The 125525-nt window shown below is 42.4% G+C and overlaps 1 protein-coding gene across 2 annotated transcripts; it reads left to right on the forward strand.

Annotated features, from left to right (window-relative positions):
- Positions 1-50391: 50391 nt before the first annotated feature.
- Positions 50392-115911, forward strand: LOC106566643 (prickle-like protein 2). 2 transcript variants are annotated; one of them, XM_014134863.2, is made up of 9 exons: positions 50392-50882; positions 105880-106063; positions 108456-108569; positions 108684-108821; positions 109869-110072; positions 110585-110771; positions 112221-112375; positions 112467-113241; positions 113371-115911. In XM_014134863.2, exons 2-9 carry the CDS (start codon positions 105932-105934, stop codon positions 114378-114380), a joined length of 2715 nt encoding a protein of 904 aa, XP_013990338.1. In that variant the 5' UTR covers positions 50392-50882; positions 105880-105931; the 3' UTR covers positions 114381-115911. The 2 variants fall into 2 exon arrangements, with proteins under 2 accessions (XP_013990338.1, XP_045548997.1); XM_045693041.1 differs by having other exon boundaries at positions 105983-106063.
- The last annotated feature ends 9614 nt before the right edge of the window (positions 115912-125525 follow it).

Raw genomic sequence — 125525 nt, forward strand, 5'->3', positions numbered from 1 at the left:
ATCACTGGAGGCTTCATGCCATGGATCATCACTGGAGGCTTCGGGCCATGGATCATCACTGGAGGCTTCGTACATGGAACCGGAACAGGTCTCACCAGACTGGGGAGACGCACTGGAGGCCGGGTGCGTGGGGCTGGCACAGGATATACTGGGCTGTGGAGGCGCACTGGAGGTCTGGAGCGTAGGGCTGGCACAACCCGTCCTGACTGGATGCTCACTTTAGCCCAGCAAGTGCAGGGCGCTGGCACAGGACGAACTGAACTGTGAAGACGCACTGGCGACACAGTGCGTAGAGCTGGCGCAGGATATCCTGGACCGAGGAGGCGTACTGGAGACCAGGAGTGCTGAGCCGGCACAATCCATCCTGGCTGAATGCCCACTCTAGCACGGCAAATGCGGGGCGCAGGCACAGAGTGCATCGGGCTATGAATGCGCACTGGAGATACAGCGCATCACCACATTACACGGTGCCTGACTGGTCACATGCTCCCCACGGTAAGCACTGGGAGTTGGCTCAGCTGTGCTGTGTAGGCCTATGGTGGCCGTTCAGGAGGAGAGTCAAAGGCTGCTTCCAAAATAATTGGATAGGAGAAGCGGAATCGGGCACACATCGATATATAGCCTGATAAGCAACTACTTCTAAAACATTTCTTGGTTCTCAGTCTTATATAACAGGCTCATCTTGGGATGACAAGAGTACACTTTCTGAGATTGTTATTCATTTTCAGGACCCATCTTGTCTTTAAGACAATAACTCAACACTGAATTAAACGAAGTTCTGCAAGTTTGGATGGGTATCTTTTTCCGGGAAAGGCTCGATTTTTCTTCCAAGTCTCATTCACACTTTTGAGATTTTTCTTATTTTGGGGACGTTCTCTGATTGAAATCACACCATAGATGACCCTACTGAGAAGGCTCATTGAATATCGTCTTGAAAGGGCCTTAGAATAAACCCAGGACCATAGCTCTGCTCCAGTGGGTTGTCAGTCATCCAAGGCATAAGAGTCACAATGTCCTCTCCCTGAATGGTGATTCACTGGCATCACTCAGGGCTTGTGTTCTCTGACTGGCTCAGTGTGGCAATGTAGCTATACAGTGAATGGAAAGAACAGTGGGCCTGCTGAGGGTGGAGATCATTGGACATTGGGGTCAATCCACCTTAGTTTGTGATGACAACCAGGAGGAGGATAAGTAAGAGAGTGAGAGAGGAAAAGGGTGATAGGACAGAGGCTATTTTGCAATGGATCAACACAGAGATCAAGATGTATTTTTGCACTGAGCATGCAGTAGTAAGTCAGTGCAGCAGACAGTGAACTGTGACTGGCCTTAGTTAGATGGGCTATAGGCTATTAAGTGCATGCTTGGAGAAGCACTAGGCCAAAGGGCTGGCGGCTTCTACAGATACATGTGATGAAAGTGTGTTCTGGGCTGGCACGTTGGGTCATCCTGGTTTATAACACATGCTTATCATAAGCTGCTGCCGTAATGCATTATCGGTTCCTTTTATGGAACCTTCATTTTTATGCTAAATGATGTCAAATCTACCTGATCATTGGACAATATGTCAATTTTTTCCCTTCATACTATGCCTGAAAGAAAGTTAATCTAATTTGCATATTGGGATGACTGTGTGCCAGAGGACAGATCAGTGGGTAGGGTGTGATGCTCTCTCAGCCTGCCCACAGGAAATCTCTCTTTCACTGAGTGGACACTAACAAGGAAGGAACACTGTGACAAGGACATGGAACATATGGCAACACAGGCTGCCACAGCTCTGTATGTCACACTGTCGGACATATACTGTATGTCTGAATTGCGCTATACGAACACTGGTATCATTTCTATGATATACAAACTGTAGACTATTACAAGTCAAGACATAGGTTTAGGGCCTGACTGAAAATCATGTATTTAAGTTAGAATTTGACTAAACCAATGACAAAATAGGGTAAAAGTTGCATACATTTTGTAGTCTGTAGATCTAACTCTCATACTTCTTAACTGAGAACACTAGAAAATCGCTGCCAGCAGAGAGTGCTGTTGCCTTGCAATATAAAATGTAGCTTGGTCCTGCCCCTCAAACAGACATAGCCACACACAAATGCACACACATGTAATATTTGGTTATTTAAATGATTAAATGTTTGCTCAATGTTTTTGAATTCAACCCAAGGTCAGCTTCAAGATGAAGGTGCCCTTGTTCTCTAAACTTTGCATCGGCAGGGATGCTTTGCATGGAACACTGTCCATTTTAGCATGTAAATCTTGGTGAGGTAAACAAACAAAAAAATTAGGGGCAGCATGCCAGGAAACCCATTACGCAACAACACTAAAAAATATATTTTATATGTATTTATATATATTACACAGTACTAGGATGTTAGTCCATCCATAAAGATTAGAAATTAAACACAATGAAACTGTAGGTGCAAACCTGTCTATGACTTCACTCTTTCCAGTTTTCATGATATCTTTGTCAGTTTTTATGATGCGTTCTATCTTGGGTCAATGGGCTCTTAATTAAGCCAGGTATGTCCAGTAGACATACCTGGCTTATTGCACTGAAAAATCTCTCACAGCTGCTAACTGGGATGGTTGGCACGGCCTGTATGATTGCCTTCAGTGATGGGAACATATCAGGGTCTAAAAATGTATACACACAGGACATGTCAGAAGTGGCATCTTTCTTTTTTTGAGGTAATGTTTAGCAAGGACTACTTCCTCTGGCTTGAGAGGAATATGCCGTGTTTGTCTTGTGTGTGCCTCCCCTCTTGTGTGTGCCTCCCCTCTCTCTATGTTCTCGCTCTGTCCTGTCTGCTCCCTTCTCTCTATGTTCTCGCTCTGTCCTGTCTGCTCCCCCCTCTCTATGTTCTCCTGTGTTCTCGCTCTGTCCTGTCTAATCCCCTCTCTCTATGTTCTCACTCTGTCCTGTCTGCTCCCCTCTCTCTCTGTTCTCCTGTGTTCTCGCTCTGTCCTGTCTGCTCCCCTCTCTCTATGTTCTCACTCTGTCCGGTCTGCTCCCCTCTCTCTATGTTCTCCTGTGTTCTCGCTCTGTCCTGTCTGCTCCCCTCTCTCTATGTTCTCCTGTGTTCTCATTCTGTCTGGTCCCCTCTTCCATTCTTTCTGAAGTTCTGCTTTCCTGGATCTCCTATATTATTACAGAGTATCAGCAAACATTTAATCATTTACATAGTATCAGTGCCGTAGCAATAAGGAGTATTCTGAAAAGACAAAACACACACAAAAGCAATATATGAACAACAGACAAATAATGTTTACCTGAATTGAACTTAAGGTAAAATCTGGGATACTTTCTGTTCCTCAATGATATTAGCAGTTCACTCAGTCTTAAACCTGATTAACATTCAACTATCTTACCCTTCACTAACCACAATACCTGTGTTCTCTCTTTGTCACTTTAGCAACAACATTGAAATGTGTGCTACCATGGGGCAAAATAGATGTTGGCTTAAATTGTTAATATGTAAGCTATATTTCATCTCAAATGTTTATTGAAAACATATACATTTTCACAATGACCACTTGTTTCAAATACATCGTTATAATTGTTGGTTAGCTAGCTAGAGAATTGTATCCATAATTTTACTTTGACATGAAATCAGTCAAAACATCTCAAAACAAGACATGGTATCAATAACAAGATTAACCATGCTGAAATAAGCCAAACTTATGAATCCCCACATGGCAGTGTCATTCTTGCTAGCAATCTGGCCATCCAGAATCACAACAGGATGAATGATTCCCAATGGAAGCATGCACATAGTTTTCGTGACGTTGTCAGCCAATCCATCTACCGTTATGTAGCTAACGTTAGATGCTAAATAATTGAATTGTAAACACACAATTTATGCACTTACTTCTGCAAATACAACAACCATCTCTGTGTTTGCTGAGCTGCATCTTCAATTCCGTATGTCCATCTTCTATAGAATGAGAACATTTAACTCAGCTATCCAGCTTTGTTTTTTCAACAGCTGACATTACCTAAAATAGCTAACGTCATGTTAGCCATGTTAGCTACCTATCTTTATTAGTAATCTTTTGTATATTTGGATAGTATTTGATTAGACAGTAATTGGTTAATTAGTGAGTTGTCGGGTGGTGAACAGAGCTCCAGGAGTTTGATTCAGTGTCCAGATAGCTAATCAATAACTTTAATGTCAAAACCCTGCTCATAAAATTTGCTAGGTTGCTAATGAAGCAGCACTACTAGCTAGACTGGGTAGTCCCTCACGTTAGTTAGTTAGCTTAACGGTATCTGTCAGTGCAGCTTTTGAGTCAACATGTTGAAATGTAAGTTACTCGAATATGGCTTACTGTGAGGTCAATAACATCATCATGGGCTAACAAAATGTGCTATAGTAATAGCAAGCTAACGAAGTTAACATCCAGTTCTCCTCATCTTTGCGCTCTCTCCCTCAGAGAATGAACAGTTGCCCAAAACGCAACAAAATCATTTTTGGGGACAAATCAAAAATAACTTTGGAAAATCACTTTGACTCTGCCTCCAAAAGTGTCACCATTCACAGATTGCTGGTTTTAGCCAGCACTAAAAAGGCAGGTCAGGCCAGGGCTCATGTTTGGGGCATTCATTTCAGTGTGTAATGCAAAGTAGCTGTTTTACACCAGCCAAGCAGGGCAAAAGACTCAGGGATGAAGCCCCGAAAGCCCGGGTCTGGTGATGTTAATGGTATACAGTATATGCTGATAGAGGATTTGTGGCTGATAGTTATGAAATAAGTCACCTCTGTGTAACTGCCAAGGGCTGGATACTTTTTGAACGATGTTCTGTTGTTGAGAGCTAAGGCTGAAATTCTGAGTGTATTTGCTATAATATGGTATTTGCTATACCTGTCCAGAAGCTTTAGATCAATGATCACAGTGAAAAAGAGGGGAAATGTATTTTGATAGCATCAAGTCTTAGCCAGGTGTGAGTCACCTGGTGAGGGTGGTGACTCTTTGTGACCCTTGTCTGGCGTCCTCACGAGACCGTGTTTCGGCAATAACAACACACCTATTCATGCAACTGCAGGTCCAGAAAGGGATGACGTCATAGGTGTTGTTATCGTTCCATTTACTGAGTTCGTCCTATGATTCAGATAGGCCATTAGAAAACAGAGATCCTACAGCACCAGTGTCTCTCTTTGATAGGCTATCAGAGATCCTAAAGCACCAGCGTCTCTCTTTTCAGCATTGGTAATGAAGTAGAGGATGGCTTCTAGCGTATGAATCACACTGATGAAATAAGAGTTCCATTTGTGGGTGTTTGTCTATATGTGTTTGTTTATGTGCAGTGTGTGTGCGTGCTCGCGTACATGTGTGAGGCTGTGTGTGTGTGTGTGTGTGTGTGTCTGTATGTGCGTATGCAAATGTGTGTTTGTGTATAATTTGGCACATAAGGCCGTCCTCCTGAAAATGAGGGTGGTATCGCAGCACCTTTCCACTGAGCAGACCAGACCCAATTAAAGTGTGAGAAACAGGCACAGGAAATTATCTGTTATGAAGCTAGACTGGAGCCAATTTCCTCTGACCAGAGGAATTCACTGACCCTGATCTCTCTTTCTCTCTCACTTGTTTTCTTGTACTCTTCGCTTTTCTTTCCTCTCACCTCACTCCTGTCAAAATGGAAGCAAGTTTGGGATGGTACGCCCCCCCCCCCCACTCTCATTCTCTCTCTTCTCTGTGTTTGTACTGTAGGCTACCTCCCTGGATTGGTAGTGTTGGTGGATTGTTCACGGTCATTAAAAACATTGCACACCACTTATCACACTGATATGTATCCTTCAAGTTGGTTTACAGAGGTAAAACATGTCATTTTTTTTCAATCAGTGTTAAAATAAGAATTAATTGCTTCTTTGTGAATGCCTCTCTACCTAATTGATCCTCCATGTTTGATTTTGGAGCCGTACAAGTAGTCAGTCACCTTGGCTGGACTTTATTTCTGTTCTCAATTAATTGGTTCCCATGGAGTCATGTTCAACAAATTTTGTCCCCGATGACTGTATAGAATGTCCACGGTTAGTCGGACACACACACACACACACACAGCCGCATATTATTCTCACCAAATAATTTGTAACTATCAAAGGTTGTCATAAGTGAATGTTCTGCATCCTGGCACCCCACCAGCACTCCTCTTCTGCTCAGTAACTGTTGAATGAGTCAAATTCAGCCGTGGGCTGTACTTAGTGCTTACGTCTTCAGAGGTGATGTTGGGGTTTTGGAGCGACACCGCATACCCAGATGCTGGGCTGGTTAGACCCCGTACTGTGAACCAAAATGTCACCCCTGTCACAGACAGACAAACACACACACACACACCGCAAACCGCCCTCCCACACTCTTATCTGCACACTCTCACATACTGTAATGACAGCATCATAGCAACACATATATCAACTAGCTCTAATCTGCTTCTATTGCATCACATTATTCACATAATAAGCAGACGGACAGATTTGGGTTTTCCTGACGTATATCAGAGAGTCGTCAGCCATTTAGCCACCATCCCCAGTCCTTCCCTACCCTCTGCCTCTGTAAGTGGTCTTTGTACTGTGAGCCGGCTTGGCTGTCTCTCTCTCCTCTACCTGGGTGTCTGCTCCTGGTGCGGTAACCTTTCTCTGTTCCTGGATATGAAAAAGTCACACAGAGAGGAAACAGGAACACTCAGATATCTTGACATTATTTTGAAAATTAACAATAGATTTGTTCTCTTAGGTCTCTGGCTTAAACTGTACATCCTGACAGTTGATTTCACACAGTCCCTTGAATTTCTTTAGTGTGAGGCCCTTACATGACTTTGACATAGAGCTAGAGACTACTCAAATCCTCCACTGTATAGGGATTGACATTAACTCCAAGTGCCAACCATAATCATTGCAGCAAAACGTTATAATAACTTAAAATGATAATCCATTAATATACTATTTATAACTGATCTATAGATCACTCTACTGACTGCATCTCTTTGTGTTGAGGCCTTGATGTGTGCATAATGTGAGCAGATGGGGGTACTTGTCTCTCCTCTCTTTGTGTGACACTTTGAAGCCTGTGTGTCTTTGTGTTAATTCATGCATGTGGCGAGGGCTAGAGAAACACCACACCCAACACGCTGGCTGGCTCCCCTATTTTACAGTTTATGTGGTACATTTTCACAACTCTAAGCACATAAATTAAAACAGATCGTCAACATTTTAAAAACTAAGCACATTTTCAATTGACTAAGTACAACAAAACAGATTCACAAAGTCACTTGCTCACTGCACTGAATCACTCTTTCAATTTTGATACATATTCAATCTAAGTATCTGCTTTTCAAAATGCAATATTCACTTTGCTTTTAATATGATTTTCTTGTAATTTGTTAACAATACAATTAACTATCATTTAATAAAACTGCTTGAAACTGATAACTACGGAACCAAAATTATGTAGTGCCTAGTTATTTATTTTTTTATGGCTTTGGTGCAATTCTCACAAGTAAAAAACTCAAAACAGTTCATCAAAAAGGTTGTTTCAAAATTCTAGGCACATTTTCAATTGACTAAGTACAATACTGTACATTAATTCATACAGTCACCAGTTTCACATTGCAATACATGTTCATATAAAGCAATTGCCTTTCACAATACAATGCTCACATTACTTTTGATATGATTCTCTTCCCTTTTGTTAAAATACATTTTACTATTACTTAATCCAATTGCTGTTAATTGATGATCACTTAAACGTTTGGTAAACCTATAGATTTGACATGTCAGCTGGTTTGTCTACTACAGATTGAGAACTACATAATGAAAATGTACAGTGCCTTCAGAAATTATTCTCACCCCATGACTTTTTCCACATTTTGTTCTATTACAGCCTAAACTTAAAATGTATTAAATTGAAATTTTGTGTCACTGGCCTACACACAATACCCTATAATGAGAGAGTGTAATTATGTTTTTAGAGATGTTTACAAATTAAAAATGAGAAGCTGAAATGTCTTGAGTCAATAAGTATTAAACCCCTTTGTTATGGCAAGCCTAAATAAATTCAGGAGTAGACATTTGCTTAAGTCACATAATAAGTTGCATGGACTCTCTGTGTGCATTAATAGTGTTTAACATTATTTTTTAATTACTTCCTCATCTATGAACCCCACACATACTATTAATTTAGGTCCCTCAGTTGAGCAGTGAATTTCAAACACAGATTTAACCGCAAAGACCAGGGAGGTTTTCCAATGCCTTGCAAAGAAGGGCACCTATTGGTACAGTAGATGTGTAAAAAATTACATTGAATATCCCTTTAAGCACGGTGGAGTTATTAATTACACATGCATACTTTTAGCAACAAGGCACTAAAGTAATACTTGTAAAAAATGTGGCAATGCAATTCACTTTTTCTTCCTGAATACAAAGTGTTATGTTTGGGGCAAATCAACACATTACTGAGTACCACTCTCCATATTTTCAAGCATAGTGGTGGCTGCATAATGTTATTGGTATGCTTGTAATCGTTAAGGACTGGGGAGTTTTTCAGGATAAAAAAAAGAAACGGAATGGAGCTAAGCACAAAATCCTAGAGGAAAACCTGGTTCAGTCTGCTTTCCACCATACACTGTGAAATGGACAATAACCTAGAATACAAGGCCAAATCTACACAAGTTGCTTACCAAAAAGACAGTAATCATTCCTGAGTGGCCGAGTTACAGTTTTGACTTAAATCTGACAAGAACATAAAATGGTTGTCTAGCAATGACCAACAACCAATTTGACAGAGCTTGAAGAATTCTGAAAATAATAGGCAAATGCTGCACAATCTAGGTGTGGTAAGTTCTTAGACTTACCCAGAAAGACTCAACTATACTTTTATTTATTTATTATTTCACCTTTATTTAACCAGGTAGGTCAGTTGAGAACAAGTTCTCATTAACAACTGTGACCTGGCCAAGATAAAGCAAAGCAGTGCGACAAAAACAACACAGAGTTAAACATGGATAAACAAACGTACAGTCAATAACACAATAGAAAAATCTATGTACAGTGTGTGCAAATGTAGAAGAGTAGGGAGGTAAGGCAATAAATACGCCACAGAGGTGAAATAATTACAGTTTAGCGTTAACACTGGAGTGATAGATGTGCAGAGGATGTGCAAGTAGAGATACTGGGGTGCAAAGGAGCAAGAGGATAAATAACAATATGGGGATGAGGTTGTGCAATTTACGGATTGGCTGTGTACAGGTACAGTGATCGGTAAGCTGCTCTGACAGCTGATGCTTAAAGTTAGAGAGGGAGATGTATGACTCCAGCTTCAGTGATTTTTGCAATTCGTTCCAGTCATTGGCAGCAGAGAACTGGAAGGAAAGGCGGCCAAAGGAAGTGTTGACTTTGGGGATGACCAGTGAAATATACCTCCTGGAGTGCGTGCTATAGGTCGGTGTTGCTATGGTGACCAGTGAGCTGAGATAAGGTGGGGCTTTACCTAGCAAAGACTTATAGATGACCTGGAGCCAGTGGGTTTGGCGACGAATATGTAGTGAGGGAAAGCCAATGAGAGCATACAGGTCGCAGTGGTTGGTAGTATATGGGGCTTTGGTGACAACACAGATGGCACTGTGATAGACTACATCCAGTTTGCTGAGTAGAGTGTTGGAGGCTATTTTGTAAATGACATCGCCGAAGTCAAGGCTCGGTAGGATAGTCAGTTTTACGAGGGTATGTTTGGCAGCATGAGTGAAGGAGGCTTTGTTGCAAAATAGGAAGCCAATTCTAGATTACATTTTGGATTGGAGATGCTTAATGTGAGTCTGGAAGGAGAGTTTGCAGTCTAACCAGACACCTAGGTATTTGTCCACATATTCTAAGTCAGAACCATCCAGAGTAATGATGCTTGTCAGGCGGGCAGGTGCGGGCAGCAATCGGTTGAAGAGCATGCATTTAGTTTTACTAGCATTTAACAGCAGTTGGAGGCCATGGAAGAAGTGTTGTATGGCATTGAAGCTCATTTGGAGGTTTTTTAACACAGTGTCCAAAGAAGGGCCAGATGTATACAGAATGGTGTCGTCTGCGTAGAGGTGGATAAGAGAATCACCAGCATCAAGAGCGACACCATTGATATATAGAGAGAAAAGAGTCAGCCCAAGAATTTAACCCTGTGGCACCCCCATAGAGACTGCCAGAGGTCCAGACAACAGGCCCTCCGACTTGACACACTGAACTCTATCTGAGAAGTAGTTGGTGAACCAGGCGAGGCAGTACTTTGAGAGACCAAGGCTATTGAGTCTGCCGATAAGAATGCGGTGATTGACAGAGTCAAAAGCCTTGGACAGGTTGATGAAGACGTCTGCACAGTACTGTCTTTTATAGATTGCCGGTTATGATATCGTTTAGGATCTTGAGCATGGCTGAGGTGCACCCATTACCAGCTCGGAAACCAGATTGCATAGTGTAGAAGGTATGGTGGGATTCGAAATGGTTGGTGATCTGTTTGTTAACTTGGCTTTTGAAGATTTTAGAAAGGCAGGGCAGGATGTATATAGGTCTATAACAGTTTGGGTCTAGAGTGTCTCTCCCTTTGAAGAGTGGGATGACCGCGGCAGCTTTCCAATCTTTAGGGATCTCAGACGATACAAAAGAGAGCTTGAATAGGCTAGTAATAGGGGTTGCAACAATTTCGGCTGATAATTTTAGAAAGAGAGGGTCCAGATTGTCTAGTCCAGCTGATTTGTAGGGGTCCAGATTTGGAAAGCATGGCAGCCGTAGAAAAATGCTTTTTGAAATGATCGAACATCGTTGATTTATTGGTGGTGACAGTGTTTCCTAGCCTCAGTGCAGTTGGCAGCTGGGAGGAAGTGCTCTTAGTCTCCATGGACTTCACAGTGTCCCAAAACTTTTTGGAATTAGTGCTACAGGATGCAAATTTCTGTTTGAAAAAGCTAGCCTTTGCTTTCCTAACTGACTGAGTATATTGCTTCCTGACTTCCCTGAAAATATGCATATCGCGGGGGCTATTCGATGCTAATGCAGAACGCCACAGGATGTTTTTGTGCTGGTCAAGGGCAGTCAAGTCTGGGGTGAACCAAGGGCTATATCTGTTCTTAGTTCTACATTTTTTTAATGGGGCACGCTTATTTAAGATTGCGAGCAAAGCACCTTTAAAGAGCAACCAAGCATCCTCTACTGACGGGATGAGGTCAATATCCTTCCAGGATACCTGGGCCAGGTCAATTAGAAAGGCCTTCTCGCTTAAGTGTTTTAGGGAGTGTTTGACAGTGATGAGGGGTGGTCCTTTGACCGCAGTCCCACTACGCACGCAGGCAATGAGGCAGTGATCGCTGAGATCCTGGTTGAAGACAGCACAGGTGTATTTAGAGGGCAAGTTGGTCAGGATGATATCTAAGAGGGTACTCATGGTTATGGATTTAGGGTTGTAGCTGGTAGGTTCTTTGATAATTTGTGTGAGATTGAGGGCATCTAGCTTAGATTGTAGGACGGCCGGGGTGTTAAGCATTTCCCAGTTTAGGTCACCTAACAGTACGAACTCTGAAGATAGATGGGGGGCAATCAATTCACATATGGTGTCCAGGGCACAGCTGGGGGCTGAAGGGGGTCTATCACAAGCGGTAACGGTGAGAGACTTGTTTCTGAAAAGGTGGATTTTTAAAAGTACTCACATTGTTTGGGCATAGACCTGGATAGTATGACAGAACTTTGCAGGTTCTCTCTGCAGTAGATTGCAACTCCGCCCCCTTTGGCAGTTCTATCTTGTTGGAATATATTATAGTTAGGGATGGAAATTTCAGGATTTTGGTGGCCTTCCTAAGCATGATTCAGACACGGCTAGGACATCAGGGTTGGTGGAGTGTGCTAAAGCAGTGAATAAAACAAACTTAGGCAGGAGGCTTCTAATGTTAACATGCATGAAACCAAGGCTTTTACGGTTACAGAAGTCAACAAATGAGAGAGCCTGGGGAATGGGAGTGGTGTTGGGGGCTGCAGGGCCTCGGTTAACCTCTACATCACCAGAGGAACAGATGAGCAGTAGGATAAGGGTATGGCTAAAGGCTATAAGAACTGGTCGTCTAGTGTGTTCGGAACAGAGTAAAAGGAGCAGATTTCTGGGCGCGGAAGAATAGATTCAAGGCATAATGTACAGACAAGAGTATGGTAGGATGTAAGTACAGTGGAGGTAAACCTAGGCATTGAGTGATGATGAGAGAGGTTTTGTCTCTAGAGGAAACAGTTAAGCCAGGTGAGGACACTGCATGTGTGGGGTGTGGAACAAAAGGGCTATCTAAGGCATATTGGGCAGGGCTGGGGTCTCTACAGTGAAATATGACAATAGTCACTAACCAAAACAGCAATAGACAAGGCATGTTGACATTAGGGAGAGGCATGTGTAGCCGAATGTATAATGTCATGCATCTGGGCCCTAACTGAGTGGGCGGGGACAAAGGTCCATTCTTGGAACTTCGAGGCCCGGGTCATCAACATGTACCCATACCGGGCCAGAATCGCTGCCTTAACCACTTGCAGTCTTTACCTTGGTCATCTGATAGGTCATAGTAAGCCCGTTGTGCTTCTCCAGCCAGGAAGGGTCCAAGCAGCCCAGCCCAGGTGCTCTCGGGCCGACCCTCCCATGTTGCGGTTCTCGCAAAGCTTAAGAGGTAGGCCTCCATGTCATCCGCCTCTGTCATTTTCAACAGGAACCTTCCCGGGTTGGGTCCACTAGCTGGGGTCACCTGTGGAGCACCAGCGGGGAGGGTCTGTAGTTGGGCCAGCAACCTAGCCTTTTGATTCCTTTGCTCTGTAATGAACTCCCTGTGCATGTCGTGCTGGGCCTGGCTGTCATGAGCCAGCTGCTTGATGAGGTTCTCCATGATCTGGTATTCCTTCACAGTCTCGTCACTTAGCCCTCCAAGCCCGGAGGGAACATGCTCACATTCTCCACCGGTGTAGCGGTCAGGGGGGGGCGGGCTGGCCCACAAGCGATGACAGAGTGTGGAGTAACACAAGCTTAGTCCAAGATGGACATTTCTCCAGGGAAGTGACCCAGGACTTTTGTTAAGGGAAAGTAACAACAGAATGCGCCACAGTGCTAGGTAACAATAAAACCAAACCAAAAATCTAGCTTCTCTTTCAGCCTTTCTACACAGTTCTTCCGGTCCTTTTCTGCTAGTGGACGGCTAAGCTGTTTACTGGCATATCAAACAAAAGAAAACAGAATTCCAACAGGCTTGTCCTTACTGGGGTCAGGTCTATGGCCAAGTGACATTCAGTGGGTTCCTGTCCCGTTGGGGTCGATATCCCTCTCAGCGTTGGAGGGCTCAGCATGTCAGCTCTTGCTGCTCCAGAGACCCACAACAGATCTGGCCAAAGCCAGGTTAAAACAGCCAACAACCAACCTCCAAGTCTAATTATATTCTGGTGTGTGTAATTAGGCTCTTACCCTTCCGGGGCAACCTCTCTCTTGGCCAGCAGTTGCAGCCAACACTGAGAGGGATATCGAACCCAACGAGACAGGAACCCACCTGGTGTCACTTGGCCATAAACCTGACCCCAAAAATGTAATTGATACACTGTAAGCTGATGAATTTCAACCAGAGAGACAGGCGATACTGTATCAGTTGACAAGTCACTTAGAAAGGTGATCTTGTACAATGTTGCATGAGGCAGAAATGGCATACACAACACTATGAGACGTGACAATTTGTCCTACGTATGTACTGTATAAGGATAATGAACTGTAAGACTGACATATTTCTCAACATGCTCACAACCTGCCGTTGGATCCAAAATATAAATAAAATGGTGCATGTCAAGTTATAGTCCAACATTGAATGGAAAATTATATTTACCATCTACTATTTTTTCTATTCAGCACTTCAAAAAGAACAGTTTTGGAATGTGTATCTTCTATTTTTTGCTATTGGATTAAATGGTGAGCCAATAATTATCTGATGTATTGTTGACTAAACAAAATGTGCTTATGGTGAATTTAGATTTTTCCATGAGTGACTCAGGGGTGAAAGATGTGTGAAACCCCAATGAATGCACAATCAAAGGTTCTGAACATAAGATAGGGGGCATTAACATCTTGTCAGTTTTGAGTTTTGTACATAGAGTTTTTAAAATATACCACTTACATTAAAAAAGTGATATGAAAAAAAAACGGTCATTGTACATCCCACTGTTCAGAGTAAATCTGTGTCTTCTCAAGCATTGAGAATGAATTACAATTATGTGGTGAGTGTTTGAAGCTAGTTGGTGTGTGGTGTGTGTGTGAGTGTGTGTTTTTTTTGGTTTTACTATCCTTGTGGGGACCAAAAGTCCTCACAAGGACAGCAAAACAAGGGCAATTCAGACAAGTGGGGACATTACGCCGGTCCCCACAAGGAAAAATGCTATTTTAGGCTTAGGTATTTTATTAGGATCCCCAGTAGTAGTTGCGAAAGCAGCAGCTACTCTTCATGGGGTCCACACAAAACATGAAACATGACATAATACAGAACATTAATAGACAAGAAAATCTCAAGGACAGAATTACATCAATTTAAAAAAGGCACACATGGCTTATATTTCAATACAACACACAAACTATCTTGGTCAAATAGGGGAGAGGTGTTGTGCCGTGAGGTGTTGCTTTATCTGTTTTTGAAACAAGGCTTGCTGTTCATTTGAGCAATATGAGATGGGACAGAGTTCCATGCAATAATGGCTCTATATAATACTGTACGCTTTCTTGAATTTGTTCTGGATTTGGGGACTGTGAAAAGACCCCTGGTGGCATGTCTGGTGGGGTACTGTAAGTGTGTGTGTCAGAGCTGTGTGTAAGTTGACTATGCAATCAATTTGGGATTTTCAACACATTGTTTCTTATAAAAAGAAGAAGTGATGCAGTCAGTCTCTCTTCAACTCTTAACTAAGAGACTGACATGCATTATTTATATTAGCCCTCTGATTGCAATAAAGAGCAAGACATGCCACTCTGTTCTGGGCCGGCTGCAGCTTAACTAGGTCTTTCCTTGCAGCACTCGACCACACAACTGGACAATAATCAAGATAGGACAAAACTAGAGCCTGCTGTACTTGCTTTTTGGAGTGTGGTGTCAAAAAAGCAGAGCATTTCTTTATTACGAACAGACCTCTCCTCGTCTTTACAACCATTGAATCTATATGTTTTGACCATGACAGCTTACAATCTAAGGTAACACCAAGTAGTTTTGTCTCCTCAACTTGTTCAACAGCCACACCATTCATTACCAGATTCAGCTGAGGTCTCGAACTTAGGAAAGGATTTGTCCCAAACACTATTCTCTTAGTTTTAGAGATGTTCAGGACCAGTGTATTACTGGCCAAGGTGACAGTTAGGGTTAGGGTTAGGATTTAGGTTAAGGAGTTAGGGTTAAGAGTAAGTTTAGGGTTAGGGTTAGGGTTAAGGTTAGGGCTTTGGGGTTAGGGTAAGGGATAAGGTTAGGGTTAGGGCTAGGGAAAATAGGATTTTGAATGGGAATTGTTTGTTCCCCACAAGGATAATAAAACAAACGTGTGTGTGTGTGTTTGTGTGTGTGTGTGTGTGTGTGTGTGTGTGTGTGTGTGTGTGTGTGTGTGCGTGTGCACGTGTGTGTGTCTAGATGGGATGTCTACATGAATAGAACAGTCTATCTAGTGAAGTCAAATGGAAAATGAGCTTTGGTTAAAAACATAATTATTATTCATTAATTCAGGAAAGCATTGAATAGTAACTGTTCTTACAGAAGTGCGATTTACATGGAGACTGAGAATTAGTTTGGTCTAGACTGTATCTTTGTGATACATGCATCATCAGCCAGAACGGACATTTACATGATTTACAATTAAAATTCTAATTTCCCTAATGAGTGTGAGGGCATGGTGTCCATGGCATTGTGAGTTTAGTAGATGATGGATGGGGTTCTGGGGGGGTAGGGGGTTGGTAGGGGTATGGGGTAGGGGTAGGGGGTAGGGGGTAGGGGTGTGTTTAGCCCCATCTGTGGCAGGCCCCTGGCTTGGTATGTTTCTGGAAGACTGGGACTAGACTGGCAATACTGTAACTATTGTCAGGTGGAGAGAAAAAACAAAAACTACTTTGTGTCTGCCTGGGTGTTGATTGAGCTCTGTCTCTGAGCGGGGGTTTCTGGGTGATTGAGCTTTCTGTCTCTGAGCATGGTTTTCCTGTGGGTGCAGGTGCAGGGCTCAGCGGGGCCTGTCATTGGGTTAACCACAGGGGCACAGCACAACCAGCCCATCAACCTGCCTGGCTGGAGGGGAGGGAGTCACTGGCAGGGGCACAGCAACGTGTCTGGGACAGAGGGGGTCCAGGGCGGGTTCCAGGGCCGTGATAAACAGCCTTGGCAGGGGCCAGAGTGTGATTGGCAGTGATTAATTATTGGAGACATGTAACCAGTCTGACACAGACAGTCAGGAAGAGAAGCTCTACAGAATAGTGCCTCCTGTGAACATATCAACAAACTGGAGGAAATGTTCAGAGAATGAAACAAAAATAGACTTTCTTTCAACCTTATTTTTATGAAGAAATGTATTCAACAAATGCTTGTTGGAAAGTATAGCAGTGTCATACCATTTTGAGTTTTGTTGTACTGGTTTTAGAGCCACTATGATAGCCACTCTGATAGCCATTATCATAGCCGCTATGATAGCCATTATCATACCCTCTGTGATATCCACTAGGATAGACTCTATAATGTCAAAATTATAGCCACTGTGGTAGCCTCTCTGGTAGCCTCTCTGATAGCCTCTCTGATAGCCTCTCTGATAGCCTCTCTGATGGCCACTATAATAACCTCTATGACATCCACTATGGTAGCCACTAAGGTAGCCACTATGATAGCCACTATAATAGTCTCTACTCCAGGCTACATTTCCTGACAGATGTTCATGAGAAATGCAACAGAACAGCTCTACAGTGGCAGGTGTACTACAAAGGTTATAATGGTTTGTAAACACACTTAGGGCATAGGACATTGCTGTGAACGTATGTTTAGGTGTACTGATGTAGGATCTTAATTTGACCAGAATTGTCGCAGCAAAATAATCCTGCAGCAACAGGATTTTAATGTTTAGTCCACAATGTTTAGTCCATTCAATGTGTGCGTGTGTATGTGTGTGCATGTGTGTGCGTGTGTGTGTGTGTGTGCATTAGGAATTATGGGCTGCTTCACTGGTCTTATAAGAGGAGCTGAGAGTCTTGTGATGTTCCTAAAGAGTCATCCACAACCACTGGTGAAGTGGATTTAACCTGCTGTTTTCAGAGACACACACACACACACACACACACACACACACACACACACACACACACACACACACACACACACACACACACACACACACACACACACACACACACACACACTCAGTGCTCTCTCAGCCCACTTGCTCACTTATCAGCACAAATCTCACATATCACTCGTATTAGATAATTCCTCTGAAATGATGCTGCCAAAAATATGATATCACTAATCCCCTCAAACTTAAAATATAATAATAATAACCTAAATGTTATCATGGTTGTCACGCCCTGACCGTAGAGAGCCTTTTTATTTCTCTATTTGGTTAGGTCAAGGTGTGATTTGGGTGGGTATTCTAGATTATGTATATCTATGTTTTTTTATTTCTATGTTGGCCTGATATGGTTCCCAATCAGAGGCAGCTGTCTTTCGTTGTCTCTGATTGGGGATCATATTTAGGCAGCCTTTTCCCACTGGGTTTTTGTGGGATCTTGTTTTTGTATAGCTGCTTTGAAGCCTACAGAACTTTACGTTTGTTTTTTGTATTTTCTTTGTTTTGTCGGTGTTCATCTAATAAAGTGAAAGATGTACACGTACCACGCTGCACCTTGGTCTCATCCTTCAGATGAACGTAACAATGGGAATGCAGTACTTAGTTAATAATTTACATGTTAACATGGTAATGCAGTATTTAGTTAATAATCTACATGCTATCATGGTAATGCAGTACTTAGTGTATTTATTTCTTTATTTGGATCCCCATTAGCTTTTTCATAAGCAGCAGCTACTCTTCTTCCACAAAAAAAAACACAAAACATGACAAGTAACAAATCACTGATATGCTGATAGACAAGGAAGGTCACAGAACATTTAAATACAATGATATACAAACAATGCAACTAAAGAAATCATACAAACTGTCACGACTTCCGCCGGAGTCGGTCCCTCTCCTTGTTCGAGCGGCGTTCGGCGGTCGTAAGGGGTGTCGTCGTAATGAGACCAAGGTGCAGCGGAGGACGTGTGTTCATCTTGAAATTTAATTAGAAAAAAAGAGAACACTACAAAAATGAACAAAAGACGACAGCAAAACAGTCCTGTTTGGAAATACTCTAAACAGAAACAATCACCCACAAACCCCAAAGGAAAAACAGGCTGCCTATGTATGACTCCCACCAGCAACAACAAACTACAGCTGTTCCTGATTGGGAGCCACACACGGCCAACCAAAGAAACAAACCAACATAGAAAAATAAACATAGAACGCCCACCCATGTAACACCCTGGCCTAACCAAAATAGATAACAACAAAAAAAACTCTATGGCCAGGGCGTTACACTTCTAGCCATCACCAATCCATTTTCCATTTGCTTTGTCTTTGTTTTTCACACACCTGGTTTCAATTCCCCCATTACATGTTCATTATTTAACTCTCTGGTTTCCCCCGTGTTTGTTTTATTGTAAGGCTGTATCTGACGGCTGGTATATTGTTACCGGGTTTTGTTATTACGCCCGTTTATTTTGTGGTACCGGTATTTTTCCAGCACCATAGTATTGTGTTTATATTGGTGTTTTCTTGAATTAAATACCTTGTCCACGCATCTCAGCTCTCTGCGCCTGACTCCTTTCACCAGTTACCCACAGCATTGACACAAACATTTTCGTGTGTGTTAGTGAGTCTGTGTGCATGTGTTTGTGTGTGTACCCTGCCATTCCATTAGTTGTTTTTAATCAGTTTTTAAAGGTAATTTTGCTGTTTGCTTGAATAATTGGAGATTGACAGGAGTTCCATGCGATCATGGCGCTGTTTTGGACTTGGGGACTGTGAAGAGACCCCAGGTGACATGTCTTGTAGGGTATGTGTGGGTGTCTGAGCTGTATGTTATTTGATTGTGTAGACAATCTGAAATTTTCATCACAGTAATGTTTCTCATAAAAACTAGGAGAAACAGTTAATCTCTCATCAACCCTCAACCAGAAAAGACTGGCATACATTTTGTTGATGTTAGTTCTGTATGTGCAGTTAAGGGCAAGGATGCTGCTCTGTTTTGAGCCAGCTGCAGCTTGGCTAGGTCTATCTTTGCTGTACTTGAACATATAACTGGACAGTAATCAAGATGGGATACGACCAGTGCCTGAACAACTATAACAATGTATTTTTGTGTAAAAAACAGAGAACATGTTTTTATAACAGACATACCCTTCCTCAGCTTCACCTAAATTTGATCAATATGACTTGTCCATGATGATTGACCATCCAAAGTTATACCTAGGAGTTTAGCTTCCTCAACTTGCTCAATGTTCACACACTTTATGTACAACTCAAGTAGAGGTTTAGGCTTTAGAGAATGTTTTGAACCAAATACAATGCTTTTAGTTTTAGATGTATTTAAGACCAGTTTATTATTAATCACCCATTCTGACACTGACTGCAACTCCTTATTTAGAATTTCAGTGAGCTCTCTGGCTTTGGGTGCTGACATGTAGAGTGGGGATTAACCGCATACATAGTCATTCTAGCTTTGTAAGACCAGTGGCAAATCAATTGAAAGAAATAAAGAGTAATGACCGAAGGCAACTGCCCTGAGGGAGACCGCACCGTACGTACTGTATCTGATGTTAGAGAAGCGCCCATTGAAGAACACTCTCTGCGTTCTATTGGATAAATAACTCTCCAACCATGTGATGGCAGGTGATCTAAAGTCATAACAAGATAGTTTTTCCAATAATAATGTATTATCAATAACAAAGGCAGCCCTGAAATCTAACAATACAGCTCCAACTATAATTTTATTATCCATTTATTTTAACCAAATCATCAGTCAGCTGAGTCAGTGCAGTACATGTTGAGTGTCCTTCTCTACATACATGCTGAAAGTTCTTTGAAAAATAGCACTGTATTTGGTCAAACACAATCCTTTCCAACAGTTTGCTAAGAACAGGCAGAAAACTGATTTGGTGGCTGTTAGAGCCAGCAAAGGGTGCTTTGCCATTTTTAGGCAGTGGAATGGCTTTAGCGTCCGTCCACGCGTTTTAGGCTTTGGTTTAAGATATAGCAAATAAGGGTGGCAATACAGCCTACTATGATTCTCAATAGTGTCCCATCAAGGTTGTCTATACCTGGTGGCTTATCATTATTGATGGATAGTAATAGTTTTTCCACCTCTCCGACACTAACTTGACCAAACTTCAAAACAGCAATCCTTCTCTTTCATTATTAGACAACATTTTACACAAAAATATGATGGTTCACTGTTCAATATGATCCTTTTACTTCTGAGTTTTTCCACTTTACTAGTTAAATAGTCATTGAAATGATTGGCAGTGTCGAAAGGTTTTGTAAAAAATTATCCATCAACTCTATAAACGATGGAGATTAATTGGGTTTTCTGCCCATTATATAATATACTGCTCCAAAAAATAAAGGGAACACTTAAACAACACATCCTAGATCTGAATGAAAGAAATAATCGTATTAAATACTTTTTTCTTTACATAGTTGAATGTGCTGACAACAAAATCACACAAAAATAATCAATGGAAATCCAATTTATCAACCCATGGAGGTCTGGATTTGGAGTCACACTCAAAATTCAAGTGGAAAACCACACTACAGGCTGATCCAACTTTGATGTAATGTCCTTAAAACAAGTCAAAATGAGGCTCAGTAGTGTGTGTGGCCTCCACGTGCCTGTCTGACCTCCCTACAATGCCTGGGCATGCTCCTGATGAGGTGGCGGATGGTCTCCTGAGGGATCTCCTCCCAGACCTGGACTAACGCATCCGCCAACTCCTGGACAGTCTGTGGCGCAACGTGGCGTTGGTGGATGGAGCGAGACATGATGTCCCAGATGTGCTCAATTGGATTCAGGTCTGGGGAACGGGCGGGCCAGTCCATAGCATCAATGCCTTCCTCTTGCAGGAACTGCTGACACACTCCAGCCACATGAGGTCTAGCATTGTCTTGCATTAGGAGGAACCCAGGGCCAACCGCACCAGCATATGGTCTCACAAGGGGTCTGAGGATCTCATCTCGGTACCTAATGGCAGTCAGGCTACCTCTGGCGAGCACATGGACGGCTGTGCGGCACCCCAAAGAAATGCCACCCCACACCATGACTGACCCACCGCCAAACCGGTCATGCTGGAGGATGTTGCAGGCAGCAGAACGTTCTCCACGGCGTCTCCAGACTCTGTCACGTCTGTCACGTGCTCAGTGTGAACCTGCTTTCATCTGTGAAGAGCACAGGGCGCCAGTGGCGAATTTGCCAATCTTGGTGTTCTCTGGCAAATGCCAAATGTTCTGCATGGTGTTGGGCTGTAAGCACAACCCCCACCTGTGGATGTCGGGCCCTCATACCACCCTCATGGAGTCTGTTTCTGACCGTTTGAGCAGACACATGCACATTTGTGGCCTGCTGGAGGTCATTTTGCAGGGCTCTGGCAGTGCTTCTCCTGCTCCTCCTTGCACAAAGGCGGAGGTAGCGGTCCTGCTGCTGGGTTGCTGCCCTCCTACGGCCTCCTCCACGTCTCCTGATGTACTGGCCTGTCTCCTGATAGCGCCTCCATGCTCTGGACACTACGCTGACAGACACAGCAAACCTTCTTGCCACAGCTCGCAGGATGTGCCATCCTGGATGAGCTGCACTACCTGAGCCACTTGTGTGGGTTGTAGACTCCGTCTCATGCTACCACTAAAGTGAAAGCACCGCCAGCATTCAAAAGTGACCAAAACATCAGCCAGGAAGCATAGGAACTGAGAAGTGGTCTGTGGTCCCCACCTGCAGAACCACTCCTTTATTGGGGGTGTCTTGCTAATTGCCTATAATTTCCACATGTTGTCTATTCCATTCGCACAACAGCATGTGAAATGTATTGTCAATCAGTGTTGCTTCCTAAGTGGACAGTTTGATTTCACAGAAGTGTGATTGACTTGGAGTTACATTGTGTTGTTTAAGTGTTCCCTTTATTTTTTGGAGCAGTGTATAAGGCACTCAAGTATTTTTCCATTGTGTTATATGTCATTTATCTTTGTTTGGTAATATACACTGAACAAAAATAGAAATGCAACATAACAATTTCAAAGATTTTACTGAGTTACAGTAATCAGCCAATTGAAATCAGTCAATTGAAAAAAGTTATTTAGGCCCTAATCTCTGAATTTCACATGACTGGGAACAGATATGCATCTGTTGGTCCCAGACACCTTAAAAAAAAAGCTAGGGGCATGTATCAGAAGACCAGTCAGTATCTGGGGTGACCATTATTTGCCTCATGCAGCGCAACAGATCTCCTTCGCATAGAGTTGATAAGGCTGTTGATTGTGGCCTGTGGAATGTTGTCCCACTCCTCTTCAATGGCTGTGCAAAGTTGCTGAATATTGGCTGGAACTGGAACATGCTGTCGTACACATCGATACAGAGCATCCCAAGCATGCTCAATGGGTGACATGTCTGGTGAGTAGTCAGGTCAGAGTATGCAGGCCAGCTTCTAGGAATTGTGTACAGATCCTTGCGACATGGGGCCGTGCATTATCTCAGGATCTCGTCACGGTATCTCTGTGCAATCAAATTTCCATAGATAAAATGTAATTGTGTTCATTGTCCGTAACTTATGCCTGCCAGTACCATAACCCCACCACCACATGGGGCACTCTGTTCACAATGTTGAAATCAGCAAACCGCTTGCCCACACAACGCCATACATGCTGTCTGCCATCTGCCCGGTACAGTTGAAAGCGGGATTCATGAATGAAGAGCACACTTTTCCAGTGAGCCAGTGGCCATCGAAGGTAAGCATTTGCCCACTGAAGTCGGTTATGACGCCAAACTGCAGTCAGGTCAAGATTCTGGTGAGGACGAAGAGCATGCAGAGGAGCTTCTTCTGACAGTTTGTGCAGAAATTATTTGGTTGTGCAAACCCACAGTTTCATCAGCTGTCCGGGTGTTCCTGGGATTTGGAGGTCCTGGGCTGGCGTGGTCTGCGGTTGTGAGGCGTACTGCCAAATTCTCTAAGACAACGTTGGAGGCAGCTTATGGTAGGGAAGTTAACATTAAATTATCTGGCAACAGCTCTGGTGGACATTCCTGCAGTCAGCATGCCAATTGCACGCTCCCTCAAAACTTGAGACAATTGTGGCATTGTGTTGTGTGACAGAACTGCACATTTCAGTGGCCTTTTACCATCCCCAGGACAAGGTGCACTTGTGTAATGATCATGCCGTTTAATCAGTTTCCTGATATGCCACACCTGATAGGTGCATGGATTATGTTGGCAAAGGAGAAATGCTCACTAACAGTGATGTAAGCAAATTTGTGCACAATTATAGAGAAATAAGCTTTTTGTGCTTTTGGAACATTTCTGGAATCTTTCAGTTCATGAAACATGGGATTAAAACTTTATATGTTGCATTTATATTTTTGTTCAGAGTGATCTCTTCTTTCTGTTAAGTTCAGTCACAACATTTTTCAATTTACAGTATGTCAACCAATTAGCTGAGCAGCTTGACTTGTTTGCCACCTATTTTGCGTCATTTCTTTGAACCATATCATTTTTTTAATTCACCATCAAATCCATGGGGCTCTAACAGTTCTCACAGTTAGTTTCTTAACAGGTGCATGCTTTCAACTATTGGTATGAATAATTTTACAAATACTGCCAGTGCAACATCTGCATTCACTTCCTCATACACATCAGACTAACATACATTTTTTACATTTTCAAAAAAATTGTATCATCTCTTATCTCTTACTTTAGGCACTTTGGTTTTCCTTGTTATTGCCACAATGTTTTGGTCACTACAGCCAATAGAAATTGATTGCTTTGGAGCAAAGTCCTGTGGCATTAGTGAAGATATGATCAATGCAAGTGGATGTCACAGTTCCAACACTATTGCTGTGCACACCCAGAAAATAGACCTCTCTGTTAACATCACACACATTATCAAGCATTGCACACATATTACTCAAATACTGACTGTTAGCACTTGGTGGCCTATAGCAGCACCATAAAGAAGAGGCTTTAGATGAGGCAGGTGAACTTGCTTGCAACCCCAACACTTAAACAACATTTGACATGAGATCCTCTCTAAGCTTTCAGGAATATGGCTCTGAACCATAGACAGTTGGTGCCGTTTAATTTATTGTTTTATTTCTATTACAGCATATTGGATGACTGTCATTCATATTTCGTTCACCCAGCTCAATGTAACATTGATAGATTTAGGCTATTACGTGATACTCAAATGTTTTCTATACCCGATGATCATGAAGATGCTACAACCTAGCCTATAAATGAAAGTTTACAACATAGGTGCAGAGGTTGAGAGAAAAATGTCAGTAATCAAGGTGACAGACAATGACGCAATACCACCTTACACACTCTTGCCTGCGTCTAGCTGATCTAGGGTATAATCATTACTCCAATAGTTTCAAACGAGAGTTTCTATTGGACAAATTCAGGTATGTTTATCCCTGCTTTGTTGAGTTTGCTTCCGTTTAAGAAACGTTTTTCAACAGAATTGGCTGAATGAATACACCCCTGATCACACGCAAACACAGTTTACTTTCATAGCAGCCACATACAAACAGCATGATCACTTTGCACATTGTATAATTCCTTCTCGCATCTATGCGCTCTCCCCCTCTCACCTTTTCCATTCGATTGTTGACTTCAGTGTACAGCCCCTCAGCTGTCTGTGACCAGGTGAAAAAACCTTCCCAAGCCAAACCTTCATATCATAATCACTAACCGCTACACACAGCCTACATGGTTGTCACCATATTAGCTAATGTCATAGGGTGTGTTTGTAAATTCACTCTGGCTATCTACTCCAATTTCAGAGCACTCTCGTCTGAGTGTGCCAGAACGCAGACTAACTGACGAATTCCAAATGCGCAACCCCTGTTGAGTATGACCAGTGTGAGTAAACACTGGCAAAAAAACATAATTCAATTGTTGCCAGCAGCACAGCTACAGTCACCAATGCTCTAGATAACATGAAAACAGCCTAACTAGCTCTGCTACGGCAAGTAAAATGGTCAGATTGAGGTACTGTCTCATTTGTGTCTGGAAGTAGCTAGCAAGCTAGCTAACTTTAGCCAGTTAGCTTAGGTGCTTTACTGCCGTTGTGAGGTCAGAACACTCGGCGCAACCCTACTCCTCGGCCAGAGACCTCCAAGAGTGAAACACTCTAAATTTACAAAAGCACAATTTGACAAAGCTCTGAATTTGCAAATGCCCAGTGCGAACTCAGAGCGCACTCTGGCAATCCACAGTGAATTTACGAACACACCCATTGTCAACATAGCTACTAGAACTAACACATTAGTGAACACACTAGCTACAATCATGCAGTACAGTGTACAGTCAGCAAGCAGTTTAGCAGTTACACCGATGGGCCTCGGTAGCAATAAATTAATTAAACCAAAAGCTTACTTTGACTTGGAAGAGTTACAGTGTTGGATAGCCATAGCCAGCTAGCTAACATAGCATCCCTCTTTGTTTGAGCCAACTATTTGAGTAGACTGAACTTTCTAGTTCCATTCACCAGCTAAGTAAGTACAGCAAGCTCTCTCTCTCTCTCTCTCTCTCTCTCTCTCTCCCCCTACTCTCTCTCTCTCTCTCTCTCTCTCTCTCTCTCTCTCTCTCTTCTCCTTAATTTTTTAAGAAATGAATTTATTCAAAACTGTTCAAATACTGTCTTTCTCTCTCTTTGAGTCAACTGCTTACTACATTTTATGCACTGCAGTGCTAGCTAGCTGTAGCTTATGCTTTACTAGATTCATTCTTTGTTTGGATGGATAACATGTCAGTTCATGCTACAAGAGCTCTGATAGGTTAGGGGACGTCCTCCGGAAGTTGTCATAAGTACTGCGTACGTCTACGGAAAGGGGTGAGAACCATGAGCCTTCGAGGTTTTGTACTGAAGTCAATGTACCCAGAGAAGGACAGAAACTATCTGTCCTCCGGCTACACCATGGTGCTACCCTACAGCGTGCTGTTGAGGCTACTGTAGACCTTCATTGCAAAACAGTTTGTTTTAATCAATTATTTGATTAACTATTTGAGACTCCACTGCTCTGAACATATACAGCAACACCTCCCCCATAGAGTCCTTCCTGTCTTTCATGTAGATGTTATATCCCTGTATTGCTACTGCTGTATCATCAAAGGAATGATCTAACTGAGTTTCAGACATGGCCAGTACAGTGCCTTCAGAAAGTATTCTCACTCCGACTTTTTCCACATTCTGTTGTGTTACAAAAGTGGTATTCAAATGTATTTAATCATCATTTTTTTGTCAACGATCTGCAGAAAATACTCTGTAATGTCAAAGCAGAAGAAAATTCTAACATTTGTCAAAATAAATACAAAAAAATAAAAGACAAATATATCTTGATTAGATAAGTATTCAACCCCCTGAGTCAATACGTTAGAATCACGTTTGGCAGTGATTACCACTGTGAGTCTTTCTGGGTAAGTCTCTAAGAGCTTTCCACACTTGAATTGTGGAACATTTGCCAATTATTATTTTCTAAATTCATCAAGCTCTGTCAAATTGGTTGTTGATCATTGCTATACACCCATTTTCATATCTTGCCAAAGATTTTCATGCAGATTTAAGTCAAAACTGTAACTAGGCCACTCAGGAATATTCACTGTCTTCTTGGTAAGCATCTCCAGTGTAGATTTGGTCTTGTGCTCTAGGTTATTGTCCTGCTGAAAGGTGACTTCATCTCCCAGTGTCTGGTTGAAAGCAGACTGAATAGGGTTTTCCTCTAGGATTTTGCCTGTGCTTAGCTCAATTCCATTTATTTGTTATCCTGAAAAACTCCCTAGCCCTTAACGATTACAAGCATACCATAACATGATGCAGCCACCACTATGCTTGACAATATAGAGAGTGGTACTCAGTAATGTGTTGCAATACATTTGCCCCAAACATAATACTTTGTCTTCAGGATGAATAACAGTCCCATGTGGCTCAATTGGTAGGGCATGGCACTTGCAATGCCAGAGTTGTGGATTTGATTCCCTTGGGGGACCAGTATGAAAGAGTATTGGCTCACTACTACTCTACGTTGCTCTGGATAAGAGTGTCTGCTAAAATGTAAATTGCTTTACCATAGTAATGGTAAAGGAATTTGCAAACAGGATGCATGTTTTGGAATATTTGTATTCTGTACATGGTTCCTTCTTTTCACTCTGTCAATTAGGTTAGTATTGTGGAGTAACTACAATGCTGTTGATCCATCCTTTGTTTTCTCTTATCACAGCCATTAAACTCTAACTGTTTTAAAGTCACCATTGGCCTCATGGTGAAATCCCTGAGTGGTTTCGTTCCTCTTTGGCAACTGAGTAAGGACGGACGTGTGTTTCTTTGTAGAGACTGGATGTATTGATCCACAATCCACAGTGTAATTAATAACTTCACCATGCTCAAAAGGATATTCAATGTATACTTTTTTGTTTTTACCCATCTACCAATAGGAGCCCTTCTTTGCGAGGCATTGGAAAACCTCCCTGGTCTTTGTGGTTGAATCTGTGTTTGAAATTCACTGCTCGACTGAGGGGCTTTACATATAATGGTATGTGTGGGATACAGCGATGAGGTAATCAATCAAAAATCATGTTAAACACTATTATTGCACACAGAGTGAGTTCCTCCAACGTATTATGTAACTTGTTAATCAAATGTTTACTCCTGAGCCTATTTAGACTTGCCATAACAAAGGGGTTTAAATGCTTTTAAGCCTTTCATTTTTATATGTTTACATTTTCAAAAACATAATCCCACCATGACATTGTGTGGAGGCCAGTGACAAACGATCACAATTGAATGCATTTTCATTTCAGGCTGTAACACAACAAAACGTGGAAAAAGTCAAGGGGTGTGAATACTTTCTGAAGGCACTCTGCGGTCCCAGCCCCAATGGTTAACCTTGTCGCGCGCAGTGTTCAAGCTGTCAAGAAAACGCTGCTAGCTTGATAGCTGGCAGCTAGGCTAGCTGCTACACCAGCAGCTCTTCAAACTTTTGATTATCTTCTCCCTGGACAGATATAGCAGTCCCAGCAACTTGAGGCTAACCGCGTCGCCTGATCCAAATTCAAAAGGTAGCTAGTAACCAAACTTTCAAATCAACACGTCACATGTAATACACTTTGCTTTGACTTTGCCAGAAAGCTGCTAAAGACTTAGTTCCATAACAGTAAGTGTTTATGCTGTCTAATGTAACCACTGCCTTTTAACTGCTGCTTTGCTTTGGGCCCAATAAATACACAGAGCTTTAGCTTACTGTATGCCTGATACCAATCTCACCTCTAAGTCTGTTCTGTTTTGTGTTTGGACGTTTGTTGATTCAATTTAGATGCCACTTCTCAATAGCTTTTCTGTGTGCTGACACTGACAGTCAAAGGTTCAGAATTGTTCTTTTTGTAGGGGGCCGTGTTGAAGTCAGACTTAAAATGGCCAGACAGTGTGCTCATCTGGGTCAGGCTCAGGGGTCTTGATCATGTCTGTGTGGGGGCCTTAACATTGTCTCTCCTGTCTCCCTACAGGCCTGGCTCTGGCCTTGCTCTGGCTTTACAGCTGCATGTGACAGCCAGAAGTGGCCATGTGTGTCTAGTGTGCACATCCCAGTGAGATTGTGTTTGTTTGTTGTGGTGTGGTTGTAATGGACTGAGGACAGAGAGGGTGATTATGGCTGGATCATGTGGTTAGGTGGTCTTTGTCATGGGCTTCACAGCCGTGGGGTTGGAATTGAAGAGACCCTAGCAGGAGTAAGTGTGAACTGTTTGTTAGTATCATTTATGCATGGCTTCTTTTGTTTGTCAAAGTTTCCATACTTACAAATAAATCAATTCAACACGTTTATATTTACTGTTACTTCGACCCTGTTGTAATCCCCTTGGCAATTTCAAATTATTAATTGTTTTGTTACATTTCTGTACACATTTTCAATCTAATGTCTTACTCGAATGTGATATAATATTATCATGACACTTTCCTACTGCAGTAAGGGCAAAATACAAATCTAATCCAAATAACAACACTTTTAGGAGAAACAAATGCCAAACATTAAATCATGACCAGTCTTGTTTGATCTGTTTGTCCTGCTTGTTATGAACATGATGTTGGGCTTTTTCCAGGGATTTATCTGGAAGAATTGATCTCCACTTATAAACTGGGTGTTTCGAGCCCTGAATGCTGATTGGCTCAAAGCCGTGCTATATTTAAGCAATAAGGCCCAAAGGGGTGTGGTATATGGCCAATATACAACGACTAAGGATTGTTCTTACGCGCGACGCAATGCTGAGTGCCTGGAAACAGTCTTTAGCCGTGGCATATTGGCCATATACCACAAACCTCCGAGGTGCCTTATTGCTATTATAAACTGGTTACCAATGTAATTAGAGCAGTAAACATACATGTTTTGTCATACCTGTGGTATATGGTCTGATATACCACGGCTGTCAGCCAATCAGCATTCAGGGCTCGAACAACCAGGTTATAATAGAGTGTATACCACGCTGATGACAAATCATTTATTTGTACTTCTCTAATTATGTTAGTAACCAGTTTATAATAGCAATAAGGTGTCTTGGGTGCTTGTGGTATATTGCCAATATACCACACCCCTTCGGGCCTTATTGCTTAATTAGACTACCCCGGTCCCTTGGGGTTTAGCTCTACTATGCTGTCCTTTTAAGTTTCCCACCATAATCAAGTCAAACATTTATTCAGTTACATAATAATATTATTTTGCATTCCTTGAAGTAAATGCTGATATGATACATATGTATGAGAGAGAGGTAGAAGTGAGGGAGAGAATGAAAGACAGAGCAGGGAGCGTGTCTGTTAGGCACTTGCTGAAATAGAAATTGATGTTGATGACTTCAGATCCAGGGCTGTATGTGTATCAATGACAGCTTACCCACTCCCTCCTTTTACCCATTCCAAAATATGAAAATGTTATCAAATACTGAAATAGAGGTCTTCAAATCATTATGTGAGAAGGAATGGAATTGAATACATCCTCTTCTGGTGCCTTCCTGGAATGTTCGGTTATTATTGTGACCTTCTCACAAGGTTGATGAGGTAAAGTCTTCTTGTTGCCTCTAACTCACGACCCACCTGAGAACTGCTTGACGGAAACAGAAACAGAAACAGAAATGCAAATGAAAAGGTTTCATAACACCTTATTTATGTAAAGATCATTCTGTTTCTCTGCAGAGACTCCAACTGTGCTCCTTTTTAGTGTTTGAAACACACAGAAATAGTTTCTCAACGGTACATCTTGCTTCATTAGTGAAACAAGGGATGATAATTACTGGATTCTTGTACTAAAGATGCTATGTTGAAAGAGGCAGCCTCAAGCGATCTAAAAGCTGAAGTTGACAATAAGTTAAAGCTTTTACGTGGACATCTTATTAACTAGCTTAATGTTAATAGTAAGGGTTAACGATGAAGGATTTCATTCCACTATGGCATCACGAGGTGTATGGTCTCAGAGTGACTTAGAGTGGTCATACTCTAGTCCATTATCATTCATGAGTAATTCATATACTGTTACAGTCTTTGAATATAAGCCAATTCAGAGCTATAAGTAATAGCTGATTTATAGTCCCATATGGCTCCCAGGACCAGGACAAAGTGGCTGAGTGAAACCCAGTGAAATCTGATTCCCTTCCGTGACTTTCTCTTTTACAGCTCTCTTTGAAGGATTTACCCAATATATGGCTGTGGGTGGCAGTTTGAAGGTTTACTGTTATGCTAGCATGATTTCACAGTTTGTGTGACTAATTCGTAGACTCTTAAAGGTCGTGGTTTTGTAGCTTTTTTGCTTTGATTGATTCTATTGGTTCGGTCTGGGCGAGAAAGAGCAATGTGAGAAGGAGGTTGACAGACAGCTGTTAAACTTCTCCCCATGTGTGTTTTCTCTGATGGTGTGATTTGGTGAAAGGGCAACAGACTGACAAGATTAGAGGTAGACAGCACACACAGCCCTACAGATGTTACGTGTCTGTGCGTGGGGCGTACATGCCTGCATGTGTTGTTTAGACCATGTGGCTCATGTCGACTTGGCTTGATGCTCTGTCATTAACCATCCCCATAGTGGATGTGTAATGTCCAGGGGAACGGACCTGCACTGAGCTGTACATGGGTAAAACCTCCACTACAGTAGGGAGAGATATCATAAATCCTCCACTAACTGCCTAAGATATATTTATGAAATGTCATTCTGCACTGAGGCGTCCATTGGCATATGATGGGGAAGAATGTTCTGTTCAGGAAGCTGTAGCTTGACATTTGAGATAAACTTCTTATAGAATAATAACACTTACAAGGCAGTTACATTTTATAGTGATAGACTCGGTCAACTTGAAAACCAATTTGGATTATTCATGATAGTTGATTAGATGCCGTTATTCATGTGATACAACAAGTGTGTGTTAAAATCAGTTAGAGAGGCAAGTGTATGTCAAACTTATGAATTATGAGTAAAAATGGGTTTTGCACTGAATTTCTGTCTGTAGAAGATATTTTTGTGCACATTTTTTATACCAATGGAGACAGAAACTTTTTAAGATGTGAAAAACATCAAAGTGCCTCTCTTGAGATTGTGCTTTTGGAAAGGTTTTGAACTCATGTATCAGCATCCATCTAAGAAAGTGTAGCGAAAGAGAAAGAGAGAGAGTATGTTCAGATGAAAAACAGCCTCACACTCCAGACAATGTCTATCATTCCTCTGCTGCTTATTTTCATTTCATCTTGCTGAAAGAGAGAACTGTATTTCACTGCAGAAAAAAGCCAGACACTGACAATGTAAAAATTCCCAGCATCTCCAGCATGAGATAAGAAAACCGTGACAGAATGTGTATGTGTATGCGTGTGTGTATGTGTATGTGTATGTGTGTGTGTGCCTGTGCAGGTATGTGTGTGTGTGTGTGTGTGTGTGTGTGTGTGTGTGTGTGTGTGTGTGTGTGTGTGTGTGTGTGTGTGTGTGTGTGTGTGTGTGTGTGTGTGTGTGTGTGTGTGTGTGTGTGTGCAGGTATGTGTGTGTGCAGGTATGTGTGTGTGTGTGTGTGCAGGTATGTGTGTGTGTGTGTGTATGTGTGTGTGTGTGTGTGTGTGTGTGTGTGTGTGTGTGTGTGTGTGTGTGTGTGTGCATAGTGTATGTTTTGGCATTGGCCTCCTTTTGTAAGGTCTTGAGGATTCTTTAGGGAAGGCCTCTGACAGCTGGTTTCCCAGGGAGTTGTGATAAAGAGTGATAAGATATACAGATGTCTGCCTGTTGACGTTTCTGTCATCCTCTACAGAGGAGCATGGAATCCCCAGACCAGGTGTATTTACAAGACAGGTGCTGTGAGGAGCTGAAATGGACAGGATGCAAGAGAGAAAGAGAGAGAGAGAGAGAGAGAAGACGGAAGGGAACCTTTAAGAGGTTGAAAGGGGCAGAGAGATCAGGATACAGATTAGAGGTTCAGAACTTCTTGTACAGTATATTTTCAATCTTCTTATTTTTTCTATCTGTTTTTAACGTTTTCCTTCTCTTGCTGTGTACGGCATGTCTTAAAGTCATGTTTAAAAAAATCTATAAATATATATATATTTTTAAATCATGGGTTTCAACGAGGGAAAGAAATCACATTTTACCCAAACCTCAATCTTTATTTGTATGATCCAAGTGCTTTTTCTGGGCCATGAAAGTGGATTATCTTTTCTGAGTGATTTCTCTCCCTCTCTTAGCTAGATTCTCGCTGCTTGCTTGTGCGCTTGCTCAGCCACTAGGGAATCAATGGCCTCATCTTTGAAGAAACACACACTCACTCACACACACACACACACACACACACACACACACACACACACACACACACACACACACACACACACACACACACACACACACACACACACTCAAACACACACTCAAACGCACACACACTCTACACCCACCCACACACTATTCTTAGTCATGTAATATTATAAGGTAATAATGCAGCAATGTAAATGTGTATAAGGCACAATGTTTTGTTTAACGTAATGTTTTATCTCTGTTTGGACTCCAGGCAGAGTAGATGTTGCCTTGGCAACAGCTAATGGGGATCCTAATAAAATACTTTATCTCCTGAAAGCTCGGAGTGGTCAAAGCGTGAGCCGCTATGACCCGGGTTAACCCAATAACCATCAACTCCGTCTCTCTTCTAGATCCATAGTACTATACAGCACCTTCCACTCCAACAAACCCAACAAACCCACATGACTGGCAAAAATAAATTCTACATGTCCAGAATAGTGGCGATCGTAAATCAACCATAACATTTCAAATAGTTTGGAATAGCCTACATTGACGATCACATGGCATGCACACGGACAAAGTATTCTATACAAATGCAATGAACAATGATAGCAGAAACAACCATGAGCCAATTACATGTACAATGTATACTGAACAAACATATAAATGCAACATGTAAAGTGTGCTGAAATAAAAGATCCCAGAAATGTTTCATACCTGCAAATGTTCCATTCTCTCAAATTTTGTGCACACATTTGTTTACATCGCTGTAAGTGAACATTTCTCATTTGCCAATATAATCCATCAACCTGACAGGTGTGGCATATCAAGAAGCTGATTAAACATGATAATTACACTGGTGCACCTTGTGCTGGGGACAATAAAAGGCCAGTCTAAAATGTGCAATTTTGTCACACAACACAATGCCACAGATGTCTCAAGTTTTGAGGGAGTGTGCAATTAGCATGCTGACTGCAGGAAGGTCCACCAGAGCTGTTGCCAGAGAAATGAATAGTCATTTCTCTACCATAAGCCGCCTCCAACGTCATTTTTGAGAATTTGGAGTATGTTCAACCGGCCTCACAACAGCAGACCACGTGTAACCACACCAGCCTAGGACCTCCACATCCGGATTCTTCAGCTGTGGGATTTTCAGAGTCCAGCCAACCAGACAGCTGATAAAACTGTGGGTTTGCACAAATGAAGAATTTCTGCACGAACTGTCAGAAACCGTCTCAGGGAAGTGCATCTGTGTGCTCGTTGTCCTCACCAGGGTCTTGAACTGACTGCAGTTTGGCATCGTAACCGACTTCAGTGGGAAAATTCTTACTTTCGATGGCCACTGGCATGCTGGAGAAGTGTGCTCTTCATGGATGAAATCCTGTTTCAACTGTACCGGGCGTTGTGTGGGCGAGCGGTTTGCTGATGTCAACATTACGAACAGAGTGCCCCATGGTGACAGTGGGGTTATGGTATGGGCAGGCATAAGCTACAGACAACGAACACAATTGCAAATTATAGATTGCAATTTGAATGCACAAAGATACCGTGACGAGATCCTGAGGCTCATTGTCGTGCCATTCATCCGCCTCCATCACCTCATGTTTCAGCATGATAATGCACAGCCCATGTCACAAGGATTTATACACAATTCCTGGAAGCTGAAAATATCCCAGTTCCCATACTCATCAGACATGTCATTCATTGAGCATGTTTGGGATGCTCTGGATTGATGTGTATGATAGCGTGTTCCAGATCCCGCCAATATCCAGCAACTTCACACAGCCATTGAAGCGGAATGGGACAACATTCCACAGGCCACAATCAACAACCGGATCAACTCTACATGAAGGAGATGTGTCACACTGCATGAGGCAAATGTTGGTCACACCAGATACAGACTGGTTTTCTTTTAAGGTATATGTGACCAACAGATGCATATCTGTATTCCCAGTCATGTGAAATAAATAGATTAGGGCCTAATTAATTCATTTCAATTGACTGATTTCCTTATATGAACTGTTACTCAGTAAAACCTTTTAAATTGTTGCATGTTGCATTTATATTTTTTTGTTCAGTGTACCATTTTAGAGCAGTGAGAAGCATAGTACTGTATTCAATAACCGGTGGCATGTTGTAAACAGTCACAGTTAGGAGGAGTAAAACAGTGTTTCATGCAATGATGGTGTTTTCCATGGAGCATAGGAGTTAGTTATTAAAAGAGGGCCTCTTCTGCTGTAAAGGACCATTTTTCAGCTTGCAACTCAGTCACACCACTGCAACCAAAACATGTTTTTCAGGTTTCACGTTGTTGTTTTTTTATTATGTTGTTCTGTAAAGATTGTATTTTTAGACTTGAGTACAAAAGTGTGAATTGTTTCCTTGTCTCCAAGGAACAGAAGCTGCTTCAGGGTCCTCTTTCTTTAATGGCTTAAGGATTTAGTATGTATCTTCGTTTATGCCAATTTTTACACATTTGGACTTAATATTGTACAAAACAAGTAACCAAAATATTGCTACTAACAACCTTGGTTTTCTGTGCAGGACTGGACAGAGTAGAATAGAATAGAATTTAAAAAATGATTGTCCACATAAAGTGGAAATTGCCTCTGTCAGTGAGAAGATCTAGATCATGTGAGATTTACAGTTTATATTGTTGTTAATCAATTACTTACTATTAGAGTAGCGTTGAAATGAAGGAGTTCTGTTGTTTTGTCTGTTATCATGATTTGCAATAGGGAAGTGACATGAGATATTCTACCTGCCGCACAGATGTGTTTCCGTGACAGTGAGGGATGGGAGGGCTGGTTATCTCTCTGTAAAGTTGTGTGATTAAAGCAATGGTCAGACAAGCTGTCACTGACTCGAATAAACTCAACACATCACCAGCAGAAACTTTATCGCCCCTCTCCAGCCGCCAGATTGGTTCAATAACAAAATGCTGTCTTGGCTTCCATTGGCCCATCAGTGTTTAACAGTGTTGATTTCCTGCTTGAGTGGCTGGCACATAATTAGTGAAATGGCTTCTGTAATTCACATGCTGCTGTGGACCTAAAGAGTATTTTTCCCAAGGCTATGTGTGTAGTCTTAGAGCGCTATGGTCACACGCACGCACGCACACACACACACACACACACACACACACACACACACACACACACACACACACACACACACACACACACACACACACACACACACACACACACACACACACACACACACACACACACACACACAATCAATCAAATGTATTCATTAAGCCATTCTTACATCAGCTGATGTCACTGTACAGAAACCCAGCCTAAAACCCCAAACAGCAAGCAATGCAGGTGTAGAAGCACGGTGGCTAGGAAAAACTCCCTAGAAAGGCCAGAACCTAGGAAGAAACCTAGAGAGGAACCAGGCTATGAGGGGTGGCCAGTCCTCTTCTGGCTGTGCCAGGTGGAGATTATAACAGAACATGGCCAAGATGTTCAAACGTTCATAGATGACCAGCAGGGTCAAATAATAATAATCACAGTGGTTGTCGAGGGTGCAACAGGTCACACACACACTATGTTACTTAAAAAAGTTAGGAGCACCACATCGATGGAAAAAGTTGTGTGTGTTATCTGTAGCGGTACCCATGGTGCTGGAGATCAGAAGTTTCCTGAGAGAGAAAGGCAGGTTGAGGTTGCCAGGATCAGAGTAGTACAGAAGGTGTCGTATGCTGAAGCAGTGAAGAGATTAGTAGAGGAAGATGGGTCCAGGGCGAGGGATCCCAAGAGGCTCCCTGTGAGTAGGCAGAGGCCAAATGAGAGTGATAGGAATAACATGTGCTTCAGTTAAGAACAGTTGTCCCTTGTGAGCAGGGCTATAAATAAATACAAATATTTGGTAGAACTGGTGCTCCCAACTTGAAAACGTTAGGAGCAACCACATGAAATTTAGGAGCACCAGAATTGTTTTATTGATTGAGATACAACCTATATTGGCCCTATACCAATTTTAGCAACTATAGCTAGATATTTCATTAGCATTTTCATGATTGAGTGTGCATAATGTCAGCCATATGAAAAATAAGTAGCAAAGTGTGTTTGATATTTTATTTCCATGGTACTATCAAATACAACACTGACACATTTAAAAATCTAATGTAAATGCTTAAATGACAAATAATTTCTCATGTTTGCCATTTAATTTCCTTGTTGTGATAGCATGAATTGTGACGAAAAGATAAATAATGATCAATTCGCAATTGACAATTAGTTTCCATACCCTGTGGTTTAAGATTGTCAAAATTCGAATGATCAATCAAATTCGATAAATCAATCGCAATGCTTCATTTTGCTATTTAGTTTCTTCATTTGTATTATCGTTTTCGATTGTCATTCAAACACTGTAGGTGGGGTTTCAGTAACACGAGGTGGAAGAGGTTGCCTGTGCATGCTGGCAACAGTCACTTACGGCCATAACTGTATCAATGTGGCATGGGTAGACAGAAGTTTGAGTCCCAGGGGTTTCGAATATAGACGACGAAGACGGGATTTTGATAGGCATCAAGTGCAAAAATGTAAAAAAGTATTTCAGTAGCTCGGAAGAGAACATGAGGAAGAAAGCAGAAAAGTTGAAGAAACAAAAGGAAAAAACCCTGGGACAAGGATGTTGAGAGAAGTACAAAAATGGGAAATCATGCAACAGCAGTTCAGAAAGTGAAAATGACAAGAGGGAAGATGGTGGCAGGGTCGAGTGAACAAGGAAAAACCCTGGGGAAAGAGAAGATGTTGGGTGTCAAGTATAAAACTAGAAAACAGGACTTTAATAGCTCAGAACGTGAAACTGAGGAGAGTGACATGGAGTTGAAGAAAGAGAGGAAGACGTTTAAAAAAATGGAGGAGCGGATTCGGAGCTGCAAAGTGTGGAGGCTGATGTGTCTGTGAAGAGTGGGAAGAAAGAAAAGGATGACGAAGATGATTCTGGCCCTGTGGGAGTAAGATTTTAGGGGAGAATGGATCCCTGCCTTCTGGCTGATCCATCCATATGTGATGTCAGGTTGAGTCGGTGAAAGTAAATGGAAGTGGACTCGTGATGATATGTTGTGTTTTTTTTGGTCCAGAGGGAGCGGACACTCAGCACCACGCGCTTAAGGACAAAAACTGACTTGCTTTTCTCTCAGAGCAGTGCACCGTTGAAAGGAGTGATAACTGGGTTGGTTAACTGTTAAATAGGATCAACTGAAATGGAAGATTCCCAGTGTCTGAGATGACCGCCATTTGGTGCGACGCAGACCGGCAGAGAGCGTGGTGAAACAGAAAAGACACTGTTCTGCTGAGTTTTGATGTAAAGTCTTTACCCAACAAAGTCAAGTTAGGATGTGTACTGACACATATCCTTTAAGAGCATTTGTCCCGAACCCATTAAGGTGTTTTAGGTGCCAAGGTTATGGTCATGTTGCAGCAGTGTGTAGGAGGTAGATTCCTAGATGTCAGAAGTGTGCAGGAGGGCATGAGACAAAGGAATGTGTGGCATTCATGGAACAAGTTGTGTGTATTAACTGTAGCGTTATCCATGGTACTGGAAATCCTCCTTTGGCCGCCTCTCCTTCCAGTTCTCTGCTGCCAATGACTGGAACGAACCACAAAAATCTCTGAAACTAGAAACACTTATCTCCCTCACTAGCTTTAAGCACCTGCTGTCAGAGCAGCTCACAGATCACTGCACCTGTACATAGCCCATCTATAATTTAGCCCAAACAACTACCACTTCCCCTACTATATTTATTTATTTATTTTGCTCCTTTGCACCCCATTATTTCTATTTCTACTTTGCACGTTCTCCCACTGCAAATCTACCATTCCAGTGTTTTACTTGCTATATTGTATTTACTTTCCCACCATGGCTTTTTTTGCCTTTACCTCCATTATCTCACCTCATTTGCTCACATTGTATATAGACTTATTTTTCTACTGTATTATTGACCGTATGTTTGTTTTACTCCATGTGTAACTCTGTGTTGTTGTATGTGTTGAACTGCTTTGCTCTATTCTTGGCGAGGTCGCAATTGTAAATGTGAACTTATTCTCAACTTGCCTACCTGGTTAAATAAAGGTGAAATATTATTATTATTATTATTATTTTTTTAAGATCAGAAGTTTCCTGGGAGAGAAAGGCAGGTTGAGGTTGCCAGGATCAGAGTAGTACAGAAGGTGTCGTATGCTGAAGCAGTGAAGAGATTAGTAGAGGAAGATGGGTCCAGTGCGAGGGACCCTAAGAGGCCCCTTCTTTGAGTAGAAAGAGGCCAATTGATTTTTTAGCGTTCATACGCATGGTTATCAACACAGAAATGGAACATAAATCACAGAAAATATACAGTACCAGTCAAAAGTTTGGACGCACCTCCTCATTCCAGGGTTTTTCTTTATTTTTACTATTTCATACATTGTAGAATAATAGGGAAGGTATCAAAACTCTAAAATAGCACATATGGAATTATATAGTAACCAAAAAAGTGTTAAACAAATCAAAATATATGTTATATTTCAGATTCTCCAAAGTAGCCACCCTTTGCCTGGATGACAGCTTTGCACACTCTTGGCATTCTCTCAGCCAGCTTCATGAGGTAGTCACCTGGAATGCATTTCAATTAACAGGTGTCCCTTGTTAAAAGTTCATTTGTGGCATTTCTTTCCTTCTTAATGAGTTTGAGCCAGTCAGTTGTGTTGTGACAAGGTATTTGTTTGTTTAACCCTTTTTGGCTACTACATGATTCCATATGTGTTATTTCATAGTTTGATGTCTTCACTATTATTCTACAATGTAGAAAATAGTTCAAACTTTTGACTAGTACTGTATGTGGTGGTAGCTGCAGAGAAGTACTTGGGTGTACAATATTTTACTGCAGAAGAGTTACAAGGTGTGTTGAACTACAGTTTCCCATCCTCCCAGGCTGTTGGCCTGGTGTAGTATCAGACAGGGCCATGTAGTGGAATAGTGGTGAGGTTTTAATGGGTATAGGGCTAGTTGGTAGGATCATTTTTCTTCCCTTTTCCCCGTACTTTTTCCCTTCCTTTTTTGTGTCACAAAGTGTTATGAATTCACTCTCCAGAACACTAGGCGTAAACACAGGGCTAGATAAGATACATTGATTAATAGGGAGGCCGTCACCTGCCTCACACTCCAGTACAGTACGTGGTAGTATATGTACCTCTTGGTTGCGATCCGCCAATACAAATTTAAAGAAGAAGAATAAGATGTGGCGTGTTTTACGCTGTTCCGGCAACAAGAGGCAATGTGAAACCCCACAGTAGAGTTGTGCTCGGGTGTCTCTCAAGGATTTATCACCAATCAGAAACGTCTAACTCACCATTGTGATCTCTACAGAGCTGTCAGGTGAGCATCACTAGCAACATTCTTATTTATAAGGCCATTTCAGGAAACTGACGTTTTATCTATCCTCTCTTCTAGCTCGAAATGAAAACACATACAATTTCAATCAATTTGAACCGAGCATGGAAAAACTACTCATGGAACTCATGGAATTCTCTCCAAGCCAACCTAAAACTGTAGGATCTGATATCCCTGGGGGGAGTTCAAAGGACACATAGATTAACCGGTTGTTGAAACATGTAGTTGTTTCTAGTTGTCACCCGATGTCCATAGTTTGCGTTGCCTTATGTAAGGAAGTATGTTGTTTTACTTCACACACACTACACACATGCCTTTCACACACACACACACACACACACACACACACACACACACACACACACACACACACACACACACACACACACACATACACTTTTTGTTTGCTGTTGTATTTGTGCTGTTGCCAGTGTCTTCTGTCTGTGTTGTTTGATTTTGTCTTACATTGTGTGTTTGTTGTTTTTTTATCCCAGCCCCCGTCCCGACAGGAGGACTTTTGCCTCTTGCCAGGCTGTCAGTGTAAGAATAAGAATTTGTTCATAATTGACTTGCCTGGTTAAATAAAGGTTAAATTAAGAAAGAAAAAGAAGAACAGCCAGTGTGTGCAAGGAGTTTGCGGAAGGGGACTATAACACTCAGTTGAGGACACAAGGGGAGCTACTAGCTAATATGGCTAATTGCTATTATATGTAGTTAGTTACCAGTAGGTTAGATAGCTAGCTAGTAGGTATTTTTTATTTTGCCTTTATTTAACTAGGCATGTCAGTTAAGAACAAATTCTTATTCTCAATGACAGCATACAGTAGCAACAGTGGGTTAACTGCCTTGTTCAGGGGCAGAACTACAGAGTTTTACCTTGTCAGGTCGGGGAATCGATCTAGCAACCTTACTGGCCCAACGCTCTAACCACTAGGCTACCTGCCACCCCAGGTAGCTGGCTATGAAGAGGAACTACTGTCTAACTTTAGCTACCTAGCCCACTAGATAGCCTAGCTATCTGGCTACTTTCACAATAAGACATTGTGGAACACCTTTAGGTACGGTAAGGGGATTATTTGTCTTGTAATTTCACATTTGGAAGGCGCATTGAAACAATTTGCTGGATAACTAGCATGGTTATTTATTTATTACCACAAATAGTTACTCTAGAGGGGATAACTAATGGTATGTGGCTACTCAAAAACAAGGGAATTTTGTGAAAGCATGTCACCAGACTAGATAGTGTAACGTCACATACACAAAATAACATTTAGCCTCTCCCCCCCAGATGTGGCTGCAGGAGAGTAGTGGTGGACAACACTGTAGGGCATCTTCACTGGGCACATGTATGACATGAAGAAGTAAGTATCCCATATTAGCTACTACTACTTAGATAGATAGGAGGCAGATGTTGCAAGCATACAGTAGAGGTACATACTGTGTACTGTGTGTTTGCAAGTCATTGCATGGCTGTGATTGTGCAACCCAAAGACACATTGTGGCACACACTGTGAACAGACTGTAGGGACCACCCGTTCTCCTCATAGGCAGTACCCAAATGAGTTGGACTTATTGCAGAGTTGCTGTAATGATTCTACTCCCTTCCCCCAAAAGTGTGCAAATGCAGACTTCCATGATGAGGAGTTTGCAAGTGCACACCATAAGAGAAGGGTGGTGAATTGGGATGTAGCCCTCATGTGCTCTCTCAAAGACCCATATGCCTATTCCTGTAACTGAGGGCTATAGCGATATTACAATGAGGGGATTTGATTAAACTCCTACCTTGTTGATAGTGCTGTTAAGAAGGCAGAGCAGCGCTCTATTATGGACAGACTTTTCCCCATCTTAGCTACTGTTGTATCAATATGTTTTGACCATGACAGTTTACAATCCAGGGTTACTCCAAGCAGTTTAGTCACCGCAACTTGCTCAATTTCCACATTATTGATTACAAGATTTAGTTAAAGTTTAGGGTTTAGTGAATGGTTTGTCAAAAATACAATGCTTTTAGTTTTTTAAATATTTAGGACTAACATTCCTTTCCACCCATTCTGAAACGAACTTCAGCTCGTTATTAAGTGTTATTTTACTCGCTGTAGCAGCTGATGTGTATAGTGTTGAGGCGTCTGCATACATAGACACACTAGCTTTACTCAAAGCCAGCTGCATGTTGTTAGTAAATATTTAAAAAAGTAAGGGGCCTAGTCAGCTGCCCTGGGGAATTCCTGATTCTACCTGGATTATATTGGATAGGTTTCCATTAAAGAACACCCTCTGTGTTCTGTTAGACAGGTAACTCTTTATCCACGATATAGCAGTGGGTGTATAGCAATAACACGTGTTTCTCCAGCAGCAGACTATGATCGATAATGTCAAAAGCTACGCTAAAGTCTAACAAAACAGCCCACACAATCTTTTAATCATCAATTTCTCTCAGCCAATCATCAATCATTTGTGTAAGTGCTCGCTTGTTGAATGTCCTTCCATATAAGCATACTGAAAGTTTGTTGTCAGTTTGTTTACTCTGAAATAGCATTGTATATGGTCAAACAGAATTTTTTCCAAAAGTTTACTAAGGGTTGGTAACAGGCTGATTGGTCAGCTATTTGAGCAAGTAAAGGGGGCTTTACTATTCTTAGATAGCGGAATGACTTTTGCTTCCCTCCAAGCCTGGGGGCACACACTTTCTAGTAGGCTTAAATTGAAAATATAGCAAATAGGAGCGGCAATATCGTCTGCTATTATCCTTAATTATTTTCTATCCAAGTTGTCAGAGCCCAGTTGCTTGTCATTGTTGATAGACAACAATAGTATTTTCACCTCTTCCACACTCACTTTACAGAATGCTTTTCTTTCATAATTTGGTCAGATCTACTTGGATGTATAGTGTCAGCGTTTATTGCTGGCATGTCATGACTAAGTTTGCTAATCTTGCCATTTTTTTTTTTTAAGTAGTTGGCAATATCAGTCGGTTTTGTGATGAATGAGCCATCTGATTCATTGAATGATAGAGTATCGTTAGCCTTTTTGCACAAAATGTCATTTAAGGTGGTCCAAAGCTTTTTACTATCATTCTTTATGTCATTTTTCTTTGTTTCGTAGTGTAGTTTTTTCTTAATTTTATTCAGTTTAGTCACATGATTTCTCAATTTGCAGTACGTTTGCCAATCGACTTATTTGCTATTTATTTTGCCTCATCCCTCTCAATTATACAATTTTTCAATTCCTCATCAATCCATGGGGATTTAACAGTTTTTACAGTCATTTTCTTAATGGGTAAGTAACTGAGATAAGCAATTTCATAAATGTGTCAAGTGCAGCATCTGGTTCCTCATTACACACCACGGACCAACAAATATTATTTATATTAACAACATAGGAATCACTACAAACTTATTGTATGACCTCATATACACTATAGTAGGTCCAGGCTTTGTAACTTTGTTTTTTCTAGATATGGCTACTATATTGTGATCACTACATCCAACGGATTTGGATACATGTTGATGATTTCATTATTGTGCTGTTTGTAACTACCCTGGTAGGATGACTGATAACCTGAACCAGGTTTCCGGCACTAGTTACAGTTTGAAGCTTTTTCTTGAGTGGGCTTCCTGATGAAAGCCTGTAAAGCTGTTGAATGGTTGTTTTGAGTGCCTCCAAACTACGTTAGCCAAGCATGTCCAATGTGTCCCCTTTTGCCTTTAAATATAAACAGCAATACTCTAAATAGGCCTATAGCCAGTCTTCTGAATCTGTTGTAGATGTAGTGTATTTGACAGCTGGTTCAGATCTGCTTTTCTCTTCATTTCAGAAATGTACATGATTACACCCAAGATCAGCTAGATACAGGCAAGAGTGTGCAAGGCGGTATTGAATGTGTTACTGTCTGTCACCTTGATTACAAAAAATGATCTTGACCGGTGCACCTACGTTGTAAACGGTCATTCATAGGCTAGGTTGTAGCAACCTCATGGGTATAGGGAAATTCGAGTATCATGTAGTAGCCAAAATCTATCAACGTTACATTGAACTGGGTGAATGGAATATGAATGACAGTCATCCAATATGCTATTGTAGAAATAAGGCCATGCTCATGATTTTTTTTTCTCGTCCTCCCTCATTTTAAATGGCACCGACCACCACTGCTATACATCCTTCTTTCTGAATAAATGGCCAAGATGGATACAGTTTCGCTTCCGTCACAGTAATTGCTTTTGAGTTAATGGACATTTTTGAACAAAAAGGGAGACTGTTAAGAAAGAGGGCTGTCTGGCTTTATAATCATCAGGTTATTATATTATGTGCATCAGATGTCAATGCCTATTTTCAGGCTGAAACAGAAATGTGTAGAGGGGAAATGGCTTTAACAGCTACACTACAGAATTCATTTTCAGTCATGTGGATTGCTCTGTCTCCCTCCCTCTATCCATCTCTCCTTTCTTTCTTGCTTACCCCTTTTTCCTTTCTCTTGCTTTCTTTCGAAGCCTTTTCATTCTCTCTATCTCTCTGTTCATATTTCTCTTCACTTAATATCTGGACTTTTCCTCTGACTCTCTCTGATTCTATCGCAGAATTCTAAGAAACAGGAGAGGAGGAAATTGATTTGGATCGGAGCGCTTGGCAACAGACCACTTCAGTATTGACTCCATGGCTAAATCACAGGTCCCATCTTTAACAGTGGCGTCTGTTGTTGAGTTACTGTTACAGTATTGTGTGTCTGTTGTTGAGTTACTGTTACTGCATTGTGTATTGCACGTTCTACTGACGTTGTCAGATTTTCCATAAATCTGGAATCAAATTAAACTCTGGTTCAGTCACAGATACTGTACACGCTTGATTTGTAATACCCCTTTGCAATAACACATTGGTTTTATTAGCATGTGTGTACTCAGATTATTGTGTTAAGGATTAACAAAAATGCAGGGGAAAGGACCAGATTTGAATGTAACACTTGCCTTGAAAGCAGCTTCCTAGCAACTAAACAAGCACCAGCTGCTGACCATTGCCAATCAGCCTCAACTACTGTTTGCAACACTTAACTAGATGGTTTGAACGTAACTCCTCAAACAAGCTCAAGCTGCTACTAACTGCTAATCAGCCTCAACACCTGTTCTCACTCTCCTTAATCACCATTACCACCCTACTTAAACCTGACCAAACAATAATGTATTCTCTCTGTTTTGTGTAGCATCCATCCTCCTCCCCACTGCCAGCCTGACAGTGATATCTGTCTGAGACTCCAAGCCAAACCATAATGAGTCAAACCCTCTGGATCCTTCATCTGCAGCACTTGGCTTCATCCAGTTCATTCTCATTTCCCCACTTCCATTCCATTTCCTTGTTAAATATTCTAAACCCATTTCATGTCTGGTCCTTTAACTTGTGAAAAATATAATAATTTGTGGTGCTGTGGCCATGTCACATTGAACTAAGATATGGAGTGCGGGTCTAACATTGTAAGTACATTTTGAAAGAAACATTTTGTGGCAAATAAAGGTTTAGTATTTATATGAGCAGAAAGAGAGGGAATGATGGAATGACTGAGTGTATGAAGATTGGGCTTCTCCTTTTCTCTCTGCAAGTTTCCATCAGCTTTAGCAGGTTGGTGTTTATTGTCATAAATCTTGCCCTGGAGGCAGAACTGATCGATTTCCGCTAGATGGACCAGCTGCAAAGTCAAAATTCATATTTTGTTTTGCTTTTTGGTCTTAGGGTTAGCAATGTGGTTAAGGTTAGGGTTAGGTTTAAAAACAGATTTAAAATCAGATGTTATGACTTTGTGGTGACCACTCTGCAGAGCTGCCTCCAGGGTAAGATTCATGACTGTAAATGTCAACCTGCTCAGATTTACCTTATTGTTTTTCCCAAAAGGCTCAGACTTTTCTGTTTCCATCTAAGGGATCTACACGGTCTACGTGAGTAGATCTACTTGCATAAATGTTTGTGTGTGGAGTCGTTTTTGAAGGGGAAGCGAACCCTTTTAATTGCGTTCCAACCAGAGAGGAAGTCCCCCTTGTGTAGTGTCGTGTCTTTGGCATCATTAAATTGAAGACTGTTATTTTATCAAATTGATTCTTTGTAATTATTATTACGTAATTAAACTAATCATGTAAATATAATTAACTAGGAAGTTGGGGCACCAAGGAAAATCTTCAGATTACTAAATTATAATTTTCCTAATATAATTCTTCAGATATTTTAATATCTGATCAATTAGTCTTCTAATTAATTAATTATTCTTTACCTCACCTTACTCTCATTCCAAACGTCATAAATTGTTGGTAATCTGCACGAACCCAGCCTTTACTATGAATCATCCATACACCAATTGTCTTATTAATCATGTATTTACTAACTAACTAAATAATCACAGAAATGCGTAAACAAACAAACAGTAGATATGGTTACAAGGAAACGATAGGGGAGGTTCCCTAGTGGGCTAAGCCGATATGACGGCTTGGTGGACAAAGGGAAGTGGGTGGAGAGAGTCTCCTCCAGGAATTTACAACCTGAGAAATCAGAACCTGGGTGTAGGAGAGAGAGAGAGAGAGAGAGGGATGCCACGATCTATACCCAGAAAGGGCCACGTCATGACAGTAGTGTAAATCCACTAGGGTCTTGGGGAGCCAGAGTAGCTAACCAAGCTAGAGGGGCCGAGGCACTCTTTTTGACTCTATCTAGCGACGACGTTTGAACTTCCGGATACGGTGTTATATGACTGTTTACAAATGCTAGCTACATGTCAAGATAGTCTGGTGTTCTATGCTTTACGACACTACTTTTTAGCCACAGAAGAAAACATGTCTCTTTTTAAATTGTAACAGCAAGAGCTTAAACTGCTATTATTACTCAGGATGAGAAGAAAAAAAAGACTGAGAAAATGGCAAATTCGTCCATTGAAGACTACAAGAGGGGACGATGGAGAATACGCGTCTCTTATTCAACCTATGCCAAGCATTGGCGAGGTTGTTCAATACTTTAGGATGTCAGTTGCCAGATTTGACGACTTGCTTCAGCGGCTTGCCCCTCACATCTCACAGAAGAGAACTCACAGCTTACCCGTAAGGGCTGCGGAAAAGCTATCTGTGACCTTTCGGTTTTTGGCGAGTTGCAGCACACAGCAAAGTAACACTGTGAGTTATAACTTAACCTAGGAATCTCGACAGTTTGTGCCATTGTCACGGAAGTGTGCCAGGCTATCTGGTATGTCCGAAAGGAGGATTTTGTTGCTTATCCCTCCGTGGCACAATGGACAGAAATCGTTTGAGATTTTGGGGACTGTTGGAATTATCCGTTGTAATGCAGGAACTGCCCACAGAAAAGGGATACCTAGTCAGTTGTACAACTGAATGTCTTCAACTGAAATGTGTCTTCCACATTTAACTCAACCCCTCTGAATCAGAGAGGTGCGGGGGGCTGCCTTAATCGACATACACAACAGATTTTTACCTTGTCAGCTCGGGGATTTGACATGTTCGGATCGGAGATCCGGTAAACTCGGCAGTGATTACTACACCTACAAGGTATTTTTGTCAATGGTACTGATGCAAGGTACCGACCATATCCAGGGAAGATACGCTAAAAACATGCGACTATATACATGTGAAAATTATACCAATATAGATGGTCTAATGATATGCCTCACATAAAAGTGAACTGGCATCCCAATAATAGGATGGGGGCCTATGTCCAAAGCATAGGCTAAACAGTTGTTACAGTACACATTTGACAGCCTTCATGTTCCTGTTCAATACTATGGAAACACTTATTTTATTCAAGGGTAATTCTGGCCTTGATGATGCCAAGAATGACTATGACTTCCGCCACTCAAGAGCCAGAAGAATTTCAGAGAACTGCATATGGATCCTTGCTGCAAGATGGAGGATGCTGGGATGAACCCTTGATGTTGCCCCAGAGAAAGCTGAGACCATTGGGAAGGCCTACGTTGCCCTCCACAACTACCTTTGCAACACAGACACTAACACAGACACTGACAACACCGATTCCTCAACACGGTACATCCACCCCATGTTTGTTGACCACTCCACACCCACTGGTGACCTGCTTCCAGGAGAGTGGAGACAGGTGGTACAAGGGTACACCAGCTTCCTGGATGCAAGAAACATGTCAGCAGAAAAAGCAACCAAAATTGCTATAGACGTGTGCAACAACCTCAAGGACTACTTCCTCACACAAGCAGGTCAAGTGTCTTTCCGGGATGCTGCTATCACGTGTGGCAACGTTCAGTAAAATTTGGCGTGTGGTTTAGAAAATGTGCACTCATATGTCCTCTTCTTCTGGTTGTTGACTGATTGTGTCATTGTGTCATGTTGTGAGCTACACACTTGATTTTGCACGGCTCCAACCGCCGTGTCTTTGTGAGACGCGGTGTGGGTGATCTCCGGATGTATATTTCCCACCATAAAGCATGGAGAAGGAGGTGTTATGGTGTGGGGGTGCTTTGCTGGTGACAATGTCTGTTTGGAATTCAAGGCACACTTAACCAGCATTGCTACCACAGCATTCTGCAGCAACACGCCAACCCATCTGGTTTGGGCTTAGTTGGACTATTATTTGTTTTTCAACAGGACAATGACCCAACACCCCTGCAGGCTGTGTAAGGGCTATTTTACCAAGAAGGAGAGTGATGGAAAAGCAGCCAACAAGTGCTTAGCATATGTGGGAAGTCCTTCAAGACTATTGGAAAAGCATTCCAGGTGAAGCTGGTTGAGAGAATACCAAGAGTGTGCAAAGCTGTCAAGGCGAAGGGTGGCTACTTTGAAGAATCTCAAATATATTTTGATTTGTTTAACACTTTTTTGGTTAGTACATGATTCCATATGAATTATTTCATAGTTTTGATGTCTTCACTATTACTCTATGTTGAACATAGTAAAAATAAAGAAAAAACCCTTGAACGAGTAGGTGTTCTAAAACTTTTGACCGGTAGAGTATATATATTATCATTTTCAATATTGGATGTGAGAGACTATAACATCACCAGGAAATTAGCTCAAAGTGATTTTAATTTAGGTAATCTGTTCCCAAGTATTCCCAATAATAAATAGAGAGGCATATGTGATCATATCCCAATGTAATCAAGGTTTGAAATAATTCTGTTTTTGTCAAATACTATATGTGTTCGGGATTCTTGCAGTCAATTTGCAGTGTACTAATTATTTATAACTATGCTCCTACCCCACCGACCATCCGCTCAAGGAAAATCGGCCCACGGCTGAATGTAATTGGGGACCCCTGGTGTCGATGGTGGCAGGTTGGTTGAATGAAAGTCATCATAATCCAACAGCAGTGGTCAGTTGTAAAGGGTTTGCAATCAGCAGCACTTCAGAATTAGAAGGAGAATCAGCCCTAGAATTCCCTGATTCTGCCCAGCAGGTTTATATATCCCCCCTATTCAATCAGGCGCAACCCAACAGGACAAAATAGGTTATTATCAAAAAGATGTCAAATCCACCAGTGGACTCTGCATTCCCCTTCACTTTCTGTGCCTGATGTAATTATGCATCAGAGGAGAAACCCTTTCCCTGACAGACTACTGTGACACAGTTTCAAAGAGGAATGCAGCTGTCATTCACTGACTACCTCACCATATGACCAGAGTCCACAGCATCCCATAAAATCGACAAGTATGTAAAAGTTCTCTCACACTTTCCCCTTCCTTGTCTCTGGTGGTTTTATTCTCCTCTCCTTCCCTCCTTGTTTCATCCCCTTCTCCTCATGATAGCAGTGGTGGAGCCTCGGCCCTGGTTAGTACCCTTGTGATTTTAATCATAGGCAGTTTGCTGCGTTGTGATTGGCTCAGAGACAATGACTCACTCTCTAACAGGCTGGAGAGATGATGAGAAGAGGAGGGGGGGTAGAGGTGGGAGTAGCTTTCTATCAGTCTATTTCTCAGTGAGAGCCTGCTTGCCTAACTCTCATTAGCGCTCACAGAAAGTTCATAACACACATGCCATGCATGTGAAGGAAGCCAACCCAACCTGAATGTGCTGATCTGTTGTAGTATTCTTCTCCCTTTACCTCTGAGCAGCCTTGAGGAGAGACACCACGCCTGGAGGAGAAATAAAGAGAGAAAGAGAGAGAATAACAGAGTGAGGGAGGGAGACTTGAGCTGGTGACAGAGCTTGCAGGCTCCAGTCGTGCCTCTCATCTGTCTGCTGCTGCTGCTGCGTTGCAGTCAGAGTCAGAGCCAGGGGCTGAGCTGAGCTGAGCTGGTGTTTTTCTCAGTGATCTACAGACAGACAGAGCAGTGAGCTGTAAGCTGTGAACAGTACTGTACCTCTGCCACACCACTGCCATGACAACACTGTGAGTGAAAAGAGAGAGTTCCTCCTGTCCACCACCTCTCTAAAGCTACAGCTGTGGAACCCTGCAGCCACAGACAGATAATTACAGAGGTGAGTCTGTCTGCTGCTTTTCTGTAGTCTGTAGTCAGAGAGAGAGGGCGAGAGAGATTTCAATTTGCAGTAGTGAACTGTTTTGGCAATAAAACATATGTATCCACTGAATTGAGGGAGAGAACGAAAGAAAGAGAGGGAAATACTTGCATGGTGTGTTTTGGTTCACAGCTTAATGTGCTCGTAAAACTTCATGAATTGATCTTTGGTATTGTTTTCATTAGTGTTGGGTGAGAGAATGTGACATCTTAGTTTCTTGGTGTGTTAGATGACTCAGAAAGATGTAACACTGAAGTGTTTATAATAAGACTGAACAGGTTTAATGCTGATGATATTACCAAAGGAAAGTGTGGAAAGTTTTCTGAGTCTGATACCATTTTTAGGGTGTATCCATTATGAACTGCCACAGACAAGGGGTGTGTGTGTGGGTGCTATGTTTATGTTTGTGTATTCTGTTTACTTTTTGAATGGCAAGTAATGTATCGAGCTATATCCCTCTTACAACCTACGTGTGTGTGTGTGCACGTGCCCTTGTGTGTGCTCGTGCCTGTGCCTGTGTTTGTGCGTTCCAGTGAGAGAGAAAGAAAGAGGCAGTGAGAAAGAGAGAGAGTGGGTGGATGCAGCAGCAGCAACATTACTGTTATCAGACTTAGCTCAGGAGCAATGAAACATGAAGACACAAGTGTCTTTTCAGCTGCTCTGATTTAAACCACCGACCAGCTGACAGAATGCAAATATCCACATAGCTAGGCTACTGTACCTTACAGCTGTCCAGCCAGCCTGTCAACTGTATAACTCAGTATCTGTATAGCTGTCCCTCTGGTTCTCAGGGTGACTGTGGGTCTAGATCATCTCCTCTGTACTGTATGAAGACTGATCCATCCCTATGGACTGAGCTGTGTGGGCAGGGGTGGAGCATGGAGAGCTATACTGCAGTAATCTTGCCCGTGACACATTTGATAACTGCCTCCTATTTCTGCTTTCTAAGCCATATAAATGGCTTTCTAAGCCAGCATGGGGAAAGGGTTCAGTGGCGATGTCTAATGTGTTAGTACTAACCACTTGTAGATGCTTCTGGGGGGTTTCTGCTGCAGCTTTTTCTGTTAGGTACTGTCTATTGCTATTGGCAGGCTCTGACTGTTTTGGGGTTTGTTTCTAATAGACCATCAATTCAGTGTGAAATTCCTCCATTTTAGTGTGTGAAGACATCGACTGAGGCCATTTCTGTTTCTTACGTCAGTTACTGTAGAAGCATAGAGGAATAGACTGAGCGGAAATGGTGGAGAATGTTGTTTGCTTCATTCATGTAGAACAAGGACAACTGCAGATTTCAGAGAAAAGGCAGAGTCTGGATAATACGCTGGGAATGCCACAGCCTCTGCCACAGCCTCTGCCACAGCCTCTGCCACAGCCTCTGCCACTCCTGTCTGACTATCTGAGAGATGTTGAGAGATGCAGAGAGATGCGTAAGCTCCCTACTGACCCTTTCACATCCCTTTATCCCCCTCCTTCCACCCCTCCATCTCTCTCCCACTGTAATTGAAGTGTCGTCTCTCCACTTTCACAGAATCGACCCCCCCTCGTCCGACCCCCTCCCCTTCTCCCCCCAGCTCTGTCGCCACAGAAACGGCTGATTCTGGAAGGGTGGTGGGTGGAAAAAGACACAGAGATCCTGAATGCTCTGCCTCCTGCAGCATTGTACTGTAGTTATCTGCATCTGTATTGCCTGTGTGAATCTGTGTTGGCTGTGGCTCAGATGGTTCAGTCGGTTAGTGATTGGTGCTGGCAACAGCAAGGTTGTGGGTTCAATTCCTGCTTGGGTCACTGTTGGTTACTGAATCTGTGTGCTCACTGTTCTATGCTTTGAATGAAAGGGGCTGCTCAATGACCATGTTGTGGCTAATGTAATGCTGGAGGGTTACACAGAGGATATTGTGTGTGTGTGTTCTCAGAGCTATCACTGAGCTGATTAATAATGTAATGTAGCATGACCAAGACAGTTATTAATGGATGTGGCTCGACCTTGCACTCCTGCAGTCGATAGGATGCCTAGTGAATGATGGAGAGATATGGATTGAGTTATGGGAGAGACCACAAACCAGATGTTGAGAATCCATGCCATGCTAATGTGTAATGGAACATGCTTGCCCCCTCAGATAGTAAAGGCCCACACACATACAGCCAATGAACACTGTAAGAGGCAGGTCTCTGGTAGGACCTACAGTACAGGCATGTCAATCAAACAGAATAATTTCAGAACACCCCTGTCCCCTCCTACACAGAGTGTTCTGTGGTTGTTTTCTTCCTGTCAAGTTTTCCATTCATACAGTACAATATAGAAAAATATTATTAATTCTATGCAACCTTCACTGTGTGTTTTTGCCATATACAGTTGAAGTCGGAAGTTTACATACACTTAGGTTGGAGTCATTAAAACTCGTTTTTCAACCACTCCACAAATGTCTTGTTAACAAACTATAGTTTGGCAAGTCGGTTAGGGCATCTACTTGTGCATGACACAAGTCATTTTTCCAAAAATTGTTTACAGACAGATATTTCACTTATAATTCACTGTTTACAGTTTACATACACTAAGTTGACTGTGCCTTTAAACAGCTTGGAAAATTCCAGAAAATTATGTCATGGCTTTAGAAGCTTCTGATAGGCTAACTGACACAATTTTAGGCAATTGGAGGTGTACCTGTGGATGTATTTCAAGGCCTACCTTCAAACTCAGTGCCTCTTTGCTTGACATCATGGGAAAATCAAAAGAAATCAGCCAACATTGTGTACCTCCACAAGTCTGGTTCATCCTTGGGAGCAATTTCCAAACGCTTGAAGGTACCACGTTCATCTGTACAAACAATAGTACGCAAGTATAAACACCATGGGACCACACAGCCATCATACTGCTCAGGAAGGAGACGCATTCTGTCTCCTAGAGATTAACGTACTTTGGTGCGAAAAGTGCAAATCAATCCCAGAACAACAGCAAAGGACCTTGTCAAGATGCTGGAGGAAACAGGTACAAAAGTATCTATATCTACAGTAAAACAAGTCCTATATCAACATAGCCTGGAAGGCCACTCAGCAAGGAAGAAGCCACCGCTCCAAAACCAACATAAAAAAGCCAGACTACGGTTTGCAACTGCACATGGGGACAAAGATCGTACTTTTTGGAGAAATGTCCTCTGATCTGATGAAACAAAAATAGAACTGTTTGGCCATAATGACCATCAATATGTTTGGAGGAAAAAGGGGGAGGCTTGCAAGCCGAAGAACACCATCCCACCCGTGAGGCACGGGGGTGGCAGCATCATGTTGTGGGGGTGCTTTGCTGCAGGAAGGACTGGTGCACTTCACAGAATAGATGGCATTATGAGGATGGAAAATTATGTGGATATATTGAAGCAACATCTCAAGACATCAGTCAGGAAGTTAAAGCTTGGTCGCAAATGGGTCTTCCATATGGACATTGACCCCAAGCATACTTTCAAAGTTGTGGCAAAATGGCTGAAGGACAACAAAGTCATGATATTGGAGTGGCCATCACAAAGCCCTGACCTCAATCCCATAGAAAATTTGTGGGCAGAACTGAAAAAGCGCGTGCGAGCAAGGAGGCTTACAGACCTGACTCAGTTACACCAGCTCTGTCAGTAGGAATGGGCCAAAATTCACCCAATTTATTGTGGGAAGCTTGTGGAAGGCTACCCAAAACATTTGACCCAAGTTAAACAATTTAAAGGCATTTCTAACAAATACTAATTGAGTGTATGTAAACTTCTGACCCACTGGGATTGTGATGAAAGAAATAAAAGCTGAAATAAGTAATTCTCTCTACTAGTATTCTGACATTTCACTTTCTTAAAATAAAGTGGTGATCCTAACTGACCTAAGACAGGGAATACTTACTAGGATTAAATATCAGGAATTGTGAAAAACTGAGTTTAAATGTAATTGGTTAAGGTATATGTAAACTTCTGACTTCAACTGTAGGTCCTTCAGATGTTTTTTAAAATATTTGTATTTCACAAGTCAGTTAAGAACAAATTCTTATTTACAATGATGGCCCACCGAAAGGCAAAAGGCCTCCTGCGGGGACGGGGGCTGGGATTACATTTTTTAAATAAAATCTAATAAAAATATAGAACAAAATACATCACGACAAGAGAGACAACACAACATTACATAAAGAGAGGCCTAAGACAACAACACATCATGGTAGCAACACAACATGACAACAACATGGTAGCAGCACAAAACATTATTGGGCACAGACAACAATACAAAGAGCAAGAAGGTAGAGACAACAATACATCAGGCAAAGCAGCCAACTGTCCGGTTTGAGTACACTCAGAAAAAGGTGCTATCTAGAACCTAAAAGTGTTATTTGGCTGTCTCCATAGGATAACCAATTGAATAACCATTTTTGGTTCCAGGTAGAACCCTTCTGGTTCCAGGTACAACCTTATTGGGTTCCATGTAGAACCCTTTCCCCAGAGGGTTCTACATGGAACCCAAAAGAGTTCTACCTGGTTCTCCTATCGGGAAGCCGAAGAACCCTTTTTCTAAGAATGTATGAAGTATATTGTGATATTGATTAATCACAATTTAAAACATGAACATCCATCAAACTCCAGGTGCAGGGTCCATGGAATAACAAGGATACCAGCACACTGTCTGCATACAGAACTAATATCTATGTGAGAGTGGGTATTCATCTTTTTATGAAGATGATGATGATGAATCACAGGGCATTAAAATCCACTCAGTTAATCAGGCCTATGGTCCATGTCACACTGCTGCTAGTGCTGACTGTGACTCATCCCTATGGCTATAGGTCAATATAAACCCTTTTTAAACTAATGTCATGAAAAAGGTCTCTGGAATGAGTTTGGGGCCCCATGGAAACCTCTGCTCACTGAAAGCTGTCACTGTCACAGAACCACAACACAGTTAGTCCCCCACAGGACCCCATAAGACCGCCCTTAGTGAATGCCTGATTAAATTAGGACAGGAATTATGCTTAGGCAGGAAGTACTGTGGGAGATCCAGGTTCATCTATGTTGTTTTTCTCCCTGGAAATGATCTTTTAGATCTCTGCCTGCTGTGTGATGAATTACGTCATTGATCCCCCAATGTGTAATTTCCTTTTATATCCGTCCAGAAATATTATTAGAAGTATACTCTATGGGGATTGGAGTCTTTCTATTAAATTAGACTGACTTCAGTATGAAAGGTTCAAAGCTTCGAGTCCCACTTTACATTACATGGGTAAGAACATGTCTAATGGCAAAGAAAACTAGTGGTTAGTACAATGCATGTGTATGTACTTACATTTAGGCTGACACTTTTGCATGGGAATTTCCAGTTGCTATGGTATAATGCCTACCCAAAGTTTAGTTGGGGCTATTCAATTCTATTTCTGTGATTCCGGTAACAATAGGAATCGAAGAATAGAGAGGATGTGGGCTGCAGTGGTGCAGTCATTACAGTCAGCTGTGTGACGCAGAGCCCGCCCCAGACTCCAGACTCACACAGCATACTGCAGACACATCAAAAGTTACAGTCACAGCACTGAGCAGAGTCATCTGAGAGAATAGCTCAACACAGGTGGAGGAGGAAAACACAGGTGACACTGCTTCATAATCCCTTGAAGGTGTTACGATAGGAAGAATATCTGATGATGAAGATGAGGATAGAATACGAGGATATTGCTCCTGCATATTGTTTTCCTCACATTCCTATTTCCTTAGGTTTCTCACTTTCTAAATTCTCTCTCTATTCATGTCATTAGAACAGTAGTGGAAGCAGATATCTCTTACGACTATGCTGTTACCACCATTGGAAGCCTTGGAGTGCAGAGCTATGTCCTGATCAGTCACCCAGTCATGGTTTGAGGATACTTGCCCCTCCAGTGTAGCTGAGGAAATATGTGTGGAATTGTGGGCCTCAGGTGGAAATCAGCTGCTCTTTCCTTAAAGTACAACCCTTTGGAGCTCATTTGATCAGTTATAGAAAGTGGGTGTGTGCAAGCATGTGTGTGTATGTGCCCTTCAGCGCATTCAGTGTGTCATGTGACTTCTGGTAAACATTCCTGCCGAGTAGTCAGCTGACTGTAGTGGCAGCTCCCTGTTGTGCACGAGCACATCCTGTACCCATGGATACACAACATCCCCCAAGAGAGGAGAAGAGAGAGAGAGAGATGGGAGAAAGTAGGAGGATGTCACAGTAGCACCTTCCTGAACAATCCCAACAGTCTTGATGGTCAGGTAAGACCTGATAGGACCTCATCTCTCTCTGTCTGCCCAGTTGGCAAGGGTTAGGGTCAGGGTGACACTGGGGGGAAGCCAGTCTGACCAACCCAAACTGTAGCTGGCAAAATTGAAGATTTTCAGGGATGAGAACAAGTAGGAAGAGAGAGTGTTTATGAAGAGGAAATGAGAGCGAGAGAGAAAGAGAGGGAGAGATTGATAAAGAGAGAACGAGTGGGAGGGAGTCAGTGTTTCCAAGGTACCCCACTGGTGATTAATGAGGGTATGATGGAGGTTATTCTCGTTCCTCACCCCCCCATCCTTCCATCCCTCTCCCTTTACTTTCTCCCTTAGTTTTCTCCTCCCTCTCTCTGCCAAAACAGCCCAGGCCTGGCAGAGGCGTTCCTCAAACAGGGTAATGCAGTGTGGAAGACTGATCCATCCTGACTGGGTAATTGATTGAAGTGAAACGAAGAGGGGGAGGACATTAGCTGCGACACTCACCACTCATGTAGAGGGATGCATCCCTCACTTAGCTGATCAGATTAATGATTATGGAGTGGGCTTCGGTTATTGACTTTACATTCTCAACTATCCCCAGCTGGCATATAGATTGATTTGCTCAATAAGTTTGGGCCTTTCATTTTAATTGAATTGTTCTAATGATAAATTGGGCAGTTTTAAAATATCTGGTCTGAAGAATGTTAATAATATGGCTGAGTTGTCATGTGGTTTAAACTGTGTGATCTGTGGAAAGAACTACTGCTGCGAATCGTAACTTTACCTAATGGACTGGGGTCACTTTACCTTTAGTGGTTCAGTTAAGGTTTGGACATGGGTAGTTCTTTATAGATGACCCTTGTACTCTAGATCAGTGGTTCCCAACCTTTTCCATTCTGGGGACCACCGAATCACTGTCAAAAGCTTTTGAGAACCACCAGTAGAGGATATTTTTTAAATCACATATCTTGCCGGTCAAATGGACAATTTGGGCAGTGAATGTAACAAATGAATGCCTATTATTATTATTATTATTATTATTATTATTATTATTATTATTATTAAACATTTGCATTGTGAAAGTAATGTAAAATTCCTTAAAATAAGTAATTTATAAAAATGGATTGATAAATTGTGGACCACCTGCAGTACGCAGACCGTAGTTTGAAAACCCCTGCTGTAGATGATGCCCTATAAATTGCACGTTGAGGAGATTAAAAAAGTTGTATTATAGTATATATGGATTACTAGTGGAGACCTGATCCAGACAGAGACATAATCTGAGCTCATTTTAAACCCATCTGCAGCCATGTGAGCCTGACTCTAACTGTGCATTCGGAAAGTATTCAGACCCCTTGACATTTTTCACTTTATGTTACGTTACAGCCTTATTCTAAAATTGATTAAATCGTTTTTTCCCCCTTATCAATCTAAACACAATACCCTATAATGACAAAGCAAAAACAGGTTTGATTTTGTATAATAAAAAATGAAAAAATATAAATGTACATATGTTTTCAGACCCTTTACTCAGTACTTTGTTGAAGCAACTTTGGCAGCGATTACAGCCTCAAGTCTTCTTGGGTATGACGCTATAAGCTTGGCACACCAGTATTTGGTGAGTTTCTCCCATTTTTCTCTGCAGATCCTCTCAAACTATGTCAGGTTGGATGGGGAGTGTCGTTGCACAGCTATTTTCAGGTCTCTCCTGAGAAGTTTGATCAGGTTCAAGTCCGGGCTTGGTTGGGCCACTCAAGGACATTCAGCTCTAGGAAGAGTCTTGGTGGTTCCAAACTTCTTCCATTTAAGAATGATGGAGGCCACTATGTTCTTGAGGAACTTTAATGCTGCAGATATTTTTTGGTAAACTTCCTGTGCCTCGACACAATCCTGTCTCGGAGCTGTACGGACAAGTTATTTGACCTCATGGCTTGGTTTTTGCTCTGACATGCACTGTCAACTGTGACCTTATATAGACAGGTGTGTGCCTGTCCAAATCATGTCCAATAAATTGAATTGACCACAGGTGGCCTCCAATCAAGTTGTAGAAACATCTCAAGGATGATCAATGGAAACAGGATTTGCCTGAGCTAAATTTTGAGTCTCAAAGTAAAGGGTCTGAATTCTTATGTAATTAAGGTATTTCTGTTTTTTGGTGGAAAAAGGGAAGGGGTCTGAATACTTTCCGAATTTTGAAGCAGAGTGATGTTTGAGGGGAAGATGAATTTCTTTTGCCTGGGGCGAAATGTTGAATGTTGTGTCTTCAACGAGTTGTCATAAATCCCGCAGGCTTTGGTGGAGTGTCTGAGATGGCTGCCTCTGCCTTCAGCTCCCTGCTGTCTGCTGATGACTAATTCCCTCTCCACACACATTCGATATTAAAACGCTTAAATTGGCTTCAGCAAGCCCATTATTAACACACTCATTAGTACTGATTGAATGCTCAAGAGCCATCGTACCATCGTTTTACCACGACTGCTCCTCCATCCTCCTGGTCTATCTGTCTAGCAGATTCGTAATCTTCACACAGAGGTTCTGAGTCATTTTGGTCCTTCTGAGGTGCCATTGAGCTTAGTTTCAGGGTGTCTCGGTGCTAACCTCATAGCTCTGGCCAATTAGTCCCATCTGGACCTGCTCTTCCTGCCATCTGGTCCTTTTTTCGCTCTAAATGGCCAATCACCTCGTGAGTTCTGGTTTCAAAATGGCTCCGGTGTAACATTCCTGGCTAGAGGGAGGTGTGATGAAGGATGAATGAAAGGGCAACATAGAGCTTCACAGGGTAGATATAGTTATGGCTTTTCAATTGATGAAGTCCCTTTCACTTTATGCTACTACACACAATATGATTTTCCAATCTGTCACAGTATAAAGTGCTGACCATTTTAGGAGGGAGATTACTTAGAGAACAATACAGACTTCATGCTTACCATTTGACATTTACATTTTAGTCCTTTAGCAGACACTCTTATCCAGAGCAACTTATGGATGTGAGTTCATGCATACAAACCACAACATTTCAGGTGACAAATGTTTTTTGGAACACTTCACATGTGTAGTTTCATGTCATCACATGTTGCTTTACATGTTGTCACATATTATCACATTAACTTCAATTAAGATCACATGTGATTACATGAAAACATGTGTTTTTGGAACACTTCACATGTGTAGTTTCATGTGGTTTTTCCATAATGCTGATTCCCCAAATCAAAAGTTGCCTACCGCCAAGCTCAGTTTGGAAAGGGAGACAGAAGAAGGGGTAAACCAGGCTAAGGTGGATACCATGTCGGTGTATGCCAGAGAGGATGGTGATAAAGGTGATCGATGATGATGATGTGTGTGTGTAGGCCTACCTAACCAGGGGTACTGAGAGGAAATGCAGGTCGGGATTCTGCTACTGGTGCTGTACTGGTGGTGACGATTTTCTTATTAAACATTTGCATTGTGAAAAGTAATGTAAAATTCCTTAAAAGAAGTAATTTATAAAAATGGATTGATAAATTGTGGACCACCTGCAGTACGCAGGCCGTAGTTTAAAAACCCCTGCTGTAGATGATGCCCTATAAATTGCACGTTGAGGAGATTAAAAAAGTTGTATGTACTGGTGGTGCCGATTTTATAAAGCCATTTTTACATTTTTACATCAGCAGTTGTCACAAAGTGCTTACACAGATACCCAGCCTGTCTGCTCTATGCAGATGAGTGTGAGGAGAGCAGCCTGTATGAGAACTATCTGTGTGGCTGCCATGGCCGAGGCCTGGGGTTCTCTCCACTGAGGGACAGAGCTGAGACTACTAATGGCATTATTATTGTCTCTCTGAAATACCATAACCCTATTTAACACCCATAGATTCAAACAGACAGAGGCCCACACATGGACAATAAAACAGACAAGCATGTATGCATGCCAGTGGAGGCTGCTGAGGGAAAACGGCTCATAATAATGGCTGGAACAGAGCGATTGGAATGGAATCAAACACTGTGTTTGATGTATTTAATACCATTCCACTAATTCCACTCCAGCCATTACCACGAGCCCGTCCTCCCCAATTAAGGTGCCACCAACCTCCTGTGACACACACACACACACACACACACACACACACACACACACACACACACACACACACACACACACACACACACACACACACACACACACACACACACACACACACACACACACACACACATACCCACTAGCCCAACTCATAACCCAGGAGAGATAATATGACTGGCCTCTGTGTCATAGCCTCACATTAATATTTACAACTGTGAATACTGAATGGAGTCAAGTGGATGGCGTACTGATTGTCAGAATGGAAGGGGATTTTTCTGCTCTGCAATGATTGACTGTGACACCCATGTAAATCACCACAGCTGTATGAAACTGACTACACTGTTAAGAGGCTGAGGATGCAATCCCGTTGATTTACATAGAAAATGCTTACACACTCCCCAAATCCCAAATCTAAATTCTTCTTCTCCAGATGGCAGATCTGCATTTTAAATCCTTCTTTTTCTTGAGTTCTCTGTTTGGAATTCCTTTAGAGGCTAGATCCAGCCGACCAGAAAGATGTGGGTTTCTGCTAATGATTTCTCTTATCACCTAAATGGGTTTGACGAGATGAGGGAGTGCAGTGCAGTGAAGCTGCTAGCTATTACACCTCCTCTGTAAAAACCGCAAGCATGCACACACACACACACACACACACACACACACACACACACACACACACACACACACACACACACACACACACACACACACACACACACACACACACACACACACACACACACACACACACACACACACACACACACACACACACAAACAAAAGCATGCACACACACGCACAAACAAAAGCATGCACACACACATGCGTGCGCACATGTACATACACATACACACACACACACACACACACACACACACGCATAAACAAAAGCATGCACACACACATGCGTGCGCACATGTACATACACATACACACACACACACACACACACACTCACACATACTCACACTCCAAATCAACAGAGCTGCTACGGTGCTGTACCACCTGCCTCTTATTAACCCCCTCATCAAGCAGAATAATATCACTGATAATCCAATTGTCTCAGCCCACAGCCTTCCTACAGCATTCCTACAGCATTCCTACAGCATTCCTACAGCCTTACACAGCATTCCCACAGTGTTCCTACAGCGTTACCACAGCTTTCCTACAGCATTCCCACAGCATTTCTACAGCCTTCCTACAGCCTTCAGCCTTCATACAGCGTTCATACAGTGTTCCTACAGGCTTCTTACAGGCTTCCTACAGCCTTCCTACAGCCTTCCTTCAGCCTTCCTTCAGCCTTCACACTGCATTCATACAGCGTTCCCACAGCAGGAATGGGCTGGATTGGGTTTTCCCCTCTTTCCCCGCATTCAGGAAGTCAAGTGAAAAGTAAAGCACTCCTGGCTTACACATACATTTATTTATCTCTTGCTATTTTGCCATGTTTCTTGATTTTTCTTTCTCCCTATTGCATCTCTCTCCCTCTATCTTCTGTGAGTGCAGAGGAAGTGGAGGTCAGAACGTGGTGAGCAGAACCCAGCTGGGTGTCTGGATCTGATTAGAAAAAGCACTTTCTGTGTGACTGTGTCTCCTGCTTACCTCATGGGAGGCTCTCTAACCGTTAATCAAACGGGGAACTACTGAAAGAGGCATCAAATCGCTCTCTCTTCCCTAGTAGGTCTTGATTTGTATTTATTTTAATTTTCTCTCACTCCCCAATAGCATCCCAAACCTCCCTCTCCTGAGTCTTCCTGATTGTGTTGATCCACTGACACAGGCTGCTGTTTTGATTAGTTGATGAGGTGCGGTCAACCCGGTCATAGAGGGAAGTGTAATGTGGGGAGTGCTGAGAGTTATTTTACCCCTGTAGTCCTCACAGCGACTGCAAGGTAAATTAATTTGAGGCTGTGGCTAATGATTTCCCCCCAGCCCTGTAAATGCTGTCTGTCTGTCTGTCTGTCTGTCTGTCTGTCTGTCTGTCTGTCTGTCTGTCTGTCTGTCTGTCTGTCTGTCTGTCTGTCTGTCTGTCTGTCTGTCTGTCTGTCTGTCTGTCTGTCTGTCTGTCTGTCTGTCTGTCTGTCTGTCTGTCTGTCTGTGTCTGGGTCCGTGTATATATGTTCACACAGTGTTAACTCATGCATAGCGGGAGCATATCTCTCAGACAACCACTAAAGCACCCAGACTCTGAAGAAATCACTGTAGAAATACTAAGCACCTCGTAGACTTTTTACAAGCTCTGCTATAATGAAACTCCTTAATATGACATATACTGAGCTCATATGGTATATAGGCTTCTCCTAGTTGTTGTAAAACTACATTCATTGTTATAACACATGTTTTCAAAACTGTCTCCTTATTTCTCAAAACTACACACAATTCCCAAAACTGCACACACAAAATGCAAAATGCCTCACATCTCCTTCAAAATGTAACACTGCATTCAAAATGCCATAAACACATGTCAGAATGAAGCATTTGCATCAAATGGCAAACACTGCTTTCATAATAGTACATTTTTGGATATACCATGTAAACACTGTTGTTCTAAATCTAAAGCTCTTTCATAGGCTTATATCTACATTTCAATACAATGTTCTACAGTGAAAGTAATCTGCTGAGAGGGTAACAAGTACACTGTAAACACCAATGCAATGTAGAAACAGAAAATATTTATTAGGCCAAACATTACTGTTGTATACAGTAGCACACAACAAACCCATAAACATATGTAAACCAAAAGTATATTCTTTAGAATACAGTAAAGAACACAGTTGTGTGTGTGGGGTCCCGGGGGGGGCAGTACAGGAATTGGTGGGGGGGGGGGGGGCAGTCACCAGTGCTAAGCTACGCTTCATCTCTTCTCCGGGCTGGGTCTGGCCACAATACTTCGTCCACATCACAAGATACGTTTTCTCTTGCCAAACATCGAGGGAAGTATCTCCTAGCATGGCGTATCCAACCTTGGACAGAGGCAACCTCTATGTCCCCACATGCATCCTCCATTGCCTGGAGAAGCGGAATGCGGGCATAGGGTTGGCGATCATACACTTTCCAGCGCCAGGCTGAGAAGAATTCCTCTATGGGATTTAGAAAAGGTGAATATGGGGGTTGGTACAAAACTACAAATTGTGGATGGGTGGCAAACCAGTTTTGGACCAGAACAGCCCGGTGAAAACTAACATTGTCCCATAAAACCACAAATCTAGCAGGCTCCAGATCTGGATCAGGGACAAGCATTGTGTAAATTGCATCCAGAAAAGTAAGCATATGGCCGGTGTTGTACAGACCCAGTGTGGCATTGTGATGGAGGACCCCGTTTTGAGTGATGGCAGCACACATAGTTATATTACCCCCACGCTGTCCAGGGACATTGGTAATTGCCCTCTGTCCTATTGTGTGTGTGACCTGGTGAATAAGTGTAGCATTTTGATTGGTTGTGTTTGGAAAAGGAAAGCAAGTCACTTCCTGTTAGATTTTTGTGTTTTAGGTAGAGAATTGTGTGTAGTGTTTTGAAAAAAGTTTTTTATGCAATTGACAACTGAGTCAAAGGCTGATAAATAGCTTCTGGTTTTGGATATTTGGTGTGTAGTTTTGCACTTTGAGTGAGAGGTTTCAAAAATCGTGTGACATCGTAAGAAGCCAATCAGAGGTTATTGAACCTTAACCCTGAAAGAGTGTGACTGAGGCACTATTGGACACTTTAAAACAATGTCCTCAAACAGTTGGTTGACTTGGTCATGCCTTTAATTGCTAATGAAACAGTATTAAGCATGTACAATCACCAATGGTCATTCCAATGGTCTCCCGCTAGTACCACATTTGACCTAGGTTATCTTGCAAGGGAATAGAAGGTTCATTTGGAGTAGTATAAAACCAACAAGGACTTGTTGACTCCTAAATTACCTTGCTGAGTTTGTTGCAGTTAATTGTTATGGAAACAGCATCTCCGTACATGTTCTTAGAATGATCACATGCCTACAAGAGACACATTTGACAGAATGCCCCATTTGACCTTAGCCTAAATTGCTCTGTCATTTGTTACAGTGCCTTGCAAAAGTATTCATCCCCCTTGGCGTTTTTTCTATTTTGTTGCATTACAACCTGTAATTTAAATTGATTTTTGTTCGGATTTCATGTAATGGATATACACAAAATAGTCCAAATTGGTAAAGTGAAATAAAAAAAATTACTTGCTTTATATATATTTGTTTTTATTAAAAAAAGTGGTGCATGCATATGTATTCACCTCCTTTGCTATGAAGCTCCTAAATAAGATCTCGTGCAACCAATTACCTTCAGAAGTCACATAATTAGTTAAATAAAGTCCACCTGTGTGCAATCTAAAGTGTCACATGATCTCAGTATATATACACCTGTTTTGAAAGGCCCCAGAGTCTGCAACACCTCTAAGCAAGGGGCACCACCAAGCAAGCGGCACCATGAAGACCAAGGAGCTCTCCAAACAGGTCAGGGACAAAGTTGTGGAGAAGTACAGTTCAGGGTTGGGTTATAAAAAAACATCAGAAACTATGAACATCCCACGGAGCACCATTAAATCACTTTAAGCCGTACACTCCACAGAGCTGGGCTTTACGGAAGAATGGCCAGAAAAAAAAGCCATTGCTTAAAGAAAAAAATAAGCATTCACATTTGGTGTTTGCCAAAAGGCATGTGGGAGACTCCCCAAGCATATGGAAGAAGGTACTCTGGTCAGATGAGACTAAAATTGATCTTTTTGGCCATCAAGGAAAACGCTATGTCTGGCGCAAACACCTCTCATCACCCCGAGGACACCATCCCCACAGTGAAGCATGGTGGTGGCAGCATCATGCTCTGGGTATGTTTTTCATCGGCAGGAACTGGGAAACTGGTCAGAATTGAAGGAATGATGGATGGCGCTAAATACAGGGACATTTTGGAGGGAAACCTGTTTCAGTCTTCCAGAGATTTGAGACTTGGATGGAGGTTCACCTTCCAGCAGGACAATGACCCTAAGCATACTGCTAAAGCAACACTTGAGTGGTTTAAGGGGAAACATTTAAATGTCTTGGAATGGCCTAGTCAAATCCCAGACCTCAATCCAATTGAGAATCTGTAGTATGACTTAAAGATTGCTGTACACCAGCGGAACCCATCCAACTTGGAAAAATGCCACGGGGGTGAATAATTTCGCAAGCCACTGTAAATACTTTAGTCTGAGACTGCCATCATTGAAGTAATTTGTGGTGACAAGGGGCACGAGGAGCGTTATACAAAACAAAGTCATCAAAGATTGGATCGTCTCTAACCAATCAGAGTATCAAAGCCAACGACACATTTTTTCAAACCGCTGTTTTACTCACGTGTGTTCTGGTTCTGGACCAACCCATCAGTTTCTGGACCAATCAGACGGCTTCTAATTTGATCGCATTTGGTGAAGGGTTGGGGAGGTATTCAGATCCAGACTCATTGCGGAGAAGAAACTAATTGCGTTTGGCCCTTATTAACAAGGAGTCTGGATCGTTCCACCAAGTCGGTTTTCTGAGAGGTAAACATATATTTTTTTTATTATGGATTTCACCAAATGTTATTATTTGATTAATTCTGTCTTTAAGAGTTTATGTTCAACTTCATGAGAAAAACAACTCGAGGTTAAATTAAAAAAATGTCTATAGTAAGTGCCTATTAAGTGCCAAATAAAGTAACAGGGTTGACCGTAACAGGATTGACGATTTCATCTTAAATCAGCCATTAATCCCCATGTGACAGGGGGAATGGAAGCTTGTTGTGTGCAACAGGGAGTGGAAAATGAATGCACGCTTAATTTTGGGGCTCTGGCGCAGCGGTCTAAGGCACTGCATCTCAGTGCTAGAGGCATTCATTACAGACCCTGGTTCAATTCCAGTCTGTATTACATCCTGCCGTGATTGGGAGTCCCATAGGGCGGCGCACAATTGGCCCAGCGTCGTCCGAGTTAGGGTTTGGCCGGGGTAGGCCATCATTGTAAGCAAGAATTTGTTCTTAACTGACTTGTCTAGCTAAATAAATCAATTGTAAAGTTCACAATAATTATTTTTCTTCTACATTTATAGCCTGTCTCTCTATGCGTAATAGGGTTGAGGTGTTACGCTCGACCTGTCCACAAAACACCAACAAATAGCCAAAAAGAGTAGAACCAGCTCACCTGCTTTTACACTATGATTTGACTATTAGATGTTCAATGTTTACTTTGAAAGAGGGTGCATGGAGGGACATGTCAAAATGCTTCATTTTTGCACTTTAGCAAGTCTTTATTAATATAAAAATCAGATTTATTGAATTCTCCATGTGGTCTACAATAAAGGACACTTAATTGACTTTAACAAGCTTTTACAATTCAATATTGGGGCACAATTTCTACTTAAAATATCAAAGGGACGCAAAAGGCACTCTTTTCGTGGAACGACCCTACTATGTTAGAAACAGGAGGTCCATTTGGACTAATAGGGAACAAAATTAAGACTTGTTATTTCTTCCATTAGTTTGCTGAAATGCTCATTGTAACAGTATTTACAGTAGCAAATAGGTTGTCCTTAGAATGACCACATGCCTACAAGAGATAATTTGTCTGAAGGCCCATTTGGAGTAAAAGAGCAACACCCACATTGTGGAAGAAATGGTGTTACAGTAATTCAGTTGTAGCTCAGTGTAGCCATGTCTTGAACCTTAACCTGTCATTGCATACTAATATACTAGTTAAAACTAAAATGTTCTCCTGGTTCTCCTTTATGTCCTTCTCTCTGCTGGTTGTTAACGTGATGGTCCCCCCTACCATAGTGGTGATGTCATCCAGGCTGAGTTGACTCCCCACATGGCTGTATGCCTCCCAGGCCCCACAAAAACAGAAACACATTGCTAATAGCTACCAGATCCACCTCATTAGTTAATTGTGTGTTGTGTAAAGGTCTTCATCTGTATACTGTAACTAACAGCACACTGACATTTACACTAATGCTAACAGATAACCTCTGAAAATGTTCACACTGTTATATTGTTATGTTGGACATCCATAGTTACGCTATTGTCGTTATTCAAAGAGCGTAGCTGTGGTCTTTGATATGAAAATCCCACAGTACTATGATTACTACAGGGGATGAGTGAAAAAAAGATAAATTAAACACTAACAATGTCCATATGTAATCCCCCTCTGCTTCTATTCTGTGGTCCTGCCATGCATCCCTGGTAGTCTAAATATGTATTCTCACAATCAAATAAAAATGTATAAAATCAAGCACCACATAGTAGGTTGTTCAGAGAACAAAAAACTATGGCAACACCAGGAATGGTATTTTGATACGGTATGTTACATAAACACCTTTTTGTTCTACTTCAAGAGGCTTTGTGAGTTAGACTTGATCTATGGAGACTTGATCTCTTGATCTTGTTTCATTGTCTGCCTTCTTTTTAAATGGTTGACTGTCACCGTCAAATTGGAACTCTTTGTGAGTACTATAAAGAAATGGGTGTGAGTCATTACACATCCATTGTTCATGACATGGCTACACAATGGAGCTAGTTTTCAATAAAAGCTGCAACAATGGGATAGGGTGTTAAATGAATCATGCCTTGAATGAGTGTTCATTCTATTGTTGGGATTGGTAGCCAAGCTCAAACTGCTCAAATGGAGTCCCTATACATAAGACTTTCCCTACAAAAGACTTTCCCAGACAGATGGCGTAGTTTAACCTTCTGTCTTTTACATGGTCATGCTTATGTGAAATATCTTACTCAAAGCAATTATTCCCAGGTGAAAGGCATTTTATACTCTACATAGACTTTCATTCTTGTGTCAAACATGAGCTAATGGAAATATATCATCTTGATAAAGATAGTTGTGACACTGTAGATGCAGTTACAGTATGTATATGGTACAGAAATTATTCAAACGGAACACACACGCGCATATATACACACGTGCATATATACACACACACACCTCCATGTTTAGTCTGCACGTTAACACTTACAGAGAAACCAGACTGCTCCACACAACACTCATCTCCAGATTGAAGACAACCAAAGACTCAATTGAATAACACTGCACATGCGTAGAGTGAAGTAAATGCTTCCCACATGGTTGAGTTCACGCTGGTAAAAAAAAAAAAAACACACGTCACGGCAAATGAAATATATTTGGATTTATGACGTTATTTATTTCCGGATGGAGAATGCTGAGAGTGCTTGCAACTGTTCAATCCAAAGTGTCATCAATCAAACAACAAATGAGAGAAATATATGAGTTATCACTGCTTCTGAGAACAATCAAAAACATTAATCAATGAGAAAAAAAATCTGATTGTTGAAAGTCAAAGGTAAAGATGGGGTGTTATTTTTACAACTTAGTGAGGAGGTTCCTTTGGGTGTGAAACTGACTGACCAGGCACTTTCTCAACAATGTACTAGCAGAATAGCAGCTTCATAGTCTTGCATAACTGCCAGGGTTCTCCAGTGATTTAGAACACTGGCATTTGGAGCTTTTGGAAAATTGCAACACTACTAACATTCCAGCCTGGCCTTAAAGACTAGACATACCATATTCAAATCAAATCAAATTGTATTTGTCACATGCGCCGAATACAACCAGTGTATTACAGTGAAATGCTTACCGTACATACAAGCCCTTAACCAACAATGAAGTTTTAAGAAAAATAAGTGTTCAGTAAAAATAAATAAGTAAAACATCAACTAAAAATAACAAATAATTAAAGAGCAGCAGTAAATAACAGTAGCGAGGCTATATACAGGGGGGTACCGTAACAGAGTCAATGTGTGGGAGGACACAGGTTAGTCGAGGTAATTGAGGTAATATTTACATGTAGGTAGAGTTAAAGTGACTATGCATTGATAATAAACAGAGAGTAGCAGCAGTGTAAAATAGGTGGTGGGGGGGCAGTGCAAATAGTCTGGGTAGCCCTTTGATTAGCTATTCAGGAGTCTTATGGCTGGGGGTAGAAGCTGTTAAGAAGACTTTTGGACCTAGACTTAGTGCTCCGATACCACTTGCCGTGTCGTAGCAGAGAGAACACTCTATGACTAGGGTGGCTGCAGTCTTTGACAATTTTTAAGGCCTTCCTCTGACACTGCCAGGTATAGAGGTCCTGGATGGCAGGAAGATTGGCCCAAGTGATGTACTGGGCCGTACGCACTACTCTCGGTTGTGCCTTGCGGTCAGAGGCCGAGCAGTTACCATACTAGGTAGTGATGCAACCAGTCAGGATGCTCTCGATGGTGCAGCTGCAGAACTTTTTGAGGATCTGAGGACTCATGCCAAATTATTTTCAGTCTCCTGAGGTGTAATAGGCTTTGTCGTGCTCTCTTCATGACTGTCTTGGTATGTTTGGATCACGATAGTGTGTTGGTGATGTGGACACCAAGGAACTTGAAGCTCTCAACCTGCTTCACTACAGCCCCGTCGATGAGAATGGGGGAGTGCTCGGTCCTCCTTTTCCTGTAGTCCACAATCATCTCCTTTGTCTTGATCACATTGAGGGAGAGGTTGTTATCCTGGCACCACACGGCCAGGTCTCTGACCTCCTCCCTATAGGTTGTCTCATCGCTGTTGGTGATCAGGCCTACAACTGTTGTGTCATTGGCAAAGATAATGATGGGTTTGGAGTCGTGCCTGGCCATGCAGTCATGGGTGAACAGGGAGTACAGGAGGGGACTAAGGATCATCGTGGCAGATGTGTTGTTACCTACCCTTACCACCTGGGGACGGCCCGTCAGGAAGTCCAGGGTCCAGTTGCAGAGGGAGGTGTTTAGTCCCAGGGTCCTTAGCTTAGTGATGAGTTTTGAGGTCACTATGGTGTTGAACACTGAGCTGTAGTCAATCAATAGCATTCTCACATAGGTGTTCCTTTTGTCCAGGTGGGAAAGGGCAGTGTGGAGTGCAATAGAGATTGTATCATCTGTGGATCTGTTGGGGCAGTATGCAAATTGTGGTGGGTCTAGGGTTTCTGGAATAATGGTGTTGATGTGAGCCATGACCAGCCTTTCAAAGCACTTCATGGCTACAGACATGAGTGCTACGGGTCAGTAGTCATTTAGGCAGGTTACCTTAGTGTTCTTGGGCACAGGGACTATGGTGGTCTGCATGAAACAGACTCAGTCAGGGACAGTTTGAAAATGTCAGTTGGTCAGCGCATACTCTGAGTACACGTCCTGGCTTTGTGAATGTTGACCTGTTTAAAGGTCTTACTCACATCAGCTACGGAGAGCGTGATCACACAGTCATCTGGAACAGCTGATGCTCTCATGCATGCTTCAGTGTTGTTTGCCTCAAAGCGAGCATAGAAGTAATTTAGCTCATCTGATTATCTGTGTTGCCGTTCAGCCACGACTCTGTGAAACACAAGATATTACAGTTTTTATTGTCCCGTTTGTAGGATATTCGTGATCATAGCTCGTCTATTTCATTATCGAATGATTGTACTTAGGCTAATATGATTGATGGTAGAGGCAGATTACCCATTCGCCGTCGGATCCTTAAAAGGCACCCCGACCTACGTTCCCGATATCTCCGTCTCTTTCTCATGTGAATGACGGGGATTTGGGCCTTGTCGGGTGTCAGAAGAAAATCCTTTGCGTCCGACTCATTAAAGAAAAAATCTACGGCCAGTACGAGGTGAATAATGGCTGTCCTGACATCCAGAAGCTCTTTCAGTCATAAGAGAAGGTGGCAGAAACATTATGTACAAAATGTGTTACACATAACGCGAAAAAACACACACAATAGCACAATTGGTTAGGAGTCCGCAAAACGGCCACCATCTCCTCCTGTGCCATTCTCACGCCATTCTCATTTCCATATTAACAGTAAATGTGTGACACTCATTGTAAACGTAAATGTATTTTATGTTTGGTATGGTTACATAAGACAGAAGTTTATTTAATCCAAAAAAGAAAGGAGGTAGATTGGTCCTTGAGGATGGGTAGGTGTATAACGTGAATGTCTAGCAACCCAAAAGTTGTGTGTTCATATCACATCATGGACTTTTGCATTGTAGCTAATTAGGAACTTTGTAACTACTTAATACTTTTTAGCTACTTTGCAACTACCTAACCTTAACCCTTAATCCTAACCCCTAGACTAGCTAACGTTAGCCACCTAGCTAACATTAGCCACAACAAAGTGGAATTCATAACATTTCATACTCATTTGTAACATAATGTAAGAATTGTAATATGTAACATATATGAAATGGATGATGGACATCCACAAATTAAGGCATACCATACAAAACAAACGTATCATAACAAATGGAACGATATAGATTGACAGTTACTTTGTTAGGTTTATCTCTGAGTCCAGGTTCATCATTCTAAAGTGGGTTTAAGCCCTTTTCTCTATACAGTATAGAGATAGTGCTTTGAGAATTTCCATGACCACTGGAGCTGTATATATGAAGTGGCTTCAGAAAGTATACACACCCTTGACTTTTTCCACATTTTGTTGTGTTACAGGCTAAATTTCAAATTGATACATTTTGATTTTGTGTCACTGGCCTAAATACAATACCCCATAATGTCAAAGTGGAATTATGTTTTTAGACATTTTTACAAATTAATAAAAAATGGAAAGCTGAAAGTCTTGAGTCAATATGTATTCAACCCCTTTGTTAAGGCAAGCATAAATACATTCAGGATTCGGTTTACAAATCCCAAAAGAAAGAAATTAACTCACTCCAATAAATTTTTATAGAAAGTTAGCAAAAATAGATAAGATCTTGCTACCATGGAAAGGAAAATACCTGTCTATTTGTTGAAAAATCACCCTGATTAACTCTTTAGTCATATCACAGTTTAGCTATTGGCTTATGGTTTTGCATACAGCTAGTGACCTGCTTTTTACAATTATATGAACAAAAAATATTCCATTTTATTTGGAACGGCAAGCCAGATAAAATTAAAAGGGCCAATTTATATAAGGAATATGAATTCGGAGGGCAGAAATTATTAAATATTAAAACATTAGACCTCTCACTAAAGGCATCAGTCATACCAAAGTTATACTTAAATCCAAACTGGTTTTCTAGTAAATTGGTACGAATGTCTCATCCTATGTTCAAGAAGGGCCTTTTCCCTTTATTCAGATTACACCTGCCCACTTTCGGTTGTTTGAAAAGGAATTAATCTCCAAAACATCTTTTATTTTTTAAACAAGCCTTAGAAAGTTGGTTGCAATTTCAGTTTAATCCACCCTGTGGCTCAGTTGGTAGAGCATGGTGTTTGCAACGCCAGGGTTGTGAGTTCAATTCCCACGGGGGGCCAATACAAAAAAAAAGTAAATGTATGAAATGTATGCATTCACTACTGTAAGTTGCTCTGGATAAGAGTGTCTGCTAAATGACTAAAATGTAAAAATGAAAAGACAGAACAAATAATACAACAAATATTGTGGTTAAATTCAAATATAGTAATTGATAAAAAAAAACTGTATTTTTCAAAGAAATGTTTAAAAAAGGTATAATTTTAGTGAATGATATTATAAATAGGACTGGTGGAGTGATGTCACACATGCAGCTAACACAGACATATGGAAATGTCTGCTCTACCCAAAATTACAACCAATTAATTGCAGCATTACCACAAAAATGGAAGAGGCAAGTAGAAGGGGGAAAAGTAAGGAACTTGTATGTCGGCCCTGTATTAAAGAACATAAATGGTTAAAGAAAAGTGTGATAAATGAAAACATATACCAATTTCATTTAAGAACCAAAAAAACTGACAGCTGTGCCATATAAATTGCAAAATAGTTGGGAAGAGATTTTCGATGTACCCATTCCATGGCACATGGTTTATGAATTGATACGCAAAACAACGCCGGATTCAAAACTTCTAATTTTTCAATTTAAATTACTGTACAAAATTCTTGCAACTAATAGAATGTTATATATATGGGGGATACAATCTTCCCAGCTCTGCAGATTCTGCTGTGCGGAGACAGAGTCATTAGATCATTTATTTTGGTATTGTCCATAAGTAGCTTGTTTTTGGTCACAGGTCCAGGAATGGCTGAAGAATTGCAACATTTGCGTAGAACTAACGCTGCAGATAGCAATACTGGGTGATTTGAAAAGCCATAGTCAATCAATCAATAACATAATAATTATTTTAGCAAAAATGTTTATTTTTAATTTACAATCTGTAGAAGCTATGAGAATAGAAAGGTTCAATTGTTTTGTGAAGCATCACAGCACAGTTGAAAAATATATGGCAAATAGAAATCCGAAATGGATGATGTTGAGAGATAGATGGGAGGGGTTGAATGGAGCTGAAGGGTGGGACTAATAACAAGATAAACAATGTAAAACATACGGGGTCTGTAAAATGTATATAGGTTCAGAACTTTTGTGAAATAGCACAGTTACAAATAGAAATCAAACTGGACGGACATCAGAAATAGAGGAAGGACTAAAAACAAACAAAAAATAACTATTGTAAAATAGACTGTGTCTGTAAAAGATGAATAAATTGAAGGTAAAAGCCGAAGTGTTTATTAGTTTACTCCAATTGGGGGATCGGTGGTAGGGTTTGATGGGGAATAATAATAAAGGTATATTCTTTAAAAAAGTATGCATGTCTATATAGGTACAGTATGTGTATGTATATATGTGTATATGTATGCATGCGTGTATGGATATATATATTTACCCAAAAAATGTATGGGGGATTGGAAATGATGCAGACAATTACATTGATGGAAGCAATATTCTTTCCGCAATATTAAGCTGATCCACCCCTAAATGTTTTATTTTTTTAAAATAAATGAATAAATAAATACATTCAGGATTAAAATTATCTTAAGTCACATATTAAGTTGCCTCGTGTTTTACATGATTATTGAATGACTACCTAATCTCTGTACCCCACACATACAATTATCTGAAAGGTCCCTCAGTCGAGCAGTGAATTTCAAACACAGATTCAACCACAAAGATCAGAGAGGTTTTCCAATGCCTTGCAAAGAAAAGCATCTATTGGTAGATGGGTTAAAGTAAAACATACTTTGAATACCCCTTTGAGCATGGTGAAGTTATTCATTGCACCTTGGATGGTGTATCGATACACCCAGTCACTATACAAATATACAGGCGTCCTTACTAACTCAGGTGCTGGAGAGGAAGGAAACCGCTCAGGGATTTCATCATGAGGCCAATGGTGACATTAAAACAGTTACAGTTGAATGGCTCTGATAAGAGAGAACTGAGGATGGAGCAACAACATTGCAGTTACTCCACAGTACTAACCTAAATGAAAAAGAAGGAAGACTACAGAATGAAAAAAATATTCAAAAACATGCATCATGTTTGCAATAAGGCACTAAAGTAAAACTGCAAAGAACGTTATCTCCTGAATACAAAGTGTTATGTTTGGGGCAAATCCAACACAACACATCACTGACTACCACTTCATATTTTCAAGCATGGTGGTGGCTTCATCTTGTTATGGGTATGCTTGTCATTGGCAAGGACTAGGGAGTTTTTTAGGAAAGAAAGAAATGGAATAGAGATCTGCTTTCCAACACAGTGGGAGACAAATTCACCTTTCAGCAGGACAACAACCTAAAACACAAGGCAAAATATACACTGGAGTTGCTTACCAAGACGGCATTGAACGTTCCTGAGTGGCCTTGATAGTTTTGACTTAAATCGGTATGAAAATCTATGGCAAGACTTGAAAATGGGATATTGTATGTAGATGGTTGAGAACAAAATCCATTTAATCCATTTTGATTTCAGGCTGTAACACAACAAAATGTGGAATAAGTCAAGGGGTATGAATACTTTCTGAAGGCACTGTAGGCTTGGAATTCTCAGAGCCCTTAGTGGTGAAGCATCACAGTATGAGCACTCAGCTCAGCTCACTGAAGGTTGGTGTGAAGAGGCTGGTGGTAGGCAGGGATGTGGAAAAATGCATAGCAACAGACTCTCTCCTTCTCTCCCCCTCTCTCGTTCACACACACATACTCGCACACACACACACTCAAATAATAATGGCTCCAGATGAAAGATTCCACCCTCAAGCGAAATGGTGTAAGTATAATTTTGAAGCAGAGCTCAACGTCATGGGTAGTGAATCACCAGCAACATCCAAAGGGGAAGATTTGCCTCTCTGCTCTCCCTGTTGGATCCATTCTCCAGGTCTTAACAGTAGAACTAGTGACGGTCTGCTTTGCACTGGCATTATACTCACCGTCACTCTCCTGTTGTTCCATCCACTCCCCATCCCACTGCCCATCCTACTCCCTATCCACTCCCCATCCCACTACCCATCCCACTGCCCATCCTACTCCCTATCCACTCCCCATCCCACTGCCCATCCCACGGTGCCTCTCCCCTCTTGTCATATTACCTTATCATGTCTCTCTCCCTGTAATACATGTCAATTTGGCACAAAGCCTACAGGGGGGATGGGGAAGGAAAGATGTAGAGTATCCATTTCTCTTAATTACTTGCCAAGTCCTATTATTCCAACATTGACTCCTGACTGTGCTGTGGCGTAGTAGCTACGTGAGTGTGATTTGCCTGCCTGCCTGGTTGGTGGAACCTAGGGATTCTATTTCAGGTCATCACACACACTGGGGGAGAGGAACCCACATTTGTCACCGTTAATTACAGCTTTCTACTTCCTGAGAAATCATTTGCCTCTGTAGACTTTAAATTTCAGGAACCAACAGGCCTCTGGCAATTAGCACATCAAGGAAATGTACTGTGTGTGTGTTTGTGGTGTGTGTGTGTGTGTGTGTGTGTGTGTGTGTGTGTGTGTGTGTGTGTGTGTGTGTGTGTGTGTGTGTGTGTGTGTGTGTGTGTGTGTGTGTGTGTGTGTGTGTGTGTGTGTGTGTGTGTGTGTGTGTGTGTGTGTGTGTGGAGTCTGCATGCATGTGTGTGCGCATGTATTTGTGAGAGGTTTGCGACTGCAATTTTCAGAAGGATTCTCAGCATTTTCTTAATTGTGGTCAATTTGACCATATAAGATTCGGTTCGAAGTGAATAGCTGCTGCCATCTGTGAGAGCTATATTTGTTCAACAGATTTCTTGAAAAAGCAACATACTGTATCCATTTATTTTTCTGTTGTTTTCTCCTCCCACTCTATCCCTTTTTGCCTTTCTGATATCAGTCTGTCTAACCATGGAGGTTTGGTTTACTCCTATAGGGTCATGTGCTTGCAATGCATTTCTTGTTAGATTGTATCCAGATAAACTGTATAAAGGATTTATTGCTCATGTTTGGATTATGATTTGATAGTAAACTGTGCATCGTTCTGATGAACAGTTGCATACATGTTAACATTTTGGTAAATTCGCTTTAATTGCTTAAAGAACTTCTAAAAGAGATTGATGTGTTTTTTAAGCATCTAATAATGAATTGGGGATGTTCAATGACAGGCGTATATTTTTTCACTTGATGGTTTCATTACAAACATCAATCTACACACAATATCCCATAAAGACAAAGTGAAAACAGGTTTTTAGAAATGTTTGCAAAATAAAAAACTGAAATACCTTAGTTACATAAGTATTTAGACCCTTTGCTGTGAGATTTGATGAGAACAACTTTAGCAACTTTGCAACTACTTACCCCTTTTCAGCTACTTTGTGACTAATTAGCATGTTAGCTAACCCATCCCCTAAACCTAACCTTAATCCTTTAAACTAACTCTTAACCCTTAACCCCTTGCTTATCTAAAGTTAGCCACCGAGCTAACGTTATCGTTATCCACCTAGCCACCTAGCTAACGTTAGCTACACAAATTGGAATTTGTAACTTAACATACGTTTAGCAATTTTTATGTTGTACGAATTGTAATTCGTAACATATCATACTGTCACGTCTGCTCCCGCTCCCCTTCTCCGATGCTCAAGGTCACCAGTTCACTCATCATTACGCACACCTGCATCATCGTTACACACACCTGCGCTTAAGTATGGGACTCACCTGGACTCCATCACGTCATTTACCTCCCCTATGTCTGTCACTTCCTCAGTTTCATTCCCAAGTCAGCATTGATGTTGCTGTGTTTCTCCTGTCCAGATGCTGTTCTTGTTTTGTTCATGTCTTTTATTTAATCCACATCCTGTACCTGCTTCTTGTCTCCCAGCGTCTGTTATTACGGAACCGTTACACATACAGTTGAAGTCACAGTTAAAGTCGGAAGTTTACAAACCCCTTAGCCAAACTCAGTTTTTCACAATTCCTGACATTTAATCTTAGTAAAGATTCCCTGTCTTAGGTCAGTTAGGATCACCACTTTATTTTAAGAATGTGAAATGTCAGAATAATAGCAGAGAGAATTATTTATTTCAGCTTTTATTTCTTTCATCACATTCCCAGTGGGTCAGAAGTTTACATACACTCAATTAGTATTTGGTAGCATTGCCTTTAAATTGGTTAACTTGGGTCAAACGTTTCGGGTAGACTTCCACAAGCTTCCCACAATAAGTTGGGTGAATTTTGGCCCATTCCTCCTGACAGAGCTGGTGTAACTGAGTCAGGTTTGTGGGCCTCCTTGCTCGCACACGCTTTTTCAGTTCTGCCCACAAATTTTCTATAGGATTGAGGTCTGGGCTTTGTGATGGCCACTCCAATACCTTGCCTTTGTTGTCCTTAAGCCATTTTGCCACAACATTGGAAGTATGCTTCAGGTCATTGTCCATATGGAAGACCCATTTGTTGTCACGTCCAGACCAGTAAAAGGGGTTATTTGTCATTGTAGTTGGTCAGGGCGTGGCAGGGGGTGTTTGTTTTGTGTGGTTGGGTATTGTGGGTTTAGGTTCTAGTTTTCTTATTTCTATGTTTATCTAGCTTTTCTAGTTCTATGTGAGTTTTGTCAATGACCTCCAATTAGAGGCAGCTGGTTGTTGTTGTCTCTAATTGGAGGCCATATTTAGTTGTGTTTGTTTTCACTGGGTTTTGTGGGTGGTTGTTTCTAGTATAGTCTATGCACCTTACTGGACTGTTTTCGTCGTTTGTTTTGTGTTGATTAAGTGTTTTCTTTAATAAATAAGAGGATGAGCACTTTACCCGTTGCGTTTTGGTCCCCCTTCAACGACGAGCGTTACATTTGTGACCAAACTTTAACTTCCTGACTGATGTCTTGAGATGTTACTTTAATACACTGCTCAAAAAAATAAAGGGAACGCTTAAACAACACAATGTAACTCCAAGTCAATCACACTTCTGTGAAATCAAACTGTCCACTTAGGAAGCAACACTGATTGACAATAAATTTCACATGCTGTTGTGCAAATGGAATAGACAACAGGTGGAAATTATAGGCAATTAGCAAGACACCCCCAAGAAAGGAGTGGTTCGGCAGGTAGTGACCACAGACCACTTCTCAGTTCCTATGCTTCCTGGCTGATGTTTTGGTCACTTTTGAATGCTAGCGGTGCTTTCACTCTAGTGGTAGCATGAGACGGAGTCTACAACCCACACAAGTGGCTCAGGTAGTGCAGCTCATCCAGGATGGCACATCAATGCGAGCTGTGGCAAGAAGGTTTGCTGTGTCTGTCAGCATAGTGTCCAAAGCATGGAGGCGCTACCAGGAGACAGGCCAGTACATCAAGAGACGTGGAGGAGGCCGTAGGAGGGCAACAACCCAGCAGCAGGACCGCTACCTCCGCCTTTGTGCAAGGAGGAGCAGGAGGAGCACTGCAAAATGACCTCCAGCAGGCCACAAATGTGCATGTGTCTGCTCAAACGGTCAGAAACAGACTCCATGAGGGTGGTGTGAGGGCCCGACGTCCACAGGTGGGGGTTGTGCTTACAGCCCAACACCGTGCAGGACGTTTGGCATTTGCCAGAGAACACCAAGATTGGCAAATTCGCCACTGGCGCCCTGTGCTCTTCACAGATGAAAGCAGGTTCACACTGAGCACATGTGACAGACGTGACAGAGTCTGGAGACGCCGTGGAGAACGTTCTGCTGCCTGCAACATCCTCCAGCATGACCGGTTTGGCGGTGGGTTAGTCATGGTGTGGGGTGGCATTTCTTTGGGGGGCCGCACAGCCCTCCATGTGCTCGCCAGAGGTAGCCTGACTGCCATTAGGTACTGAGATGAGATCCTCAGACCCCTTGTGAGACCATATGCTGGTGCGGTTGGCCCTGGGTTCCTCCTAATGCAAGACAATGCTAGACCTCATGTGGCTGGAGTGTGTCAGCAGTTCCTGCAAGAGGAAGGCATTGATGCTATGGACTGGCCCGCCCGTTCCCCAGACCTGAATCCAATTGAGCACATCTGGGACATCATGTCTCGCTCCATCCACCAACGCCACGTTGCACCACAGATTGTCCAGGAGTTGGCGGATGCTTTAGTCCAGGTCTGGGAGGAGATCCCTCAGGAGACCATCCGTCACCTCATCAGGAGCATGCCCAGGCATTGTAGGGAGGTTATACAGGCACGTGGAGGCCACACACACTACTGAGCCTCATTTTGACTTGTTTTAATTAAGGACATTACATCAAAGTTGGATCAGCCTGTAGTGTGGAAAACCACTTTAAGTTTGAGTGTGACTCCAAATCCAGACCTCCATGGGTTGATAAATTGGATTTCCATTTATTTTTTTTGTGTTATTTTGTTGTCAGCACATTCAACTTTGTAAAGATTTAATAATTTAATAAGATTATTTCATTCAGATCTAGGATGTGTTATTTTAGTGTTCCCTTTATTTTTTTTAGCAGTGTATATCCACATAATTTTCCTCCCTCATGATGCCATCTATTTTGTGAAGTGCACCAGTCCCTCTTGCAGCAAAGCACCCCCACAACATGATGCTGCCACCCCCGTGCTTCACGGTTGGGATGGTGTTCTTTGGCTTGCAAACATCCCCTTTTTTCCTCCAAACATAACGATGGTCATTATGGTCAAACGGTTCTATTTTTGTTTCATCAGATCAGAGGACATTTGTCCAAAAACGATCTTTGTCCCCATGTGCAGTTGCAAACCGTAGTCTGGCTTTTTTATGGCGGTTTTGGAGCAGTGGCTTCTTCCTTGCTGAGCGGCCTTTCAGGTTATGTCGATATAGGACTCGTTTTACTGTGGATACAGATACTTTTGTACCTGTTTCCTCCAGCATCTTGACAAGGTCCTTTGGTGTTGTTCTGGGATTGATTTGCACTTTTCGCACCAAAGTGCGTTCATCTCTAGGAGACAGGTGCAGTAGGGATACCCAGGGATGTTCTCTGTTTAATGAGTCCTCCAAATCAGAGACAGTAGGGATACCCAGGGATGTTCTGTTTAACGAGTCCTCCAGATCAGAGACAGTAGGGATACCCAGGGATGTTCTCTTGATAAGTGTTATTTTTAAGGTATTTTTACTGAAGTACTTTACACCACTGCACACAAGCATTTCACTGCACCTTTCATACCTGCTGTAAGCTGTGTACGTAACAAATAAACATTGATTTGAGGTAGAAGGCATTCCAAACTACACAAGGATTGGTTGAAATCCCACTACAGAGAATTGAGAACTGTTATTTGGTCGTTGTTTAACACCAAATACAGGGCAGCATTCTCTTGTGACACCTGTTATTCAATATCAATCACTTTCCACATTCTGAATAATATGAAATGGCAATAAAAAATTTAAGCCTGACAAACAGGTGCAAATGTGACCTTAGAGCAGGCACAGTGCCTACAACTCTCACAAAGGCAGCACAGACAATGCACAATGACTGATCATTAGATATCAAACTGTTTTATTCCTGTTGGGCCTTGCTAGAATGTCACCTCATCCGTGTGACACTGTGCTACAATAAGAAGTAGAACGCTTAGAACATGTTCACAGAGTCACGGTGACTCTGGAGAAGCACAGACCAGAGCAGTGGTGACAGTGTGGATCAGTGTTAACCCACTGATTCACACATGGTGTTGCTGTATGTCCCCCTCCCTGTGGACTTACAGCAACAGCCCAAATGTCATCAGCTGGCCCTTTTCTCTCTGAAGCTGAACTCACAGCCATCCCCAATTAATAATGAAGTGATGGAGGGAGAGCAAGAGAATACACAAATCCGCCCTTCCTAACACCCCTAAGGAACTGATTATTTCACTCTGGGGAAAAAACAGCTTTCCAGAACAGTGGTCTACCCCTCTTCCCTCCTTCCACCTTAACATGCTTTTCACTTAGCAAGAAACCAGTGTTCCAGAAGACAGTCATCTCACCCATCTTTCCTCCCCCCTCTCTATATGCCAATGGGGCTGGTTTCCATGGAGTAAGGTCAGGCGAATCACCACAGTAACCCCAGTCCAGCTCTCCCTGGCACACTGAGTGAGTGATGAGAGAGAAAACGCAATTACACGTTGGCAAAGATGGAGGAACCACAAAGGATGTCTGTCATTCTGTTTGTCGGAGTGTGGGTACAAGGAGATACAACCAGAGATAAAGTCATGAGAGGGAGAAACTTTACATACTGATATGATGAAATGCAATAGCTTGTGCGGTGACAGAAGTTCACACTGATAGAGGTTGAAACGTTGAATATCCTAAGTGCAATCATTTGTGTTGTGATCATGTCGAGTCCAATTTTAATGAGTTTCAATCAACCCAGCAACCACTCTCTCTGTTTTCCAGCCCACCACCCACCTCTCTCCCATTTTCCATGTGTTAAGATGCAGGACACATAGCAGCAGGTCCTTGGTAGTGTGTGTGTGTGTGTGTGTGTGTGTGTGTGTGTGTGTGTGTGTGTGTGTGTGTGTGTGTGTGTGTGTGTGTGTGTGTGTGTGTGTGTGTGTGTGTGTGTGTGTGTGTGTGTGTGTGTGTGTGTGGCAAGGAGATCACAGTCAAGGACACAGAGGATATCCGCATTGCACTGTCCTTGCTAACTTCTGCATCAATCTATCAACACTGAGTAGCCTATAAGTGCCGTTATATCACATTACGCCTAACAAAACTGTCCCCTATTTCTCAAATCTGCACCTTATGACTGGTAAAATATATTTAGACCAAAGAATAACTACTGCACAATGCCTAGAATCAAAGATTATATCAATAATCACTAGAACAACTAAATTCTTAAAATACCTGCAGAAACAAGGGATTTAAGTTGAACAACTACATAAGAAACTGTCTGGGACCCTTATTGGTAGACCATACATGAAGGGTTTCATTCCAAAATGCTACATCAAATTTTTCACATTTGTTTTTTTTCATAAAATATTTTTGTTCATGGGTAACTTCATGTCTATGTAAAATATTACTGTTCTCAGATTTTTTTTAATAGATTTTAGATGTGTATTAAAATGGGTTTTGTTGTAAAAAGGCAACATATCCATTGTTCAGCTGGAATGGAATGTTCGTGTTCTGTATATTTGACTGTGATATGTTGTCTCACCTAGCTATTTTAAGATGAATGCACTTAACCGAAGTCACTCTGGATAAAAGCATCTGCTAAATGACTAAAATGTCAATTGTAAATATTTTACATGCAGATCTCATATTACTGCATTGATCAATTTAAATATGTCTCCCTCCATTTAGTATGATAAGGTACGTATTATGTATGTACTTATTATGATATGCATTAATTTGTGGATGTCCATCATCCTTTTCGTACAGTTGAAGTCGGAAGATTACATACACTTAGCTTGGAGTCATTATTTTTCAACCAATACACAAATTATAACTATATAACTATACAAACTATAGTTTTGGCAAGTCGGTTAGGACGTCTACTTTGTGCATGACACAAATCATTTTTCCAACAATTGTTTACAGACAGATTATTTCACTTATAATTCACTGTATCACAATTCCAGTGGCTCAGAAGTTTACATATACTAAGTTGACTGTGCCTTTAAACAGCTTGGAAAATTCCGGAAAATTATGTCATGGCTTTAGAAGCTTCTGATAGGCTAACTGACACAATTTTAGGCAATTGGAGGTGTACCTGTGGATGTATTTCAAGGCCTACCTTCAAACTCAGTGCCTCTTGGCTTGACATCATGGGAAAATCAAAAGAAATCAGCCAAGACTTCAGAAAAAAATAGTAGACCTCCACAAGTCTGGTTCATCCTTGGGAGCAATTTCCAAACGCCTGAAGGTACCACATTCATCTGTACAAACAATAGTACGCAAGTATAAACAGCATGGGACCACGCAGCCATCATACCGCTCAGGAAGGAGACACATTCTGTCTCCTAGAGATGAACGTACTTTGGTGCAAAACGTGCAAATCAATCCCAGAACAACAGCAAAGGACCCTGTGGAGATGCTGGAGGAAACAGGTACAAAAGTATCTATATCCATAGTAAAACAAGTCCTATATCGACATAACCTGAAAGGCCACTCGGCAAGGAAGAAGCCACTGCTCCAAAACCACCATAAAAAAGCCAGACGACGTTTTGCAACTGCATATGGGGACAAAGATCGTACTTTTTGGAGAAATGTCCTCTGGTCTGATGAAACAAAAATAGAACTGTTTCGCCATCATTATGTTTGGAGGAAAAAGGGGGAGGCTTGCAAGCCGAAGAACACCATCCCAACCGTGAAGCACGGGGGTGGCAGCATCATGTTGTGGGGGTGCTTTGCTGCAGGAGGGACTGGTGCACATCACAAAATAGATGGCATCATGAGGAGGAACATTATGTGGATATCTTGAAGCAACATCTCAAGACATCAGTCAGGAAGTTAAAGCTTGGTCGCAAATGGGTCTTCCAAATGGAAGATGACCTCAAGCATACTTCCAAAGTTTTGGCAAAATGGCTTAAGGACAACAAAGGCAAGGTATTGGAGTGGACATCACAAAGCCCTGACCTCAAACCTGTAGAAAATTTGTGGGCAGAACTGAAAAAAGCGTGTGCGAGCAAGGAGGCCTACAAACCTGACTCAGTTACACCAGCTCTGTCAGGAGGAATGGGCCAAAATCCACCCAACTTATTGTGGGAAGCTTGTGGAAGTCTACCCGAAACGTTTGACCCAAGTTAAAACAATTTAAAGGCAATGCTACCAAATACTAATTGAGTGTATGTAAACTTCTGACCCACTGGGAATGTGATGAAAGAAATAAAAGCTGAAATAAGTCATTCTCTGTCGCCCTGACCTGAGAGAGATGGTTTGTTTCTCTATGTGGTTAGGTCAGGGTGTGGGGTAGGCATTCTATGGTGTCTATTTCTGTGTGTTGAGCCGAGTATGGTTCCTAATCAGAGGCAGCTGTCTATCGTTGTCTCTGATTAGGAATCATACTTAGGCAGCCTTTCCCCACCTGTAGTTGTGGGATCTTATTTTTGTACTGCTTGTTAAGCCTGCAAGACGTTACGGTCGTTATCATTGTTTATTATTTTGTTTGTAGTGTTCTGATTTATAATTAAATACAAAGATGAACACTCACCACGCTGCACCTTGGTCTACTTCTTTGGACGGTTGAGACAGAAGATCCCACCACCAAAGGACCATGCAGCGTGGGCAGGATAACTGGACATGGGAGGACATCCTGGATGGCAAAGGATCCTGGATGTGGGAGGAGATCCAGGCCGGAAGGGATCGCCTCCCATGGGAACAGGTGGAAGTAGCGAGGGAGGTACAGCGACGAGATCGACAGGCAAGGCAACAACGGAGGCCCGAGAAGCAGCAGCAACATTTTTTTGGGGGGGGCACACAGGTAGATTGGCTAAGGCGGTTTTAAGACCTGAGCCAACTCCCAGTGCTTACCGTGGGGAGCGAGTGACTGAACAAGCACCGTGGTTTGCGGTGATGCGCACTGTGTCGCCCATGCGCACTCACAGCCCGGTGCGCTCGGTACAAGCTCCTCACCGTTGCTGTGCTAGAGTTGGCCGTCAGCCAGGAAGAAGTGCGCCGGCTCAGCGTATCTGGTCTCCAGTGCGTCTCTTCGGCCCAGGTTATCCTGCACCTGCTCTACGCACGGTACCCCCCGTTCACCAGCGCAGCATAGTTCATCCTGTACCAGCGCTCCGCCCTTGCTGGGCGAAAATAACCATCCAGCCAGGACGGGGTGTGCCAGCCCTAAGCTCCAGAACTCCATTGCGCCTCCATAGCCCAGTACGTCCTGTGCCTGCTCCTCGCACTCTCCCTCCAGTGCGCCTCCAGAGCCCAGTACGTCCTGTGCCTGCTCTGCGCACTCCCCCTCCAGTGCGCCACCATAGCCCAGTGCGTCCTGTGCCTGCTTCTCACACTCTTCCTCCAGTACGCCTCCATAGCCCAGTACGGCCGGTGAGTGCTTTGAGCACTCGGTCCTCAGTGCGTCTCCCCAGTCCGGTGAGACCTGTTCCAGCTCCACGAATAAAGCCTCTAGTGATAATCTATGGTCCGAAGCCTGTAGAGATGATCCATGTCCTGGAGCCTGTAGGGATAATCCATGGCACGAAGCCTGTAGGGATAATCCATGGCCCGGCACCTGTAGAGATGATCCATGGCACGAAGCCTCCAGTGATGATCCATGGCACGGAACCTGTATTGATGATCCAAGGCATGGAGCCTGCAACAACGCTCCCTAGTCCGGAACCTACAACGACGCTCTCCAGTCCGGAGCCTCCGGTGACGCTCCTCAGTCCGGAGCCTCCAGTGACGCTCCTCAGTCCGGAGCCTCCAGTGACACTCCTCGGTCCGGAGCCTCCAGCGGCGCTCCTCCGTCCGGAGCCTCCAGTGACACTTTCCAGTCCGGAGCCTCCGGCGACGCTTCTCAGTCCAGAGCCTCCAGTGACGCTTCGCAGCCCAGAGTCTTCAGCGGCGGCCTTCAGCCCAGAGTCCTCAGTGGCAGTTGGCGGTCCTAAGCCTCCGGCGATGATCCACAGTCTGGTTTCTCCGGCGACACAGAAGCGGGGGGATCAGCGGGCGGTGTGGGGGCTACGCCCCGAACCAGAGCCGCCGCCAAGTATTAGATGCCCACCCGTTTCTGCACCTTGGTCTACTTCTTTGGACGGTCGTGACATTCTCTCTACTATTATTCTGACAGTAAGTACAGTTGAAGTCGGAAGTTCACATGCACCTTAGCCAAATACATTTTAACTCAGTTTTTCACAATTCCTGACATTTAATCCCAGTTAAAATGCCCTGTCTTAGGTCAGTTAGGATCACCACTTTATTTTAAGAATGTGAAATGTCAGAATACTAGTAGAGAGAATGACTTATTTCAGCTTTTATTTATTTTAGTACATTCCCAGTAATGCAAAGAGGCACTGAGTGTGAAGGTAGGCCTTGAAATACACCCACAGGTACACCTCGAATTGACTCAAATTATGTCAATTAGACTATCAGAAGCTTCTAAAGCCAGGATATCATTTTCTGGAATTTTCCAAGCTGTTTAAAGGCACAGTCAACTTAGTGTATGTAAACTTCTGAGCCACTGGAATTGTGATACAGTGAATTATAAGTGAAATAATCTGTCTGTAAACAATTGTTGGAAACATTTCTTGTGTCATGCACAAAGTAGATGTCCTAACCGACTTGCCAAAACTATAGAATGTTATCAAGAAATTTGTGGAGTGGTTGAAAAGCAAGTTTTAATGACTCTAACCTAAGTGTATGTAAACCTCCGACTTCAACTGTATATTTGAAACCAAATACTTTCAGACTTTTACTCAAGTAGTATTTTACTGGATGACTTTCACTTTTACTCTAGTCATTTTCTACTAGGTATCTTTACTTGTACTCAAGTATGAGAATTGGGTACTTTTTCCACAAGCAGTGCTAGCTCCCTTAACATTGCAGCGCTAATATCAATATGATAATAATCAGAAGCCAATCAAAAATAAGAAGTAATTAGAGGAAGGTGGTAAACTGATGTACACAATAGGATATACAGTATAGATAATGAACAATAGGATATACAGTATAGATAATGAACAATAGGGTATACAGTATATATAATGAATGTGCTATGTCAAGTATGACAGTATTTAAAAACATAAAGTGGGTAGTCTCTTGGTCATGCAGTTAAATGCATAGTATATAATAGAACAGCAGTGTTAGCGGTGTGTGTGTGCATGTGTGTGTGTAAGGGTTGGATGTGTGGAGAATGCTGCTAACATGCTGAGCCCACCACCCGCGTTGAGTGCAAAATAAATGTTCACATACATGTTATTCATTGCACCCACACTGCTCACACGCGTCAACGAGCGTCTGCGTAGCCAGGCGCTAAAATATAACTTGGTTCTATTTGTGACGCCTGATGCGCTGCAAGTTCCTTCTCTCCCATCTCCGCATTGTTTTTTAGGAGCACAATGGCTACGTTTATTTTTTATTTTTTATTTCACCTTTATTTAACCAGGTAGGCAAGTTGAGAACAAGTTCTCATTTACAATTGCGACCTGGCCAAGATAAAGCAAAGCAGTTTGACACTTACAACAACACAGAGTTACACATGGAGTAAAACAAACATACAGTCAAAAATATAATAGAAAAATAAGTCTATATACAAAGTGAGCAAATGAGGTGAGATACGGGAGGTAAAGGCAAAAAAGCCCATGGTGGCAAAGTAAATACAATATAGCAAGTAAAACACTGGAATGGTAGATTTGCAGTAGAAGAAAGTGCAAAGTACAAATAGAAATAATGGGGTGCAAAGGAGCAAAACAAATAAATAAATAAATACAGTAGGGGAAGTGGTAGTTGTTTGGGCTAAATTATAGATGGGCTATGTACAGGTGCAGTAATCTGTGAGCTGCTCTGACAGCTGGTGCTTAAAGCTAGTGAGGGAGTTAAGTGTTTCCAGTTTTAGAGACTTTTGTAGTTCGTTCCAGTCATTGGCAGCAGAGAACTGGAAGGAGAGGCGGCCGTAGGAGGAATTGGCTTTGGGGGTGACCAGAGAGATATACCTGCCGTGTGCTACAGGTGGGTGTTGCTATGGTGACCAGCGAGCTGAGATAAGGGGGAACTTTACCTACCAGGGTCTTGTAGATGACCTGGAGCCAGTGGGTTTGGCAATGAGTATGAAACGAGGGCCAGCCAACGAGAGCGTACAGGTCGCAGTGGTGGGTAGTATATGGGGCATTGGTGACAAAACTGATGGCACTGTGAAAGACTGCATCCAATTTATTGAGTAGGGTATTGGAGGCTATTTTGTAAATGACATCGCCGAAGTTGAAATTCGGTAGGATGGTCAGTTTTACGAGGGTATGTTTGGCAGTATGAGTGAAAAATGCTTTGTTTCCGAAATAGGAAGCCAATTCTAGATTTAACTTTGGATTGGAGATGTGTCATGACGTTGCCCTCTCTCTGGGAACAGGGAGCACAGTTGACCCCCTCCCCCTTGCACCATCCCCCTACCTACCTCTCCCTACCCAGGCCCTGTGAAAACGGTCGTAAAATTCTAAAGGAGAATGTCCTGCCGCCTGGCCCAGTTGAGACACAGAGGGGTTTCATAGAGAGACCAAGGAAATTCTTCCAACTCACAGAATTGGGGAACCGAACAACATTTATTTTCTGGAGAAGGTATAAAAGATTGGTGAAGAATCCAGCTACGAACTGGTCCGCTTGGTACAATTTTGTGATACTCAGAAGAGACAATATAGCCATATTACCATAATACTGTTTATATAATAGCCTCAGCTATGGGACTTGCATCTAAATGGTTGTATAAAATGTATTAATAAGGATAAAGCTATTTGTAATACGTTGAGATGCTATGTACTGATGTTAATGTGATAGAATGTATTTCTGTTCAAAGCTTAAATCAGTCATCGGCACGCCCCCCAGGGACACAGACAGGACCAGGCGTCATGTGACAAGCCTGTTCTATGTTCACGTATAAAACCCCCACCCTGATTTACTTTCTTCAGACCAGGCCTCCACTCCATGACGAGTTAGCCAATAGGTTTGACCATCCAATTCCTCTACTGAAAGTTAACTTTTAGACTACCGATACCGACAGAATAAGAACAAGTCTTTGATATTAATTATTAGTCTGCAGCTAAGTAAATTATATCATTGAACGCGAAGACCGACGAAACATCCATTCTATAACGACATTAATGAATGTCGCTTTGAAAGACCCCTTCTAACAAAGAGACAGAGAGAGACAGAGAGAACTCTCCAACAGAACGACCTTTCCAACGAAGATCGACGACACACTGAGCGTAAATATATATATTGATTGCAATTGTTTCCGAATGATTGAGCGTTCATGTGCAAAGGATTAGCATATCAATTGTTAATATTTATCAACTCTGTGTGTCTTCTCAGCTGCCCTTTATGACCCTTTGTTTAACAAGACACCAGCCATGCCTGTTTAGCCCACTAGGGCACATTACTCTACCAATTCTTTGTGACGATAATTACTGTTTGTATGCTTTCTGTGAATTACTTAATTTAGTAAATAAATGATTTTAAGACAATTGATGTATGGATGATTTAGTAAAGGCTGGATTCGTGCAGATACAACAATTTACGACGTTTGGAATGAGACTGGACGCGAGGTAAAATACACCATTTAAACCAGAAGATAATCGGCCTATACTATAATATAATATAATATATGATGTTATAATATAGGAAAGTTATATTAGGAAAATTATAACTTTGTAATCTGAATATTTTCCTTGGTGCCCCGATCTCCTAGTTAATTACAATTAAATGATTAATCAGTTTAATCGCGTGATAATAATTACAGGGAGTTATTTGATAAAAATGTCTTCAAGTTAATGGTGCCCAAAGACACGACAGATGTTTGATGTGAGTCTGGAAGGAGAGTTTACAGTCTAACCAGACACCTAGGTATTTGTAGTTGTCCACATATTCTAAGTCAGAACCGTCCAGAGTAGTGATGCTGGACGGGCGGGCAGGTGCAGGCAGCGATCGGTTGAAGAGCATGCATTTAGTTTTACTTGTATTTAAGAGCAGTTGGAGGCCACGGAAGGAGAGTTGTATGGCATTGAAGCTCGTCTGGAGGGTAGTTAACACAGTGTCCAAAGAAGGGCCAGAAGTATACAGAATGGTGTCGTCTGCGTAGAGGTGGATCAGAGAATCACCAGCAGCAAGAGCAACATCATTCATGTATACAGAGAAGAGAGTCGGCCCAAGAATTGAACCCTGTGGCACCCCCATAGAGACTGCCAGAGGCCCGGACAACAGGCCCTCCTATTTGACACACTGAACTCTATCAGAGAAGTAGTTGGTGAACCAGGCGATGCAATCACTTGAGAAACCAAGGCTATTGAGTCTGCTGATGAGGATGTGGTGATTGACAGAGTCGAAAGCCTTGGCCAGGTCAATGATTACGGCTGCACAGTATTGTTTCTTATCGATGGCGGTTAAGATATCGTTTAGGACCTTGAGCGTGGCTGAGGTGCACCCATGACCAGCTCTGAAACCAGATTGCATAGCGGAGAAGGTGCGGTGGGATTCGAAATGGTCAGTAATCTGTTTGTTGACTTGGCTTTCGAAGACTTTAGAGAGGCAGGGTAGGATAGATATACAGTGCCTTGCGAAAGTATTCGGCCCCCTTGAACTTTTCGACCTTTTGCCACATTTCAGGCTTCAAACATAAAGATATAAAACTGTAATTTTTTTGTGAAGAATCAACAACAAGTGGGACACAATTATGAAGTGGAACGAAATTTATTGGATATTTCAAACTTTTTTAACAAATAAAAAACGGAAAAATTGGCCGTGCAAAATTATTCAGCCCCCTTAAGTTAATACTTTGTAGCGCCACCTTTTGCTGCGATTACAGCTGTAAGTCGCTTGGGGTATGTCTCTATCAGTTTTGCACATCGAGAGACTGACATTTTTGCCCATTCCTCCTTGCAAAACAGCTCGAGCTCAGTGAGGTTGGATGGAGAGCGTTTGTGAACAGCAGTTTTCAGTTCTTTCCACAGATTCTCGATTTGATTCAGGTCTGGACTTTGACTTGGCCATTCTAACACCTGGATATGTTTATTTGTGAACCATTCCATTGTAGATTATGCTTTATGTTTTGGATCATTGTCTTGTTGGAAGACAAATCTCCGTCCCAGTCTCAGGTCTTTTGCAGACTCCATCAGGTTTTCTTCCAGAATGGTCCTGTATTTGGCTCCATCCATCTTCCCATCAATTTTAACCATCTTCCCTGCCCCTGCTGAAGAAAAGCAGGCCCAAACCATGATGCTGCCACCACCATGTTTGACAGTGGGGATGGTGTGTTCAGGGTGATGAGCTGTGTTGCTTTTACGCCAAACATAACGTTTTGCATTGTTGCCAAAAAGTTCGATTTTGGTTTCATCTGACCAGAGCACCTTCTTCCACATGTTTGGTGTGTCTCCCAGGTGGCTAGTGGCAAACTTTAAACGACACTTTTTATGGATATCTTTAAGAAATGGCTTTCTTCTTGCCACTCTTCCATAAAGGCCAGATTTGTGCAGTATACGACTGATTGTTGTCCTATGGACAGAGTCTCCCACCTCAGCTGTAGATCTCTGCAGTTCATCCAGAGTGATCATGGGCCTCTTGGCTGCATCTCTGATCAGTCTTCTCCTTGTCTGAGCTGAAAGTTTAGAGGGACGGCCGGGTCTTCGTAGATTTGCAGTGGTCTGATACTCCTTCCATTTCAATATTATCGCTTGCACAGTGCTCCTTGGGATGTTTAAAGCTTGGGAAATCTTTTTGTATCCAAATCTGGCTTTAAACTTCTCCACAACAGTATCTCGGACCTGCCTGGTGTGTTCCTTGTTCTTCATGATGCTCTCTGCGCTTTAAACGGACCTCTGAGACTATCACAGAGCAGGTGCATTTATACGGAGACTTGATTACACACAGGTGGATTCTATTTATCATCATTAGTCATTTAGGTCAACATTGGATCATTCAGAGATCCTCACTGAACTTCTGGAGAGAGTTTGCTGCACTGAAAGTAAAGGGGCTGAATAATTTTGCACGCCCAATTTTTCAGTTTTTTATTTGTTAAAAAAGTTTGAAATATCCAATAAATTTCGTTCCACTTCATGATTGTGTCCCACTTGTTGTGGATTCTTCACAAAAAATTACAGTTTTCTATCTTTATGTTTGAAGCCTGAAATGTGGCAAAAGGTTGAAAAGTTCAAGGGGGCCGAATACTTTCGCAAGGCACTGTAGGTCTATAGCAGTTTGGGTTAAGAGGGGGATGACCGCAGCTGCTTTCCAATCTTTGGGAATCTCAGACGACACGAAAGAGAGGTTGAACAGGCTAGTAATAGGGGTTGCAACAATTTCTGCAGATCATTTTAGAAAGAAAGAGTCCAGATTGTCTAGCCCGGCTGATTTGTAGGGGTCCAGATTTTGCAGCTCTTTCAGAACATCAGCTGACTGGATTTGGGAGAAGGAGAAATGGGGAAGGCTTGGGCAAGTAGCTGTGGGGGGTGCAGTGCTGTTGACCACGGTAGGGGTAGCCAGGTGGAAAGCATGGCCAGTCGTAGAAAAATGCTTATTGAAATTGTCAATTATAGTGGATTTATTGGAGGTGACAGAGTTTCCTATCCTCAGTGCAGTGGGCAGCTGGGCGGAGGTGTTCTTATTCTCCATGGACTTTACAGTGTCCCAGAACTTTTTGGAGTTTGTGTTGCAGGAAGCAAATTTCAGCTTGAAAAGCTAGCCTTGGCTTTTCTAACTGCCTGTGTATATTGGTTCCTAACTTCCCTGAAAAGTTGCATATCACGGGGGCTGTTCGATGCTAATGCAGAACGCCACAGGATGTTTTTGTGTTGGTTAAGGGCAGAACAGGTCTGGAGGGAACCAAGGGCTATATCTGTTCCTGGTTCTAAATTTCTTGAATGGGGCATGCTTATTTAAGATGGTGAGGAAGGCATTTAAATAAAATAACCAGGCATCCTCTACTGACGGGATGAGGTCAATATCCTTCCAGGATACCCGTGCCAGGTCGATTAGAAAGGCTTGCTCGCTGAAATGTTTCAGGGGGTGATAACATAGCTTCAAGGTATAATGTACAGACAAAGATATGGTAGGATGTGAATACAGTGGAGGTAAACCTAGGCATTGAGTGATGGTGAGAGAGATATTGTCTCTAGAAACATAACTGAAACCAGGTGATGTCATCGCATGTGTGGGTGGTGGAATTGAGAGGTTGGATAAGGTATAATGAGCAGAGCTAGAGGCTCTACAGTGAAATAAGCCAATAAACACTAACCAGAACAGCAATGGACAAGGCATATTGACATTAACAAGAGGCATGCTTAGCCAAGTGATCAAAAGGGTCCAGTGAGTAGTGAGGTCGGTTGTGGTCACGGCGATTCAGACAGCTAGCCGGGCCATGGGTAGCAAGTTGGCAGAAGATGGTCTTTTATTAGCCACCTCGTGCGTTTCCGTCGGTAGATTAGTGGGGTTCCGTATGGTAGAGGGGACCAATCCAATTGGCAAAATAGTTATAGTTATAGTGGCCCAAGAAAATTGGCCGATAGACCTATTCAGATAGCAGCCAATAAGACGGCTAACGATTAGCTGGCCGCAGATGGGCATTCAGGTTAGGTCGCGACGGAGGGGCCAGTTGGATAACTCCCTCGGGCAGATAACGTCGGTAGTCCAGTCGTGAAGGCCCGATGGGGCTCCGCATCGGCAGTAAAACGGGTCCAGATAGGTGATTGTAGCCCAGGAGTGGCTGATGGAACTCTTCAGCTGGCTAGCTCCGGAATAATTGATGTTAGCTCCGGGAATGACGTTAGCCAATAGTCACTCGGATAGCAGCTAGCTAGCTGCAAGATCCAGGTGTAAATGTCCAGAGCTTGCGGTAGAAATCCGGGGATATGGAGAGAAAATAGGTCCGGTATGCTCTGGTCTGAGTCGCGTTGTACAAAACTGGCGATAGCTTTTCGAGCTAAGGGATAGCTGATGACCGCCAACCGTGGTTAGCTGACTTCTAACGTTAGCTAGTGAACTGGCTAACTTCTGGCTAGCTTCTGTTGTGGATTTCAGATTTGAGGTAAATAATACTTATTTTTTTAAATTAGTGAGGTGGGTCGCAGGAGAGTGTTTTGAAGTTGAGTTTTTAGAAAAAAATATATAAAAAGATATGCGAAGAAAAGATGTAAATATATATATACACGGGACATGACAAGACGAGGACAAAGGACGTCTGATTGCTATGCCATCTTGGATAGAGTTGGTGGGTGATTGAAAGATGAACTAAGGTCCACACTCCAGTCCAGTTGGTGGTGTTAATGCACCTTAAAGTTGGTTGCCAACCGCCATATAAAGTCCGAAGGAGAAGAAACCTGAAGGAGGAGAGATTACTAGAAACGAACACGGTTTACCCTTTTATCTGTGGATTAATAGAAGACTTTGTGCATTTCAGGTAAAATAGCAACGCAATGTTTATATCCCAGGACAAATTAGCTAGCAACAGCAAGCTAGCTAGCTAAATTGCCATAAATGTTTAATGCTTTTCGACCTGTCCCCAAATTAATATAGTTGGTTCAGAGTTAATTTTGATATTTCAACCTGCGTGTCCTGATCATGTCTGGTGTGGGTGGACAAAATCAACATGCGCGTGGACGTAAGTGCACGAGCGGTCTGGTCAGCATGTTAGGAGCAGTTATTTTTTGATGTGCAAGTAGTCTCTAAGGTGCAGATTTGAGCAGGTAGACAGCTTGGGTTTGTTGTTCAACAGTCTGATGGCCTGGTGGTAGAAGCATTCTTGGAGCCTGTTGGTCCGAGACCCGATGCTCCGATACCATTTGCCAGATGATAACATAATGAGCAGTCCGTGGTTTGATTGACTGGCATACTTGAAGATCTTCCTGGCCTTCCTCAGACACGGCTTGGTGTAAGTGCAGCCAGGTCACCTGTGATAAAAGTCAGTATTCGACATCCATCCATGTCTGAGGACGTCGGGAGATGAAGTGGAAACCGTCCACTAGGGGCATCTGCCTCTGGTGTCAAATGTTGCATGTTCGAATCCTGCGAGGGAAAGTTGTTTTTGAAATGTTTGTTTTAAGCCTATCCCAAACCTTAACCCTTACCTTAACCTTTTCACATGTGAGTTCCAAATAACGGTTGCTGGTGAGTTGTTTTATGCACGTGATGTCAGAATACACTCACTGTTCCAAAATGTGATTGTTACGCAACAGGACAGTTAACGTGCACTGCCTGCTAATTATCTACGTTTCATCTTGTCAATTTTCCAAGAAATTCTAACAAGTTGTTTTTTCTAACAACAGTTTGAATTGAGGTGTGTTCCACCTCCTCATTAATTCACAAAGAAGTAGCCCATTTCAGTGTTGCAAAAAAATGTATGTTTGAGGCTTTACTGAGCCGGACAAACTTCCCTCTTCGAGGAGAGCCCTTCCCTAAGTATGCAGACATACAGTATAAACAGTCTTGCAAGAACTGGCACATTTTCTGGCTAGTGCTCACATTTTTGCATTGATGTTTTTCTTGCAAATAATAATTTGGACATGTTTGCATTCCTATTCGTATTTTATTTTACCTTTATTTAACAAGGCAAGTCAGTTAAGAACAAATTCTTATTTACAATGACAGCCTGCCCATGCCAAATCCTAACCTGGCCATTTGTGATACTGCCTGGAATCGAACCAGGGTCTGTAGTGACGCCTCTAGCACTGAGATGCAGTGCCTTAGACCGCTGCGCCACTCAGGAGCCCGAAAACAGAGTGCTTTATTTTCTGTATGTCGTGTTGTCATTTCTACTGTAGCATACGGTATGTACCTATGTAAGTATGTATGTATGGAGCATAATGTATTTACCGTTTTATTCACGTTTTCAAGTACTGGTGACAAATAATGCATTCCGATTATTGCATAGATTGTAATAGACACCTATGATTTGTGTAAAATACTTTTTTGAAGGTTGCACTGATTATAATGAGCATACTGCAAACAGACCATACTCCTCTTGTTTCCTCTTATTATCGTGGTTTGAAGCGGAAAAACAAATATGCCGATGCGCACAAACTACCAATCCTCAGATTACTTTCGATTTCGAGAAAGTGTTTTATTTAATTAATTTAACTCACCTGTGATGTGATGAATTATAAATAGTAATTGCTATTAGCTTATTCATATTGTGGTTTCTGTCAGCCGAGAGTTTTGTAAATATGACTGCTTGTGTTATGTCAATCTTTCCTCAATTAGCACTAGGACTAATGTAGCCTACATTTTCCGGTTTGGATGATTGTGTATGCTGTCGTTACTTCTGTGAATGTCTGAATATTGCATCCCAAAGTAAACTGGCCACATTCAGGACATAACTTTGTAAGGACTGTGTTTGCGCAAAATGTTTCTGTGAAAAACCAATGAGGCTAGCTCAAATGTTGACTGTTGCGTCAATCGAAACTGGTCGTTCTAAATAAGCGTTCTAATCACACCGGTTTGAGCGTATGCTCCAGGGACCACTGTAGAATGATCACACCAGTTTGTTGATAAGTGTGAAAAGGTTAACCATTCAGAGTAAATGCCTAAACTTAACCCTAACCTTAAGAATTTGGAGTTAATGCCTGAACTTAACCCTAACCTTCAAAATTCAGAGTTAAAACCTAAACTTAACCATTAACCCTTCGAAGTGTCCCATTTGTAACAACTTTGAAATTTGACATTTTGAAACATGGATGAATGTCTAATTCTGACGTGAGATTGTGAAAGCTGGTTGGTAAATGTTCTGTAGGGCAAAGAGCGTTCCCCCAGTGACATATTAGGCCCTCTGCACCACCCTCTGTAGACCCTTGTGTTTGAGGGCGGTGCAGTTGCCATACCAGGCGGTGATGCAGGAAGTAAGTGAGTGGGATGGTGTTAGGTAGCATCTGTCTGTTGTCCCACAGCAGATTGGCATATTCTTTTGTTCATATATTTTTGTTGGGTAGTTTAGACAAATAAAGTGTCTAAATGGGATAGAACCAATAAACCAATCCACTCTACACACAGTAGAAAATGGCCTTCTCAGTTACTATTGAAAGTGGGCCTTATCAGCCAAATGAATATTTATGAACGTTTAATCCATACACTGCTGAGTTATGTCATTAGAGAAGAGCTCTTTCCAACATAAATTTTACATTTACAGTATTACCCCCAACTCTGATTATTCCTCTATTATAAACTGTAGCAGACTTACTCAATGAATCCGGATTTTCAATTTTGCAATAATTGACCTTTAAGCACTTTGGTAATTTATACATTTGTCTGCCACAACTTTCCCAATGACCCAAGGGCATATTATAAAAGTGTTTGATGTTTTACAGTATTGCAAAGGAAGGACACACCAGTCCTAGAGGGGATTTAAATCACTTGTACATGAGGAACCAATTCAAGCACACAAACACACACACACACACACACACACACACACACACACACACACACACACACACACACACACACACACACACACACACACACACACACACACACACACACACACACACACACACGTACCCTCTCATCTAGTAAAGTTTATAGCTTAGTAGCTGCACATATATTCTTTCTTCAATATTTCAGTGGATGAGCAGAACCATTGAAGTTCCTCTACAGCTGTGAGTGATGAAGTGCTGTCAGTAGAGCTGGGGAGAGAGAAGTGTCTTCATATCTGTCACCCAGACATACCTACAGGCTGTGTGTTTAATCCAGCCAGACAGTACTGTACAGGTCACACAGCTCACCGAGGAGCCCAGTCCATCCTGGCCTCAACAGTTAGGCTGCTAGGTCCAGCATTCTCAGGCTGTTATAGTCAGTATTCATGTGACACAGGCTTTAGGATGCTATATCCCGCATCCAGCTCTGCCCCTGCTCGCTCAACAAGCCTCTCTGCCATAAATGAAATGTGAACTGTGAAGGTGTCAGGGAAATGAAATACAGTATATAGAGTACCAGTCAAAAGTTTGGACACACCTACTCATTGAAGTTTTTTTTTTTTATATTACTATTTTCTACATTGTAGAATAGTAGTGAATACGTCAAAACTATAAAATAACAAATAACACATATGGAATCATGTAGTAACCAAACATGTGTTAAACAAATCAAAATATATTTCAGATTTCAGATTATTCAAAGTAGCCACCTTTTGCCTTGATGACAGCTTTGCATACTCTTGGCATTCTCTCAACCATCATCATGAAGTAGTCACCTGGAATGCATTTCAATTAACAGGTGTGCCTTGTTAAAAGTAAATTTGTGGAATTTCTTTCCTTCTTAATGTGTTTGAGCCAATCAGTTGTGTTGTGACAATGTAGGGGTGGTATACAGAAGATGGTGCCAGGTTTTCTCCAGAGTTCAATCTTGGTTTCATCAGACCAGATCAGACCAAACTCCAAGCGGATTGTCATGTGCCTTTTACTGAGGAGTGGCTTCCGTCTGGCCACTCAACCATAAAGGCCTGATTGGTGGAGTGCTGAAGAGATGGTTGTCCTTCTGGAAAGTTCTCTCATCTCCACAATGGAACTCTGGAGATCTATCAGAGTGACCATCAGGTTCTTGGTCACCTCCCTGACCAAGGCCCTTCTCCCCCGATTGCTCAGTTTGGCCAGGCAGCGAACTCTAGGAAGTCTTGGTGGTTCCAAACTTCTTCCATTTAAGAATGATGGAGGCCACTGTGTTTCTCGGGGACCTTCAATGCTGCAGAAATGTTTTGGCACCCTTCCCCATATCTGTGCCTCGATAAAATCATGTCTCAGAGCTCTACGGACAGTTCCTTCAACCTCATGGCTTGGTTTTTGCTCTGACATGCACTGTCAACTGTGGGACCTTATGTAGACAGGTGTGTGCCTTTCCAAATCATGCCCAATAAATTGAATTTACCACAGGTGGACTCCAATCAAGTTGTGGAAACATCTCAAGGATGATCAATGGAAACAGGATGTACCTGAGCTCAATTTTTGTTTTTTGTTTTTTATAAATTTGCCCAAATTTGCCCAAATTTCTAAAAACCCGTTTTCGCTTTATCACTTGGGGTATTGTGTGTAGATTGATTCTTTTTTTTTTTTTTATAAAACAAAATGTGGAAAAAATGGAGGGGTCTGAATAATAGACGGCAGGAAGCTTGGTGATGTGATGTACTAGGACGGCGAATAGCTGACGTCATCTCCCCTCCCCTAGACTGTTATTTGTAATGTTTGTATACTCTTTGATAGTTTTTGCTATATTATATATTTTGAGTTGATTTTACAAAAAAAAATAACAAGAAAAAACAACAACATAATCTCTCCCATTCTAGATCATAATGGACTATGTGGGCAAGTTATGCAACTGCTGATATTTTTGTGGCTGCAAATAGAATCAATCACCATTTTGTTTCCCATTGTTGAACATGAGATGAGAAAAGAGACACTGATCAGTGTTTAGAGATGATCATTACAGAGTATTTTCTCATAACCTTCACAGATGAAGGATGTGTATAGTATAGATACAGTGCATTAGGAAAGTATTCAGACCCCTTAACTTTTTCGACATTTTCTTATGTTACAGCCTTATTCTAAAATGTATTAAATTCATGTATACCCTATAATGATGAAGCAAAAACAGACCCATTGCTGTGAGACTCGAAATTGAGCTCAGGTGCATCATGTTTTCATTGATCATCCTTGAGATGTTTCTACAACTTTGTTGGAGTCTACTCCTCAGTAAAAGGCACATGACAGCCCGCTTGGAGTTTGCTAAAAGGCACTTAAAGGACTCTCAAGCTATGATGAAACCAATATTGAACTTTTTGGCCTGAATGCCGAACATCACGTCTGGAGGAAATGAGGCACCATCCCTATGGTGAAGCATGGTGGTGGCAGTATCATGCTCTGGGGATGTTTTTCAGCGGCAGGGACTGGGAAACTAGTCAGGATCGAGGGAAAGGTGAATGGAGCAAAGTACAGAGAGATCCTTGATGAAAACCTGCACCAGAGTACTCAGGACCTCAGACTGGGGCAAAGGTTCACCTTCCAACAGGACAACGACCCTAAGCACACAGTCAATACAGCACAGGAGTGGCTTCGGGAACAAGTCTCTGAATGTTTTGAGTGGCCCAGCCAGAGCCTGGACTTGAACTCGATAGAACATCTCTGGAGAGACCTGAAAATAGCTGTGCAGCAATGCTTCCCATCCAACATGGCAGAGCTTGAGAGGATCTGCAGAGAAGAATGGGAGAAACTCCCCAAATACAGGTGTGCCTAGCTTGTAGCGTCATACCCAAGAAGACTCGATGCTATAATCGCTGCCAAAGGTGCCTCATCAAAGTAATAAGTAAAGGATCTGAATACGTATGTAAATGTGATATCTAAGAGAAACATGTCATGTGTTTTTATATAACGACAGTGTGACATGGGGAACACACAACAGCGGCATATGATTGGTGGAGAACTGTCATTGAAGAAGTAATAGACCCTTGGTTAGGTGTTCAGTGCTTCAGACGAGCACTTCTTCTCATGTTCGTTTTTACATAAAGAAGAGGCTCTTTCTCTCTTACTCTCTCCTTCCTTCCTTCCTTCCTTCCTTCCTTCCTTCCTTCCTTCCTTCCTTCCTTCCTTCCTTCCTTCCTTCCTTCCTTCCTTCCTTCCTTCCTTCCTTCCTTCCTTCCTTCCTTCCTTCCTTCCTTCCTTCCTTCCTTCCTTCCTTCCTTTCCTCCCTCCCTCCCTCCCTCACGCTCTCCTTCTTTCTCTCATGCACACCCACACAGAGACTGTCAGATCCACACGAGGATGGAAGGACGAGGACGGAGAGAGGTGAAGCATGACACATGAAAAAAAAAGACATTTATTCAGCAATGATTTGACAGATCACTATCACTCTTTCTCTCTCTCTCTCTATCAATCTCAAATCAATTCAATTTCAATTTAAGGGGCTTTATTGGTATGGGGAACATATGTTTACATTGCCAAAGCAAGTGAAATAGATAAACAACAACAAATTTACAGTAAATATTACACTCACAAAAGAAACATTTCAAATGTCATATTACGTATATACACAGTGTTGTAATAATGTGCAAATAATTAAAGTACAAAAGGGAAAATAAATAAATCTAAATATAGGTTGTATTTACGATGATGTTTGTTCTTCACTGGTTGCCCTTTTCTTGTGGCAACTGGTCACACATATTGCTGCTGTGATTGCACACTGTGGTATTTCACCCAATAGATGTGGGATTTCATCAAAATGCTTTGTAGGTCTGTGTAATCTGAGGGAAATATGTGTCTCTAATATGATCATACATTTGGCAGGAGGTTAGTAAGTGCGGCTCAGTTTCCACCTCATTTTGTGGACAGTGTGCACATAGCCTGTCTTCTCTTGAGAGCCAGGTCTGCCTTCGGCTGCCTTTCTCAATAGCAAGGCTTTGCTCACTGAGTCTATACATAGTCAAATATTTCCTTAATTCTGGGTCAGTCTCAGTGGTCAGGTATTTTGCCCATGTGTACTCTCTGTTCAGGGTCAAATAGCGTTCTAGTTTTCACAGTATTTTTGTAAATACTTTCCAATGTGTCAGGTATTATTTCCAATGTGTCTGCATGCATTATTTGGTGTTTTATGTTGTACACGGAGGATATTTTTGCAGAATTCTGCATGCAGACTCAATTTGGTGTTTGTCCCGTTTTGTAAATTCTTGGTTGGTGAGCGGACCCAAGACCTCACAACCATAAAGGGCAATGGATTCTATAACTAATTCAAGTATTTGTGGCAGATCCTAATTGGTATGTCGAATTTTATGTTCCTTTTGATGGCATAGAAGGCCCTTCTTGCCTTGTCTCTCAGATCGTTCGCAGCTTTGTGGAAGTTACCTGTGGTGCTGGTGTTTAGGCCGAGGTATGTATAGTTTTTTGTGTGCTCTGGGGCAACGGTGTCTAGATGGAATTTGTATTTGTTGTCCTGGCAACTGGACCTTTTTTGGAACACTATGTTTGTCTTACTGAGATTTACTGTCAGGGCCCAGGTCTGACAGAATCTGTGCAGAAGATCTAGGTGCTGCTGTAGGCCATCCTAAATTGGTGACAGAAGCACCAGATCATCAGCAAACAGAAACATTTGACTTCAGATTCTAGTAGGGTGAGGCCGGGTGCTGCAGACTGTTCTAGTGCCCTCGCCAATTCGTTGATATATATGTTGAAGAGGGTGGGGCTTAAGCTGCATCCCTGTCTCACCCTCGGCCCAGTAGAAAGAAATGTGTGTGTTCTTTGCCAATTTTAACCACACACTTGTCGTTTGTGTACATGGATTTTATAATGTCGTATGTTTTTTCTCCCAACACCGCTTTCCATCAATTTGTATAGCAGACCCTCATGCCAAATTGAGTCGAAAGCTTTTTTGAAATCAACATAGCATGAAATGCCTTTGTTTTGGTTTGTTTGTTTGGTCTGTCGTATGGTAATTTGGTAAAAAGCCAATTTGACATTTGCTAAATACATTGTTTTCGCTTGAGAAATGTACGATGTTAATGATAATGCAGAGGATTTCCCCAAGCTTACTGTTGAACATATCCCACGGTAGTTATTGCTGTCAAATTTGTCTCCACTTTTGTGAATTGGGGTGATCAGTCCTTGGTTCCAAATATTGGGGAAGATGCCAGAGCTGAGGATGATGTTAAAGAGTTTAAGTATACCCAATTGGAATTTGTGGTCTGTATATTTTATCATTTCATTTAGGTTATCGTCAACCCCACAGACCTTCTTGGGTTGGAAGGTTTCTATTTTGTCATGTAGTTCATTCAATGTAATTGGAGAATCCAGTGGGTTCTTGTAGTCTTTAATCGTTGATTCTAAGATTTGTATTTGATCATGTATATGTTTTTGCTGTTTGTTCTTTGCTATAGATTAAAGAGCCAAAATCTATACCTATCAATCTCTCTCTCTCTATCAATCTCTCTCCATTTACAGCATCTCTATTTCTAATTCTCTCTCTCTGAAGATGAAGTCATTTGTAGTTTTGGACGCAGTTGAAAGAATACTACCACCCTTTCATTAAAATTGAGTGATTACCTTCTTCTACAGACAATGAGATGTGGCAGCATTCATCCCCTCTTGATATTTGTCTGATAAACTTTTTCTTAAGCCATGGCAAAACTAAATGTCATGGTGAATTATTGACTGAACCTTGAACTTTACAGTATGTAACAAGAGTGGTAATAATGATGCTCATGGCCAAAGCTGTCATTCATGCGCTGCAGATGATGTGTCACTCATATTGACAATGTGCTCATATTCATTATCAGTGTACTAATGGCACATAATGGATGTTATCTCTGATTGGCTGTGACTGATAGACAAGCCTCTGTTTTTTTCTCTCTCTAGAAAGCAGAACTGAACACAAACCAGTGAGAAAAAAACGGAAAGATCAAATTTGCCTGCCTGCCTCCCTCCTTCCCTCCCTCCAAATTCCCCCACACCCCTAATGTGTTGCCGGGGCAGATTAGAGGAGTGCGTGATGACAAACCACTCGGCATAGTGAGAGTATGTTACGTCGAACTCACACACACACTCTCCAGATCTCCCATGAGTCCTTCTCTCCCTCACTCTCTCTACTCCATACAGTTGTGATGTAACTGATGCACTGCCTGCCTGCTCGGGCCAGGCCAAGAGCGAGCAGCTACATCAGCACCAGCTTTACCTTAGAGGAATCAGCAGCGTCCATCTTAGAGCGAGATAAACAACACACCACACTACCTCATGCAGTCTGACTCACTGGCTCACTCCTCAAAGCACAGCGAGGGAGATTAGTTATGTCCTTGTGCTTTCATGGCTTTAGTTATCTCCTGGGGCTTTGTGTGTTGTGTAAGAAGCTCTGGAAGGTTGTTGTAGCTATCTGTTAGATTCCAAGTAATGGACGTTCCACAGGGTGTCTGTGTTGTGGTGAGGGAATGTTGTTTTGGATTAATGGTGGACAGATCCTGTTTGAGCCTGATCCATGACGTGTCATGTGGTGGGACTGATTTTATTGGAAGTGGATTAGCTACAGTAAACCCATCTTGTTTCCCATATAGACCAACTTACTGTAGGGGCACCCTGCCCCTGGCCTTTACCCCTATCACCCACCATCCATTCATGCTATAAAATGTCCCATTTGCTCCCTAAATGAATTGCTTTCAGTGCCATGTGTCTGGTGACGGCAGGTAGCGATCTGCAGCAGATACCGTCTCCTCCTAATCAGTCATGTATTAGTAATGTGTCCAGCTGTTCCACTATCCCGCCAGAGACCCTCCATCCTCTCACTCTTTACTCTCACTCTCACTCTCACTCTCTCCCTCTCTCTATCGCCTCTGCATTCATCTCTGCTCATCCTAATTCATATTCTCAAGTATGATCAACACTGTCTAAGGAGCTCAGCCATATCTGATAAACGTAACTTAGGCTTGTTGTGTTATATTTCTGTGTTTGGACTGTATATTAGTTTTGAAAACTATAATGGCACAAACATTTTGTGCATTTGACAGTTTTATTAAAGTCTGAGCCAGTGTGTGTGTTTGTGTGTATGACTCTGTACAATATTTATGCATAATTGGTTATAACAAATTGGTGAAAATGCTTACATATATCTGCCATAGCCCTGATGTATGGCCCTGGGAAATCTGAAACCGCAGCCTGTAGTGTAGAATACTAATTACTTTCTCTTTCTCTATCTTTCTCTCTCTCCCCTCTATATCTCTCTTCCTCCCTCCCTCCCTCCCTCCCTCCCTCCCTCCCTCCCTCCCTCCCTCCCTCCCTCCCTCCCTCCCTCCCTCCCTCCCTCCCTCCCTCCCTCCCTCCCTCCCTCCCTCCCTCCCTCCCTCATGCGCTCTCTTTCTCTCCCCCTTTCTCCCTCTCTCTCTCTGCTCTGCTAAAGTAAGACCTGTGTCTACTCTAAGTGTCCCAGTGAGGAGCATGTGGTGAGGGCCATGTCTCTGGAGATGGAGAAGAGTGTCACTAAGTTGATGTATGACTTCCAGGGGAACTCTACCTCTGACGACGACTCAGGCTGCGCACTGGAGGAATACGCCTGGGCGCCCCCTGGTCTCAGCCCTGAGCAGGTACACCATCCACTTTGTACCCCTCTTTTACCCTTCTCTTACCCTACTGACTCTCCACTATGACCCAACTCTGCCCTCACCACAGCTTGCTAAGCCCTGGCTGAAACAAATTATTTGTAGTTATGCATATCATTTTCCTAGTTATCTGAGAAGGGTGGATTCATAGCAGCAGAACTGATGTTTAATTGCTTTAAAATTCCCTCTGAGAGAGAGAGAGAGAGAGAGAGAGAGAGAGAGAGAGAGAGAGAGAGAGAGAGAGAGAGAGAGAGAGAGAGAGAGAGAGAGAGAGAGAGAGAGAGAGAGAGAGAGAGAGAGAGAGAGAGAGAGAGAGAGAGAGAGAGAGAGAGAGAGAGAGAGAGAGAGAGAGAGAGAGAGAGAGAGAGAGAGAGAGAGAGAGAGAGAGAGAGAGAGAGAGAGAGAGAGAGCAAATTAGCTGTCAAACATTTCATGGAAGCGCAAATGTGAAGTAATTACTCAGCTGTCACTGTTGAGGTGACACGACGTGAGCAGAGAGGTCAGAGCCGTACGTAATGACAACTGTGACCAAACCATGAAGATGATCTGTGGAATGCATCGTCTGAACGACTTGAAAGTAATGAAATGATGGTGCCTCTTGGTTTCAGTGATGTAATGATGGTGTGTATTATATATTCTAGAATTTTTTGCTGTTTGTTGGATTGCTATGTTTTATTCTATCAGGATTGTCATTCCTAACCCCTCAAATTGGAACAAACTGAAACATAAACTTCCACCACAGAGAGAAAACAGCAGAGACATAAAAATGATAAGTTCTTTCCGTTGACGGGAGCTGTCCAGATGAGGGAGAAGTTAGTTCTTTGTTTGTTCTCAGGCTGAAGTAATAATTCCTGCTTGTCTCCACTGTAAAGTGCTGCACAGTGGGACCTGTGATGCGATGCTGCCACGCTCCCTTCCTCCCACCACCCCTTCCTCCCTCGCTCCCTCCCTCTCTCCCATCCTTCCATCCTTCCCTTCCCCTTCCGCCGACCCGCCCTCCCTCCCTCCCTCCAGCCCACCTGCCCTCCCTTCCTTCCTTCCTTTCCCCTCCCTCCCTTCCTCCCTCCCTTCAGGAGCTCTGTTAATAGATGACAGGCAGGGCTGATGATAGTTATTTTCTCCAGTCAGCCATCTTGACAGGATTCTGAGGGAGGCTGTGGCCTTTCTCTGAACCAACAGGAGATGAAGGCAATCAAGCCTGCTGGATGATTGTGACCTACAACTAAGTTTAGCATCTGCTGTTGACTAGATGGCTGTTTTCTAGTGGATTGGAAGGCCCTAATTTATTTTGTGCAATGTTAGGTGTGAGCCACACAAGGATTTTAGTTTAAATCTGCTGTATATGTGTCGAGGATTATGTTGCAAATCATTGAGGTGTGACAAAACTTTAATTGTACCATAAGATTGTTGTGTTCTTGAAGAATAATTACCTGAAGCATTTTCCCTCCTTTCTATCATGTGACTTCAGCTCAGCAAGTTTTCCTGAATGCCTATAATTACTTTGATTGTAGCCTACAGGCATTCAGAAATCATAGATACCTTTTTATTTTCCCATCACTATGGAGGCTGCGGTAGCTTTGAGGGTGGGCCAGCAACTGGAAGGTTGGCGGTTCAAATCCTACTGTAGACCAGGGCAAAAATCTAGTGGGAGTGAGCTGGCAGCTGGAGGTTTGCTGGCATTGATGTCTCAGGTTGAAGTAATAATTCCTGCTTGTCTCCACGGTAAAGTGCTGCACAGTGGGACCTGTGATGCAATGCTGCCACGCTCCCTCCCTTCCTTCCATGTTCCCTAGAGCAAGGAACGTGTGTTGGATAAAAAGCAGAAGACACATTTCCATCCTGTATGGACTAATAAAGCTAAGTAGAATAAGAGCCTACAATCGGGACTCTACAAAACACTGTCTGCAATGAAAGAGAACATTGCTCTCCAAGGCTGTGTCTGCTGCAGAGCCACAAGATCCTTTGTTCCAGACACTCCTAGTTCCAGCCGTTGTTCTCAAGGCCAAGGATGATGGAGGACAGAACAATAACCAACACAGCAGAATATAAAGCCCATCATCTATTCATTAGAAACTGCTGCTTTCAGGTTCATCTGGGAGGGTTCTTGAACTTTTGTTTTTAACCGACAGACATTTTACCATTCAATTTACAGAGATAGTAAAGTTTATAATGATGGGTAGGCACATGGCCAACTTCAGGAAGGATCAGACTAGCCACTCTATCAATCCTGTCATTACAAAAAATCAACAATTGTTGAGTGCAAAAACAAACATGTACCAAGGCTGTAGAAGATGCTATCATTGTCACTATGCTGAACTAAGACCCTTAGCGTTTTGTGAGACTAAAGCCAGAGTGTTGTGGTTTGTGTCCCTGTCAGGTGCATCAGTACTACGGTTCTCTACCTGAGGACAGGGTGCCGTATGTGAACAGCCCAGGAGAGAAGCACCGCATCAAACAGCTAATTCACCAGCTGCCCCCGCACGACAACGAGGTGACACACTAGTTTACCTGATTACCTGTGTCTAGTGACCTTTGACACATTTACGAAGGGATATCTAATGTTTTTGATATGGGTGATGAAAGAGTTTTTTGGTTTGGTCGTCAGGTCCGATACTGCAACACGCTGGACGACGAGGAGAAGAGGGAGCTCAAGCTCTTCAGTAACCAGAGAAAGAGGGACAACCTGGGAAGAGGCAATGTCCGCCCCTTCCCCTTGTCCATCAGTGGGGCCATCTGTGAACAGGTACTCACTGCTGACACAAAACAAACATCACAGAAATCCTACAGCACAAAGAGCAGAAACATAGAGGGCACCACTAGAGGATGGTGCAAATGGGATAAAATCCATGCTACAGCAAATCTAATTTATATTTGAAAATAAATTCAGCTTTCCACTCAGATCTGTTCATGTCTAAATGAGATGCTTTCTCTGCCTTGGTTTTTGGTTTGATGTCTAATCAGCAGGATTAGCCATAAAAGCCCTTCAGTGATAAGATCATGCACTTCACATTTAGAAACATTGGATTATTCATATCGTAACTGGCATCTCTCCCCCCTCCTCTCCCCCCTCCTTCAATCTCCCCTCATTCTCTCTCCCCCTCCTTCTCCCCCTCCTCCTTCCTTCCCACTCCTTTTCTCTCCCCCGCCTTCTCTCTCCCTCCTCCTTCTCTCCCCCTCATTCTCTCTCCCCTCCTCTCCCTCCTCCTTCCATCTCCCCTCATTCTCTCTCCCCTCCTCTCCCTCCTCCTTCAATCTCCCCTCATTCTCTCTCCCCTCCTCTCCCTCCTCCTTCAATCTCCCCTCATTCTCTCTCCCCCTCCTCTCCCTCCTCCTTCAATCTCCCCTCATTCTCTCTCCCCCTCCTCTCCCTCCTCCTTCAATCTCCCCTCATTCTCTCTCCCCTCCTCTCCCTCCTGCTTCAATCTCCCCTCATTCTCTCTCCCCTCCTCTCCCTCCTCCTTCAATCTCCCCTCATTCTCTCTCCCCCTCCTTCTCCCCCTCCTCTCCCTCCTCCTTCAATCTCCCCTCATATTCTCTCCCCCTCCTTTTCCCCCCTCCTCCTTCCTTCCCCCGCCTTCTCTCTCCCCCGCCTTCTCTCTCCCCCCGCCTTCTCTCCCCCTCCTTCTCTCTCCCCCTCCTTCTTCCTTCCCCCTCTGTACATTTATTTTATCTGAATCTTACTTTCTAACTCTTTCTATCTATTTATATCCTGGCCCCTTTTCCTCTCTCCCCCCCCTAAACACCCCCCTCTCTCTCTCTCTCTCTCTCTCTCTCTCTCTCTCTCTCTCAGTGTGGGGGCCAGATAAATGGACGGGACATTGTGGTGTTTGCATCGCGGGCAGGCCACGGCCTGGTGTGGCACCCTCACTGCTTCGTGTGCTGCATGTGTGAGGAGCTCCTGGTGGACCTCATCTACTTCCACCAAGAAGGGAAGATCTACTGCGGCCGGCACCATGCTGAGAGGCTCAAACCCCGCTGCTGTGCCTGTGATGAGGTAAGCACGCCTGGGCTCAGAGGGCTGGGGTGGTGGGGGGGTCGGCTGGGTTAGCTGGAGCTCAGCGGGAGATGGGGTTTAAGGGGTATGGAGTGTTGAGGGGTCTCACCTTCCATATCTCAGTTATCTGAGGAAGTCTTGCTGGGTTTGACTAAGTCTTATTTCAGCTAATTCAAAGATATGTGTGATCTTCACTTGGTAAGACTCCTGCATATTATCTTTAATTATTTTTGCTGATGATTTTGTTCTATCTATTTTCTTTAGATTCCGGTTTGCTGATGATTGTGATGTATGGTCTCTCTCTCTCTCTCTCTCTCTCTCTCTCTCTCTCTCTCTCTCTCTCTCTCTCTCTCTCTCTCTCTCTCTCTCTCTCTCTCTCTCTCTCTCTCTCTCTTTGCTTTAGATTATCTTTGCTGATTATTGTGATGTAAGATCTCTCTATTTCTCTCTCTCTCTCTCTCTCTCTCTCTCTCTCTCTCTCTCTCTCTCTCTCTCTCTCTCTCTTGCTTTAGATTATCTTTGCTGATGAGTGTACGGAGGCGGAGGGCAGGCATTGGCACATGAAGCACTTCTGCTGCTATGAGTGTGAGGCGCCGCTGGGCGGCCAGCGCTACATCATGAAGGATGGACATCCACACTGCTGCAACTGCTTTGAGTCTCTCTACGCAGAGTACTGCGACGCCTGCGGTGAACACATAGGTACACGGTTCTAGATGTTTCCTGAACATGATGTATACACACCTGCTCTTTCCATGACATAGACTGACCAGATGAATCCAGGTGAAAGCTGTGATCCCTTATTGCTGTCACTTCAATCAGTGTATTTACAACTCTCTTTCTTTGTTATTGTCAGTTCGTATGTTTAATTAATAAATCATGCATTGATTCTATATTCTTCAAAACGCACCTGCATCCTTTACTTGTACTTCCATCTTTACCTCTGTAACTGCTTCTCTCTTCATTGCTGGCCATCTTCCTCCGTCTCTCTTGTTGACATCATATCCATCCCTCTTTTTCTTTTTACCATTTGTTATTCCCTTGACCTATTTTTATCCCTTTCTCGCTCTCTGTAGCTAGGTTTCCATCCAATTGGCGACAGATTTTCATGCGAATATTGTAAAATCCTCTTAGATAATATGCACATTTTCCCACCAGTGTTGTTTCCAGCAAACTGACTTGTGGATGACATAGTGCACACAAAATTCTAATAAAAATCTATAGTTCAATGTGTTTCCATCATATTTTCAACTCTACCAGCTCTATTTTTATTTGTCAAATAGCAATCAAGCATCAATCATCATGTCGCCAGAATAAGACCATTCAAAATATATTGAAAGGAGCATTAAGATCACTGTGCACTTTCACCACTCTGTGAAGTTCATCATAACTTATTTAATCTGTAGCCTAATAAACTGCACGACTTTACTTGCATAAACATTTTGGATGGAAACGTGGTTAGTGTCTCTTCTTACATGTATCTTGCCCCCTGTTTTCAAGTCTCTATGACTGTGTTGTTCCCACACGCCATCAGTCTCACTTTGTCTCTCTCTGTGTCTCTACTTCCATTTCTCCACGTCTCAACTCATTTCGTTATTGACATGTTTTGCCTGTGATGACAACCTAATGGAACCATTCAAAGAACCTGTGGTCGTTAAGTGCCAATAGTCATAAAATCTGAGATAAATGTATATTTATTGAGTTATTCATTTAGTTATTATACAGACTGCATAATCTCTGTTTTGGGTAAAGTCACAATATCAACCTTCTGGGAAATAAAACGCAGCGTTTGTGCTGTATTTCATTTCTTCTTCCAGTAAATATGATCAAAATATTTTGTAGGCTCATGTTTTACAGATTAGCTGAGGCTCTGAGCAGGCTCTTCAGAGACTGTGTGCTTGGCTCAGCTCATTACTGAGGAAAGTTACAGTCTCTCACTATAGATAATGGGTTTCAGCCAGTCAGTTAGACTGACGGTAATGCTGCTGATATACCATATGCCTATGCCAGTGTTCTTTCATCCAAAGGCAAGATCAAGCCTCCAATTGTCTGTGATCATTAAGAATCAGTTTGTGATATCCCGAAACTGACACCTTATTAGTAGTAAGATTCATTTCTAATTCTAATGCCAAGATGTGATCCTCTCCCCAGGCATTGACCAGGGCCAAATGACATATGACGGGCAGCACTGGCATGCCACAGAGGAGTGTTTCTGCTGTGCCCGCTGTAAGCGCTCCCTCCTGGGGCGCCCCTTTCTGCCCAAACAGGGACAGATCTACTGCTCACGCTCCTGCAGCGCCGGACAGGTGAACAACCAGAATTTAACTGAATGTTCTGGTGACACCTGTATGTGTGTTTTCTATGTATTTCAATTATGTCATCAATTCCATCAATCAGGACCCAGATGAATCCGACTCCTCGGACTCGGCCTTCCAGAGTGCCCGCTCCCGTGAGTCCCGCCACAGCACCAAGATCATAAAACAGGATCACCGAAATGCCGAGCAGGAGCGTCGCCAGCCAGCGCCCATGCCTGACCGTCTGTCTGTCGAGGTGGACCCCCTGTCTATCCATATGGACCGTCTGAGCCTTGGCTCCATCCAGACACCCAGCCGAACCCCCAGTCGCACCCCAAGCCGCACCCCTAGTCTCAACCAGGTGTGGATGAGCCGGGACGAACCTTATCCCCCAGCATACGAGGCAGCCTATGAGGGCTCCCCGCGGGACCCCTCTCCAACCCCCACGCCCCTGCTCCTGGGCCCGTGTAACCCCAGGCAGGGCTACAACCCCAGCCCCAAACCCCATCCCCCAACCCAGAGCTCTAGCAACACAGGGAAGAGGCCTGAGTCCTGGGTTAAAGAGCAGGGCAACACCAAGCGGACGCCCATGGCGGCATTGAGGGGCCAATCCTTCCAGGACAACTGGATCCACCACAGCCAGGACGAGTTCCGGCCACCCAAGCTGAGGACCCAGATGAGTTTTAACGAGGTGTCCAGCCAAGGCCAGGGCTTCTCAGACAAGAGGAGCATCAGCATGCATGGCTTCCAGAGGGACAGCAGGCCCCCCCTGACCAGGAACGCAATGAGCAACGGCATTAGCTTCACAGAGCCCCTCACCCCTCTGGAACAAACCCCCCGAGGATCCATGGAGTCTCTGGCCCTGTCCAACGCTACAGGTACTGTGCCCTCTCACCTGAGTTTAGAAGATAGACAGTAGATATGATCTAATATGATAATATGGATAATGATTTATGCTCCCAATCAGGTAATAAAGTATCAATAACCTGTCTGTGTATCTTTCCCAGGTAACTCTCTGGATGGAGTCAGTAAGCGTCAGGAGCACCTGTCCAGGTTCTCAATGCCAGACCTTAGTAAGGATTCTGGGATGAATGTGTCTGAGAAGAGCAACATGGGGACACTGGGTTCCCCTGTCCAGTTCCGCAGCTCTGAGTCCCTGACCTCCTCTCGGCCGTACAGGAACCTGAATGCGCCCGTGCAGGTGGGGTACCCCCTGGGGTACTGGGATGCCCCCCAGCCTCTGGCCTTTGAGGGTAAAGGTCGTGTGGCCCTGATGGGGAGTAGTGGCAACCTCCGCATGCCCCCTGTGATTGAGAGGACACCTCGTCGTCGGCCCAATGAGCCAGAGCCCATACGGCAACAACAACAACCAACGCAACCACGGCGACGAAAACACCGCGGCAACGGTAATGATGGAAATGGCAACCACCGCAACAGCGGTCGCCACCACCGGCGCTCTCGACGCTCACGCTCTGACAACGCCCTCCACCTGGCGGCCGACCGGGCAAATCACATGATGGAACCACCACACCGTCGCGTTCAGGAGGACTACGACCGTTTCCCCGCCGGCCGCACTGCCCGGGACCTGTTTGGGGTTGGGGGCATGGGTGGGTACAGACAACAGCCTTATAGACCCTGCCCTCGAACCACCTCAGACCTCACCCTGCACAATGCAGCGGGGGGCGGGGGGATTCAGCCGCTGGGCCTGGGGGGGCAATACTGTGGTGGAGAGGGGTACGGGGAGGGGGCAGACCCCTGGTGCTCCAGCTGCTCTGAGTCCTCTGAGTCTGAAGAAGATGAGGGGTACTTCCTGGGTGAGCCTATCCCCAGACCTATCCAGCTACGCTACCTCAACAATGAGGAGCTGCGCCACAGATACAGCCCTACAGGGGTGGGAGGGATGGGGGGCCACCATGGACCCATACACGGACCCCTACATGGAGGAAACCACGGGCAGCTGCACGGACAGCTACACATGCGCCAGAGGAGGAAGAGCAAGAACTGCACCATCTCATAGAGAGTGGAAGTGAGAAAAAGAGAGAAAGGGAGTGGGAGGGAGACAGAGAAAAATTAAGTGAGAGAGAAAGGGAGAGAGAGAGTATGTGTTGGAGTGTATGTGTATGTGTCAGAGAGAGAGAGAGAGAGAGAGAGAGTATGTGTTGGAGTGTATGTGTATGTGTCAGAGAGAGAGAGAGAGAGAGAGAGAGAGAGAGAGACATATATATTTGATGTGTGTGAGTTATACAACTGGCTCTGTGCGCGGGGGGGGGGGGGGGTGTTGTTTGTGTACACCTACTCAGTATGATCTAATCAGAACAGGAAGCCTGCAATGGACCGGCTTCTTACACAACTGCAATGTTTACAATGGTGACTAACGATTGGCACGAGCATCACATTTGTATTGTTAACTGTTTATTACATACAACAAGAAAGGTTACGGCAAATGATAAACTGTTTGTGTGTGCGTGTGTGTGTGCATGTGTGTGTGTGCGTGTGTGTGAGAGAGATACATCTACAGATACATCCAAGAAATACTGGACTTATTCATAAAATGTACTGCCATAGTAAAATTACTGGCTGTTTTTTCAACCCAGTTAAAACATTTATAGAAATTGGATTCATGCATGCATAATATTCAGTATGTCAACAAGGCATAAAATAATACTGCAAATAGTTGCAATTCATGATGGAATTTAGCAACTATTTAGCATTGTTTTCCATCTTGAAACAGACAGTGGATAAATTCACCATGTCTGTAAAGTTTAATGAATGCTCCCAAATGACTCAGTTTAAAAGAAGTAATGGTACACAGGACAAGAGCTCTACGGGCCGAAGTGCTCACGTATTTTATGTACCTACTGGACCTTGGAAAACCACCTGAGTGGACCTCTCATACCAGTGATCCACCAATGACTTATAATCAGTCCGTCACTTACTAAGGAGAACCAAAAACTGCCTGGCACACACGGCAGCCCTCCAAACCCAGTCAACTGGCTGCGTGATTGTGGAAAAAGTGTGCTAGATTCTGTACAGTGTTGTCTTTTACCTCAGTGGAAACCAAGAGCTGCTGAATGTACAGTATCGTTGGCTAGCCGGCCATGTTATCACCCTGTATAAGTAGCCTGTTGAACCTAACCCTGTGCTGTGTGTTTTACATAGCCTCCTGCCCTCCCTCCATCCATGCTTACCAAGGACAGCTCTAGCCTCTGCTCCTTGACCATTCAGGCACAGCAGCATCTCATACGGTCCCGTTTTCTCCCGCAACATGCTTTGTTTTTCAGAGTTAGAATACCACTACTAGATTAATAATAATGAAATATAATAATAACAATAATAATACCTGTTAAATGTATATAACAGTAAAATAAATGTTATTTAAGCTATGGATGTAGTAATGTAAATGTTCTGTACATAATGGCCCTACATATTTATATATATTTTGTAACTACAGAATCATTATTTGTATAACATGATGTAGGGATAGAAACGTCTTGCATGTTTATTTGTTGATGTTGTGTCATATTGGAATTAAAGTGGATTTTATTGAACAGTGAAAATGTCACGTCTTCTTTTGGTAACACTTTAATAATAACCCTGTTTAATAGGCCATTATAATTGCTTATACATTTTTAGAATAATATAAATGCTGTGAAGCTGCTTGCTCCAGATTTATGTGGTTGGTTCTAGCTGTGGTCCTCTGTAGCTCAGTTGGTAGAGCATGGCACATGGTGCATGCATGACTAAGTCGCTTTGGATAGAAGCGTCTGCTAAATGGCATATATTATTACGTATATTATGGAATCCCATGTTGGTTTGGTTGACTGACAGTCCCTGTCCCTCCTGACGTCGCTCCAACCTCTGCTGTAGAAATTCCATCTGTTCATTACCAGTCTGCTGCTAATAAGCCCATAATAAGCCTATACCTGGTTCTAACTTGCATTCTTTGTCCTGATCTTGTCCACATTCTTATTGTGACCACATTTTCAGACAGGTATAGACAATTAAAATCTGCATTGTGATCATTATCATCCTGCCTTTTAAAACCATTGACCGGTAGCACCTTTGATTTATGGCATCAATATGTGTCTTAAAATGAAATATTATTTTGAAAGAATAGCTGTCAAATAATTTGGTCACAATGCGGACACAGTGGACCGATATGAGACACATTTTAATACCATGGATAGACATATTTCTGAAAATATGGGCACAATCAGAATGTGGGCAAGATCAGGACAAAGGACGCATGTTATCGACAAGTATAAAATAGGATTTGACTGACTAACTGGTTGGCTACTTAGTGATCAAACATCCATTAACATCAGGGTTCCCAAACTGGTGGCCGCTGGCCGAATTTGTCCCGCGGGTAATTTAATTTGCCCCCCCCAAGTGAAAACGTGTTTTTAGAGATTTTAGCAAATTTATTTAAAATGAAATACGGAAATATCTCATAAGTATTCACACCCCTGAGTCAATAATTTGTAAAAACACCTTTGGCGGTAATTAAAGGTGTGAGTGTTTTTGGATAAGTCTCTAAAAGCTTTGCACACCTGGATTGTACAATATGTGCCCATTATTATAATTATTATTTAATTCAAGCCCTGTCAAGTTGATTGTTGATCATTGCTAGACAGCCATTTTCAAGTCTTGCTATAGATTTTCAAACCTATTTCTGTCAAAAGTGTAAGTAGGCCACTCAGGAACATTCAATGTTGTCTGGGTAAGCAACTCCAGTGTAGATTTGGCCTTGGGTTTTAGGTTAATGTCCTGCTGAAAGGTGAATTTGTCTCCCCATGTCTGTTGGAAAGCACACTGAACCAGGTTTAACTCTAGGATTTTGCCTGTCCTTATAGCTGTATTCCATATTTTTATTCTAAGAAACTCCCTATTCTTTGCCGATAACAAGCATACCCATAACATGATGCAGCCACCAACATGCTTGAAATATGAAGAGTGGTACTCTGTATGTGTTGTGTTGGATTAGCACCAAACATTACGCTTCGTATTGAGGACAAAAATATAATTTATTTGCATCAGTTTTTTGCCTTGTTTCAAACAAGATGCATGTTTTGGAATATTTGTATTCTGTACAGGCTTCCTTCTTTTCACTCTGTCATTTAGATTAGAGATGTAACTACAATGTTGTTGATCCATCCTCAGTTTTGTCATATCACAACCACGCTGTAACTGTTTTAAAATCACAATTGGCTTCATAGTGAAATCCCTGAGTGGTTTCCTTCCTCTCCGGCAACTGTTAAGAAGGACGCCAGTATCTTTGTAGTGACTGGGTGTACTGATACACCATCTAAAGCCTAATTAATAAATTCACCATGCTCAAAGGGATATTTAGGGACTGCTTTTATTTATAAAAAAAATGTTTTACACATCTACCAATCGGTGCCCTTCTTTGCAACCTCCCTTGTCTTTGCGGTTCAATCTGTGCTTGAAATTCACTACTTAGTTGAGGGACCTTACAGATACAGTGGCTTGCGAAAATATTCACCCCCTTGGCATTTTTCTTATTTTGTTGCCTTACAACCTGAAATTAAAATAGATTTGGGGGGGGGGGGGGGTTGTATCATTTGATTTACACAACATGCCTACAACTTTGAAGATGCAAAATATTTTTTATTGTGAAACAAACAAGAAATAATACAAAAAAACTGAAAACTTGAGTGTGCTTAACTATTCACCCCACATTTTGCAGCAATTACAGCTGCAAGTCTCTTGGGGTATGTCTCTATAAGGTTGGCACATCTAGCCACTGGGATTTTTGGCTCATTCCTCAAGGCAAAACTGCTCCAGCTCCTTCAAGTTGGATGGGTTCCGCTGGTGTACAGCAATCTTTAAGTCATACCACAGATTATCAATTGGATTAAGGTCTGGCCTTTACTACACCATTCCAAGACATTTAAATGTTTCCCGTTAAACCACTCGAGTGTTGCTTTAGCAGTACTTGTAAGTCGCTCTGGATAAGAGCGTCTGCTAAATGACTTAAATGTAAATGTAATGCAGTATGCTTAGGGTCATTGTCCTGCTGGAAGGTGAACCTCCGTCCCAGTCTCAAATCTCTGGAAGACTGAAACAGGTTTCCCTCAATAATTTCCCTGTATTTAGCACCATCCATCATTCCTTCAGTTCTGACCAGTTTCCCAGTCCCTGTGATGAAAAACATACCCACAGCATGATGTTGCCACCACCATGCTTCACTGTGGGGATGGCGTTCTCAGGGTGATGAGAGGTGTTGGGTTCGCGCCAGACATAGCATTTTCCTTGATTGCTAAAAAGCTCAATGTTAGTCTCATCTGAACAGAGTACCTTCTTCCATATGTTTGGGGAGTCTCCAACATGCCTTCTGGTGAACACCAAACATGTTTGTGTATTGTTTTCTTTAAGCAATGGCTTTTTTCTGGCCACTCTTCCATAAAACCCAGCTCTGTGGAGCGTACAGTTTAATGTGGTCCTATGGACAGATACTTTAATCTCCACTGTGGAGATTTGCAGCTCCTTCAGGGTTATCTTTGGTCTCTTTGTTGCCTCTGATTAATGCACTCCTTGCCTGGTCTGTGAGTTTTGGTGAGCGGCCGTTTTTTTAATAATGGATTTAATGGTGGTCAGTGGGCTGTTCAAAGTTTTGGATTTTTTTTTTTATAACCCAACCCTGATCTGTACTTCTCCACAACTTTGTCCTTGATCTTGTTTGGAGAGCCCCTTGGTCTTCATGGTGCCGCTTGCTTGGTGGTGCCCCTTGCTTAGTGGTGTTGCAGACTCTGGGGCCTTTCAGAACAGGTGTATGTATACTGAGACCATGTGACAGATCATGTGACACTTTGCAGATTGCACCCAGGTGGACTTTATTTAACTAATTATGTGACTTCTGAAGGTTGGTTGCACCAGATCTTATTTGGGGGCTTCATAGTAAAGGGGGTGAATACATATGCACGCACCAGTTTTCTGTTTTTTATTATTTAGTATTTTTTGTAGCAAGTTATTTTTTTCATTTCACTTCACCAATTGGACTATTTTGTGTATGTCCATTACATGAAATCCAAATAATTATGTATTTAAATTACAGGTTGTAATGCAACAAAATAGGAAAAACAGTAAGGGGGATGAATACTTTTGCAAGGCACTGTAATTGTATGTGTGGGTTACAGACATGGGGTAGTCATTCAAAAAATCATGTTAATCACAATTATTGAACATCGAATGAGTCCATGCACCTTATTATGTGATTTGTTCTGCACATTTTTACTCATGAACTTATTTAGGCTTGCCATAACATAAGGGTTGAATAGTTATTGACTGAAGACATTTCAGCTAAAAATGTTTCATTCATTTCTAAAATGTTCAACAAACAAAATTCCACTTTGACATTATGGGGTATTGTGTGTAGATCAGTGACACAAAATAAAAATTCAGGCTGTAACACAACAAAATGTGAAAAAAGTAAAGTAAATACTTTCTGAAGGCACTATGTACAAAAATGTATGCACTTACTACTGTAAGTCACTCTGGATAAGAGCATCTGCTAAATGACAGAAAATGTAAATATGTGATCGTAGACAAATGTAAGCAAGGTTTGAAAATATTGTTTTAGTCAAATATTATATATGTTTGGGCTTCTTGTTGAAATTTGCAGTATACAAACTATTTGTGATTATGTTCCGTTCCCCTAAACATCAGATCAAAAAAGAAATCGGCCCGTGGCTGAATCAAGTTGAGGATCCCTGATCTACATTTTCAACGCTATCAGCCTGAGCTGACTTCTGCAAACATTGACCATCTTTATTGGGTAGTAAAGGGAATATTTGTAGACCAGGGTGATTTGATGTTTAAACAGTGCCTTCAGAAATTATTCAGACCCCTTGACCTTTTCCACATTTTGTTGCGTTATAGCCTTATTCTAAAATGTATTAAATATTGTTTATTTCGCAGCAATCTGCACACAATCGGCCATAATGACGAAATTAAATGTATTAAAACCAAAAAACAGAAATTCTTTATTTACATAAGTATTCAGACCCTTTGCTGTGAGACTCGAAAAATTGAGGTCAGGTGCATCCTGTGTCCATGAATCATAATTGAGATGTTTCTACAACTTGATCCGCCTGTGGTAAATGCAATTGATTGGACATGATTTGGAAAGGCACACATCTGTATATATAAGGTCGCGACAGTTGGCAGTGCATGTCAGAACAAAAACCAAGCCATGAGGTCGAAGGAATTGTCCGTAGAGCTCCGAGACAGGATTGTGTCGAGGCACAGATATGGGGAAGGGTGCCAAAACATTTCTGCAGCATTGAAGGTCCCCAAGTGCACAGTGGCCTCCATCATTCTTAAGTGGAAGAAGTTTGAAACCACAAAGAGCTAACCACCCGGCCAAACTGAACAATTGGTGGAGAAGGGCCTTGGTCAGGGAGGTGACCAACAACCCAATGGTCACTTTGACAGAGCTCTAGAATTTCTCTGTGGAGATGGGAGAACCTTCCAGAAGGACAACCATCTCTGCAGCACTCTACCAATCAGGCCTTTATGGTAGAGTGGCCAGACAGAAGCCACTCCTCAGTAAAAGGCACATGACAGCCACTTGGAGTTTCCCAAAAGGCACCTAAAGACTCTAAGACCATCAGAAACAAGATTCTCTGGTTTGATGTAACCAAGATTGAACTCTTTGGCTTGAATGCCAAGCGTCACGTCTGCAGGAAACCTGATACCATCTTTACGGTCAAGCATGGTGGTGGCAGTATCATGCTGTTGGGATGGTTTTCACCGGCAGGGACTGGGAGACTAGTCAGGATTGAGGGAAAGATTAACAGAGCAAAGTACAGAGAGATCCTTGATGAAAACCTGCTCCAGAACGCTCAGGACCTCAGACTGGGGCAAAGGTTCACATACCAACAAGACAACGACCCTGAGCACACAGCCAATACAACGCAGGAGTGGCTTCGGGACAAGTCTCTGAATGTCCTTGAGTGGCCCAGCCAGAGCCTGGACTTGAACCCGATCAAACATCTCTGGAGAGACCTGAAAATAGCTGTGCAGCGAAGCTCCCCATCCAACGTGACAGAGCTTGAGAGTATCTGCAGAGAAGAATGGGAGAAACTCCCCCAATACAGGTGTGCCTAGCTTGTAGCGTCATACCCAAAAAGACTTGAGGCTGTAATTGCTGCCAAAGGTGCTTCAACAAAGTATTAAGTAAAGGGTCTGAATACTTATGTAAATGTCATATTTCAGTTTTTATTTTTAAATAAACTAGCAAATATTTCTAAAAATATGTTATTGTTTTGTCATCATGGGGTATTGTGTGTAGATTGATGAGGAAAATAAACAATTTAATACATTTTAGAATAAGCCTGTAACGTAACAAAATATGAAAAAACTCAAAGGGTCTGAATACTTTCCGAAGGCCCTGTACACTGAACAGAAATATAAACGCAACATGAAACAATTTCAAAGATTTTACTGAGTTACAGTTCATGTAAGGAAATCAGTAAATTCATCAGGCCCTAATCTATGGATTTCACATGACTGGGAATCCAGATATGCATCTGTTGGTCACAAAACCAGTCGGTATCTGGTGTGACCACCATTTGCCTCATGCAACGCGATACATATCGGGGTGAACAGGCAGAGGCTCGGGTGGTTGTTGTCCTTGATGATCTTTTTGGCCTTCCTGTGACATCGGGTGCTGTAGGTGTCCTTGAGAGAAGGTAGTTTGCCTCCGGTGATGTGTTGTGCAGACCGCACCACCCTCTGGAGAGCCCTGTGGTTGTGGGCGGTGCAGATGCCGTACCAGACGGTGATACAGCCCGACAGGATGATCTCAATTGGGCATCTGTAAAAGTTTGTGAGAGTTTTAGGTGACAAGCCAGATTTCTTCAGCCTCCATAGACCCACTTCACCGCCTAGTATGGCAAATCATGCTATCATCCAGAAGGCAAGGTCAGTACAGGTGCATCAAAGCTGGGACCGAGAGACTGAAAAACAGCTTCTATCTCAAGGCCATCAGACTGTTATATAGCCATCACTAGGCGGCCTCCAACCAGTATACTGCCCTGAACTTAGTCACTATCTCTAGCCAGCTACATCCCGGTTACTAAACCCTGCATGTTAGAGGCTGCTGCCCTATGTACATAGACATGGAATCAGTGGTCATTTTAATAATGTTTACATACTGTTTTACTAATTGTAATGTATATACTGTATTATAGTCAATGCCATCCTATTCAACTATTACTCTATATATACTATTCTATCCACGTATTTTTCAGATATACTACATATTCTATCCACATACTGTCCATAATGTCTATACATCCCATCACATATGCACACATATATAGTACCAGTCAAAAGTTTGGACACACCTACTCATTCAAGGGTTTTTCTTTATTTTTACTATTTTATACATTGTAGAATAATAGTGAAGACATCAAAATTATGAAATAACACATATGGCATCATGTAGTAACCAAAAAAGTGTTTATATATTTTATATTTGAGATTCTCCAAAGTAGCCACCATTTGCCTTGATAACAGCTTTGCACACTCTTGGCATTCTCCAAACCAGCTTCATGAGGTAGTCACATGGAATGCATTTGCATAAACAGGTGTGCCTTGTTAAAAGTTAATTTGTGGAATTTCTATCCTTCTTAATGTGCTTGAGCCAATCAGCTGTGTTGTGACAAGCTAGGGGTGTTATACAGAAGATAGATGTATTTGGTAAAAGACCTAGTCCATATTATGGCAAGAGCAGCTCAAATAAGCAAAGAGAAACGACAGTCCATCATTACTTTAAGACATAAAGCTCAGTCAATCTAGAAAATGTCAAGAACTTTGAAAGTTTCTTCAAGTGCAGTCGCAAAAACCATCAAGTGCTATGATGAAACTGGCTCTCATGAGAGTTGCCACAGGAAAGGAAGACCCAGAGTTACCTCTGCTGCAGAGGATAAATTAGAGTTACCAGACTCAGATTGCAGCCCAAATAAATGCTTCACAGAGTTCAAGTAACAGACACATTTCAACATCAACTTTTCAGAGGAGACTGCGTGAATCAGGCCTTCATGGTCTAATTGCTGCAAAGAAACCACTACTAAAGGACACCAATAATAAGAAGATACTTGCTTGGGCCAAGAAACACAAGCAATGGACATTAGACCGATGAAAATCTGTCCTTTTGTCTGATGAGTCCAAATTTGATATTTTTGGTTCCAACCGACATGTCTTTGTGAGACACAGAGTAGGTAAACGGATGATCTTCGCATGTGTGGTTCCCACCGTGAAGCATGGAGGAGGAGGTGGGATGGTTTGGGGGTGCTTTGCTGGTGACACTGTCAGTGATTTCTTTCGAATTCAAGGCACACTTAACCAGCATGGCTACCACAGCATTTTGCAGCGATACGCCATCCCATCTGGTTTGCGCTTAGTTGGACTATCATTTGTTTTTCAACAGAACAATGACCCAACACACCTCCAGGCTGTGTAATGGCTATTTGACCAAGAAGGAGAGTGATGGAGTGCTGCATCAGATGACCTGGCCTCCATAATCACCCGACCACAACACAATTGAGATGGTTTGGGATGAGTTGGACCACAGAATGAAGGAAAACCAGCCAACAAGTGCTCAGCATATGTGGGAACTCCAAGTCTTTTGGAAAAGCATTCCTCATGAAGCTGGTTGAGAGAATGCCAAGAGTGTGCAAAGCTGTCATCAAGGCAAAGGGTGGCTACTTTGAAGAATCTAAAATATTAACCTCTATGGGCTAGGTGGGACGCTTGCGTCCCACCTACTCAACAGCCAGTGTAATCCCGTGGCGCGATATTCAAATACCTCAAAAATGCAAAAACTTCAATTTTTCAAACATATGACTATTTTACACCATTTTAAAGACAAGACTCTCGTTAATCTAACCACACTGTCCGATTTCAAAAAGGCTTTACAACGAAAGCAAAACATTAGATTATGTCAGCAGAGTACCCAGCCAGAAATAATCAGACACCCATTTTTCAAGCTAGCATATAATGTCACATAAACCCAAACCACAGCTAAATGCAGCACTAACCTTTGATGATCTTCATCAGATGACAACCCTAGGACATTATGTTATACAATACATGCATGTTTTGTTCAATCAAGTTCATATTTAACATATTTAACACTGCCGGTGAATTTACTAAATTACTCACGATAAACGTTCACAAAAAACATAACAATTATTTTAAGAATTATAGATACAGAACTCCTCTATGCACTCGATATGTCCGATTTTAAAATAGCTTTTCGGTGAAAGCACATTTTGCAATATTCTAAGTAGATAGCCCGGCATCACAGGGATAGCTATTTAGACACCCAGCAAGTTTAGCACTCACCAAAGTCAGATTTACTATAAGAAAAATGTTATTACCTTTGCTGTTCTTCGTCAGAATGCACTCCCAGGACTTCTACTTCAATAACAAACGTTGGTTTGGTCCCAAATAATCCATAGTTATATCCAAACAGCGGCGTTTTGTTCGTGCGTTCAAGACACTATCCGAAAGGGTAAATAAGGGTGACGAGCATGGCGCATTTCGTGACAAAAAAATTCTAAATATTCCATTATCGTACTTCGAAGCATGTCAACCGCTGTTTAAAATCAATTTTTATGCAATTTTTCTCATAAAAAAGCGATAATATTCCGACCGGGAAAGCGTGTATACGTACAAAGAGAGAGAAAATAAAAACATCTCATGCCCTCGTGCACGAGCCTGAGTCTCAGAGTACTCTGACCAGCCACTATACAAACGCGATAATGTGTTTCAGCCTGGGGCTGCCTCGATATCATTCAGCTTTTTCCCGGGCTCTGTGAGCCGTAGGAAGTGTCACGTTACAGCAAAGATCCTCAGTCTTCAATAAAAAGAGCCAAGATGAACAACAACTTGTCAGACAGGCCACTTCCTGTTCAGAATCTTCTCAGGTTTTTGCCTGCCATATGAGTTCTGTTATACTCACAGACACCATTCAAACAGTTTTAGAAACTTTAGGGTGTTTTCTATCCAAAGCCAATAATTATATGCATATTCTAGTTACTGGGCAGGAGTAGTAACCAGATTAAATCGGGTATGTTTCTTATCCGGCCGTGTCAATACTGCCCCCTAGCCCTAACAGGTTAAGAAAAAATAA

Source organism: Salmo salar, chromosome ssa13 (assembly GCF_905237065.1).
Source record: "Salmo salar chromosome ssa13, Ssal_v3.1, whole genome shotgun sequence".
Classification (NCBI taxonomy): domain Eukaryota; kingdom Metazoa; phylum Chordata; class Actinopteri; order Salmoniformes; family Salmonidae; genus Salmo; species Salmo salar.

Bases quoted from the DNA above. Each gene is read 5' to 3' on its own strand.
- LOC106566643 (XM_014134863.2), top strand. From the start codon at position 105,932: ATGTCTCTGGAGATGGAGAAGAGTGTCACTAAGTTGATGTATGACTTC. The intron at 108,570-108,683 runs GTGACACACTAG...TTTGGTCGTCAG, and splicing joins TGCCCCCGCACGACAACGAG to GTCCGATACTGCAACACGCT. The intron at 108,822-109,868 runs GTACTCACTGCT...TCTCTCTCTCAG, and splicing joins GTGGGGCCATCTGTGAACAG to TGTGGGGGCCAGATAAATGG.